Below are 144,179 nucleotides of genomic sequence, written 5' to 3' on the forward strand. Positions count from 1 at the left end.
CTTTTAAAACTTGATAAAGAATATATCAAGTATCTGACTTAAACCAATATCCCACCCCCAAAGCATTTCCATGAAAGTCAATATCAAGGATGCCCACTATTATTTAACACTGTTTTAGAAGTTCTAGCCGTTGTAAGTAAGGGGTGAAAATGAGAGACAGAAATATTGGAATGGAGGAAATAAAATTATCATTATTTTTAGATTATGTTATTGTCAATGTGGAAAATCCAAGAGAAGTAATTAAGAAACTGTTAGAACCAGTAAAAGAGTACAATAAAGGGGCCAGTACAAAAATATTTTTTTAAAAAGAAATCTGTCCAAAAATAGCAGGTTGTTCAAATAAATTATGGTATCTCCATATAATTAAATATTACTGTGTGGCCTTTAAAAATAATGAAAATCTAATTCCATGGACAATTGCTCACTATATATATGTGACAAAAAGTAGCTTATTTATAAAATGTGCAGCAGTTAATATGTACACATGCATATGGAAAAATTAATAAGATACATACCAAGATATTAACAGTGATGATCTCTACCTGGGAAAATTTTAAGGGGAGGGGTTATTTTCCTTTTAGTTGTTACCTATATTTTTCAAATTTTGGACATTTAAAATTAAGTAGATCACGTGATTTGCTCGGAAAATTTATCCCCCCAAAATCAATAGTCAATAATATGAATAACGTCCAGTCACACAAAAATCATATTAAATCAAAATAGTGTATAACATCTAAATGAAACTTGTGATATTGGACTGAATCTCAACTTAGACAGACCTGCTGTAAATGTTACTTGAGTAACAAGGGGAGAAAGGATTTTAAGAGGGACCAGGTACTAGATTCTATTCAGAAATAAATGTTAATTTTTGATAATGTTATTTGGCTATGTTAGGAAAATGTACTTTTTTTAGAAATACAGAATGAAGCATTTAGAGATGAATCATTAGCACGCCTATAATTTAAGATATTTAAGTATAAAAAGATAAAGTGAATCAAATGGGAATTTTTTTCTTAAATATTTTTTTAAAGGCATGATTATTTTCACCTACCAAATTGGGAAAATTCAAAAATATAGTACCCAGTGTTGGCAGGTGGGACTAAAATAAGAACTCTCACTTACTGCTGGCAGGAATGAAAAATTAGTACAACCTTTGTGAAAGGCAATTTGGTCCCATGTATAAATTCCTTAAAAATATGCTTACCCTTATTTTAGCAATTCCACTTCTCAGAATTTTCTTCTAAAGGAATACACATAAAAATATTACTATGAGGTTGCTCATGAAGATGAAAAATTGAAAAAAATCATAATGACTAGTAGAGAAAATTGTTTAATCAGTTATGGTACACCCATACCATGGAATAGCATGCAGCCTCAAATACTGCACTTCGGGAAAAAAATTTCTACGATATAATGTTAAGTGAACAAAAGAATACAAAATCGTGTGTGCAGTAGGACTCTAGTTTTGTTAAATATGATTAAAAACTGACATGTACACAAAGCCTAGGGGAAAAAAAGAATGGAAAGAAATATACAAAATGCTAACAGTGGTTATCTCTAGATCTCTAACTCATAGATGAATTTATATTTCCAAAATTTCTAATTTTGAACATCTTTTATAAGTTGAAAGGCTTGTCTGGAAATATAGCTAATATAAAAGTATTCTATATTTAAAGAAATATAATACACTTGCATTTGTGTGGAGAGAGAGAGAGGGAGAACTTCTTCCACGTGATAGATGATTGACATCCGTGAATGAGAACCCAATCAGAGGTCTCTGGATGGTGTCTGTGTTCAGGGGACTGAAACTTAGCCACTACGTGGGAAAGTTGATCAGCTTCCTGCATATCACCCTGCCTCCAAAACACAAATATTCCTCCCTGATCATTTATATCCTCAAGCGTTTCCTAGTGTTTACATTTAAGCCAGGAGCTTCTCTATTTAAGAAAAAAAAAATATGGAGGGGGGAAAAAGGGAGACAAGAGAGCGGAAGATTACAGAGGTCACAACTTTTTTTTTTAAAGGAAGTGGAAGAGATAAAAGGTAAAAGGTGCTTTTTTTTTTTTCTTTAATGCATCAAATGAAAGGTGTGGGTGGGGGAGACAGATGGAAGAAGCCCTATATCAAGAAAGAAAATGATGGATAGGATCTATGAAAATAAAAACTACGAAAAAGGAAAGACCGGAAAAACGTGCAATTCCATAATCAAATAAACAAATATGCAAGAGAAATACTGTTTTATTTGTCAAAGTTTAGGTGAGAAGGTTGAATAAGGCAAGTTCTGAGCCAGTCCCCGCCACTTCCTCCATTTAATAAATGTTTATTCAGAGTGTACTATGTGCCAGAACTGCCCCAGACATCCAGTGCTGGGGATATAAATACGAATAGGACAGGCATAAGCTCTGCTTTCAAAAGCTTATAAATTAGTGACAGACACAAATAAACAATTATAGAACCATGTGACAGGAAGGATCAAACACTCATGTCTGTGGTAAAAATACATAACATGTGATAGGTGCCATATCAGCGGCACAAACTACTGTAAACCTTACTGAAAACAAGGAACTAGGGAAAGGTGAAAAAAAATGTAGTAGACAAAAACAGAAGAAAGAAATAACATCAGTTAGTTTTCTCCTTAACTATGACAAGTGCTAGTTATTTTTATATCTTTCAAGATAGCCATATCTTTATCTTTCTTGTATAATAAAAAGAACGCTTGCAACATTTAAAAAAAAAACAAACCTTAAAATCATTTTGCAAAAACTTAAAAGAAACTTTACCTATTTCCTATACAATCGTTAGCATTTTCTTGCTTATTTGAAGTAATTATTTCATAATTTGAAAAAGGCACAAAAGGCTTCTTACTTACCAAGATTTCTTTCTCAGAAGAAGAGAAAGTAACTTCTAAACGCACGGAAGAATAAGTGCTTGACAAAATGCGAGTCCTTAGTTCAAGTAAAGCAATACCACAAAAAAGGTTTGCGCCATCTGTCGAACATTACTGGAATTACCCCTGCACACGAATTTCCCCTTCAAATGCCCTGAGCAAAGCATGTGGTCAGTAGGTTTTCCTGCGCTACAGATTAAAACAGTAATCAAATTTTTTAATTCATATGATCACACAGCTTATGATAATTTCAGTGTGAAGAAAAACGTTTTTCTAAGGTGATATTTATGTGTAAATGTTAAATGTTAACAGCCTGAATGTTAAATTGTCACCACAATGGAAAGTTATTGAACTTTGCCTGTTTTATCACCGTTTTTAATATTTCCAATATAATTGCAACTACCATGATCAATCAGTTTTGAAGCATTATTTTAGCTGGACGGGATACTTTAAAATAAAATGAACTTAGGTTCAAGAACTGGTTTTTAAAAAATCAACTTTTAAGGAAAGTTAAGTAGTTACCACACCCGGGGGAAATTATATCCTCTTCCTCCATGTTCTGACCAACATTTGGTATTGTTAGATGTTTTCATTTTTAATTCTAAAATAATAAATACCACTGAGATCCTGCAAGACTAATTAAAAATCAGTTTTCTAAAGGCCATTTAGAATAATTTTAGAACAATATCAACAAAGGTTGATGATACAAAAAGAGGATGTCTGATTAAGCAGATACTTCAGGCAGCCAGGATACCCTGTTCCCAAGACTTTCCCTTAACTGAGGTTCTGTAAAGAACTGAACATATGAGTTAAATAATCATTCTATAATTAATCCCACTGTTTGGCATTATTTCATCGTTACAAAAACAAGTTAAGACTGTACAGTCTAACCCACGACAAAGTTGGACATCAGGGTTAGAATCACTTCTGCTTTCAGGTGGAAGGAAAAGCCAACTTCTTACTATTCATTCTTACTCATCAACCATAACGGGAAGCCTTCACAGGCCTGGGGAGGATCAACAAGGAGTGGCTGGATCTCTGCTGAATGAGCAGAGGAGACGGCTAGAATGGAATGGGTGCCTGTGACCCTGGGAAGCCAGCTTTGTGAAACAGGCAGAGGAGAAAGGAACCAGCTATGGGTCTGAGGGAATTTCAAACAACACTGAGCCAAAGTCTTTAAGAAATAAGCACACATACATCGCTGCAGATTTGGTCACATCACACAGTGACAAAATGTTTATGAGCATTTGGTCACAAATGCTCATTAGGGTATTGCATAATAATGCTGGTTTTTGGGAACAAAGAGGCTATTCTTGTTGAGGCTGTTAGAATTCTGAGAAATGTCTTTAAGGAGATGACAAAACCCACAAAAATCAGGTAATGTGCAAGATGGCATGGCAGTGGAACAAACAGACAGTGCTGGGCAGAAGTCCTCCAAATGCCATGTCCTAGCTGTACGGCCTTGGGCAAGTGGCTTAACCTCAAAGACTCCATTTATTCATCCACAAAATGGGAGTGCTTGTGACTTTTTGGGGAAGATAATAAATAAAAAGTTTCTGGAATACTGATTTCCATAGAAGACAAGTCATTATAGTAAGGAGTTTTAGAATTCTATGCAAGCCTCACATTTTTTATGCTGAGGTGGAAAGACTATTAAATGAAGAAAAGCAAAGGGCAGAAGAGTATGGAGAGTGTTTCAGCATTTGCATAAAATCCGGTCCCTCAGACATCTGCACAGGTTATCTTCTTGCCAGGAGTAAGGCACACACAGAGGAGAGACACACACACACACAGAGAAAGGAACAGACCAGGTGAAAACAGGCAGAGATTGGAATTCTGCAGCCACAAGCCAAGGAATGCCTGGAATCACCAGTAGCTGGCAGCCCTGCCAGCACCTTGATTTTGGACTTCCGGCCTCCAAAAGCGGAAGAGAATAAATTTCTCTTGTTTTAAGCCACCTGATTTGTGGGAATTTGTTATGGCAGCCACAGGCATCTAACACAAGGGTCTACATACTTGTGCTGACATCTGCATAAAAATCTTTTTTTCTGAGGGGATACTTAAGAAACTGTTACCTTTGAGCTGAAGAACCAAGGGAGGGAGATATTTTTACTCATCATTTTATGCTCTTTTGTCCTGTTTGATTTTTTTTTTACTATGTACATGCATTACTTTTATTTTTAAAAAATAAAATATCATTATAGTGGGATAAGTAAAATAGTTTAAAGCCAGCAAATATACTGTCCACATACAAACAGAAGCAAGACATTACTTTAATGATTTTTGTTCTTTAAAAAAACTTCTCTTTCCCTGGAAAATCAATAAAAAAATATCAATTGCCTACCAACAGCTTTGAAACAAGTTATATAAAAAATGATCAGCATCATAAAATATACAAACCACTAGAAATGAAATTGATAACTTAGATATTAAATATTAATATTAAAACCAAAATCTTCTGCTGAATTAAAAAGAAAAAACAAAACACATTCCAGAAGATACTTGTAACACATATAACCACAAAAGGATTAATATCTGAAATATATAAAGAATTCCTACAAATCACTAATAAAATGGCTAACAAACCCAATGGGGCGGGTAGGAATTAGCAAAGGATATAATCAAATGGATAAAAGGATAACATTAAGACAACCAGGAGACACCATTGTACACCCCTGGGATGGACAAAAATTAGAACATTTAATGATACCAAGTGTTAGTCACAATGTGAGGAAACAGGACCTCTTATACATGTCCAGAGATTCTGACTTAAATAGTCCAGGATGGGGCCAGACATCAGTATTATTTTGAAAGCTCTTCAGGTGACTCCACTCCAACCCAGTGAGGATCAGGGCGCCCTGAGACCTAAACACCATTCTGAACACCGCGCCCTCTAGTGGTCCCTAGTGGTCTCCAGTGGTCCCTCTTTTCCTCACACCTCAGGGCCTGGAGGTGATACAGGTTTCCCTGACTCTCACTGCTACTACCAGATCACTGTTCTTCCCTCCAACCCTTGAAACCTACCCCTCCTGGTTGCAGTCATCCACAGGCCTCATTCATTGAGTATTTTTGCACCATTCACTGTCTGAGTCCAACACCACCACTGTCATAATTCTAGTGATTTCAGGAGCTATGTAGAGATTCTTTCATTCCCCTGGTTTCTTAGTTCTTTGATATTCTCTCTTCTAATGAGCTTGTCCTGAAACCTACCTCAGCCATGCATTCCCTTATTGTACCCTACATATTATTATTACCAATGGCTGTGCTCTCTCCATAACCTCTCTTGCCAGCATCCCGCTTTTCAACTAGCGCCTCTCTTTCTCTCGGATGCCAACAATTCCCCAGTCCCACTGCACTGGACTGAAAGATCATGGTCCACCCTTTTAATCATCTCTCTGAATTCACCCTCAGCTACCTTACTCCTCTCTCCTCAACCCAGGTTAAATCCAACTCGCCACTGGACTATATTGAGCCTGACCAGCTGAACATAGTTGGAGAAAATACACACCCGTGCTGACTGTCTCACTTGAAATTCATGACTGGGTCCCAACCTCAAGAGGGAGAAGCGATCCTACTATCCTTTTTGCTCCCCTTCCCTAGCCCATTCACTCTCACTGTCTTAAACACATCCTCCTCTTATGCTTACAACACCTCCTTTCCTTCCTCACTTTCAGCTGCTGATGCTTCATTTTTCAGGAAGAAAATAAATGCAGCCAGAAGAGCATTTCCACATCTTCCCTCCAAAATTCTACTAGCGTCTACTTGTCCCTGTTCTATCTGTGCTTTCCTCTGTTCTCCTGAATGAACTCTCTGTGTCGAGCCAATTCCTCCCCATTAAGCACTGAACCTCACTCCTGCTTATCTACTCAAGGAAATCTCTTTACAATTATCCTCTCTACGTTGCATCATCATTTTTTTGCTCTAATGTATGATTCCAATTAGCATATAATGCTACAATTTCTCTCATAGTAAAAACCAAAACCCTCCTCTGAACCCACAACCTCCTCCTCTCTGCTCCTCTTTACACCAGAAATCCTTGAAAAAGTTGTTTTACTCACTATCTCCAATTATTCTCCTCCCATCTTCTCAAACCCTCTCTCTCTCTCTCTCTCTATATATATATATATATTCTTTTTCATATTCTTTTCCATTATGGTTTATTACAGGATAATGAATACAGTTCCCTGTGCTATACAATAGGACTTGTTTTTTACCTATTTTATATAAGTAGTTTGTATCTGCTAATCCCAAACTCCTAATTTATCCCTCCCCCACCCCCTTTCCCCTTTGGTAACATAAATTTGTTTTCTATGTCTGTGAGTCTGTTTCTGTTTCATAAATAAGTTCATTTGTATCGTATTTTAGATGCCACATATAAGTGATATCATATGGTATCTGTCTTTCTCTTTCTAACTTACTTCACTTAGCATGACAATCTCTAGGTCCATCCACCATCTACCTCAAACCCCAAATCTGTCCCTTTCGCATCCTTCCTCATCTAAGTAAATGATACTTCTATTCTTGCAGGCTAAATTCCTTGGAGTAATTTGAGACTTCTTTCTTTCGCTCAAACTCCACACCCAATCCATGAGCAAATTTTGTTGAGTTTTTCTTTAAAATATATCCACAAGCAAAACCTCTCTCATGCCCTCCACCACTCCCACGTGGCCAAACCATCAACTCCCTCACGTGGATAACTGCAGTGGACTCCTAATTGGTCTATCTGGCTCTACCTTTCCCTCCACGCCCCCCCCCCCAACCCCATCGCAACCCAATTAAAATCATGGCACACTCCTACTCAAAAGCTGTAAGGATTCCCTTGCCATGCAAAGCATAAGCCAAATCCCTACCATGGTTTGCAAGGCACTGTCTGGTCTGCCCCATCTCTCAGTCTTCACAGTGCCTCTGTGGCCTCATCTCCTTCCACTCTGCCCCATCCTCTCTCTGCTCCAGCCACACTGGCCATCTTACCATTCTGTGAGCACACCAAGAATGCTCCCACACTGCTCCTGCCGTTCCCCCTGCCTGAAACTGTCCCCACATATCACCGTTGTTCACTCCCTCACTTCCTTAAAGTCTACACTGAAGTGTCTTCCCTGACCACAGTTGCTCCCGCCCATCATTCCCTAGACCCTATAGACTGTATATTCTGCTTTATTCCACCACCTGGCACATTATCTAGTTAGGGTCTATCTGCCTTGCGACAGAATATAAGTTCTTGGAGGGCAGGACTTTGCTCTGCTCCTTATTTCATCCCTAGTACCTAGATCAGTTTTAGGTACGTAGCACACTCTCAAAAAATTTTTGTTTAATGAATGGTTGGGACCACAGTGTAGAACGATTTCATAATATCTAGTGACGGTAAACTGGCTATTCCATTTCTAGCCTGGGATACAAGAAAACATAGACAAAGTTGACCATTGCAGCTCCATATGCAATATAGTAGATAGCACTATATTGGCATTCAGCACATGTAACAACATGTAATAGTGAAACATGAAACACACTAAATGTCCATTGTGTGGGGAATGGATAAATTGTGGCACATTCATACAATGGAATCCCATGAAGACTTAAAAATGCATGTACTGGAGCTACATGTATGAATATGAATGATTCTCAAAAATATAATGTTGAGTAAACAAGTGTACAGGATGTTATTTATAACATTTTAAAACACTGAAAAACAATTTTATATAGTGTTGATGAATGAGGATACGTGCAGTCAAATGTAATAGAACTATGGGTGGGAAGGATGCACAACAACCTCAGGACACCCGTTACCGTTACCTCTGGAGAAGGTGGAGACTAGGAGGAACAGGGTTTCAAACATATCTGTAACTTTTTTCTTTTTAAAAGAAGGTTCTAAAATAAATGTGGCAAAAAATAAAATTTGTTAAATCTACATATTGTCATACCATTCTCTACTTTTCTTCACACACATAAGTATTTGTCATATTGTTCCCAACCTGGGTTCTTGGACTCTTTAATCAATAGAAATTACTAAGAGGTCAGATGAGGAATTCTAGCAAGGCTTTATGGGGACTCGTGCTGCAGCACGAGGGATTGAAAACAAGTAACAAGTGCCCTTGCTCGATCCCCAAGGTGGGTGAGCTGGTCCCTTAAATGGGGTGAGGGTAAGGGCAGATTGGTGGGTTGGGCTGGAGGGTGGCTTAGGTCATTTGCCCACCCCCTTGGTGGTGCTGCATGCAGGGATCATGCTCAGGACCCTGCTTTTGCTCCTGGCACTTCAGAAGTGGCAGTTGGGTTTCGGCTTTTTTGTATCTTATTGTTATTTTGCCCCAACTGCACATGCATGCAGCTATCTTTAGTCCCTCATAGTTTCTTTGTATTCTGTTGCTTGAGGAGACGTGTGTCCAGGTGCAAGCAGTGCAGTAAAGGGTCCCAGGTCCCAGGTCCCAGCCTGTCTCAATATTATTCTCTAGTTTTCTATATATTTTAACTACTCCTGAGTTTTTAAAATAAAAATTGCTTACATTGCCAAAAATTAAAGTTTTGAAATAAACCGGGTGGGCTTGAAGCAGCAACATTTGAGTAAAAGGGCATAATTAGCAGTTGGCAACAAAACCTGTTGCTTGATTGATAGTCTCTTATTGTAAAGGTACAGTTTGGGTCAAAGGAGAAAAGAAAACTGGATAAACCTACCTAAGGAGACAAAAGACCTGTACTCCTAAAACTATAAAACTGATGAAAGAAATTGAAGATGACACAAACAGATAGAAAGATATACCATGTTGTATATACCATTGATTGGAAGAATCAATATTGTCAAAATGACTATACTATCCAAGGCAATCTACAGATTCAGTGTTATCCCTATCAAATTACCAATGGCATTTTTCACAGATCTGGTACAAAAAAATCTTAAAATTTGTATGGAGACACAAAAGGCCCTGAATAGCCAAAGCAATTTTGAGAAAGAAAAACGGAGCTGGAGGAATCAGGCTCCCTGACTTCAGACTATACTACAAAGCTACAGTCATCAAAACAGTATGGTACTGGCACAAAAACAGAAATATACATCAATGGAACAGGACAGAAAGCCCAGAAATAAACCCACTCACCTATGGCCAATTAATCTACAACAAAGGAGGTAAGACTATACAATGGAGGAAAGACAGTCTCTTCAATAAATGGTGCTGGGAAAACTGAACAGCTACATGTAAAATAAAAAAAGAAATTAGAACATTCTTTAACACCATACACAAAAATAAACTCAAAATGGATTAAAGACCTAAATGTAAGGCCAGATACTATAAAACTCTTAGAGGAAAACATAGGCAGAACACTCTTTGACATAAATCGCAGCTATATCTTTTTCAAGCCATCTCCTAGAGTAATGGAAATAAAAACAAAAATAAACAAATGGGAACTAGTTAAACTCAAAAGCTTTTGCACAGCAAAGGAAACCATAAACAAAATGAAAAGACAACCCACAGAATGGGAGAAAATATGTGCAAATGATACAAACAACAAGGGACTAGTCTCCAAAATTTACAAACAGCTCATGTGCCTCAATATCAAAAAAACAAACAACCCAGTCAAAAAATTAGCAGAAGACCTAAATAGACATTTCTCCAAAGAAGACATACAGATGACCAAGAGGCACGTGAAAAGATGCTCAACATCACTAATTATTAGAGAAATGCAAATCAAAACTACAATGAGATATCACCTCACACCAGTCAGAATGGTGTTAAAAATCTAAAGATAATAAATGCTGGAGAGGGTGTGGATAAAAGGGAACCCTTCTACACTGTTAGTGGGAATGTAAATTGGTGCAGCCACTATGGAAAACAGTATGGAGGTTCCTTAAAAAACTAAAAATAGAGTTACCATATGATCCAGCAATCCCATTCTTTTGCATATATCCACAGAAAACTCTAATTCAAAAAAAATACATGCACCCCAATGTTCATAGCAACATTATTTACAAGAGCCAAGACATGGAAACAACCCAAATGCCCATCAACAGATGAATGGATAAAGAAGATGTGGTACATATATACAATGGAATATTACTCAGCCATTAAAAAGAATGAAATAATGCCATTTGCAGCAACATGGATGGACCTGGAGATTATCATACTAAGTGAAGTAAGAGAAAGACAAATATGATATCTCTTATATATGGAATCTTAAAAAAAAATGATACAAGTGAAGTTATTTACAAAACAGAAACAGACTCACAGACTTAGAGAACGAACTTATGGTTACCAGGGGGGAAGAGTGGTGGGAGATAGATTAGGAGTTTGGGATTGACATGTACACACTGCTATATTTAAAATAGATAACCAGCAAGGACCTACTGTATAGCACAGGGAACTCTGCTCAATATTCTGTAATAACCTAAATGGGAAAACAATTTGAAAAAGAATAGATACATGTATACGCACAACTGAAACTAACACAACATTGTTAATCAACTGTACTCCAATATAAAATTTAACTTTAAATTTAAATTTAAAAACAAGGGGAGGAATGCCTGATTGGGCTGTTGCCTTTCAGCAGGGCAAGGAGGGGCAGGTGTGGCAAAGGTATTTGCTATGCCCTAGGCAGGCACAGAAGTCACAGGCAATGGTGTTTATGTCTGTGGTACACCAAAACACACCTGTCACACCTGGAATACAATTTGCTAACACTCACAATGGCAGAACTCAGAAAGAATCACTGTTTTTTTGTTTTGTTTTGTTTTGTTTAATTATTAGCACCTTTAATTATTATTTATTTATTTATTTGTCTGTGTTGGGTCTTCGTTTCTGTGCGAGGGCTTCCTCTAGCTGCGGCAAGCGGGGGCCACTCTTCATCGTGGTGCGCGGGCCTCTCACTATCGTGGCCTCTCTTGTTGCGGAGCACAGGCTCCAGACGCGCAGGCTCAGTAGTTGTGGCTCACAGGCCTAGTTGCTCCGCGGCATGTGGGATCTTGCCAGACCAGGGCTCGAACCCGTGTCCCCTGCATTAGCAGGCAGATTCTCAACCACTGCGCCACCAGGGAAGCCCAGAATCACTGTTTTTAAAATTAAATTTTCTCTAAACTTTATACAAAAAATTACAATACATATACATGTTCACAAGAATAGGTTTATACTATATATACACTTTTGTAAGCTTCCCTTGCTCTCAACTTAATATTCGGCTATGGCCCGCCTTCCTTCCATATCAACAAATTGGACGTACAGTTATAATTAATGACTACAGCATATCCGATTGTTTGAAGTTACCATAGTTTACTTCACCACCTTTTTACTGGGGGACAGATTATTTCCGCGTTATTTGCCCCGGCATAAACAACCACAATAAACATCCTTGGACATACACATTTGCACATTTGACTGTTTACTTAGTACAATTCGCAGATGTGGGATTCCTGGGCCAAAGCTAATACATTTGAATTTTGATCCACATTTCTAAACTGGCCTTCTAGAAAGTATTTTTATTCGGTTGATTGGTTTTAAATCAAATTACACTCCCACAAACAGGGTAAGACAAAGCTGTTTAAAGCACCACCAGAGGATCGCAAACTCTTACTGAACTTGAGGGGCCCCTTCTCGGTGAAACTGCGGGGTTTCCTGGGCGTTTTTAAAGGAAGGAAAGGGATCCGGAGAACCCCGAGTCCCGCCCTGGGTTGGGGTGGGCGCCCCTCCAGCTCACCCGGAGGCACAAAGCTGGAAAAGCCAAGTTCCCCAAGGTTGGTCGGAAGCGCGGCCGCGACCCCCGCAGCCTGGGGAAGGAGGTGCCCGGGGCTTCCGCCGCGCTCTGGGCGGGGGCGGGGTCACAGGGGGGCGGGGCCCTGTCGGGGCCGCGGGGCGGGGCAGCTCGGCCCGTCAGCGCCCGTCCCCCTCCCGGCCCGCCCTCAGGCCGCGTCCCCGCCAGCCCTGCCGACGTGGCGGGGCGGGACCCGGCGGGCGCTCCCGCGCGCACTCGGCCGCCTGAGCGGTAAGAGCCCTGGGCACCTCCCGCCGTCATCCCCTTCCCCGGGCGGGCAGATGTGGGTGGGTGGGTGGGGGGGATGCGGGGACAGCCGCCGCGGGGTGGTGGGGAGACCCTGCCGTCGCTGCTCGTCCTGTTCCCGGATTCGGCAGGGGCTTGGCACGGGGCGCAGGACCCGGAGGACCGGCCTTGGGGGGTGAGGGTCCCGGGCGGCGCGAGCGGTGCGGCCGAGGGCCCTGCGTGGGTGCGGGCGTGTGAGTGTGTGTGTGTGAGTGTGTGTCGCTCCGGGTCCACGCTCATGCACACACCCACACGCCCGCACTCCGGCTCTGCCCCCTCGGCCGGCGAGAATCTCTGCGGAGCCTGTCTTGTGCTCCCGAAGTATCCGGTCCAGCACCATGCAAGTCGGAAAAAGTTTCCCCAAGGTCCCAGGTCCGACTGAGAGGTAGGCTGCGGGGCCTCCGCAGCGGGGGGGCACAGAGGAAGCAAGTCCTATCCCGGGGTTCGCTGCCCTTGGTTTCGGAAAACGGAGCTCAGGCCTTGACCTCCCACCCAAGCTCATCTCTCGCCCTGCAGACGCCGGCAGTGCCCGCTCTTCCACCCCTGCCAACACCCTAAGCCAGCAGCACCTCCATTCACAGCCCCCAGGTTGAGTCCTACTCCCTACACCAGCTCCCCAGCCCCCCACCTGCCCACCCAGTTGGCTCATCTTCTTCCCTGGAATCTGGTGAGTATTTCCAGTCATCTCAGATCAGGCGCCTAAACTTCACTGCCCTTTCCTAGAGTAGGAGACCTCTCTGTATCATCTTAAGAGTGATCTCTGTCCTACCGATCCCATCAATTCCCATCCTAAACACGGAGGGAGTCAGGCAGGTGGCTTTTTAAAATCAATGTCTCTTGAACTCCAGAAGACCTCAGCCAACCTGAGGAAACTGAGAATGAGGCAGGCTTACTCCTCAGAGGCCTCTCTCTGCCCTCTTTTCCTCCTAGTGCTACTTTCCTACCTCACCCATATCCATTCCCTGCTCTCTCCTTCCTTTCTCCATCAAAACCTGAGCTCAGGAAAGACTGATAAACTCCTTACATCATAAGCTTTAAGCAAAAGAAGGAAACTTTCAGGGTGGAATTTGAGGCTCCACGGAGCCAGTGCAGAAGGAATTTGAGGGTAGGAAGGGACCTTGCTGAATCTCAGGGATTCAGACCATATAAGCAGCCATTTATTTATAAGACCAGGCTTATATGGAACGTTGTTTCTTTTTAATCAATATCAAACAGTATATTTCAGTTCAGTAAATATTAGAGGATCCAAAGCCAAGCTATGTGCTTGTTGGTCACAGTTCTGGAGGAGAGAATGACACAGAAATAAATATTCCTTATAAATGCCATAGAAGTCCATGCAAGGTATCACGAAAAACATGGAAGAGAGAGTAATTCATTCTTTGAAAGGAGTGGGGCAAATTCAGGAAAATTTCAAAGTAAACAGTGACATTACACATTGAGAAACAAATAGGAGCTTGCCAGGCAGTTGGAGACAGGGCATCCTGGGCAGAGAAACCAGCATAAGCAGAGGTGGGGATGTTTATGAGCTGTGCCGGCAGTGATGGCGTGTCTGGTGAGGGAAGAGTGTCGGGTATGTTGAGAGTTACAGAAGCGGATAGAGAGATTGGAGCTGGATTGTGCGGGCCCACGGATGCCATGCAAAGGTGTTTAAACCTAGTGGTTTTTAAACAGGGGAGCAGGTAGGTCCTATCTGTGTTTCATAAAATTACCTGGCAGACATGTGGAGGCCAGACGGGAGGAAAAAGAGACTGGGCTCTGGGCACGTGTACTTGTCAAGCACGGTAGAAACTCTTGCAACCTGGTTAAGAGCCTGTCATCCACAGTTTTTGTTCCTGGTCTTTCACTGACTGGCACTTTTTGAAATTGGGAGCAGTGATTTCACACAGGGTATGGTATTACCAAATTCTTATTTTGCCAAGTGAGACCATTAAAAAAAAAATCCATGCACTACACCACTATTTCATAAAACGAAAGATATTTTAATACCAGGAAAAGCACGAAGGCTAAACTTGCAAGATGAAGGCAGTGCTTTACATTTAATAAATTTAGATTGATGAAAAACTCGCTATCTTGTCCTCATTTTTCTCTGTCATCATGGACTGGTTCCAGTCCTGCAGTCTGGTGGTGGGGAACAAAGTATCCAGATCATTTTGTCCAGCCTTACTCTACATAGGAGGGAGTGAGGAAGCCCAACAAGAATGAGTTGTACGCCCACAGAGGGATGGTGGGACCAGAGCATGGCTCTTTCCGCCTCAGCATCCATTCCTCCCATCCCTCGCTATTCCTCCATATCGCTCTTGGTCCAGCCACACGGCATCTGTTCTGAATATCTAGATTCATTCTTGGGCATTTGCACATACTCTTATCCCATCATGCCTGAATAACTATCAAAGCCACTCTCAAGGTTCTCCCATGTATGAGATCAGTCTAGTTCAGGCACATCTTTCCCTGCTTTGATGTGCTGTTTTGCATCATCACTTAACCATTTCATGTTAGATGCAATAGCTTCCTGGGCCTTCACTGACAAGCAATAAAATGAAAACAGATTATTTGTTTTCTGAAGAATAGTAACCATGTCTTCCATTTTAAACTTATTTTTGGAGCTATGATGTTGCTGCTCCAATACCTAGCATAGTTCTGGGAGCATTTTAGGTGATGAATGAATTTACTCATGAAAAACTAACTTATTCCCAGCCCATAAAGGCTTCTTTATATGCCACTCTTCCTCTCCTTGGAATTTACTGAAGAAGCCTCCTTGTTTCTGTGGGTTGAGGCTCCCTAGCATCAAAGCCACAGGACATGGCTGCAGTGATCAACATTCCAAACCATAAATCAGGGGAGATTTTAAGTCTGACTGCTTCTGGGGCATCCAGGCAGAGATGGGGGCTGTCCCAGGAAATAGCATGTATCACAGCTGTAGTCCTTCTGGACACCAACAGTCACTGCATAGAAACAGCTGTGTCTTTAGAACACACAATTTCTAATGGCTTCAGACAAAAGGGTACCGTCTTAAAAATGATTACATGTCTCCTGTCATAATAACATCCAGAGTAGACAAAGGTCTACCAGGACAAAAAAGGTTTGGGGGGGATTCTTTTTTGGTTTTGGTTTAGGGAAAATGTGGACCTGTAACAGGCAGAAGTTCATGTACAATTAGAAGTTAAAGTAGGGCTGAATATTATGGTGACCATTTTTATTATTTGAACAGATGTAAAAATATAGTCTTTCTGAAATGTATAAGTTGTCCATAAATATTTCCTAACAGTATTGGCTCAGCACCTGATAGATGAATTTTGGGCGTGTTTCTGAAGGAATGGCTTCATGTTGATGCTTGAATACAGAGCAGCTGCAGGGAAGAGAGGTTTTGTTCGATAATTTTTCCACAATTGAGGTGAGCTGACTTAGGGCAGTTTGGCCATCAGAGATGGATGAGGACAGTAGGGCTCCTCTGTGCAACATCCCTACCAAGACTGATTTTACCACCTCTGACTGATGAATCCACCTCTCAGATGGAGTTCTGCCTCACACTCACATGTATATTAGCGACCAGGCTCAGTTATGTAGCTTGTTCTTGTAGGTTGATGAAGTCCTAGCTCTCTTTGCTTTTAGGACTGCTCTGGTGGCAGGACTCAGCTAACCTTCTAATCAGGCTTTGATGTTCTCCTGCAATTAGCAGAAGAACTAGAAAAACTCTACTGCAAAGTTCAATAGCTGCTGGACTGAATATAATCTTTTGCCCTGGAAATGGAAGAGCTGAAAGCACCTGTGCATAATTTCTTGCCAATCCACTTTAAGCACTATTTCCATTTTATCAGTGAAAAATGCTTTTAATACCCCTTAGGATAAGTAGTACCCCCTGATAAATAGCGATCAGAGAGAGGGATAATTGAACCCTCTCAAGAGGAGAACACTCCATTTCAGAATCTGAGATGCTAAGTAAGTAAAGACCCTGGAGAGTAATTCCTGAATAGGGCACTTCAAATGTTAACCAGCCACCCTCAGGGCATAAAATACAGCTAACTCACATAGATGTCACATGGTATGTGCTGAAATATTTTAGCACTGGGAACAGTATCACAACAATTGAGGGTAAAGCAGATACAACAAAGTGTTTATAATACTTTTTATTCACCCATGAATGTTTATCGTAACCAGGTTTATTCTCATGTTCCTGCTTATAGAGAAGTGAAATAGTTTGGGACTTCTTAATTATCCAGATTAATAATAAGGATTTTCAAATTATCTTACAAAGAAATTAAGATATCAGACAGTGCCTATGACCAGCTGTTGATGAACAAAAAAATGGGAATATCAGTGATGTCCAGTATGGACCCATTCTCCTTATGGTTGTGCCCCTAGGACCCAGGCGGGGATAGGGCAAATTAGGACAGAGAACTCTAGGCCATGGCCATCAAGCAATGTCCTAGACCATGGGTTAGCAAACATTTTCTATAAAGGGCCAGCTAATAAATATTTTAGGCTTTGCAATTTTGTGGGCCATATGGTCTCTGTTGCAGCTATTCAGCTCCGCTGGTGTACTAGAGAAGCCATAGACAGTACATAAACAAATGAGCGTGTCTGTGTTCCAATAAAATTTTATTTACCAAAACACAGGGAAGGCAGATTTAGCCAGCAGGCTGTAGTTTGGCAGCCCCTGTCCTAGGCCAGTCCTGACTCAAGGTTTTCATAAAGATTTTATAAGTTTCCACGTGATGATAGCTTTTCAAGTACCCTCCCTCAATCTCATCCCCCCTCCCACGAACCACAGTAACTACTCCTTTTCTGTACAGTGGCCTTTTTCACTCTTTACTATTTCATCTAGGCATTGACCATACTCATTGACAGACCATATCCAACCTTGAATATCTGAAATTTAATATCCCACCTAAAAGGAAATATGCATTATTTGCCTTTCCCATCTGTACTTGTTTACAGGTGTGTTATCAGAGAATTCAAGTACTTTTGTTTAAAAAGAGACATTCTAACTCAGTTATCTGGGAGGTGAAGGGACAAAGGAAAGACAATATGGGTCATTTGGAATCGCTTGCTGTAAGATAACTCCTGAGTAGTGAATGGGGTAAAGACATTTTCTGCTTGCTTTCATTCCAAATTACACTTTAATTTTAAATCTCCACAAAAATATTAATATAACTCAACACATATTTGTTGAGCTTCCCACTATGTTCAAGAAACCATGTTAAGTGCTATATAAAATATGAAGACAAAACAAGGAAGATCCTTGTCTTCGTAGAATTTACAGTATAGTAGGAAAACACTCAAACGACTCTGATCAAAGACGATTGTAACCCTCCAAAGTGAGACAGATGCAAAGCACTCTGGGAAGTTCAGAGGAAGAAAAATTATATCCAGTTGGGAAGAACAAAAATAGAGGAGGCGGTTATTTTAAATGGGCCTTAAATATGTTAAAACAACATACTGAACCAACAGCCACCTGAGGTTCTTTTGTGAATGTCAGGCATTTTTCACATACTTATGTTGTCTCACTTAAGGATTTGGAAGGGCATCGTGGGAGGTAAACCTAGTGGGATCAGAGCACTGAGGTCCTTGGATGCCAGCTGAAGGATGTAGCTTCATCTCAATAGGAAGTGGGAAGCCCCTGAGGATGTCTGAGCAGGAGGTGATGTAATTAAAGCAGTGAGGTAAAGTGTGGGGAAGGATGGGGAAGTGAAAGGGAGAACAGTGGAGAGGTGAACCCAATATTGAAATCATCAACATGAATCAAATTGAGGACCTGATTGAAAGTGATGGCAGGAAAAACAGAAGTAAAAGAAAGGATATGGATTCTGAATAAAGAGCCTCTAGGATTTGAGCACTGGTTGAATGTAAGAGAAGAGGCAAGTGGCATTGCAGATAGGGCTCCGACGTGGCTCAATCTCAAAGTCAGACGTGGGTTCAGATCTCAAATCTGCCACTGTTCCTTAAAGTGTGACCTCTGAGTACCAGTTGCCTCATCTGTAAAATGAAGCTCGTCATATCTAACTCACAGGAGATAGCACATTTAAAGAGCTTGGATTTAATAGGCACTCAGTAAATGATAGCTATTGATATTATATATTCTTGAGAGAGTGAAGGTTTGGTCAATGACAGCTCTGAGATTTTATGCCTGGGCTATTGGAGAAATCTAGGTGCCATTAAAAGAAACACAAAGGTCAAAGTGAAGATCTAGAATTAATGGCAAGACAACAGGTTTCCTTTGGGACAGAAAGAGATGTTCAGCTGACAATTAGAACTGCTTATCCAATGGTAGAATTTTTTCTATGACAGTGTATTGAGATATAATTCATACATAACAAAGTTCACATACTAAAAATTCACTCTTTTTAAATGTGCAGTTCAGTGGTTTTTAACATGTTCACAGAATTGTGCAGCCATTACCACTACCTAGTTTTAGGACATTTTCATCACCCACAAAAGAAATCTATACCCATTAGCAGCCATTACTCATTTCCCCTCCCTTCAGCCCCTAGAAGCCACTAATTTACTTTCTGTCTCTATAGAATGGAGGTAGATATTTGAGAGTCACAACATAGAAGTGTGTAAAACTGTGAGAAAGGAATGTGATTCACCAAGGGAGAGAATGTAGCAAGAGAAAAGAAAATAGCTAGACAACTTTAGGGAATGGCTATTTGAGGGGACAAGAGGGTTGGCATGGGCATGTGAGTTCTAAGTCTGTGCCATCATGTGGCCAATATGTTAAATGGCTTCCTATATACTGTGGTTTTAACAGTGACCAGAGATTTGACCAACTGGTAAACACTGAGGTCAACAAAAATACCCACTGATTTTCCTGAGACTTGGCTTCCTGTGTAGTGAGAACACTGTGTCTTTATTTTAGACTAAGAAAATTACCATCTTGAATAAGCCTTCTAGATATGTGTTATCCAGTAAGATAGCCACTAGCCACACATACCTGTGTAAATTTAAGTTTACATTATTTAAAATTAAATTTTTTTTTTTGGCTGCACCGCATAGCTTGTGGGATCTTAGTTCCCCAACCAGGGATCGAACCCAGGCCCACAGCCCTGAAAGCGCCAAGTCCTAACCACTGGACCGCCAGGGAATTCCCTAAAATTAAATTTAAAAATTAGTTCCTCAGTTGCACTAGCCACATTTTAAGTGCTCAATAGCCACAGGTGACTGTTAGCTACCATATTGGCCAGTGCAGATACAGAACATTTTCATCATCACTGAAAGTTCTATTGAACTGCACTGTTCTATATGATAGCAATAACTTGCAAGCTTCATAAAGAGTTTTCTGCTTTGTAGGTGGTTTTGTAATGGCTACATTCCTTATTTGGCTTAATATTGGCTTCTTTTTTTTCTGTTTCATCCTTGTGTTTTTCCATCTAAACTATTGTCCAAATACAGCCCAGGCCTTCACGGGCTGGTACCCAACAAGGCACACTTATGTGTATGTATGTCTCTCTCAATTTGAATTTCAGACCACATTGCAAAGCCAAATGTCAAATATTTTTTACAAGCTCTCAGGTATTTTCCATGCTTATTCTCATTATGGCTACAAATATAATTAATAAAGTCATATTAAATAAATACTTTCACAGATACAGATAATACTCTTAGTTCCCATATGCATATTTATTTCTTCATGCCAAGTAAGAGATCCATGAAAGTTTAAAGAGAGCACGGTTGGCTTGTATTAGTTTTCTATTGCTGTTGTAACAAAGTACAACCAACATAGTGGTTTATAATAATACACATGTATTCTCTTATAGTTCTGGAGTTTCTGAGGGGAGAATGGTTTCCTTGACTTTTTCAACTTCTAGTGGCCACCAGTGTACCTTGGCTTGTGGCCCCCTTCCTTCATCTTCAGAATGCATCACTCCAATCTCTGCTTCTATCATCACATCACCTTTTCCTCTTTGTAGTCAAATCTCCCTCTGCCTCTCTCTGATAAGGACACTTGTGATTTCATTTAGGGCTCACCCAGAGAATCCAAGATTCTTAATTTAATCATATCTTCAAAGTCCTTTTGGACATATAAGGTAACATCCACAGCTTCCAAGGATTATGACATGGATATTTTGGGGGGCCATTATTCAGCCTACCCCAAGGTTACATAAACTTTCTTCTTGGTAGAAGAAAGGTTACCCCCACCAGATTTAACTTAATTATTCAGGGCTTTGAACTAAAGTTTAACAATTCGGATTAAAGCATAAGGTGCTTGTTTGTAATCATGTTGACAGATATTAAAATGTCTGATGATGGCGATGACACCTTAGCCACTGGAGACAAAGCAGAAATCACCAACATGCCCAGTAGTGATACCTTACCCAGAGATGCGGAAGCGTACTGTGATTCAGCTACGATTTCAAATGAGCTAACGCCAGCTGACCCCAGAGGAGACGTGCATGAAAATGCGGCTGTTCAGGGTGCAGAGACTGCCGACACTGGACTCACTGAGCAGCCCAAAGACCCCGGTCCCGTGGAGCACCCCCCCAATGGAGAAGTGACTGAGGATGCCCTTGCTGAATGCGTTGACTCCGTCAGCCTCGAGGCAGAACCTGGATCCGAAATACCCCTGAAAGAACAGAGTGATCCGGTAGGAGTGGTTCACTTGACTCAGTTCAACCTAAGTTCTTACTGATACTACCACGCCCATAGATTTGTGCCAGGCTCTGGGGGTAGGGGTTAGGAGTTCAGTATATACTGTGACATTACCTCTGTCGTCCAAGATGTGTTGTGTGGTGAGAAAAGGCATATATGAGAGTAATTGGTCATTATAATATTTGCATTTTGATAATTGTTTTATTATTAATAAGAACAATCACCAATTATTGGGCACATCCTGTGTGCCAGGCACTCTGCTAGCTACTCTATATGTTATGTAATTCACTCTATACAACAGTTCTTTGAGGTTCTAAGCTGGATATTATTGACCTCAAGTTATAGACGAGGCAACCAGGCTCAGAGATATTAAGCAACCCAGTAAGATTAAGCTACTCAGTAGTAAATGGAAGATATTATAATATTGAACGTAATGAGTCCAAATTATTAATGAACCTGATTCCACCCTAAACAATGTTTCTTTAACATCACTCAAATTTTAATACATATTTACAAATCTGTGAAGATCTTAAACATTCAGATCACTCATTTATTATCACATACCGCCATCCAGGGGACCAGAGGCAGAACACGTTCATGCTTCCCTTCAGCGCCTGCACCTGTCTCTCTGGGCGATAAGACAGGCCAGTGTCTCCCAGGTTCCACATCAATATGACCATCAAGCTGGGTTTTCCTGACACCTTCCCCTCCGTCCGTGTGGGGACTGGAAAGGGTGGGGAGGCACTGTCCTCCAATCCTGCCTTCTAGAAGGATGCTACGGTATAGGGGAAATGAGAGTCTTCCCTCTGCCAGGCCCAGCCCTGCTCTCCTGGAGTGTGCCACACAGATCACCGCCTTGAGGTGACTCTGCTGCAAGCAGTGAGGGATGGGAACGAAGCAGGGAGTCGGGGGGCCTGGGTTTTCATCCTCCATCTATCGTTAACTTTGTTAGTTTGGGCAAGACACCTAATTTCTGTGTGCTTCAGTTTTTCCTCTGTAAAATGAGGACTTCGCACACGAAGACCACGAGGTGTCCTTCTAACTAATGTTTTGCGATTCTTTTATTCAGAATCAAGCTTCTTGGCCACAGTTTCCTCAAAGCGACTCTTAGAATTGTTCTAAGATGAGATGAGCTTCCTCAGGGAGGAGGCAGGGTTCCCATCACTGGAGTTGTTTAAACAAAAGCAAACAATCACTCTGCGGGAACGTCATGGAAGGCATTTGAGGACCAGATGGGAGTTTGGATCAGATATGTAAACATACATGTAAAATTTTGTTTACAAGTTCCATGATATCACAGACCCCTTAAAACCATCCATGGACCGCCCCCAAGGGAACTCCTAGACCAGAGGGTCTCGACTCTGGCTGAACATTTCAACCACTGAGAGAGCTTTAAGAAATAATCATGCCAGGATGTATATTAGCCTGAATTCTCCAGAGAAACAGAACCAATAGGATATACCCTATTCTTGTATTTACCTATATGCCTGACTCTGGAACCTGGGATCCCTCCATGCTGTCTTTCTATTGGGGGACCATTGGTTCCCAATTGTTATTGTAAGTGCTACTACTGATACATATCTTTGTACATTAAGAAACTATGTCTTAGCCACACCATTCTGACCAAAGATGACTTAAAGAAACTACAAAAGCTCCACTGATTCAAAATACGTGAGCTCATGAAGGCTAGATTATACATTCCAATTTCAGACTTCTAAAAATTATAACAAGATTGCTAATAAAGATAGCACAAAAGAAGTCAGTATGCTCTTACACATCCATCTTCCTAAATTTTGAGCAAATCGAATGAATCCTGCTCTTGCAAGCACTTTATAAACCTCCTTAGTGCTACAGGGAGAGAGCCAACTGGCAGACAGATACTCCTCTCCTCTCCCAGCACCACTGATAGCTTTCAAGGACTTTGAAAAGGTGAGCATTTCCTCATAATGAAGCATCACAAAAGTATCTGGATGGAAGTACAAATATTGGCCACAGAGTTGGGGCCATGGCTCTGCATGTATGTGTGTGGCATTGCATCAGGAGCTCAGATAGAAATGGGGTGTAGGAGGAATTCTTGTGAGTATATTGGTTCTAAGAAGGCAGAAAGCTGATATGGGTGGCTGGAAGGGCCTTGAAGGGAAGGGATATATCTCTTTCACCCAGGTTCCATTTAAACCCTTCTAAATAGGTACAAATATAGTCTCTTTTAAGTAATTACCAGAAAAGGGGGTTCTGCTATCTCTCGTGGCAACCTATCCTTGTATCTTAAGTTAATATAGGAGAATTCAGTTTTGTGCTTCGTCTTCAAGCATTGTTCATTTGCTGTTTTATTTGCTGTTTGTTGGACACTTATAAGAAGTCCTTTTGCAGTGATGAGAACAGCCATTTTTCTGTTGATCCAGCAGATAATGAATTCTACAAAAAATCTTCAATGAAAAGTTCATTTACAAGTTGGCTGTTTGGATCTTGAACACAGATCCCCTGAGGAATGTCAAGTCCTATAGGAGTAGTCAAGCTCCAAAACCTATCTGATTCCAGGTGTATCTGAGCCTAAAAGAATCTCATCACCTTTAAAAAAAGTTTCTAAGGGAAAATGCCTGCTTAAAAAAAAAACCTGGCAGAATAGTCTTTGAAGAGGTAAATTTATATAATCTAGGACACACTAGATTTTGTGATAATGGGTTTAAATGTATATATTTTTCTATAAGTGGTCTGAGTTCCCTGAAAATCCACATTATTAGCTTCACCTTTGCCTGAGCCAGCATGGGGGCCATAACTTGGCAGGTAGGGCAGTGTGACAAGGAGGGGGCCTGGGGCCAGTGGTTCTGCCAGCTGCTCAGCTGGCATCTCTACTTTGAAGGATCACACCGTTCACAGTTGATGCACTCAGAGAATCTATTTCTGTCTTTAGGGCCCCTTTCTCATCCATTCTTAAGTACAGACCCAGAAGCCATTGAGTTAAGGCTTCCTTCAGGAATCCGCTCTACAACATCCATAAGAGATGGTCCCCAGCCTCACTTGAACTTTGGAGGTTGTACTAGATCCTTTAAGGCCTCAACCAGCCTCAGGATACATGAGTTACGCCCCAGAATCTGAGTAGCGCAACTATCGTCAGGACGCCTACCATCTAGTTGGGTAAGGCAGTGTTGCATAAAAGCAACTATAGCATGTCTTATAGTACTAGATAGGACAGGCACAAGGAAGCCTTAGATGGAGCACTCAAATCAATCTTAAGGAGTCAGTGAAGTCTTCAGCCTCCATTCAGAGATGTTTGTCTTGAGTGCTAGCCTGGAGCAACATTTATTCCCAGAGATCTTGTGGGACCTTATTATATACTAGTCTATCAGCCCCTAAAAGATCTAATCTAGATAAAATTTCTCTACATTCTTAGCACCAAGAAATATTTCCCAGAGTAAAAAAATTTCATCCCTACTGTCCTACACCAGTGCATAAGGCCAATTATGAAGAAGGTAAAGAACGCAAGTACTCTCAAAGGAAAACATAGTACTCTCAAAGTACTCTCAAAGGAAAACATAGTACTCTCAAAGGAAAACATAGACTACCACTCAATAGTTCTGTCCCTAGAAAAGGAAAAGCAGGGTGTTTAAGAGCAATAAAATTGCTATCAACAGAGACAAAGATGAGAGAACATAGGCCAAGACATGCTGATGATAGATTTTTGCCTCTTAAATGAGTGAGTAGAGTTTGCTCCAATTCTGTTGGAGTATTTCTCCTTTTAAGCCTCTCTCCATCATGGCACCTGATTTTTGACTTGGGCAACCAGGTGGATGCTGTTGCCTTTTGGCTATATTGGGCAGTGCTTCCTAAATCTGGTGGTATATTAGAATTACCTTGGAAGCTTGTTAGAAATTCAGATTCTCAGGGTAGAAACCCTGAGAGATTCTTTTTTAAAAATTTATTTACTTTATTCATTTTTGGCTGCGTTGGGTTTTCGTTGCTGCGCACGGGCTTTCTCTAGTTGCGGTGAGCGGGGGCTGCTCTTCCTTGCGGTGTGCAGGCTTCTCATTGCGGTGGCTTCTCTTGTTGCAGAGCATGGGCTCTAGAGCGCAAGCTTAGTAGCTGTGACACACGGGCTTAGTTGCTCCACGGCATGTGAGATCTTCCCGGACCAGGGCTGGAACCCGTGTCCCCTGCATTGGCAGGCGGATTCTTAACCACTGTGCCACCAGGGAAGCCTGCTGAGAGATTCTTATTCAGAAGATCACAGTAGAAGCCAAGACTGTACTTTTAATAAGTTCACCAAGATAATACTCTTGCAGTCAGTCTGTGGACCCGTGTTTGGGAACCACTAATACGGGAATCCTGTAAAATTGAGAAGATGGTGAGTTCCATACTGAACATGAGATGAGACATCCAAGTGAAGATATTTTGTGGGCAGTTGGTTATACTGGTCTTGAGCCCAGGGGATAGAGAGAGATTTGGAGGCCATCAGCAACTGGATGTTATTTAAGTAATGGGAGTGGGTAAGATTGCGCAGGTGTTATATATAAATAAAGAACAGAGACCAAGGACCTGACCCTGAAATCTCCTGTCTGTAAGCCACTTTGGTCATGGACAGCTCTTTGATAAGTTGTGATTGCCAGCAAAGTTCATTCTATAAATGAAATCTAATCTCAAATCACATTATACTACACTGACATTTTAAAATTCAACATTAATTAACAAGAAAGTTAAAGATAGCTTGTGAGAACTCATGTAGGCTTGAGAATGTGCCATTGTTTTGGACTTTTAGGTGCTTTGACCACTACCCTGCGTGAAAGGTGCATTCAACGTGAATGTCTAGAATTCTAGGGGCAGGGGTTTCTTCCCTTATACCTGGCATCAAGAAACCAGAATTCTCCAGAGTTCAGAGATGGATAGAAGATCATTTAGTACAGGGAAAAACCCTTTCTTACACCCTATTCATGTAAAGGTAGGAAGAGGCTCTAAAATATATTTAACCGTCTACAAGTGTTTAATACCTTTAATTTCACCATCTAGAACCCCTTTCAGGTATTTAAAATGCTAGTTAACAGTCCACCATGTTTACCAGTTAAAGCCCGTTTCTGTAATTCAGTATGCTAATTAGCAAAGCATCAGACATTAATACAGATGCAAATAATAGAAGTGTTCATTATAGCTGCCTTTGGGGTATGGCTTTCCTGATTAGGATGCCAGCTGACCACCTGGACTGTGCGTATTTTATTGGAATGCTGGAAGCAGTTGGGTTGTAACTTAATCTAAGGAGCTTCCATAATATCACAATATGCATGTGGAAACTTTCGAAAGTAAACTGAAATCATCATAATAAGGGATGGACAAAAAAAGCAAGAGTCAAAAGATAGGTCATGGAAGCCATGAGAATAGAGTCTTTTAAGAATTGAAAAGTGCTTAAGCTTCTGATGCTACTGAGAGGTCAAGAAATAAAATGACTAAAATGAGTCCATGGCTTTGACAATGAGGAAGCCATTGTGATCTTGGTGAGAATGGTTTCATGAAATGAAACCATTGGTGACCATGGGAGAGTCACCATGGTGGGTAGAGGAGTGGAGGGGGTGGATACAGAAGGCAGGCACCTTTTTTAAGAGTTGAAGAAGAAAGAAAGACATGGAACAGAAGCCAGAGAAGTTTGAAAGAAACATTTTGTCATCGTGATTTTCATTTGCTGGTGTTAAGATGGAGGAATCGTGCACATCATTAAATGTGGGAAGCAGCCAGTAGAGAAAGGTTGAAAAACCAGGAAAAAAGGGAAAACCAACCTTCCCAGGCCCAGAGGAGTTCAGGTGGAGGTGATAATTATAACTAAGAGGGAGATATTATTTCCATTATGATAGAAGGGGAGGAAGTAATTGTGACTGGGGGTGCAGTAAAGTTAGATTTGTATTGAGATAGGTTTTTGGCGTAGGCCAGTGTGTGTTTCGTCCATAAAAAAAAACTACTCAGACTTTTAATTTGGTTTAAACAATTAGTGTTCAATATATTAAGGTTACAGATTCAAAATGTCAATTCTCCCTAGTATTTACATTCATCTCACAAATCTTACTCTATTTAGAAGCCTAACATAATTGAACAGTCACTTTCAAGGGGCTTTTGATTAATGCTTGGTCCTTTTTGCCAACTTAAACACTGTCAAATATTTTTAAACTACATCTATAAACTTAATATACTTTTTAAGTACCTCATTTATCTACTTAAACAAAATCTTGCTGAGTACTTGAAAATTGTTGTAAGTCTTAAATTTATAGAGTAGACTAAACAACCCCTTAGGTGGCATAACATTATGCATAAACTTAGGAAGATTTCAACTTAAAAATCAGAAGTCTTTCTCTAGTTGCGGCAAGCAGGGGTCACTCTTCATCGCGGTGCGCGGGCCTCTCACTATCGCGGCCTCTCTTGTTGCGGAGCACAAGCTCCAGACGCGCAGGCTCAGTAGTTGTGGCTCATGGGCCTAGTTGCTCCGCAGCATGTGGGATCTTCCCAGACCAGGGCTCGAACCCGTGTCCCCTGCATTGGCAGGCAGATTCTCAACCACTGCGCCACCAGGGAAGCCCTCAATTATTCATTTTAAATTGATTTTCAAAAAATTGTCACTCTAATCAGTCAAATTCCTTAAACATCAGTAGTATAGAAAAGACGAAATATGTACAAAATGATTAATAGCATATTTCATGCTTTAAACCTTTCCATATTTGATTTTAAATCTTCCTAGAGTTGAATGATGCATACTCACCAAGGAACAAGATTACCTGGGAATAACTGAGGCCATTTTCAAGCAAATATTTCAACAGAGCTGCAGGCATCCAGAGCAATTTACATCCTCCCAAATGTCACACTGAGCCCTTTTTAGAACAGCTGTGTCACAAGTTACAAAACTTAAAAAGGCTTTGGTCTCATAACTCCTACTGTCCACATCCCAAGACCAAAGTTATACACAGTATCTGATTCTTGATCTACTCAAGGAAATAGGACAACCAGGTTGGTCTTTATCCTTTAAGAGAGGTACATATATTTTCTATCTAAATGCTAAAGGCCTTTGAATTTGATGGAATTCTAAGATTTGTACATATTTTTCTATCTAATGATACCTTTGAACTTGATAGCCTAAAAATAAATAAATGTCTTTTCTATTTAAAGAGCTTCGAACTTGATAGAATCTTGCACTCTTTCATGTTCTTAGGACCACACAACAGTTATAGATGTTTAAATGATCTCCAGTTGAGTTTTGGAGATCCCTCTTGATCAAACCAAGTCTGATTTGCTGTTACAATATGAGGTCACTCTTCTGTGAGTTTATGAGGAAGGGACAGGAAGTTGAGAGAGTTCTCATCTGATGGCTTCTGTTTTCTCTGTAAATTAGGATGTGAAGTTCTCTGGTAAAGGAGGTGGGGGTTACATGGGTGAGGGTGAGAAAAAAGCTTTAAAATATCCATATATGAAAATGGGAGATCTGAGGAGATCCATGCTGCCTACTTTATAGTCTCATAAGCATGTGACATTAAAGCTATTTAAAGTGGAGACAATACTCAAGATGAGATATATTTATAATTCATGTCAAACATTTAGTTTATGTGGTTTTATTTTAAATGTGCACATTTAGTTATTTGAGTATTTGCCATTGATAACAAATATTCTTTTTAGCTGATCAAGAAGTCACAGCTCAATGTCAAAGGAGCTTTATTAATAAAGCAATTGAAGTAGTCACACTGCAAAAAGTTCTAGACTCATTTAACATTAATTTCCATTTGCTAGTCAATTACCAGCTGTCAGGGCATATTAAATATTGTAAATTTGAGTCAGAAGCTGTCACCCCTAAGTGTATTAACTCTCCCTAATCACATAGGTAGAGATTTGTCCCATGAAAGAACTATATTAATCACCAACTTACATGTGTCTTCATGATGGTATAAAATTGCCACTGGCTTCATTGCTGAAGTGAAGTAAATCAATGTAGACACCAAAAATGAAAGCAGACTGTCATGAATCTTGAGTATTTCCATTCATGTTAACAAGCTTCTCATTGTTTCCAAACAGAAAAAAATGTCAGCCAACTTTCAAAGCTTTTTGCTTCTTAGTGTTAAAAAGGTAGTTCTTCTTATTATTATTACTAGTTAACATTTCTGGAGTATTTATTATGTGCTAGGCACTATGATTACAGCTTTATGTGAATTATTTCTTTTAATTTTCACAATAACCCTGTGAGGTTATTGGTTCTTATACTTATGGTTGCATTTTTGTAATGAGTCAGTGATAGCTAAAAGACTTGAGTAACTAACATGTCCAAGTGGCAGAGCCTGGAGTCAAACCCAAGCAATTTAATTCCATGACCTTTACTCTTGACCAGTAGTCTACGCTGATGGATGATGTTTGGTATTTACGAGGTGAATCACTTAGGAATGCATTTGGGCGCAAGTAACTAAAACCCAACATATATTAGCTTACAAAATAGCAATTAATTTTTTCTCACTTAACAGAAAGAATGGAGATATGCAACAACTCACATTTGTTTAGTAGCTTAGCAGTACCAGGACCAGTGACTCTGTGATTCCCTGGCGTTTCCCTCATGGCAGCAAAAATGGCTGCTTCAGTTTCAAGCATCAGGTCCACATTCAGGGCAGGAAAAAAGGAGAGGGGAGAGTCGGCACCAGCCAAAACTGTGTAATTTATCATGAAAGCAAAACCTTTCCCATTTATATCTCATTGGCCAAAACTGTTTCACATGGCCACCCTTATCTGCAAGAGTGGAAGATAAGAGTGGAAGACTGCATGCAGAAGGAAGTTGGGGATGATGATGGACCAGCCTTGGGTCAAAAGTTACAGAATCTACAAACTCTGTAGGAATTTTTCATTTCCTCCTTAACTTCTTCCTTTCTTTTCTTGGAGTGAAAGAGCTGTTATTCTCCATCTCCTAATGTATTCTTGCCTCATTTTCTATAATGCATTCCTGGATATTAAGGGAAAGCCGTGGTTCCACCGAGTCAGGATGCATTGGTTGCAAGTAACAGAAGCTAAGCACACCTAAGAAAATGGATGAATTTCAGTCATTTATTTAACAACTAAATGTATTAAGCACTCATTATATGCCATGTGTTCTTCTATGCTCTGTGGACATAACAGTGAACAAAACATTAAAAGAGAGAGAAACACTGTGCTGGACTCTCATAAAACCAAAAAGTAGGAATGCAGCAGGGCCTTGAAGAGGGACAGGAAGCAGAGGCTGAGAAGCTATCTGGAATCCAAACAGCTTCTCTGAGCGTATCTCTTTCATTCTGCTCACTGTGCTTTCTCTTAATTCTTAGTCTGCATGGTGGGTAGAATATGGTCACCCCACATTGTCTGAGTTTTTATCTTCTATTCAAGCTGAACCAGAATCTCTCAGTCCCAATCAAAATACCTAGGAAAAAGAATTTGAATCAAGTAATCCCAGGGACAGTGAGAAATATAGTTACAGGGGTCATTGTGAGTGGAGTGGACACCTTGAAAGTTGTCTTCCTCAAAAGGCTTCCTGTTGCTATTCGCCATCTCCAAGCTTATTGATGCTTTTCTAGACACTTTGCCTACTACCATCCATGCCAGAACTCCCTCCTACCACCCCAGAGATTTGAAAGTTAACTCTACCTTGAAGAGCACATTATTTTAGTTCTGTAAAAATTGCATGAGTCAAGGTCGTTTTGGAGTTTTGACAAATCACTCTGTGCCCTAAAATATTAAATCTCCCCCTCCCCTCCACAGCCCTATCCCTGTCTTCCAGATAATGGGAGATTTGGGTCTTAGTTGACATCAAATTCCCTTCTCACTTCAAGCTAAGCCCTCAGAAGCCAACACCACTACAAACCAATTTGGTTCCAAAGTACACATTGCAGTGTAGACTGGTATATTCTTTTATGGCCCTTATAAACTATAAGCCAGTGAGATATGGTTGTTGGTGATTTTTTTTTAACCTTCTCTTTGTTTCAAATGAATGGGTGTTTTTCCATTCAGGGATAAATGAAATTGCTGACCTTGTGGGTAATCTGGTTTTTTGCAGGCCGTGGATTCCTCTCCACATGGAGGGGGATGGGCAGGCTGGGGCTCCTGGGGCAAATCTCTGCTCTCATCAGCATCTGCCACAGTAGGTAAGCATTACACATTGCGTTTGAATGGATAAAGTTCAGGAGCCAAATAGGATATGACGTTTTGATCATACCATGTACTGATAGAGTTTAACATTAGCTCATGACATAATAAGAGCAAATTGTTTTCAGTGTTTGCTGTTTTAAGTGCTTCCTGTATATTAATATATTTATTCTTCAAAATAACCCTATGAGGAGGTACTCTTATTTTCTCCATTTTAGAGGTAAGGAAGCTGAATCACAGAGAGGTTAAACATTATCCAAAGTCAGGAGTGGCTGAATTGGGCTTTGAACCACACAGTATGGCTTTTAACCATTATATTATATTGCATCTTAGAATATAAGATTTGGGCTTTTATAATATATTCTTAATGCTTTGTGTTTATCATCCCGCTTGAACATTTTAAAATATGCAAATAGCCTACTCCCTAAAAGGATTTGAGGTATCTCAATAAAAGGCATTCATCACAGGGTATTGAAATACAAATACAAAAAAAAAAAAATGCAGTTAGGAAGGAGATATATATCAAGGCTAATATAACTGAACATTGACCTTAACTCTGAGATTCTTGGCTACCAGTAGATTATCTATCTCACTGAGTGATAAAACAAGACTTAAGTTTATTTAGATAAATTTATTTTCCTTGTATTAAACTTTTGAAGAAATGTCCCGTATTGGCTCGTATACAAAGAGAAAATATAATGGACAATGTCTTCATCAGTGAAGGTTTGTCAAAATATTCTTCATGTGACCATTTCTTATATCCACTCTTCATGAAAACTGAAGGTACAACATAAACGTGTCTAAGATAATGTAGCCGTAGCATTTCATCTTGAGGGTGAAGAATGAAGAGCAGAACAGGGGAAGCCACAGGTAACACAGCTTGCAGATCATCTAACTCAGGTGTTCTCAAGGTATCTCTGTGCATGAGGATCTTGTGATGGGCCATGAATTGGTCCAATTCACTGTTACTCCTAGGTCCTTCTTCAAAGCCAGCAGGATAATTTCTCCCATGCTTCAAATCTCTCCCTTTAGGAAGGGCCCAAGTCCCTTTTAAAGCCCACCTGATTAGTTCAGGCTCATCCAGGATCTCTCTTTTGATTAACTCAAATTCAACTGATTAAGGACCTTAATTACTTCTGAAAAGTCCCTTCACCTTTACTGTATAATGTAACCTAATCATGGGAATGAATCCCATCATATTCACAATCCTGTCCACACTCAAAGTGGGGGGATTACATGTTGTATATGCCAGGGTTGAGAATCTTGGGGTGATCTTTCAATTCTCCCTAACAAACCTCCCTTTTCCATTTGAAAACCTCATCAGTTATACCACCAATGCCAGAAACTTAGTATTTTTTAAGGACTCTGGCTACATGTTGGAATTTTTTTTTCAGGAGAAGAAAGGATTTATTATTACTTGCAATAAGTAAGGAGAACACCAGGGATCTTTCCCAAAGCACTGTCTCCCTGATATATGTTGGAAGTTTGAAAAGCATTTTAATCTTGGCATTTTTCTCTTATTTGCACCCACAATGACCAAAGGGCACATGAGGGAGAGCAAAGAAAATTTGAAATATTGATACTCATTCTAGGAATCCCTTTGGAAAAATTGGAGCTATCTTTAGAGATGTAGAGACTAAATTTGTTCATCACCACTGGTCATCACAACCCCAATAAATGCAATAACAAGATAGCTGAATGCCACCCCTAAGTTGTTCTCCAGGTATATTTTGGAGATTTTTGGTCAGGATGGGCTTTAACTTTACAAAGTAATAGTAGCTAAACTAATAGCAGTATATACTTGAAAACGAGATAAGTATTTTGGTGGACCTGATAGAGAACTAAAACTTGAAGCATAAGTGGAGGCTTAGATTCCAAGGCTGGAAACAGGCAGCGGTGGTGATTGGGAATTTGACTCCCAAAAGATAACAGAGATCACAAGTGTCCCACAAATGGAGAAGTGTCTTAGCCAGGCTCACAGCCTGAAACAGATGGTTAGAATAGGGTTCAACCACCTGTTTACAGAAGTTTGAAAAAGTTATGGGCACCGTCCTGGGTTGTGGTCTATCTTGAGCTACTATCTTTGGATTGAGAGAGGCAAGCAAGGCAGACCTTCCATTATGTACAGGCAAATAATATCCATCCAGGGCTTTGCAGCATGAACAGTTTATTATCACAGGGCGAAAAAACTTATTGGAAAACAGAGCACTCACAGCAGCACACAAGCTCTTGAAGGTTTATAAATTGCCTGTGGAAAGTAAAGAAAGAAAATAACCACATATTCTATTGCAATTAATTCCCACTCAGAAACCTCATGTTACCCTCGGGGTAATTCCAGTTGCAGATGGAATTCTATGCAAGACAGCATCTATAACAAAACTCAGAGCTGTCGATTGAGCACTAGAAACAGAAACCGGTGCTTCTTACAGTTGTTGAAAAACTGCAGTCACAATCATTAGAACTGTTTAGAGTTGGCAGGAGAGTAATTGGAGAATGGAAAGATTTAGAAGGTGGTTCTTTCCTGGAAAGAGCACTGTATCAGAACTCATAAGACCTGAGACCCGGTCCCAACTGCTACTAACTTGTGATCACAGAGAATTGTCACTACCTAGCTACACTATGCACTGAACCTCTCCAGACTCAGCTTCCTTACTTGGAAAAGTATGGGTGGAAGAACTTGAGAAATTCTAAGATTCCTTCCAACTTCCAGAATATAATGATTCCATAGTTTGTGGCTGTATATAGCAGGAGAAAGATATTTGTAACCATTGTGCTAAGTAGAAAAATATAGAAAATTGATTGACTTTTTGCTACACTGTATTTTTATATTTTATCTTTTGCCTCACTACTTTGACCCCCAAGGTTAAGGGAAAATGAGAAAAAGCAACCTTTCCAATGCTTGTATAAAATCAAACATTTCTCAGCCAACAATTGTTTTTGGAGAGGCCATATCTCCTGCATTAGTTTCGTTGACAGCCACGCTATTATCACATTCTAAGAAGACTTGATTAGCTGCCACTCATGCCTTTGGACAAGTTCATAAGATACAATGAAAATGGTTGTTATTTAAGATCCAGGAAGAAACCAGAGTGGGAAAGGAAAATGTAAAAAAAAAAAAAAGAAAAAAGCAATTTTGATGATAATTTCAAAGTACTGTTGTGAGAACCAGATGTGATTTCCCACAAGCACCTTAGAGACCTGACTTAATCATAGAATATATTGCTAAGCTAAGTGATGGACCAGTAATCAAAGTGAAAGTCAACAATGCTGAGACATATACAAATATACCAAGGTAAAAATTATACAGTAGAATACATCAGCTTATTTCCAGATACTACAAATGACCTACATGTTTATTTAAAATTCTAGTTTTGACAGTTTTATGAGTCTCAACACCTTGTATAAGAGTACCTGAGGACGGGGAGGGAGATCTGATCCACATATTTACCTTTTCAGAGTTACCATTGTTCTCCTTCCCCATCCTCTCCTGAGTTACACGATTTTTTTCCTTCAGCACATTTTAATGAAAGTCTTCTACCAGCACTGTCAGAAATAATGACAGTGTCTTTTTATCACAGAGAACGGCAAACTTGTCAGAATGATACTACAGTAAGAACTCTTAACTAGGTATTTCAGTATCAATATCACATGGATTCATTTTTGAAGGTGACATTGCTGATGATGTGAAAATTCTCAAGGATCATTGATACAAAAGATAATAGGATTAATGCTTGGAGTTTGTTCACAATCCTTTACAATCTATGAATAAGTTAATGAATTCCTATGTGATGGCAAGGCAAACACTATGAGTTCAGAAACTCTTCTTGTCAATTTTGAACCTAAAGAGAAGTGAGTATCTGATTACAGATTGGGCATCAACCATCATTACGGAGAGGGAAGACTTTTCCAAAAGGAAGGTTAATTGGCTGCAGTTTCTGCTGCCCTGAAGTTGGCTTTAGTTGAGCACAGCAACACCATCTGTGTGTTTTTCTAAATAACTACTTCTCACAACTATAATATCTTGAATTCATTGATAGTAGAGTCTGAAATGCAGCCAATATTTTTATTTTTATTTATTTATTTATTTTTTAACATCTTTATTGGAGTATAATTGCTTTACAATGGTGTGTTAGTTTCTGCTATATAACAAAGTGAATCAGCTATACATATATCCCCATATCTCCTCCTTCTTGTGTCTCCCTCCCTCCCACCCTCCCTATCCCACCCCTCTAGGTGATCACAAAGCACTGAGCTGATCTCCCTGTGCTATGAGCCTGCTTCCCACTAGCTATCGGTTTTACAGCCAATATTTTAAAATTGTTCTCTTTCTCAAAAATTCACCCAAAGAAGAGTAGAAATTGGCACAACCTTAGAAGAGCAATTAACACTATCTATAAAATTTTAAATGCATGTGTCCTCATCCAGCAGTTCCACTGTTGATTCTTTGCAAAAGTTCATTAATGTATATGTCCAAAGGTGTTCAATATGGAATTCACTCAGCAAATACATATCTTACCAGGCCCTATTCTAGGCACTTGAGGTAAAGCAGTGAGTAAGCAAGATGAAGACCTTGTAGTAGAGCTTACAGACTCGTGGAAGGATGCAAACAATGAACAATATACATCCAGCAATCCCACTCCTGGGCATATACCCAGAAAAAAACCATAATTCGAAAGGATACATGCACCCCAATGTTCATTGCAGCACTATTTACAATAGCCAAGACATGGAAGCAACCTAAATGTCTATTGACAGAGGAATGGATAAAGAAGATGTGGTATATATTTATATAATGGAATATTACTCAGCCATAAAAGAGAATGGAATAATGCCATTTGCAGCAACATGGAAGGACCTAGAGATTATCATACTAAGTGAAGTAAGTCAGACAAAGACAAATATCTTATGATAGCACTCATATGTGGAATCTAATTTTTAAAAAGGCTGAAACAAATGAACTTGTTTGCAAAACAGAAACAGACTTACAGATATCAAAAACAAACTTCTGTTACCAAAGGGGAAATGTTGGGGGGAGGGATAAATCAGGAGCTTGGGATGAACGTACACACACTACTATATATAAGATAGATAACCAACAAGGACCTACTGTATAGCACAGGGAACTCTATTCAATATTCTGGGATAACCTATATAAGAAAAGAATCTAAAAAAGAATGATTACATGCATATTTATAACTGACTCACTTTGCTGTACACCTGAAACTAACACAACATTGTAAATCAACTATACTCCAATAAAATTAAAATTTTTAAAAATTAAAAAATAAACAATACACATAATGAGTAGGAAAATTATAGAGAGGGTTATAAAGTGTTAAGTCCATGAAAAATATAAGGTAGTGTCAGGAGTACAGGTTAAGCTTTTAAAAAGGGTGGTGTGCGGTAGATCTTAATGAAATGGTATTTGAGCAGAGACCTGAAAGAGCTGAGGAAGTTCACCAGGCATATATGAGAAACTGGAAACAACCCAAGTATCCATCCACAGAGAATGTTAAACATGACAGAGTCATTCAGTGGAATTCTGATTCTATGCAACCATTAAAAAGAATGAGGTAGATCAGTGTCCTAGGTCGGATGCCCGGGGAGAAACTGAGGCAGGGATGAGTGTCCTGGAGTTTTATTAGGAAGGACTCTCAGGAGCAAGCCTTGCAAGATAGCGAAGGACTAGGAAAGCAGAACTGGGCTGCAGTGCAGTTGCATCAGAGGCCACAGCCCATCCCATAGGGAGCTTGGGGGTTGGGATGACTCTTCAGAGCTGTCCCAGGGCATAATGCCCAGGACCAGGCTTTTGTATCACCAACTTCCCCACTGACCAGTCATTACAGTACAGTTTTGAGGGAGCCAGTTCCCTTTGGTGAAGGGCATTTCAAAGGGAGGCGTTTAGCTGAGAGCTAGCTGTCAGCAGGGGTGAAGGAGCACTGGGAACCCAGGCAGCACACACAGCCTCCACCACCATGTACACATGCTGAGACCCCCACTGTATATGGTAAAGCCAGGTCTAAAACACTTATATGTAGGGATGTGCTTTTCAGAACTTTTCCCTTAAAGGAATCAACAAGAAACAAATCAGACTTGTTATCTTTAGAAGGAAATGGGGGTAGGGAGTGGGGCTGGAAGGAAGGCAGGGCCCCTTTAAGTCTTTTAAGAACCCCCTCCTTTTGGAAGTCCCTCTCATATCACAACAAATATAATAAAATGCACCCACATCCCTCATTAAATATATAATTTATATATAACTGTGGAAGAGTTGAATTTACTTGAACTATAGTTGACCAGTTGACCAAATATTACATTTTTGAATACATTTAAGTAAATATTATTTAATTTCTAATTTGCAAATTTCCTTTTTTGTCTTTTAGAACCAATACTTCTTTTCAGGTCTTAAATCATTCCATAGGCCCCTGTAAGCTCATAGACTGTATTGACTGTTAGGTCAATAGGCGCTGTTTAGGGAGAAGGAGGCTGGCCCACCTTCTGTTGTCTATGTTTCTATACTCTGATTTTGCTAACATTATAAATGTTTATTTTTACTTATTTATTTAATTTTACATTTTTTATCACTTTAATTAAAAGTTTTATTTTGAAAAATATTCAGACCTACAGAAGAGTTGCAAAAATGTTATAATGAACTCTCACAGTACCTTGATATAGATTAACCTAATAAATGTTTATTTTTAGAACTCAACCAGATATATCAGAGAAATGAGATTATGGGATTTTTTTTAAGTTTCTTTTCTATATATCCACCTTTTAAAAAGAAAAAGAAAGCAATGAAATGAAAAAGAAGGAAATGTTATATTAAAGATTAAAGCAATCTAAAAGGGGAGAACCCTCTGAACAAGTTAGCTGCTGCCCTCCTGGGGGGTCCTTTATCATAAGGGACCAGCAGAAAGTACCCATAAGGCTACCCAGTCATCCAGGGTGCTGTGTAGAACTACTGTTGCTCCCCTAAGTTACCACTTGGTCAGAGAGACCCTCCCACCAACAACAAATTATTTTCATCCTCCAGAAAGAGGGGAGACCTCCCTTCAATGGGGTTTTGATCTTCTCGACAAGAAGCGAGGTTGGTAAAAAGTTTTTGAGAAAAAATTAAACTGGAGGGAGAAGACAGCACCACACAGTGTCTTGGGATCCGTGCCTGCACAGCACAGGGATGATCCTAAAAACATTAAGCTGTACCAACCCAAGGCACAGCTGGGAGGGCCAGGGTTAGAGGAAGGTTTCACTGCAGAGGTGACCTTCACCTGGCTGTTTGGTCAAGGTAAGGTAACTCAAGCTAATTTTAACATAAACCAATATTTTAAAAATGAGGAAGCTCCTGATTAAGTATCTGATTTCCAAGGAGTTATAGAAATGGGACTAAAATGACGTTTAATCAACTAGAAATGGCATGTAAGACTTTCTTAACATAACATAGTGATGGAGCAAGTGAGTTTTAGAGTCAGAAATATGGGGTTCAAATCCTGCCTCTGCCACTTATTGGTTTGGGGACCTTCAGCAAGTAATTTCACATCACCAGGTCTCAGTTTTCTCAATCGTGAAATGGGCATAATAGTATCTCTTACTTCATAATGAAAAGATTAAATAAGATAATTTACTACACTGAAAATATTTACTCCAGTGCCTGGGACATAGTAAGTGCTCAATAATGTTGACCAGTACCAAGGGTTTCACATATTTCTTCTCAGTGACCTTATAAAACCCTGAGAGGTAGATGTTATAAACCTCCTTTCAGAGAAGACACAGCAGCAGAGACTCAGAAAGGTTACCAAGAGCACATGGCTAATAACTGATGGAACCAAAATTCCTCCACAAGACTCCTGACTCCTAAGTTTAGGGTGTTTTCCACTAGAGTATGGATGATAAATTAAACACCAGCCAATCATTTAATATTTGTTTTTAAATGATACAGTAACACAGCATGTATTATCTTACCTTCTTTGCAGTACTCACCTTTTTACTGTAGTAAGTCAGAGTAGAGGATATTCCGTCTTTAGAACCATAGAATTTGGATGGGTTCATTTCTTGGAGATACTTAGGGTTCATGATGACATGTGAAGAAATGAATCCATGAACTATACCCTGTAGTACTATTCATATTGGTTGTTTTTCTCTGTTATTGGTAGAACAAAATCAGTATCTCTGAGAATGAATCGCTCTCAGTCAAAAGGCAGCAGTGGCTCCATATTATTACTTCCTTGTCTGGGCACTAGATGTCACACTAAGTAAAATTTTAGAAGTTATTCTTCAAAGTAGGGTGTGGCATAGAGTCTAAACCTTAGCTATGAAAAACCATAGCTTTATATTTCTAGTAGAATGTAGTTAAAGATGTACTTTCACTAACAAAAGAACTCAGAAAAAAAGAACTGTTAATTAGAAAATATAATTGGAGGAATCTTAAATATGTGCAAATCCTTGTACATCCATTATACCTCAGTAGTGTGTGTATGTGTGTGTGTGTGTATGTGTGTGTGTGTGTGTGTGTGTGTAGGTGGAGTAGCAGCCTATTGTCATGTCTGTTAAAAAGACACATTCTACTTATTATGCACATAAAATGGTATTTCCTTCCAGAAACAAAGCGATTTTTCTAGAGGCAGGTAATGCATACATATCCATAGTCGTTTGTGTTCTGAGATGGTGAGAAGCTGTTCTTCCCCGGGAAAAGATTCAGACATGGCTCTAACCTGCAAAGAGATGGAGAAGGTGAAAGAGGAGGTAATGACAGTGAGGTTCATTAAACCCTGAATGGTCTCAGGGAAGGATATGGAATCATCTCTGTTGTACAGTTTACACAAAGAAGATACAGCAGATGCCAACCAGCCTTCTGAAACTCATTTATCCCTTGATTTTAGCTCTCAGAAATCTAAATGAGAATCATGGATGGAGATTTAGATGTACATTATTTCCTTTTTGAAAATATTTGTGCTTTTAAAGGATGTCAAGGAATATGAGCTCAGTATATAATGAAGTTAGATAATTATATCCCATAATTTACATGTGTTACTGAAACTCCAGTGAGTTTCCATTGAAATGCTTTGAATTAATTGGAAGCTAGAGAGAATCAAGTCTTACTTTTAGCAGTTATAGTGCATCTTTTTTAAAAGTAACTCAGTAATGAATTCGGACTGTGTCTAATGATCTACACATGAATATAGTCATATGTTTTGTATGTAATTAATGTTGTAAACATTGTAAATAATGTTTCCTAAGTTTCAGTGTTTTCTAGATAGTGTATAATAACAGGTGATTCCCACTGGATATAATTAGTCCTCTATCAGTTTGGCAAATTTCGGTGCCGTGATTAAGTTAAGATCCCTCTGATAAGCAAGGTTACGACTGATGAAATATGACTCTTTGGGTTTGGGGTTCATCCATGTCTTTCTCTTATTCAGGAGATGGATGGTCAGTCATTTGAATGGTGCCCTCTACAACTAGATGGTTCTCTTTGGCTCTCAAATCCTGCTGTGACTTGGACCTTTTACCCCCAGATATTAATATTGCTGCTGCCTTGGGTTTTAACAACCTGAGGTTGCCTAGGTCCTGAGTGAATCTTTCATTTTCTCCCCGAGCACTAAGGGGGAGGTGAGTGCTGTGATGATGGCAGCCCAGGCTGCTTCTCCAAGAACTCAAGCAGCCACTTAGGACATCACTAGACTATTTCCTTAAGGAGAAAAAAATGGCTCCAAAATAAAATGTAGACAAGGCTATTTCTCTGTCAAGCCAAACTTTGTTTGTGTGTATGTGTCAGGGGTGGGGTGGGGGGAGTGGATGAGAAGGTCAGCTCTGTATTCACTAAACAGTTATTGATGTTGAATACACACTGTGCTGGGCTCCAGGGAATTATAGGGATTGTCCCCGCTCAGATAGAGTAAAATCAGTGCCCCTCATCCTGGCCAACTATTCTTACATCTTGTGTTTGGACTGTTACTGCTTAAGATAACTATCAGAGCTGTTGAGTGCCCTTTCTGGTTTTCCCACTGGCTTGCCTTTGGATCTTGACATGTCATCTCCAGACCCTGCTCTCACACATACAGACCGTACTAAAGGAATGACTGACACTTTGAGTTTGTTAAGGCTCAGCTGATTTCAATTCAACAAATGGTAATTGAGTACCTGCAATAGGATAGGCCTGCAAGGAATCAAAAAATGAATGACACATACCTGCCTTGAGAAGCTTAGAAAAGAGGAAAGAGGGTAAGACAGGGATACCATTCACAGATAATATCTTGGGTTGGAAACCCCAGGTTGCTAGTTAGATAGTGTGAGAAGTAAGAGGGACTAATAAAGCATCTGGGAGCCCTGTACATGCACTTATTTGCTCCCACGACAACACAGTGGAGAAATTGAGTCACAGAGAGGTGGTAACTTCTCAAAAGTCACCCAGCTGGGTGATGGTGAAACTGAGATCAGACTGGAACCCACATCTGAGGGCTCGCAGAGTCTGTGCTGTTAATCACCACGTTCTCTCACAGTCGGGATATACACCTACAGCTTACAAGAGCTCTGGGAGATAAGCTATGGAACCTGCAGACCGTGGGCTTCTATTGTATCTATGAGCCATATTTTATTTCCTGACAGGTCATGGGTTGACAGCGGTCAAGGAAAAAGCAGGGGTCACCCTCCGGATTCATAGTGTGAATTCTGGCTCTTCCGAAGGGGCCCAACCTGATACTGCAAATGAAGTCCCTCGAAGTGAGTGGTGCATTTATTTGGGGATTTCTTGGACTTGGGCTGCATTACACCATGTGCACAAATAGATTTCCAAGTTCATATCAGCAAAACGAGCTCTAAAAGGGTGTTTTTCTCTTCAGTAGCAGTTGCAGCCACAGATCAGAGGCCTTCAGAAAGCCCACCCACTTCTCCTTCATCGGGGTCTCGGGGCATGCTGTCAGCCATCACCAATGCGGTTCAGAGCACAGTGAGTCGTTAGCTGCTTCCTCTGTTTTCCCTGAGGTCTGCCAGTGCCTTTTTTTGATATTTCTATTTACCAGTGACCTAGATACATCAGAGAAAAGATGGTCTTGCTCATAACTTTGGATTATGATTTTGTTATGCTTTCTCCCACGGAGTAGGCGTAACCTTGGAACCAAAATGATAAGAACAAAATGAAATATATTTTATGTTTAAAAGAAGGGAGCTGCTTAGAAGGAACATTTTTCAGTCTGATATAACAGTGTCCTTTCCAGTGGCTGCAAGGACAGCCTCTGTTTGCAGGCAGAGAGGGCTCTTTCTTAGAGCTGTTTTTCTGAGATGCTCTATGTTTCTTAACCTTCAATTTGAAAAATTATAAAGTGATTCAGGTATATATATATATATATATATATATATATATATATATATATACCAGTAAAGAATCAGGAACATTCCCCAACATGTTTCTAAAGTGTTTCCAGATAACTAAGACCAACATTCTTCCTCCATCCCTACCTCCCAATTCCCACTCTCCTCTTTCCTTGAATAGCCCTAATACCCATCCCTCCTTCCCAGGCCCCTTCCTTTTAAAGAAGCTTAAGAAGCTTGTTATTGACAACAAAACACTGATGAATAATGAAAAAAGGGGGATGCACCCCAACTGAGATAAGGCAGTTAGCTGGTCTTCAGGATCAGAAAGAAGAGGTTTACTTTCTGCTGTGTGAAACCAAATAACTAGTTTTTTAAGAACTATGGCTCACGTCCAATTTATTCATTCATTCATTTAAAAAAAAAAGGTAATTAGCTTTCATTATATCCCAAGAGCTATGCTAGATGCTGGGCATAAGCTGAAAGACAAGAGGGCATAACATCCTGGAAGGTGGAGGCAACTTAACAGTTGTCAAATGCAATACTGTATGGGAAGAAGAGGGGGCTGTGGACACACATATGGGGGTGTCTTAGCCAGACTTCAGGTCAGGGCATGCCAGAAATAGGAAATGACTGTTCCTTTCCTTGCTACTCGAGGTCCTCTTGACTAAGCAGGGAGAACGGGGGTCAGCAAGTATGTTTTAGGAGTCAGATAGCAGGACAAGTCCAGTATGCCCATGGCGGGTGTGCGGGGAGGGTTGTAGGGTTGGGGATGGGACAAAGGGCTTTCATTACCTCTGGCGTAAGAAGTGAATTCATGGGGACTTCCCTGGTGGTCTAGTGGCTAAGACTTCACGCTCCCAACGCAAGGGAAGCGGGTTCGATCCCTGGTCGGGGAACTAAGATCCCACATGCCGTATGCTACAAAGGCACAGCCAAAATAAAAAAAAGGAAGTAAATCCACGGTCTCCCTGAGCTACGAGGCAGGGCCCTCTGAGTTTGTCCTCAGCATCCTCACATTCCTTTCTGTGTGCTCTCCAACCTTCCGGTTCTTCCTTTTCCCAAGCTCCAGACACCGCCCTACCAAGTCTGCCCTTACTCAAATTCCCTTCATCCTTCCTTCTCCCATCTTATTCTCTACTGAAGTAATCCCTCACAGGATGTTAGGAGAAAGTAAATCAAATTATGCAAAAGTGTGAATTGCTGATATCCCCTAGTCCTCCCAAAATATGTGCATTTAAAAATCTGTTTTGTAGTGTGATTATTGATTGGCTCCCAAACCTGAAAACAGTCTAAATGTCCAAGATGGAGATGACTAATAAAGCATATTAATCAGTGAAATCAAATATTGCTGTTGAAGTGATAATTATGAAAATGGATAATGCATATAAAGAATAATGTAATAATAAAATATAACCTACGCAAACTCATGTAAGGTGAGAAAAAACCACAGATATATGCATATTGTAATTGTAGTTGTATAGTTGGGGTATAGGCAAAGAAGATGTTGCAAAGAAATGTAAGCAGTTCCGTTTGTAGGTACAGTTTATGTGAGTAAATCTTGGTTGTTTTACTTTTTTTTAAAAGAGAAACAGTGACTGGCAAAGGAATTTGCAGTAGTTAACTACATAATAGAACAATTTCTAAAGCCAGAAGCACATGGAATCAACCTGTCTTATTTCATGAAAATACTAATTATAGGTGGTTATTGCTACTTTCTGAAAGTATGCAAGAGCCACTGAAACAGCCTGAGGGTCCTACACTCTAGGGCCCTATATTAAAGAATTCCCTAAACTGGCAAGAGTATTTGACATTTTTATAGAGTGCTCCAAATAATTCTGTTACTTGGGTTGAAATTTTTTCAAACAAAAACAGCAATTGGGTCACCTATTAATTTTTTGTCTTAGGGACATATCTATTCATACACACAGCCAATAAAATTAATCCCTAATGTGCTTTGGTTTTCTTAAGCATCCTTATTTAATAACATTGCATGTCCTACAAATTATATGACATAACGCTCTTCCACGGAAAAGAAAATAGGATTAAATGGATGATAAATCTCCTGATGAGAAAAAATTGTGACTTTATATTGCTTTAATATTTGAAGATAGTGCAGTCTAGGAGGTGCTGACTGCCTCGAAACAGCAAAACATGAAAACCTAATCTCGTGCAATTATCTCATTGGCAGGGTAAAAGCGTCTTAACAGGTGGTCTTGATGCTCTGGAATTCATTGGCAAGAAAACTATGAATGTCCTTGCAGAAAGTGACCCAGGTTTTAAGCGGACCAAGACACTCATGGAGAGAACCGTTTCCTTATCTCAGGTGGGATTATGTACTTTTGTGATTTGTTCTTTCGGTCAATAAAGTAAATAAATTTTTATTTATCTTTTTTAATAGATATTTTAAAGCACATGTCAAATTCAAATGACACAAAATATCAGGGAGTGAAAATTGAGTTTCTAATACACCCCTTTCCCCAGCCACACATCATGGGAGACAACCATTGTTAACGACTTCTTACAGATTCTATCAGAGACATTATATAGACAGATTTAGATATAGATATAGATATAGATATGGATATAGATATGACTATATAGATAGATGTAGCTAAACATATACGTATATATACATGTGCACATATATACATACAAACTTCTTCAACCAAATGTTAGCATACTAACCCTGCTCCTTTGTACCTTGCTTTATTAAGTATAAATTATACTTAATAATTTCTTGAGGATGATTCCATTGATGCCATTTGTCTTAGTCCATTCGGGCTGCTCTAACAGAATACTGCAGACTGGGGGGCTTATAAACAACAAACATTTATTTCTCAAAGTTCTGGAGTCTGGGAAGTTCAAGATCAGAATAGCAGCAGATTCAGTGCCTGGTAAGGGCCTGCTTTCTGATTCATAGACAGACGTTTTCACACAGTTTCTTCGCATGGTGGAAGAAGGCAAAGGAGCTCTCTGGGTCTCTTTTATAAGGACATGAATCCTGTTCGTAAGGGTTCCACCCTCATGACCTAATCACCTCCCAAAGGCCCCACCTCCAAATAGCATCACACTGGGGATTATGTTTCAACATAAGAATTTTGGGGAAACACAAGCATTCAGCCTATAGTACCATTATATTCCAGCTCTACCACGTTCTAGCTACACGACCTTGAGCAGATGACTTAGCCCTTCTGTGCCTCAGATTACTCATCTGCACACTGGGAACATCAATACCTACTGATCGCTTTGTTGTGAGGATGAAATGAGTTAGAATAGAACCTGACTCGTAGTTAGCACCCAAGAATGTTAGTTGTTGTCATTGTCTTTTTTATGTGTCAAGATGACAGGTAGAAATTGTATCTCATTGGAATTTCAATTTATATTTCTCTTACTATGTGCAAGGTTAGACTTCTCCTCTCATACTTCCAGCTCTAAAGTGTTCCTCCTTGAGAAATATGGTATGAAGAATTTAATCTATGTTTTGCTTACAGTAGTCAGTAAAATTAAAAATAATGTTTATCTTATTTTCCAAATACAAAACTCTAATACGGAACTTGCTCTTTCAGTTGACACATGCCCAGCTCAGACCCCATAGTGTCAATCATGCCCCTTTTCCCCTTCCCGCTTAAGAGTCTGATACACCAGGTCTCTCTATGTCTTATCAAAATCAGGAGTAGCAGATGCAGGATCTTATAAATTTCACAGGCAGGACAAACACATCTTCCCGTGGCTCAGTGCTGGGAAGCCACGAAGGAGCTACCACTGGCAACAGGTTAGTGGCAGCTCCTGAAAAGTCTGATTTTTAGGTTATTTCTTCTTGGCTCTTCCAGAATAACCCACATACAACCACTGTGATATTACAGCCCAGGTAGGGACTTGGCAGGATCAGCTAGACCATCACCCTCCTGATCCTTAAAGAAGAAAATAGATTTTGTATTAATCAGGCCATTAACACTAGATGTTGTACAAATACAAAACAAAACCAAAAATAATAATAATAACCCAAGTATCAATGTGGCTTAAAATGAAGAAGTTTTATCTTTCATTCCTATAGTGTTAGCGTTCGTGGGCAGCCCACGTCTTGTGGCTCTACGATCTTAAAATCCTTTACTTCCAGCCTCATAGACAGGGGAGAAAAAATATGTGGGGGGCCATTACCCACTTCAGCTTCCTTCCAAACAGTAATTTTTCATTCCGTCATTCACTCCACAATGCATTTTGAATGTCCACTGTGTGCTAGGCACTGTTCTAAGCACTTGAGATACATCAGTGGTCAAAATGGATAAATATCCCTGTCATTATGGAGATTTGTTCTAGTGAGAAGGGACAAACAAACAATAAACATTATCTCATATTTTAGAAGATGATGAGTGCTGTCAAAAAAATAGAAAAAGTAGAGCAGAAAGAGGGTAATCAGGAATATGGGAGTGAGGGGCAGGTTAAGTATTAAGTCAGATTGTGAGGGAGAACTTCATGAAGATAGATGAATGACGTTTGAGCAAATACTTGAAGGAGATGAGGGGCTTGACTATGCAGAATCTGGGTGAGGCACATTTCAAGCAGAAAGAGCAGCTTGTGCAAAGGCCCTGAGGCAAGAGTGTCTGGGATGAACAAGGAAGAGCAAGGATGCTGTGTGGTGGGAGAGGAGTGAGCCAGGATGAGAGTTGCTGAAGATGAGGCCAGAGTGGTCATGGGGAGCAGGTGACGGAAGATTGTGGAGGGCGTTTGTTAAGAACCTTTGACTTTACTATTAGTGTAATGGGGAGGCCATTGCAACGTTTTGGAGTGACAAGATCTGATTTTAAAAGTATCACTCTAGTTATGGTGTTGAAAATAGACTAGGTTGCGGGGAGGATGAAGGTCAGGGAGACCAGTTAGAGTGTGTATCAGTCTACGTCCTCCCAGAAGCAGATGCCAAGGTAAGTTTAAACGTGCAAGGATTTTATTGGTAGAAATGACAATGTGAGAGAAAATTGTGGGAGTTGGGGGAGAGCCGTCAGACCACAATGCAAGTCTGATCCCAGTGGAGGGGAACAAGAAAGGAGACTGGGTGCAATCATCCTAGACTGCTGTGCAGTCTAAGGAAGGTTTGGCAAAGCCATGGGAGAGTCCTTCAGCCAAAGTCCACTGACAGAGGAGTTTCCATCTCCTAGGAGAAGGTCTGCCCTAACATCCCTGCTGCACCAGTGATTGGCAGGGGGAGGTGGTAAGAGGCATGACCTCAGTGCAAATGAAGAGTGGGTTTCAAAGCGCACCCTCGGGGCTCTTGGTCATTTATGCTCCCCCCTCACAGCCTCCTCAGGAGGCGTTTGCAGGTATCTAAACAAAGGATAATGGTGGCTCAGAGCGGTGTGAAGCCATGAAGGTGGTGATGAAGGCTGGTTCTGGGTGTAGTTTGAAGGTCGATCCAGAGTTCCTGGTGGACTGAATATGGAGTATGAGATAAAAGGAAGAGGCACGGATGATTCCAAGGTTTTTGCCTGAGCAGCTACAAGGAGGAAGCTGCCATCAACTGAGAGAGGGACATCTGTTACGTTTTTCCTAATCCACACTAAGTAACTCTAGACATCAGAAATGTTCATGCATGCCCTCCCTAAGTTTCTCATGCATTCTATCTTACTCTTTGAATAACATGGGGACAGGGTGATTCTCAGATCCCACTGGTGTAAGTTTCCAAAGCTGCCCTTCTGTCCCAAAGTCTTCCACGCCAGACTCACTCACTGCTATTTAAACCAATCTCCTTTTCTTCTCCAGAAGGAATGTAGCAGCAGCGCCCCAAAAGCCAGTGAGTTCTTCTTTAGGCCACTTTAATTTCACTCTCCATTTCTTGGGTGAATCCACATCATTCCAAAGTGACCGTTTCCCTTTACCTTTTATTGCATCCCTTTTTCCCCTCTAACCTGAATTAGAAATTAGAGATGGAAGTTGGTGTAGGAAAGAAAGCAATTTCAGTGTCACTTTGTTACTTTATTTCACCACCACCCAAGCCAGTGAGATCTGTGGGAGTAGCTGGGTTTTATTGTAAATGTTAACAATGCCCAGGAATGATTTGATGGGGCTGTTTTGAAAACTTTCAGATCTTATACTTATTTAGTCTTAAAGACAGGCAGGAGGGAGAATTCTGTCTGCAGCCTGGTGGGTTTGGGGTTAACAACCTCAAGAACCAAAAAGGAGAATGAAGCTGATTGTTTATTGACACATAATAAAAACCAAAATCTATTCTTTCATGATCTTCCCCTTGTGACCTTGTGGTGGCCAATGCATTTATGGTGCTCTTCACAGATATTAGAGAATCCTATAAACTAAGTGCCACAGTCACCTTGATGAGGAAGCAAATAAAAGATGCTTAGAATCGAAGAAAGCAAAGGCAGGCAATTAAGAGTAACTGGTGGACTTGTGTTTATTTTACTGTCTTATTATTTAATCAACAGAAAAATAACTGGAGAAAAATGATCAACCTGGAGAGGAACTCGGTTCACAGTATTTCTCGAAACCAATCTATCAAAGAATTGATAAGCTAACATTCTTATTTATATTAATATTTATATTTATATTAAGTATCTGGTGAGGAATACACTATGAGTTTATATTTTATTAATTATTTTCATCAAAGATGTTTAATAACCACACACACAAAATTTTTAAATAACTCAAATAAAATCAGACCAGCTTATTTTTGCTTTGAAGTCTGCCTAGGTGCACAAGTTGCAATTAATCCTGTCACAATAGATTCAACTTTCCCAGTGTACATAAAATTTGCTCATTATAGGAAGTCTGGACATTTTAAAAAATAAGATTAATCACACACATGGAAAACACTTCAGTAGAAACCACTGTTCTGCTTTTGTTTTGCTTCTTTTCAGTCCTCTTCCTGGGTGTAGAATTTTTGCTTTGTTTTGCTGTGTACATATGAACATGAAAAGTTCAAAGTGGAATATTATGTAAAAAACTGAGTAAAATCAATGCAAAAAGTCATTTTTTTAGAATTTCCACAGTGACTGAAACCTACTCTTCACAAGTACCAAGTCAGTGCTCATCTCCCCCAACATCTTCCGCAGGAAATGCGGCTTTTAAGCGTACACCTAGTTTACAAACACTGTGTATTTGTGCAGATGTTGCGGGAAGCCAAGGAGAAGGAGAAGCAGAGGCTGGCGCAGCAGCTCACGGCCGAGAGGACCGCACACTACGGGATGCTGTTTGATGAGTATCAGGGTTTGTCACACCTGGAAGCCCTGGAAATTCTGTCCAATGAAAGCGAAAGCAAGGTATGTCTGTCCTGGTCATTTGAAGTAGCATGCTCATGAATACGTCTTCTTTTTTTTTTTAATGTTTAAAAAAAATTTATTAAATACACATACACACACACACACACACACACACACACACAGGGTCCCTGTACTCATCTCCCACATTTGGGGTCTGAGGACTGTCTACTACATTAGAGGCATCTGGAGTGAATACATCTTCTTAAACATGAAAGAAAGCCTCCTTTTTAGAGCCTCATTGCTGTGCTGAGGTCACAGATACTGTCCAGCCTGATGACCCCCCTCAGGCTCCATATTATTTTCTCTCTATCCTGTGCCTAGCTGTTCCCCTTCACCAGCCCCAGGAGGGCCAGCATGATAGGAGTCATCACCACCCCCAACTCATGGCCCAAAAGGCCGTGCAAACCCTGGCTGTCAGCGCCTGGCCTGTGCCTCCCTTTGACGATGTAGTATCCAGATCAGAGGTGCCCTGCCAGGCCATGTCTTCATTCCTACCCAGTGGAGACAAAGCAGCTGGTATTTCTCCCAGACTGCAGGGTTCTAATATATTTAGTTTCATGGGTGATATAGTTATTTATTCACCCATTGGTTAGAATGCCTGGGCCACAAAGGGCAGGATTATCTTCCGGGGCGTTAAAGCTCTATTTAGTGATGCTCCTGAGCAGAGCTCTGGGAAATTACCTAACAGCCCTGCACATTCACACTCTCTGATCCCAAGAAAACAAACATGAATAGTGGAAGTCAGCAGGGTTGGTGATTTCTTTTATTTAAAAGGCTCTGTGTGCGTGTGTGTGTGTGTGTGTGTGTGTGTCCCCAGATGTGTGTGTTTTTATTTAACAAACACTTATATGGCATTTATATAATCATTAATCTAAGCACTTTAAAACTATTAACTCATTTAATTGTATATACTGCTCTTTTGTGAGTCAGGCTGACTGTAGTCTGGGGTGTTTTTGCAGTGGAGGCCACAGGGCAGTACCCTATGGACCTCCTGGGAGGGGCCATGGGCCATCCCAGTGACATTTACTGGGGGGAGAGGCAGGTCCTCAGACAGGAGGCTGAACTTGGAAGTAAGCCTTAGAAGCGAACAGTGATTTTTGACTCTCTGTTGGCCTTGTCTTCTTACATTTGGACTTAGGGGGGTTGAGACATTCTTGAAGCCCACCTAGTCAGGGAAAGATGACCTCTGCCATATAACAGGTAACCAAGAACCAAACAGGATGGACACACACACACACAAGATTACAGAATTATAAGTTACTATGTGTTTATTTCCTTTTTTGTTATCCGTCAGCCATCACTGACAGTCTTGTGGTTAAACTGTTAACGGATCATTTTTTTTAAAGCAAAATCATGACTCATGCAGATACCAAATGAACACAAATCAAAGAATTTACTTACCTCATTAATTAAATGAAAGAACCAGACAGATGTTATAACCGGTTCGAAGGAAAAGCCAAAGAAGCAAAAATTCATATGAAATAAAGCAATTTTGAAATGAATGTACAAATGGACACAAACCTGGTTTTTCCATAGAAGGAGAGGTTGTCCCTCCACTGGGCAAAATTCATTATTGTTTTGCACTGCTATCAGCTGTCTACATTTTACGGAGTTATAAAATTACTCCCATGGAATCAGAATCCAATAATCTGGTAAAGTGTGATCTGGAAAATGTAGTTTTCCACTGAAGCACAAACTTTTCCCTATAAAAGCAGGGTTTGGGGTCAGACATTATGTGATCAAATGCCACTCAGTAGCTGTATGGTTTTGGACCTGTCTTACCTCAGTCTCCTTATCTATGAAATGGGAATGCTAATCAACTTCGTAAAATTATTAAAAGAATTAAATGAGATAATCCATGTGAAGCTAGTTGCAGCATGCCTAATACATAATAAGCAGTCAATAAACGTTAGCTGCCATTTTATACATACACATGTATATGCATATATAATGTTGATGACATTTGATTTTTTAATATTTTTTTAATTTTTTTTTTTTTTTTTTTTTTATGGCTGTGTTGGGTCTTCGTTTCTGTGCGAGGGCTTTCTCTAGTTGCGGCAAGCGGGGGCCACTCTTCATCGCGGTGCGCGGGCCTCTCACTATCGCGGCCTCTCTTGTTGTGGAGCACAGGCTCCAGACGCGCAGGCTCAGCAACTGTGGCTCACGGGCCTAGTCGCTCCGCGGCATGTGGGAACCTCCCAGACCAGGGCTCAAACCCGTGTCCCCTGCATTGGCAGGCAGATTCTCAACCACTGCGCCACCAGGGAAGCCCGACATTTTATTTTTATATGCATTCTTATATATACATGTTATTATTATTGAAAACATTACAGGGGAGCATGGCGCCTTGAATCTATCACGGTGGTAGAGAGACATTCCACTCTGGCTGGTTCCAATGCAGGTCTAGCTGTAAAACAGCCCCAGGCCTCTAGAAAAGAGCCCCAAAGGACTGATGTTGCCAGGAAGGCAGTTTGGTCCCTGGAGGGGGGCATTTCCCTCTGTTGGCATACTGCTCCCACAAGCTCTGCTTTCTTTCCCCAGCCTGGAGATTTTCGTAGTTTTCATAGTGAGAAATGCAGAACTTTTTCTTGGCTTAGTAATAATAGTTACTGGGTGTTATAATAAATAGTCCTAAAAATATATGGGTCAAAAACAGTAAGAGTTCTCCACACTCCTGTGACAGTCCAAGGTACGAGTGTCTGGTCAGCAGGCAGCTTTCCAGCTTTTAGGGATCCAGAAGCCGGGCTCTGTCCATCTTGTGGCTCCACTAGTCCCAGCCTAATACTCACAGGCTCCTGGCAAGAATACAAATGGAGACCCTACTGGGGTTGTCAGATTTAGCAAATAAAAATACAGGATGACTAATAAAATTTTAACTTTGGATAAACAATGAATTCTTTCTTAGTATAAATATGTCCTATGCAATATTTGAGATACACACTTATACCAAGAAAACATTCAATGTTTATCTGGAATTCAAATTCAATCAGACATCCTATATTTTATCTGGCAACACTGCACATACCAAATATTTAAAAGCTAAAGAGCTTTTGGAAACAAACTCTTAAAGAAAATATATTCTGTCATCCTTCCTTGACAAATGTACTTTCAGAATGGCCTGGAAGGCCAGGTTCCCATTTAGAATTCTCAGACTCCTCAAATTTTCATATCACCCTCCTGCCTGCTCTCTTCCCTTTATCTCCAGCTGTCTGTTGCTTCAAGGACCCTCATTGACACGAGTGAGGATGCCCCAGTTCAAGTGCCATCCACATCCCCTGCAAACGGCCACCTTTGTCCATCCCTTGGGCCTAGGAGTGCACACTCCAGTGGATGGTCCCACCATAAGGAGCACAGCCTGGGAATGAGGTCCATATAGACTGTGGACCACACTCCAGTGGATGGTCCCACCATAGGGAATACAGCCTGGGGAAGAGGTCCATACAGATCATGAAAGGGAACTTTCAGTCACCTGGAGAGTGATCTAGAAGTGGGAGTGTGGGTTCTGGGTGGGCACATCCCTTTGGCCCTGTGGACTCCCCTATGACCAAGTCTAATGTATTGGATTTCACTGTCCTCTAGGGCCTTGTTGTCTTCTTCATCCCACCAGCATAAGGAGAGAGAATATAGAGGGGACGTTCCCATTTGTTAAAAACTTTAACCCAGAAATGGTACACATCTCGTCTGCTAACATTCCATTGGCTGAAACTTAGACAGGGTGTACAGAATTATAAGGAATCATTACTACCTACTAGATTGATTCTAGGATGGCAACAGGCATGGCAACGTGCTGTACTATAAATCTTAAGGAAAAACTAATATTTTTATTGCCATTATACTCAATACTTAACCAAAACAGTAAACAAGAATCCTCAAAATGACACACCACACCCCCTTTCAGGGAAAAGATTTACAAGGCAGACTGTTTACCTTTGTGTCCCTGACAACACTTAAGCACAGTGCCAAGCATATAGTCAGCATTCCATGAATATTGAGGAATGCATGATTATTTATTATTTATTATCGGATTGAAGTAAAGATTTAATGCACATCGTGCTAGCATAATGGAATGAACTAGGAGGAAGCAAAAGAGATGCTGTAATAGAAAGATGCTGACCAAAGAGTACTTCACTAAAAAGAACCCTTCCTGGGAGATGCCAAAAGCATAAAACCCCAATGCATTCACTCCTGGAGGATGGCTACCCTCGGAAGACACAGAGAAACCAAGAGGCCCCATATGTGTGTATACATTTTCACTAAGCGTTGTACTTTAACATTTATTCAATTACCCATTTTTCTTTACTCTGAGAAAAGTGCTGTTTAGAAAATATATCTGGACCATAAAGATATGATGTGGGCATATCTAGGACCGTGAGCCCTAAACATGAGTGTATGAGCTGAAATGAAGACTCTGAAGAGGTCAGGGCAGAAGGGAGTGGTGGCGGCCAGCATGCAGGGAGCATTACTTGTACCTGCTGAACTCGGCGCCTAATGGGTTTTGTGTTGATGACTTCCCCCTGAACTTCCTCTCAGAGCCTTGGTGCCAGTTGCATTACGTCCTGCTGATGTGCATTAGCAACTTTTAGGGAAATGGTGTCTGGCCTCGGCGATGCCCTCTTTAACTCTCTCACTCATCTGGACTGCAAGTCTACTACCATAATCAATATTAAAACACAATCCAAAGAGTATGGCAGCTTCTCTGCTGGCTCTCCCTCCAGGGCAAGTGTTTGACCTGCAGAATGAAAAATTTTAAACCTTACTACTTTATAGTCAGACTTCACTTTTTATATGGTTCTCCATGCACTGTGACCATCTTGGAAATTCAAATGGTCTTCAGATTCACAGAGGTTGACTGACCATCTGTACAAATAATTTTTAAGTGTTGATGAAGGACAGTTTCAAAAGAGGGGTTCTGAAGACAGTGAACAGGGAGCACACCAGCTTAAGAATCATCCTCTGTGCAGTATCCCTGCCCACCCTCTCGCCTCCCCAAGGGGCCTTGCAGCCCCCTTGCTGGAAACCCCCTACTGTCACTACACTCACACCTGGTGTGGCTGTTACCTGTTCACATGGGCCTCCCTCCTTGAGACTGTAAGATCTCTGAGAAGAAAAATGTATCTTGTACGCTTTTGTAATCCCAATACAATAAAACATCTAGCAAGTGTATTTGTATGTATGTCTGTGATATACATACAACTATTTATATATTTGTTTACATACACTTTTTTATTGAAGTATAGTTGCTTTACAATATTGTTAAAGTTTGTTTGTTAGTTTGTTAGTTTCAGGTGTACAGCAAAGTGACTCAGTTATTTTTTTCAGATTATATTCCATTATAGGTTATTACAAGATATTAAGTATAATTCTCTGTGCTGTATAGTAAATCTTTGTTACTCATCTATTTTACATGTAGTAGTTTATATCTGTTAATCCCATACTCCTCCCTCCCTCTCCCCTTTGGTAACCATAAGTTTGTTTTCTGTCTTACATATATGTTTGTTTACATTATATATATAATTTATTGACCATCACAATAAGTACTCCTGAGTACATCATTTCATTTAACCTTCAAAACAGTCTTATAAGGTAGATGCTATAAGTTCTCATTTTAGAGATAAGAGAACTGAGTCACAGAAAGGTTAAGTAAATTACCCAAAGTCACATAATTAATAAGTGAAGAGCTGATATTTGAATCCAGGGTTGACACCAAGGTATGTTTTCAGCCACTATGACAGAAGAGCTACCACCAACATTTACTTAGCATCTGCTGTTTGCACTTGTACAATGTTTTTCACATTCGTTATTTCATTTATCCCACAAAGGATCACAGTGAAGTGTGGCTGTCAGTTTAAAACAGAAAACTTCCTTTGGGTGTATACCCAGAAGTGGAATTGCTGGATCACATGGTAGATCTATTTTTAATTTTTTGAGGAAGCCACAAACAGGATTTTGAAGAGATATATGCACTCCCATGTTTATTGCGTTAGTCACAATAGCCAAGATATGGAAACATCCTAAATGCCCATCAACAGATGAATGGATTAAAAAAGGTATGAGATATATACACAATAGAATATTATTCAGCCATGAGAAAGGAGGACATCCTGCCATTTGCGACAACATGGTTGGACCTTGAGCACCTTTTGCTAAGTGAGATAAGCATGATATCACTTATACGTGGAATCTCAAAAAAGTCAAACTCATAAAAAACAGTAAAATGGTGGTTAGCAGGGGTTTGGGGGGAGGATAAGATAGATGTTACTTAGGGGTACAAACTTGCAAAAGTAGTAAATAAGCCATAGAGATCTAATGTGTAGTATGAGGCATATGGACAACAGTATTGTACTATAATCATCAAACTTGCTAAGAGACTACAATTTTAATTGTCTCAACCACTAAAAAGAAAGTATAATTATGTAATGTGATAGAGGTGCTAAATATCGCTACAGTGGCAATCATATTACAATATACACATGTATCAAATTAACACGTTATACACCTTAAATTTACACAATGTTATCTGTCAAATATATTCAATTAAAAACATGAGAAAACTGAGGCCCAAGGAGCTTATGTAACTTACCCGAAGTTGCACAGTTACTAGGCGGTTAAATCCAACATTCAACCCAGTGTTACCTCCCACACCATGAATCACCTGGGAGAACTGGGCACAGCTGTACGTAAAAATCATTAATGAGAAGAAACGATGACAGTTATGCTGACCTATTTCTTTTTTTCAGGTTCAGTCATTTTTAGCATCACTTGATGGAGAGAAGCTGGAAGTCTTAAAAAATGACCTAATTTCCATTAAAGACATCTTTGCAGCCAAGGAATTAGAGAATGAAGAGAATCAAGAAGTGCAAGGTAAAGGAAAATAACCACTTAAATAGCAAGACAAACGATTGGTACCGTCCTTAAGAAACTGCTGTTAATAAGCACAGCCCTTTGAACAGGGGAGAATTACTTAATTCAGGTGCTCCTCCTGCCCACTTCCAAACTCTCTGTGCATCTGCTCTTGTCACAGGAGCTGGTCACATTGACCTATGGTCCTCCTGTCCTTTGGGTGGGAACTCCTGAGTGAGGCACCTTTATTTCTCTGGTGTCCCTGGCATGTCACAGGCACACAGCAAATGCATCTGGTCAAGTGAACAAAGAGCACAGTGCACTCAACAGGGCCCTGATGACTAGAGTTTATGCTCCAGTGTCTGATTTTTTGCCTGCATGTGGAAGTTGTTGAATGTGGTTGATGTTGATGGTGGGCAGGTCTTTCAATGGATTTCTTTTCATATTTTTCTTCTTCCTTTTCATTTCTGTGTGTAGGAGTTAGGGTGTATTTGTAAGTGGCCTACACTTCACCCAAAAAGTACAAAGGCACACGGTGCATCAAGGCGTGATTTGTCAGGTTTGATTGATTTAGGCAATCACTAAAGTGAGCCAGGTACGCGCTCCCAATACTCTTCCAGCCAGATGATGACATGACCCCAAGGAGACTAGAACCTATTTTGTGAGAAGCAAGGCTTCCTTGAGAGAGGAAAAGAGGTTCCCAAAGTTGGACATACTTAATGATTAAGTTGTCCATTTGGGAGTAGAATATAGTAAAGCATTTGCTGTGTACATGGAGAGTGATTGATGTCATCACCAAGCACTAGACAGTTGTTTCACCTAGGTTACGCTGAAAACTTAAGCAACCTTGGACACGCAAGGCTGGCTTCTCCTGGGATCATCTGAAGGGTCTTATTTGCAACATTTTCACTACTTACTTGCTATTTGTCCTTGAACAAGTTATATAACCTTTCTGAAATTCAGTATCTTACCTGTAAAATGGAGACAGTGATACCTATTCCTGAGGGCTATTGTAAGGATCAAATTAGATAATATACGCAAAAACATATTACAGAGCCTGGCACACAGAACTGCTCGAAGTGTTAGCTGTTATTATTATTAAAAGTGCTAACACAATTCCAGGAAAATAGTAAAGATGCAATAAGTTATAGCTTTTATTTACAATTGTACTTGTGATAATGTACATGCATATCATCCACTCTCTGGAAGCATTTTGTGCCCAGACGTGTTACATATCTTTAATCAAAGCTCAAACACAAGAGCGCAAATGCTTCAGCCTAGATGCTCAGGGCAAAATTATTCTAAGCATTTGCAAACTGTCTTTTAAATACTATCTCCCGCTTTAGCCCCACATGCTGACCTTATGTGCCTTCAGTTTAATGAGATTTATGCTCACTGCATCAAAATAGAAGAATCAATTATACTGAAGCATAGGAAAAGGTCAATATCAAAGAGACAGTTGGAGAACAATGTTTTTGAGTATTTGTGTGTTTCTACAAAGTCACAAAGGATGACAATCTTGTCTTTGCTTTAATAATGAAGAAACTAAGATACTAGCTGTCAAAGGTCATGCAGCTAGTATTCTGAACCCAAGATGAACTAATGTAGATGCCCCTTTTCCAGAGTAACAATCACCAAAAAGATGCAGGCTATTTTTCTTCAGTTTATGATGCCTGAGGTAGACCTTTGCCTTATTGGGGGTGTCATTCAGAATGGATAAAAACAGGATCCCAAATTCTCCCTAACATCAAAGAAATATTGTTTCCAGTGTAAGTTAATGCAGTATGGCATCCCCAACTAGTGCAATTTCTTGGAGAGAAAACTTGATTCGATACTGTTAAATAGAAAATGTTAGTACATGTGTTATGTTCCAGTCTTAATATAGAGCTTCAGTAAATGGAGATTTTTGAATATGACCAAAAAAAAAAAAAAAATTGAAGTCCTGAACAGCATGCTTAAGAAATGGTAGATTAATCTCTCTTTAAGTGATGGAACCCTGTTACCTCCCATAATATGTCCATTTTCCTAAAGGGCAGCTCCAGATTATCAAAACACAATTAATTTTAATTAACTTAATTTAATAATTAAATGTCATTTAAACACCTAAAGAAGAATGGGAGAGAAGAACAGCAGGGTTGTCATTAAATCAATCCAATATGATGGAGTGTTACAACTCCAGAAAGGTGAGGGATTAATTAAAAGCTGTCGAGAGCAATCTCATTAGTGAGGGTGAGCAGGCAATCCAGGAGCAAAATTCTGGGAGAAACCACAGCATTCTCATCATATTTTTTCTTCTAAGCACTTGCATTCCTAAAAGCCCCCTAACACCCAAATAATTTATTTGGTACTCTTAGAAAATGTAATAAACTGTCATTTTTAGATAAATTTAATATTGGGCCCCTCTGCATTTAATAACATTAGCTAATGATTTGCATGTTTGTCCTACCAGCAGAGTGTAATTTTATCACACTGCCGTGGGTCTCTAATTTGGTTTACCACTGTTGTGAAGAGATTTTTAAAAGATATTTTCTCTTTTTATTGACTTGGTGAAGATCTTCTCGGCCACACGTACAGACCAAGAATTGTAGTAATAGGTATTGTTTGTTGCAACATTCTTTAACATCTGTTTTTTATTTACATCCATTTTTCTCTGTGATGATTTTCCTAAAATATCTGCTACAAGTTATTGGTGTATTTCTCTGTCTTACAGAACGAACGCACATTTAAAAGCTGGAGCTACAGAGAGTACGTGTATCCTAATTTAGTGTTGATTACTCTCAAATATTTTTAATCTCCCTATGTTTATATCTTTGTAACACTTAACAATATAGTTTATATAAAACTCTAGTGTTTACAAAATACTTACACATTTGTTGTATTATTTGCTCCTTACAATAACACTAGAGTAGATGGTTGGGTTTTATTATCCTATAATTACAGAGGAGGAAATAGAGGCTAAGAAGCCCTGTGACTGGCCCCAGGTCACAGAGCCACTAGTGCAGGAGCTGGGGAAGAACCTCCACGTCCTCAGCCTCAGGCCAGGGCTCTCTCTGCCCTGCAGCACTGCCTCACGCGGATGAGAAGGACCAGGCAGTTTGGAAACCAGACCCCAAGGGAGTTGCCCCTCTTACTTGGCCTACGGAGAGAGGATGAGACCAAGATCTCTGCCCAGCAGAGAGAGAATCTCAGCTTTTGATGGCCTCTCCCTCTCTCTCTCTCTCGCTCTCATTCTCTCTCTGACTCTGTAGCCCTGTAGCTCTCCCTTTGTACATGTGACTAAAGCCTTCTCATTTTTGAAGGCTCTGTTCAGGCATCACCTCCTCCATAAAGGTTTCTTAATACCCCTGAGAACTGGATCAAGTGTTGCAGAAGACCGCTCCGTCTGAGCACTTGCTTTATGGGTTTTATGATTTGCTTGTATCAGCTTCACTGTGAACAAAGACAGCCATCTCTGCCTCTACCGCAAGGCACATGCCTCCCTCCGCCTGTGGCGGTCACCCTGTCCTCCTTGCTGTCCCTGAGCAAGCCAGGCACACTCCCTCCTGGACTTGACCCTGGCAGTGCCTCTGCCTGGAAGGCTCTTCCCCTGATCTGTGTGGCTCATCCCTCTCCTCCTCTGGGTTATTACTCAAAAGCCATTTTCTCAGCTCCTCTCCATTTGAAATTCCTAACCCCCAGCTGTCCCTATTCCTCTTCCTTGATTTATACTTCTCCATACAACTTCTCACCTGACATATATGTTTTACTTCTCTAGTTTGTTTATTGACCTGCTCCCCAATGAGAATATATAAATTCTAGGTGATGATAAACTGATGAGGCCAAATTCTTTGAACAAAGACCTACCAGTTATCCTGGCTGTCTTCACAAGCTGCTGATTAACCATTTTGTCTCTAAAACAGAAATAAGCACAAGCAGACAAGTGTTAGATACAGTATTTCTCACATAGCTTAGTCCTCTCTGAAGCTACTGCCTTCACCCACTAACATAGGCCATGGTATTTTCTTCTCAGAGGGTTTCTGAGATCATGTAATAAGGCCAGATGAATGATGCTTTTATCCCTCCACCACCGCCCCAAACTGGTGATACAATCCATTGTGAAATCAATTCTTTAGCACTTATAAGAAACTTTGAAAATGGCCTCAACTTGTAGATACAAATGAGAGATATAAAATTGTAACTTTTAAAGATCTCTCCTCTTTATTGCCCACCAATAATATTAAGTTATTTTTATTTCATGATATATATATAACATGTTGTATTATAGATAATCAATATATTAGTATCGATGGTATAATATATTAGTAAATTATTTATTCAATAAATATTCATTTTAACACCTGTTATGTTCCAGGCACTGTGTTAGATGCTCTGGATTCAGGAATGAGCAAAACAAATATTGTCTGTATCCTTAGGTAGCTTCCAATCTGAAGGGAAGACATATCATTACGAAGTATTGTAGGACCAGGCAGGTGTCCTAGGAAACCGTGGGAAATTTCTCCAGAGATATAATGTTGTTATAAGTATTAAGATATAAGTAGATGATCCATGGAGACTAATTCTGCTTGCTCAGCACTGTGGCTCTGTGGACCTAAAAGGGTACCCTGAGTATCATTAAGGGTTGCAATGCTAAGCATAACAGTACCGTAAGTCATAAACACAGTGTTGTCCCAGGGCTCTCAAGCCTGAGAAGGGTCATTCATTTGTTCATTCAGTCACTCAGCAAACAGCTACTGACCACCCATAGCTGTGAACAAGACCAGTAGGTCCCTCCCTGCCCTCATGTGCCCTTCGGGCCAGCGCAGGGGTGCCCCAGCTAGAGCTGCAAGCATCAAGGCTCCACCAGCCCCTCTCCCAGCTGCAGCCTGCTGCCTCACCTCTGTGCTCATACACGGGCACAGCTTGTCTTTGCCCAGCGGCTGGAGGGCGGGCTGCTGCTGCCCCCACTTATACTCTGACTGCGGGCTCTAAGGTTGGGGGAGCTGCCACATTCTGAAGGATGAAGAATAACTCATGCTTCTTACTTCTGTCATTTTCTATTTCCAGGGATAGAAGAAAAGGGAGAAGAATTTGCTAGCATGCTTACAGAGCTTCTCTTTGAATTGCATGTTGCAGCCACGCCTGACAAACTCAATAAGGTCAGCACCATATGAATCTCAGTTTTTGCTCGTTGGTTTTTTTTTTTTTTTAAAAGGTCTCGGTTGTAAAATCCTGAAATCCACCTGAAATAGAAAAACCGCAAGTCCCAATGGCACGTGGCAGGAGGGGAGTCCCAGGTCAGTAATTAAGATTCGAGGAGGCAACATCATGAAATGTGACGGCAGAGAACGTGCTAGGCTGTGTTGTGAGACCTGCGTTTTAGTTGCAGTTTCACTGGTAATTACCTTGTGACCTTGAACAAGTCGTTTCTCCTTAAAATAGGGTCTTAGATCAGTGGTTATCCTCAGCCTAGAGGAGGAAAGAAGGTGCAGAATCACCAAAGGGCTTTTTCAAATTCCATCTCCCCTCCGCTCGAAAGTGACATGCCAGCATTAGGCAGAGAAAGCACATCTGCCAGAGCCAGGCCACTCACACAACACCGCCCACTGGAAAGCTGGTGCTTCGACGTGTCTAAGACCATCTGAGCTTTCACTGTCTGGGTTCCTCTGAGAGTATCACTGGATGTTTTGCAAGTTCCTACAAGGTCTTGCTATGGCATTTCTTAATGAAGTCACTGATCATTAATTACTTAAAACTGTCATTTTTTCCCATTCTCTCTCTCTTTCTTCTCTTTTTTTTTTGAATTTTTGAATTTTATTTTATTATACAGCAGGTTGTTATTAGTCCTCCATTTTATACACATCAGTGTATACATGTCAATCCCAGTCTCCCAGTTCATCCCACCACCACCCCCTCTCTTTCTTCTCTTTAGCGATCAGTGGTTGACACAGGTCCTCACTCATCAAGGTGGGTGAGGAAAGGGCAGACTGAGGCAGTGAGGTGGAGAGATGAGCAATTTCTTTATCTCTGATAGAGGTCACTGATTCTGGCAGGTCAGTGACTTGAACACAGCAGGGAAATTGCCTCATTCATCTCCACACAGCACCTGCCGCAGCTCAGAGAGTGTGTGTGGTGCCTCCAAGGTCTCACTGGCTTATTTACATAGGTAAACCTTTGTCCCTAAAAGAGGACACACCAAGCATGGTTTGTTAGGTTTTGTCTCCCCTAATCTTCTCCCCCATTAACTTGCCATCAACACCATGACACATTAAACTTTGACATGCAATTTTCAAATGAGAAGTAAGTTTCGCATAAGCTCAGATGCAACTTAAGCAAACAGCTTAAACTATAATATAAAAGCTAGTGAGTCTGCCCTTTCAAAATTCAGGGAGTAACAGATAGGGAAGGTGGTTTCTGCTTGTTTGAAAACTTTTAAGGCCACAAGTTGCTCAAACTGCACTCACGTGAAGTGAAACTCATCACAGTTCTTCTCTTGTTCCCACCCCCCGACCCTGCCCTGAGAGGTTCTGGAATGGCTGGAGAGGAGCAGAGCCATCCTTCATCTTGCGACGTGATACATTATTAGGTTCATGAAATATTAAGGGCTTCTTGAGACATAGCAGATGAGGAAATTTGCTTTAGCAATGACCCTGGCTAAATTTCATATATATGAATATATATATGAAATTTTATAGTTGGTCACAAAAAGTGAAAAATATACTATGGCTTTTCCAAAGTGACGGTCATTTTTATTCTTATCTGAGTATCATTTTATTTTTTTTTATAGATTTTATTTATTTATTTATTTATTTTTTGGCCGCATTGGGTCTTCTGTTGCTGTGCACAGGCTTTCTCTAGTTGCGGTGAGCGGGGGCTACTCTTGTTGCGGAGCACAGGCTCTAGGCGTGCAGGCTTCAGTAGTTGTGGCACATGGGCTTCAGTAGTTGTGGCTCGCGGGCTCTAGAGCACAGGCTCAGTAGTTGTGGCACACGGGCTTAGTTGCTCCGCGGCATGTGGGATCTTCCTGGACCAGGGCTCGAACCCGTGCCCCCTGCATTGGCAGGCGGATTCTTAACCACTGCACCACCAGGGAAGCCCTGAGTATCATTTTAGAATACTTTCCAAAAATTCCTCTGGCCCTGCAGTTTTCTCTCCATACGTTCTTTCTATTCTGTCCCTTTTTCTTACTGTATTTTTTACCAGAAAGCAACAGCAAGGTGTTTTTAAGGTAGTTGAGGAATTGCCCCATCACTCTTTAAATGTACAGAGAACCACCCTTGATGGTTTAGGGTTTGATCCAAGTCGTGGGATTGGCTTTTGTGTCTCCATATTTGTACAATAAACGTATTGCTTTGGTTGCGGGCCTTTGCAGGCCATGAAAAAAGCTCATGACTGGGTGGAAGAGGATCAAACCGTGGTGCCAGTAGACGTGGCCGAAGAGTCAGAGGACAAAACAAAGAAGGAAGAAAAGGAAGAGAAACCTGAAAACCCAGAAGAAGACAAGAAGGAAGAAAGGAAAACTAAGACAGTCGAGGTAAACGCATTACAGATCGTCGGCCTAAAGAGTAGTAATATTATGTTCATTTTATTAGCAGCCTAATTTTAAGTGAAGCAAAGCCATTTCATTTTCATTTATACCCTATTCCACACTATAGAAATATGAGTATTAATGTAATAAACACTAAAATTTCTCTATACCAGGACATTTCGTGATTTAGCATAGATATAGTAGCTTTCCTCCATAGCATTACAGTTATAATTTAAAGGAAAAAAGATCTTTAAGAACATAGTTGATTTATCTTTAGGGTAAAATTCCATCTTATATGCAAATTTGTAACCATAACAGGTCCTTATGCCCCATAACTAATGAGGTAATTGAAGCTTTTTCCAAAAAAGAATTTCATTGCCACAGTTTTTATTCTGCAGTTTAATAAATTTATATGTGCATAATTTATAATCTGCCTATGTTCAAAAATGAGTTTGTAATAAATACATTTTACATTGAATTTTAATTTTAGAGAAAGAAAGTTTCAAATTAGATCGCTCTAAAGAAAAATGCCCACTGAGGTCTGTTCAATTCAGCCTCCCTTCCACACGCTTTCACGAGTACCTGTCTGTTGTGTGCCCAGCACTACTCTGAGAACTGGGGACCCAGCTGTGAAGAAGGCTTGTTATGTCCCTGGGACCTGGTGACACTTCTGTTTTTGTTTTTTTTGGGTTTTTTTTAAAGTTTTTTTTTAATTAATTAATTTATTTGTTTATTTATTTATTTTTGGCTGTGTTGGGTCTTCGTTTCTGTGCGAGGGCTTTCTCTAGTTGCGGCGAGCGGGGGCCACTCTTCATCGCGGTGCGCGGGCCTCTCACTGTCGCAGCTTCTCTTGTTGCGGAGCACAGGCTCCAGACGCGCAGACTCAGTAGTTGTGGCTCACAGGCCTAGTTGCTCCACGGCATGTGGGATCTTCCCAGACCAGGGCTCGAACTCGTGTCCCCTGCATTAGCAGACAGATTCTTAACCACTGCGCCACCAGGGAAGCCCGACACTTCTGTTTTATGGTAGCATTTCCACTTAGAAAAGTCTTAGGTACACCCATTAATCTTTGGGTAAATTTTTTCAGGTCATATTTGTTTTGGGGGATTTTTTTCCAGGAATTATATAATTGTTTTAATGTCACAGGATTTTTTTAGAAAGCATCTGCTCAATGAATAATTTTCTGACTTGTACTTTTTGCTTTCAGGAAGTATACATGCAGTCCATCGAAAGCCTGGCAGAAGTAACAGCTCGCTGTATTGAGCAGCTTCATAAAGTAGCAGAATTAATTCTTCATGGACAAGAAGAGGAAAAACCAGCTCAGGACCAAGCAAAAGTTCTGATAAAGTAAATGTTACTTTTAATTCTTATTTTTCCAATTTTATGTATACGTGCCATTCAAATGCACACACACACAACACGTGTACACCCTCAGCTACTAAAGATTCAGATTTCCTGTCAACTAATTCCATTGTTCTATGGTCATCTTAAGAAATAAGGACTCTCTTAAGAAATGAACCAAGTTAGCGAGAACAGTAATAATTAGCTAGACATTCCAGGAATTATTTATGAAGAGATTTAAGGGAAGACACCGTAAATCATTCAGAGCTAAGTGTTTGTTTTAATAGATCAGAATCTTGAAAGTACAGACCTTTGAATATAATTACATTTTCAACATGCCACGAAGACAAAAGACACCTTAATGGACCTTCTCAACTAGTTTCACAGAAATATGCAAACACACCCCCACTGTTCCGAGGGACTTATACCAGCTCTGCATATTCTGAATTCTGGCAATGATGGTCACTAACGTAAGCCAGTTCACTGTGGATTGCTTTTGCGTGCATATTTGCTATCATATGTTTATTCTTCAATAAGCTACTATTATTAGTTTAGTGAAATAAAAATGTGTGTATATATATAATGTTATACACATGAAAATAGCTGGTATGGAGCGTTCATTAAAATAGTTGATTATGGAGCTGAAGAATAAGCCATTAACTTTTACGCGTATGAGTGTAAGCTGTGGTATAGAAAATCAGCACAGGTCCAAATGCCCTCTCATTATTATATAGACACAGGAACCAAAATAAGAGCCTCCTAAAAATATATGGGTACACACACACACACACACACACACACATCTCAACACATTCACTCACTTGCTAGCTAACTAGTCTTCACTTATTACTACATTTGACATTGTAGGTTGGGGAGCAAATTTTTGGTGGAAGGACCTTCCAAAAAGTCATTATTAGTGTCTCTGATGGCATTTTTCCTCACTTGTACAGATTTGTGATCTAGTATAGATTTTCATATCTAAACATGTGAAGATCAAAGATATTATAAGCACTGCGCAATCCTGCCCTTAAAATGCCTACAAAGAATATGTACTTGTCTCGACGTAAAGAAGGAAGAGGAAAGGGCAAAATAGGAAAAGTTTCAAGTATTGAGGAAAACATCTGAGTACTGTTTTATATTTGCATGCTGATTTGAAAGAGGAGGGCTGAAGTCAGAAGTTTCTGAGTATGGAAAGCAGAACCTTACCCTTAGCTCCTGTCTGACTCTCAGCCCCTGATTGTCCCAACCTTACCAAGCTGCTCCAAGCAAAATGAAATAAGGCCTCATATATGTCTGTACAATAAGTGCCTTTCCACCCACCTGCCCGAGAACATAGGCAGAACTGCTCTTTGCTATCTCTTGGCCTTACTCCTGACCCTTTCTGCAGATAAGTTTTGGATGGGTGGGTGGATGGATGAGTAGTTGGATGGATAGATGAGTGGAAGGAGGGATAGATGGATATAGCTCAACAAACCTGAATACATAGCTTAGACAGAACCCCTATTTATCAGAACAAAACTTGCCTCTACTGATATCACTAGATCTTTTAACATGTAAGATTCTTAACTTGGAGTTATTGCTTTGCTAATAGCATTTTAATCACTTCATAAAAGTCATATATACTTATTGTTAAAAAAAATCAGGCAAAATGCACCATTGTTAGGTAGATTGTTTTCAGTTTTTGTCATCATCTATAATGTTATGACAAACATTGCTTTGTTAAATATGTATATCTATCTTGCATTATTTTCTTGGGGTAAAGTCCTAGGCGTGGAATGGCTGGAATAAACATTGGGGTAAAGTTTTGATGTAAGTCTTAAAAAACATATTCTACAGGATCTTTATTTTGAGGCATCTCATAAAAACATAATCAAGATATGAAGAGACATCTGAGTTTGAATTTCTTCATCTATAAAATGGGAATAATAATGGACCTTAATAAGGTCATTATGCAGATTAAATGTGATTATGCATATAAAAGTATTTAACATAGTACCTCAGTGAATGTTCATTATTATTTTCAAATGAGCAATGCTGGAGAAAAGTCCCTTGGCAAGAGTTTTATACCCCTTGTGGAGCTCAAGCCTGGTATTTTCCTGCATACGCTTTTGCTTCGGAAAAGAGGTAGAGTGAGAATTAGATTAAACTGTGATTGTGAATCATGGAAGAATACTGAGGAAAACATTTCTACAGAGCATCTTCAAACTTGAGTGCCCTTCTTTTAAAGGGAATACTGTATTAATATCAATAAATGTATTAATGGTACAATTATTTTTCTTTATTAAAAATCCCCAAATCTCTTTTTTTCTTCTTTCAGATTAACTACTGCAATGTGCAAGGAAGTGGCCTCCTTATCAGAGAAGTTTACAAATTCTTTAACCACTGTTGGGGTAAGATTATGATACTGATTCTTTTTTCACCTTTTTGAGGGGGAGGCCTACAACGGGCTGTGATATGAAGTGGAGGACATAGTACCTTCTTTGATAGCTCCACAAAGCAGAAGCTCTGCCGGGACATTTGCTAAAATGAGGCCTGAGCATCTTCTCTAGCTATAGGCAGCTTAAGGCTCTCATCTGACTGAGTTCTAGCCCTGATGCGACCATATCAGACATACAAGGTATTGGGTGGATTTTCAGGCCTGGTTTTCTGGGCCTCATTTCCTTTATTTGTTCACTAAGGTTCCTTCTATTATTTAACATCTGTGATATATAATTCCACAATCTCTAGTAAAATAACTCATTTTTAATATTCACATTCACTGTTGCCCTGAAAGCCTATTTTATAAGCCACACAAGACAAAAATGTCTGTGCTTTATTGTTACACTTCAACTTTGACCAAAAGAAAAAAAATTTTGCCAATCAATCTGTAGAAGTGTTTCTATTCTCGAGGCAACAATTTTGAAAGGTTCGGCATTCATTTGGAGCTATGGCTTCTGGTTATTTTCTTTAGAAATCAGTCATGTTATGTAACTCAGCCTAATGAGATTGGAGAAGATAGTGGCAATTATTCCTTTTCAACCTTTCTACTTTTCCTTTTACGGCCCTGGATGCAAAGGCAGATGATTCTTTACATGAGAAACAGAAAGTTTCACTTCCCGTCTTAGCTAGGGTGTTTGGGTTACAAATGTATTAGTTTCCTAGGGCTGCCTTGACAAGTACCACACACTGGGTGACTTCAACAACAGAAATGTATTGTCTCACCATTCTGGAGGCTAGAAGTCTGAAAGTAGGGTATTGGCAGAGCCATGCTTCTTCTGAAGCCTCTAGGGAAGGACCCTTCTCTGCCTCTTCCAGCTTCTCAGGCATTCTTTAGCTTGCAGCAGTGTAACCCCAATTTCTTTCTCTATCTTCACATCATCCTCCCTCTGTGTGTGTCTGTGTCCACATTTCCCTCTTCTTATAAGGACAGTGGTCATATTGGATTAAGGTATGACCAGTACAACCTCATCTTATCTAATTGAATCTGCAACACCCTATCTCCAGATAAGGTCACAGTCTGATATACTGGACGTTAGGACTTCAACATGTCTCTTCCTAACACAAAGTAACAGAAACAAGCACTAAATAATTTAGATAGAAAGGGGAGTTTATTAAAGGTAGTGGAGGTATATGAGCAGCCGGGGGGGACCCATCACCGGAGCTCATGTACCTTCTCTCTAAAGTGTTGCTATTAATGTGACTCAACTACAGCAGTTCCTAGTTCTCTCCATTCAAATTCCAGGATCCTGGGTGAGAAGGTTTGAAAGGCTCAGATATGCATCTTGGTGTCTCCAGTAGTGATGAGGACAGGGTCGTATCGTGTAGACCTACTTTGCTGCTGGGGTACCCGTCTTCCTACCCCCACCCCAGGCAAAAAGAGCAGTTGTCAAAAAAAGCAAAAATGATTGTGGACTGGGCTGTCAGGAGTTGTGTGCCTCTCAGACTTCTGTAAGTGGCTTAGTTGATAAAGGATGAGTTACATACCAACTATACATTCTGCTGTCAAAGAATATGGTTTGCTTCTCCTATTTTGTAAAACACCAGCTTTTATATTTGTCTAATTTCAGGCCTTCAGCAATAGAGCTTCACTGTAAACAGGCAGAGTGAAGGGGGAGGGTAGAAGCTCATTGATAGGATAGGCTTGATAAAATACATTTATGTGATTGGCATCCTCTAAGTTAACTGATGCCCATGGACTTTGGTGTAACTGCTAGATTTACAGAGAGGTGTGAGCTCTTAATCAGGATGGAATGACCTTGGCGACTCAGCTTCCCAAGGCTCTACTGTACACTCTTCTCACTCTTTCCAGTTTACTACCTGAGAAACTGAGTCTCAGAAGGGTGAACGATTCACCCAGTTAACTCAACTCCCAGTTGGCTGCCCATCAGACACAGCAGACAGATAGCTAACTGTTTGGTTCTCTACGGTTGCCTAGTGATGAGGATGTATACGTCTGTGTCTATGTGTGTTATATGTTTTATATGATTCATGTTAAACATTAATTAATTTACGTTAGTGGGTAAGATTCATGGTATTGCTTTCCGTTCCCTTTAATGTATTGTATTCCAGCACAGTGCTTCTCAAACCTTAATGTGCAAGCAAATAACCTAGAGAGCTTATTAAATGCAGATTTTGATTCAGTGGGTCTAGGATGAGGACTGAGATTCTGCATTTCTAACAAACTCCCAAGTGGTAACAGTGCTCCTAATTCATATCCTACATTTTGAGTAGCAAAGCTCTAGCAGATAAGTGTGTACTTGAATGAATACACACACATAAAATACACACACATACACACAACACACACTTGTGTCCAAATGTTTGTATGAACAAAATCAGGAACACACAGATTATCGTTTGGAGAAAGAAAAAGCCAAACCTAAATGGAGTTTACTGAAATACCATCTCACGACAACAGTACCTCTCATCTTGTGCTGTGATGAATCATTCACATCAAGTCATTGTTTCTATTCTCTAAAAGAGCCATTATTCATAACTTGAAGTTAATGAGTGTATATTGCTCTCCAGACTCTATTTAAATTGCTTGCACATCTCATTGATTCTGAAAACCAATGCCATTTTATTGCCCTCATTTTGATTATATTTTAGAGGCTTATTGATAATCAAATAAACATGAAAGCAAACCATAATGGATTTTCTGGTTACTTACTAAAATGACTGGGTTTTTAAAGAGTTTTTTCCCAAGACTCCATTCTGGTTTCCCCAGTAGGACATTACTTAGCCCTCGGTAGAGTAATGTCAGTGAAAGTGGGCTGCTCTGGGAAGAAATAGTTCATTTATATACTTTGGTTTGCCATAAAGTCTTTCAAGTACAGTGAGGGAAAGCAGCCTATTAAGACTGACCTCTTCTTTCTAGTCCCTGTAATTATTTATTGTCTAAGAGTGGATTGAACATTTTAGATAGAGAAGACTGGACATAATAACAACGGCGACATGAACACTAACTCCCACTTTTTGAACACCTACTTAATATCAGGTTCTGTATTCTGCGCTTTCCATGTTTTGCAAACTGGGATATGCTGACCTGTTTGCAAGTTATATTTAAGAGTGTTTTAACTTTACTGCCAACCTTGAAGACACACCCTATAACCAAGTACCCGTGTTTGCATTTAAAAGAAAAAAGACTACAGACCAGGGCTGGAACTAGGGTAGGCAAGTAAACGTACTTAACATGTCTACCAAATTTAAGGGGACTCCCCCCCAACAAAAAGAGACAAAGAAACAACCTCAGTCATCTAGATAGATATTTTAATGCAGTATTTTAAAAAATCAAAATTAACACCAAAAAATCATGATGAACAAAATATCAAAATTTTAAATAAAGACTGAATCCGACCCTGTACAACTCAGCCTCACTCACCTCCCCCTAATTCCAGACCTGCTACTACCTTTAAATACTTTAAAAGGTCTGAGTGTAAATTTCTAACTACATGACCTTAAGCAAGTTATTCAACCTTCCTGAATCCTATTTTCTCATCTTTATTTTTTTTAATTTTTTTATTAAGATTTTTTTTTGATGTGGACGATTTTTAAAGTCTTTATTGAATTTGTTACAATATTGCTTCTGTTTTATGTTTTGGTTCCTTGGCCACAAGGCATGTGGGATTTTAGCTCCCCAACCAGGGATTGAACACGCACCCCTTGCACTGGCAGGCGAAGTCTTAACCACTGGACCGCCAGGGACGTCCCCTATTTTCTCATCTTTAAATTGGGGTTATCATGGTACCTACCTACCTCCTAAGATTTCTGTCGAAATTAAATAATTGTGTAGGGGAAGCACCAAATATGAAGCCTTGTCTGTAGTAAGCATTCCACTTCTCCCCTTCTTCTCTAAGAGATTCCTCAACAAAGCCAGCGTCTTACATTTTCTGGGACAAGCCTTGGAGTACGAGCACCTAATCTGTCAATTTCATCCTTTTGATTCCACAGAGCAACAAGAAGGCTGAGGTCCTTAACCCCATGATCAATAGTGTATTGTTAGAGGTAAGTGGCCTCCTGGAGAGAAAGTGCTTCTGAATCAAAGCAAATGTTAGAGCTACATTTGTGTGTGTGTGTGTGTGTGTGTGTGTGTGTGTGTGTGTTTCTCCCAGGCAGCAAGTGTTATCGCAATTCTAAATTTTATCGTCTAAAGTCTTTTTTGAGTACATTTGTGTAGTTAAACCAGCTGTAAACCCTCGGGTGAAGCAGCAATACCTCATTTTCAAGAATTCTGATTATAAAGAGAAACGCTAAGCTCGCATGTTATTTCTGTCGCTGTTTCCTCCGACAGAAGCACATTTCTGCTGCCAAGTTTGACACCAGATTTAACACTGTGATAATTGGCTGCAATGAGGGATTCTTGCTCAGTGGTGATTTTCATAAAAATGGGCACTTCCCTCCATTTACATAACCTTGAGTTTAGTTGGGTCGAAGCTCCAGACTGGCAAAAATGACAAATAGAATGTTTAGCATCTGCCCGTTCAGTGACCAGAGGCAAGATCCTCTGTGACCACTCACTCCGTGGCCTGCCCACCCACCAGGACATTGTAACACGGACATGCAGCTGCCCCGTACAGCTGTGGCTTTGCCAGAAGTAACGATGTAAAATCGAAGAAAAGAAGGCCAGGAGGCCTCATTCTTGACTCAGAGGCACTGTGTTCCACCTGCGGTTAGTGGGGGAAAACCTTCTATTAGGGACCAACTCTAAGGAACTGGCACATCTGTAGCCCCAGGGCACCCCACTGAAGCCACAAGGTGTTGACAAGTTGAGTTTGAACATGGGCAATGCATATACAGTAGTTTCTTGCTGTCTGAAGTACCTGTCAAATGCAAAATTTGGAAATTACAAAAGTCAGGGAGGGCTACCTATGTATTTATAGCAATGCGTTTAGGAATTGGGTCTTATCGTTAAGGGAAACTACCAAGATACAAGAATAACAATGTGGTGACAACAAATGTTATTGTTTAAGACACAGCCACAGAGGGGGATGGAGTTGACAAGAAGAGACAAGGAACCATAGAGGCAGGTTCTGGAGGACACAGCTAAGAGGAAACCCAGGCAGTCAGAGGCAGAATAGAAACATCCAAAGAAATGTGTTTACATCTGCTTTAAGCACCAACATTAAAAGAAAAATATTCGAAAATAGTGTGGGGTATGAGGAGAAGGAACATTATCAAATGGGAGGAGTTGTCAAGCTGGAACTCTGACAATAACCCTCCAACCACCATTTTCTCCCTTCATAGGGCTGCAATAGCACCACATACATACAGGATGCCTTCCAGCTGCTGCTGCCTGTCTTGCAGGTTTCACACATCCAGACCAGTCGTTCCAAAGCACAGCCATGACCTGGCCAGACTCCATCTAGTTAAAGGAAACAGCAGGCCCTGTTGCTCTGATATATACCATTTCATGGAATGTTTTCGACGCATCTGACCACAGATGCCTGTTTGGAGACACTACAAGCAATTTTGCACAGACAGATTGAGAATGCAAGTTCAAAGACAGTATCATTTCTCTTAATGTATGCGGTTGTTTTTTACAAGTAATTATGTTTCCTTTATGTTAATTTAAATTTACACGACTTTGTATTGATAATTTCCTTTATCTGGAGTTCACTCAAAATATTCATTTCTATTTTCCTGGTCAAGCATGTTATATTTGGAAATTCATGAGCAGACCCTAGACTTTAAATTTCCACTTTTAAATTTCCCATTCTTATAGTATGACTTAAAATCAATTCTTATCCTAAACTTAGTTTTGTTATATTAATGCCACTGTCAGAGATAACACTACTCATAGATATTACCTATTATGGTGAAAGAGGAACATAAGTATCTGTTTATAGTCATGTATTCTCAAAACAAGCATTTATTGAGCTCCTACTGTGTGCTCACAATAGAGGAACATGATCTCACCCCAGTAGAGACAGATATGCTGAGAGAGGATTTATAATAATTCTTAAAATGCTTTAAAATACTAATAACTTTTCTAAACCTTAAAAATTGAAGAACAAGGTAAATTAGTGGTTTTTTAAATGTTCTACCCTTCAACTGATTGTACTTTTTTATCCCAAACTTTACATATGGGATGAAAATACATATGAAAAGGGATACTAAAGAATATTTTGTTTAAAATTGAATTCTTATGACCATAAGTACATAATAGCACAATCATAAAGCTTGTAAGTATTCAGATAGAAAATTAAGGGAATTACAACAGAGTAGACCACCAGGACTGCATTTTTAAATCTACTACAGTTGAGTCAAGCTGTTCCATGAATACACAGATCACACTCGCCAATGGCAAATGTAATGATTGCTTCTAAAGACAGAAAATGCTGATGTGTGGATGACTAAATGGTCACAATCCAGGAGCCTGCACAGAAGACCCTGCAGCCAGAAGAGGCCTTGTCAATGGACATTTCCCCCCCCCCCGAGCCCCAGATGGTCACTCTGGGTGGGGGGTCCTGTACAATGTTCCTATCTGGGAGCCCCACTGACATCCCTCCAGGTACTGTCACAAGGTGTGTTGCACAGTGGCTCTCTCCAGGCCAAATGAAGCCTATACTTTTGCCAGGGTGAAAAAATCCCTCATTGACTTTTGGTTTTATTCCCCTGATAGAGTTCCATACAGGCAAAGTAGGGATATTTTCTATCATCCTACTTCTCAGCATTTTATTTTCCAATATCCTGCATTTCATTTGTGTATCTCCTGAAACAACGAAATGGAAAATATAAGAATTTATAATCCGGAAAAAAAATTCTCTGAGGAATCAATTAAAGCTGGGTTTTCCTACCTGCTTTTTTTTTTTTTTTTTTTTTGGCTGCTTTGGGTCTTTGTTGCTGTGCGCGGGCTTTCTCTAGTTGTGGCGAGTGGGGGCTACTCTTCGTTGTGGTGCACGGGCTTCTCATTGCATTGGCTTCTCTTGTTGCAGAGCATGGGCTCTAGGCATGCAGGCTTCAGTAGTTGTGACACGCGGGCTCGGTAGTTGTGGCTCGCGGGCCCTAGAGTATGCGGGCTTCAGTAGCTGTGGCGCACGGGCTTAGTTGCTCTGCGGCATGTGGGATCTTCCCAGACCAGGGATCGAATCTGTGTCCGCTGCACTGGCAGGCGGATTCTTAACCACTGTGCCACCAGGGAAGCCCCCACCATCACTTTTAAATAACTGCTTCTTTGCTTTGCTTTAAAAGCTAGCAAAGCACAGGATCCAGATCTGGGCAAATGTCAATCCGTTACTGAATGAATGATTTAGCAGGCTTACTTTGGAAGTTTTGTATTCCTTCAATAATCCTTTACATAAATTGGGTTCATTTCACTCTATGCAATTACCCTGAACATGCATGCCAGTTTTTAATTTTTTCCTTATATCAAGTGCAAAAGAAGTTCTAGTCTAAATAATGAATGTAGTCCTGTGCCTGTGCCTTATTAAATAAAAAGCATCAAAAGCATATTTCAAATTCAAAGCAAAATGCATCCAAGAAAAATTGCTTTGGGGTATTGATACATACAGCTCTGAAGGGCATAATCCCAAATCTTAAAGCAAAGGCCTAAGCTTAAATATTCTATCCCACTGAGGACAGAAGCCTCTCTTTTCTCTGGGTCTCACACTGGGCTGTACATCAAGCCCATGGTTAAATGAGCAGTGTGGCTCACTGGGGCAGTGCCGGGAATGAGCTGCTTCAGCTGCACCCACTAAGGAACCATGGACCTCAGCTGCAGAACTCAAAGGCGAAGAAGCACCAGCCTTGGGAAGGCAAAGGAAAGTGCGAATTACATGGTAGAAGTCCCAACCGAGAAATGAGAGTGTCTCCAGTGCTTTGTAGAAGTCAGCTGCCCCGAGGTGCTTGCATATCTGGGAAATTACCTTCTGCACAGGCCAGCCAGGCTGCACTTAAGCTAGAAACAAAAGCAGGCAGACTCCAGTCACAGCCATCTCAGAGGTCCAGGATATAACGTCTTACGAAGTAATTCAGCAAAAATGTGAAATAAGCATATTTCTCTTCTTTCCTAAAAAAAAAAAAATGTATGTATGTATGCTGAACAGATGGGGTGGATCATAACACATGACTTCAATCTGTATTTAATTTTATAAAAGCGGTTATTCTTCAAGGTCAAGGTAAATTTTGTAATGTAAAAATTACCCTTTGGTCTTCCTCTTAAGCATGCCCTACATTCTGATATTCAGATCCAGGCTTCAACTTGGTTTCTTAAATTATTGTGTTTGTAAAGGCACATCAGAAGAGATCATAATGAAAATTCAGTTCAGAACTGCAATTTTGCCTTGATTTTGTAGTTGATTAGAATTCAAAAATCCATAGGAGTGGATTCAGACCAGCCATTCTTCACATTAAAGAAAAAAATCATGGGGTTAACCATTTGTTGTATTTTTCTAGATATCTCATAACTTATTCAGGTTTGTGTTCATTTTCTGTATATTTACCTATAAATAGATGCTCCACTACAATATCTGCTATTAAACAAATCTAAGTTCTTTGTGTGTGTGTGCATGCTTAGATCCTGAAAATAATCTGAGTTATTCTATCGTTTGGGCATTTTACCTTTAGCAATGATTAACTTATTACAACCCAACAGTAAGAAATCAATGGTGTTTCTGATATTTCTAGTGTCTCTTGTCAACATAGACTGGGAATAGAAGCTGATTATGGAGGGTAAGAATTTTGTGTTGGAATTGAAGCTACATTTACCTTTGTCTGAATCAGAGAATATTTTTCTCTGCATGAGCTGTCAGCCAAAAAGCAAAAGGATTATGTCTGCCTTTGGTCACTGCTGACTCACTTGACAGGCCTGTCTCTTCTATTAGTCTCAAAGAAATTCCATACTGCAAAAGACTAATATGTACATTTCATATATGCCTTCCCTGAGAACAGAAGTTTAGGGTAATTCAGAAATGGTCTGTCTCCTTGCCCTGGGTTTCACCACTAGGTTTCTAGAGCTGCATTTGGAGGAAAAAGCAAGCGTAGAAGCCAAGACCAGATGGATGAAACCTTGGCAAAAAAGCAAAGCTAATTCTCTGCCTTGAGTCCCTGCCATCTTTATCCTTTTTTTCTCTCAGGACTTTTTTGACAGTCATTAAGTGCCTCTCTTCCAGGATCAGCTTTTCACATCCTGCCTCTCTTTTTCCTCTTCTATCCTTTCTCTTTCTCTACATTTATACTCTCCTTTCCCCATTTACCTCACCAGAAAACAATCCAGCCAAAAGATTTCTATAATGATCATTATATGTATTTACTGTTTGCTGGGCACTGTGCTGAGTGTTTTATATGCATTATCCCATTTAATCTCCATAAGTACCCTACTGGGTAGATATTATTACAATTTCCACCACCTAAATGAGAACATTTAGACCCAAGGAATTATGTAACTCATCCAATCTTACACAACTAGTAAAACAGAGCCAGGATTCAAATCCATGTCAGTTCGTCCTGACCAGCGAGCATTGTAAACTATTATGTAGAACTTCCCAACAAAAGAGAAAAGTAACATGTTATTTTTAGAGACATCTGAACACTTATGTGTTTAGTTCTCTTTATGCTGTGAGGTGGATTTGTAGCTGAAAGATTTGGTCGTCAGCTTTGGTTGTTTCCACACGACTGAGAACACACTGGGGCTAAAGAGACACAGAATGAAGCCATGCGAGGTTATTGAGCCCCTGGATGGTTCTCACCGCAGGCCTCTTCACTGCTTCACAGACATTTACATCAAGCAGCTCCCTGGTCAACTTCAACACAGCAGCCTGTCTCACAGGTGCCTTTGATTGTCCTAAAATGGCTCCATTTCTTCCTCCCCCTCCCCCTCCCCCTCCCCCTTCACTGGTGCCAAGGAAGCCCATTTTCATATCACCACCCTTCCTGAAAATCCTTAACCCTCTACTATTTGCCTGAAGCTTGGGGTTGTTTTATGCTTCCCTTGCCTTGAAGATTACTGACTTTAGGCAGCCTCTCTGCTGAATCTTCAGTACCAGGTGCTGTGAGATACAGATAAGTGTACTCAGTAATGCCTGCTTGTCCCTGAACTTGGTGCTGTTCCCTGTTAAGCCCAAGAAATTATGGTGGTGGTGATGATAGAGATGATGATGATGGTGGTGGTGGTGGTTGTGATGATGATGATAATGATGATGATTTTGGTGGTGGTGATAGAGATGATGACGGTGATGGTGATGATGTACTTATTCACTAAGTACTTACTATGTCCCAGATGCTTTATCTCCATGATCTCAATTTAATTCCCAATGTCAACCTTATGAGATAGCGACTATTATCATACTCATTTTACAGATGAAAAGCGAAGCACAGAGAGATTAAATAATCTGCCTGAGGTTATCCAACTGATAATCGGAAGAGATAGGATTTATATCCAGGCAGTGTATAAAATGCTAGTCAGAGCCCACAGACAAGCAGATACCTGGTCATAAAAAGGAAAAGTTGCTCATTTTCCCTTGGGTTGAGTTCTTTTCTTCCAGCTAATATCCGGGCTCTCCTCTCTCTATCCTGTGGCCTCAGGCAGAGACAAATTGCTCCACAAATCTCCCTGTCAGAAGGCTAACCACATTCCATAACCACAGAGAAAGTGGGTAGCCTGTGTGTCCCATTCTCCCTCATGTTATAAATCTCATGCTGAGTGGTCCATTTCTCACTGAAAACTGTGATTGCCTCGTAACACTTCTGCAAGAAAGCTCTTGTCTACTATCTTTGGGAAAAAATCCGCTGCTAGGAAATGTGATAAAGGATGAGAAACCAGTGATGCACTGCAGGGCAAAAAGACTGGTCATTTCTGTCAGAAAGAATTATTTGGTCCTAGAGGACATCTTAGTCAGGGATACATAGGATAATTTTCTTCCAGACAGCTTCACACATCCCTCCCTCACTTCTTTTAGGTCTTTATTCAAAAGCACACCTTCTTGGTGAGGTATCTCCAGGTCAAATTGCAACCCTCCCAATATTCCCTTTCCCTGCTTTGTTTTTTTCTCCTTAGGATATATCACTATCTACCATCCTTTACATCTTACTTGTCTATTATTTATCTCTTGCATTGGGATGTAATTTCCATAAGACAGGGATTTTTTTTGTCTGTTAACATATTCCCTGCATGCAAACCAGTGTTTGGCTCATAGTAGGGGCTCAGTAATGATTTGTTGAATGAACAAATACATCAAAGTCTTAAGGGTGCAATCTGTAAACAGTGAATAAGAGAATGGAAACAGCCATATTATGGAGTAATTAATGATGGAGAATATCTGATCGAGTTAATGTTAACTATAGAAGTCCTTGTGTCCATTTTAATGGTATTTGGTGTTGTAACGTAAATGGGCATGATTTGGGGGCTTAGAAGTACATAAACATTTTTTCCATTAAAGTGAATGGAATTTACATTTTTTACTTAGAAGAATTCACTCTGTAAGGGATTTTTCAAGACTCTTCATCAGGCCGGGGTAGACTATAGTGAGAAATTAGAACCACCTTAATAAGTAACTATGGTATACCAATACTGTGAAATATTATGCAACAGTTAAAAAGAATAGAAAGAATGTGTCCTGATCTGTTTGAGCTGCTGTAATAAATATACCATAGACTAGGTGGCTTAAACAATAAACATTTATTTCTCCAGTTCTGGAGGCTGGGAAGTCTAAGATCTAGGTGCTGGCAGATCCAGTGTCTGGTGAGAGCCCACTTCTTGGTTTGCAGATGGCTGTCTTCTCATTGCATTCTTACACGGCAGAGAGCGAAGAGAGAGAGGAAGCAAGCTCTCTTATGTCTCTTCTTATAAGCGCACTAATCTCATTCATGAGGGCTCCACACTTATGACCTAATTACTTCCTCAAGGCCCTGCCTCCAAATACCATCACATTGGGGATTAGGCTTCAACACATGAATTTGGGGAGGATACAGACATTCAGTCCATAGCAAGGTGGAAGAGATCTCTGTACTAATGGAGCTCCAAAATGTATCACTGAGTGAAAAAAGAAAGCTACAGTATGGTACTTCTAGTATATTTTATCTCAAATAACATGTGCACACACAAAAATATAATACACACACACACACACACACATTCCTAGAAGAAGATCTGGAAAGCTACACACAAAACTATTAACGATGCTTGTGATCAGGGGTGGAAAAGGTTGCAATAGGGTGGGGAGAACATAAGAATTTGACATAGTAATCAAAGGAAACTCCAGTGTTGTTCATAATATTTAAATATTTTTATAATGAAAATATATTAATGGATGACTTATATAATGAAAATTTTAAAATCAAAACAAGAAGCAAAAGAACATAGCTTCTGATGAGGGAGACAAGAGGATAGGGCCCTGCCAGAGACTTAAAGTGTAAAATACACAGGTTATTTTTCAACAGAAGGGCCAGAAGTGTGAGTGAGAGCATCTAAATGATTTGGATTTCTTTGTCATCAATGTTCCTATAAAGTTCTAAGACAATTTTGAGGACTATACAAATCTCTCCTTCCTTTCCTCAAAAAAAGCCCAAAACCAAGTATTCCAAATGCATAGTTTGTAAAGACTGTGATAATGTAAACAGAAAATTTTTTCATTTCTATCTCATTGGAAAAGGCCAACTTCTTTAGCTGGATAGTCTCTCTAATCTTCCTACTAAACCTGAACAATTCTACGTCTATGTAATGACTACAAAAGCAATTTCAGAAATGTCTGGAGGGAAACACCACACAAATGAATGAGTCTGTGGTTCACAATTATTAGTTTGATGCCCAAATGCATACCATATTTGCAAGAGGCAGTTTACAATCTGCTCATCTTGACAAATGTAGCACAAGGGAATTTAAATCCCTGCATTTGCAATTTCTGTCTCTCCCTCTCCAAATTTCTGGCAAAATTGTAAACATGAATAATGTGTCAGGGATGAGTGAACTGAGGTCTGTGCTCTGTTCCTATAGCTCCATTTCGCTCAAAGGAGAGTAATGAATGGAAAACAAAGAAAAGTCTCAGCAGATAATGAATTTGAGTCCTAATGACCTTCCTGAACTATAAAATGGATTTTCTTGGCATTGCCCAAACCATTTGGTGCCTGTAGTGAGGTGTGAAAACATTTTGACCATTTGGGGCCATGACCATGCATTTTAAGTATTTCCTCGATGATTCATGAAGAGTCAGAACTACCTTTCCATGGAAAGGTGAAAGTCATCCACCAGTGGTAATGGAAGACTTGTTTCCAACCTGCCCTGTCTATTGCCTTGACAGCAGTGTGATTGATTATTAGGAGTCTTGGACTATTCTGCAGCCCCCTGGGACCATAGTATGGCCATTTCTATAAGATATGGTTATCACAATCCAATGCCTGGTATCGCACATCTCTTTCTTTTAAAACCAGTTGATCTCTGGCAAGGAATATAGAGTGAAGACTCACATTTACTCAAAGAAAGTCACGTGCAAAATAACATGTTTGCTTACTGAACAGTAACAAGTCTGTCACTTTACTGGTCATCTCCATCTGGATTTGCTGCAAAGGCAGCAGTCGATCAGTCACTGCTAGGGCATCAATACCTAATGGGAATAATATACATCAATGGTCTGAAATTAGTTGGCATAAAAATGAAAGGCTCATTGACTTTTGAGAGCAGGAATACAGGCTTCCATGTATTGCATCCAAACAACCCATCCATTGTGGCCTGCTTGCTTCTTTGAGATAGTCATATTTTTCTTCTTTCCAGAGCTAAAACCGAAACAAATCATGAGATAAAGAGGAAAACATCTATTGATTTTCATGAAGCTCTACCCTTCATTCATTCAATTATCCATTCATCCATATATTCATCCAGTTAGTACATAACATTTATTGCAACTGTTGTACCCTCTAGTAATTAAAATAGGGTTCAATTTGAAATTCAAACTGAAACCGACTTTGCAGTTCTCTTATCCAAAATTATATAAATCTGTTTGGGCAAAAAAATCCACTAGGTATATCCATGGTTTCCACAGCTACCCACCTATATGTTAATGACACCCAAATTTCTACCTGGAGCCCTGACATCACTCCTGGATTCTAGCCATAGAGTCAGCTTCCTACCAGACACCTGTACATCAATATTTGGGTGTCCTAGTAAATTTAATCTGAACATGTCTGAATTGAATTCATCACCTTTCCCCCTCCTTCTACATTCTCTGTCTTAGTTGCTTGTCTTAGATGCACAGTGTTACTTCTACCAGAAGCCTAGCTGTCACCCTAGGCTCTTGCTTTTCTTCACCCTCAACACCCAATCAGTTTCCAAATGCTATCAGTTACTTCTTTGTGTATCTTCCTCAATCCCATTGCCTGTCTTGTTTCCCTTTCTTCTCATCATTCCTGTGAACTGGTGTAATAGATACTGAAGGGTAGCAGCATATGCCACTTCAGTATATAACTGTAGGAGTTCAGGACATGCCATCCCCAAATATGCTGCTTTGGTATGTTGATTACTTTGAGTTGTAGGCACTTGAAAAACAGCAAATACAGGGAGAGGCTTCATTTGAACTCCCCTTATCTACCTGAAGATAGAGCCTCCAAAAGGAACTCAGTTGTCATAGATTCCCACACTAGGAGTTTCATCAACCAGGGAAGATTGACTCAATACAGGAGAGGAGACTATGAGATGACACCACCCCCAGACAGACTTTGTCACAAACTATCACACCTCCCACCTGTTCTTCTAAGGACCCATTCATATTTCCAAAAACTCATTTACTCTCCCCTAAGAGGCTGACATCTCCTGCCCCTTTCCCTACTTAGATGGCATTTGAGTCTGAATTCTAAGCCACCTCTTTGAGTTACTCATTCTTCCCTGGGTATCACCTGTGTATACATGAGGTTACATGTTAGTAAATTTCTGATTGTTTTCCTCTTGTCAATCTGCCTTTTATTACAGGGGTCTCAGTTAAGAACTCAGAAGGGTAGGGGGAAAATCATTTTTCCTCCCCTGTGATACCAAGCTGGTGTCAGCGCAGGTCTTAGTCCCCCTCTAATCACCCACGATGGTAGTGTCAGCATAGACTCTCTAAGAGGACAAACCTTCGTTGGCTGAACCCCAGCATTCGGGCAAATACCCAAACAAAGCCCTTCATAGTCTGGTCCCTGCCTATCTTTTCTGGCACCTTCATCAATTCCTCATCAACTCAAGGGTAAAGCCCACAGAGATCCTTGTGGGTTGCCCCTTGCACCATGCTCCCTCTCAGCTCTATGTAGTGGCAATTTAACTTATGCAGCTGCTACCATGCATTGATTGGAGCCCATCAGGGACCTGTATGAATTGAGGAATTCAACATTATCGCTAACATCATAGACCAAGGCATTCCTAAAATCAGCATAGCATCATTAGCACAAATTGTGCTTTAATGGAATTTATCTTAGACTGGATTTTTTAAAATCTGGCTATAACATAACCCCAAAAGAGGGATGAAATTTCCTCCAGTGTCTCAATCTTCTCTTACTGCAATGATTCAAAAACTGGTACTCAGGGATAATTGGGAAGGAAAAAAAAGAATTTTCCTGAGAAGAGTGTTAACCATTAATAAACCTTTTTTTTTTTAAACTATAGTGAATTCCCAAACCTTTCAGTTTATTATTGTGCATTGAAACTCTCCAAAAGGGGGACTGAAGGTGCAGCTTCTCTCCAGGTTGAACAGGGAAGCCTAGATCTGGAGCCCCAAATAACAGCCACCTCCAGTGGTGTTCCTCTGAATGCAGTCTGGCTTCCCTCTCTTCCAATAACCTTGTGAGTAATAAATCATTCTTTCAGTTGTGCAGTAGCATTTAAGGCCTGCCTGCTTAATCTTTAATCGGTTAAGCAGTTACACGCTCAAATTATAGTGTGAAGAATATCACAATAGATCACAGTATTGTCAGTTTTCCCCTGCAGAACCCTGACATTATCAACTTTAACAAAGCCCATCCCTCGCCCACATTAATTACTGCAATGTCCTTGAAAGAGAATAGCATGGTTATTACTATTTCCAAGAGAGCATGCTTCTGTCTCCTGCATGACAGGAGCTCACACGTGTGTGTGTGTGTGTGTGTTAGACACATAGATCTTAATTTAGGCCCCCCCTTTTCTGTACACAACTGCCCAAGTGCCTTCATATGTGTTCTTTACACCCTGGACAACTTCTCCTTTCAGTCTCAGATTGTGTCCCCTCCTCCAGGAAGTTTTCCTTCACTTCTTCCTCCTTGATTTAGGTTCCCCTTGTCTGGGCTCCCATAGCACTCCATTCATTAAGTCCACAAATACTTATTGGGTAATTTCTATATCAGATACCAGTATTCGTTACTGGCGCTCAGACACTAGCTTGTTGGGGGCACAGGTAGGCCAAACTGGGTCCCCAGGGAGGGGAGGCCTACATGCCCAGGGCTCATACAACCAGTTCCCAAGGGAGGCAGGAAGCCTCCTACCTCCTCTTCCTCTCTCCTCCCTACTGCTCCTCCACCCCTACCCATCCCATGCAAACCAGCAGTTTCTCAGGAATACAGCCTGTGTGAATTCTGTCTCTGATGACATTTCTGTCAGTAAAACATGCCATTGAAAGAGATCCTTTTTTGCTCACATTGATCGAATTATTCTGCTAAAAAAGCAACAACTACTACTGAATAATAAGCTTTTCGTCTAGTATTAGTTTGTTAGTTAGATAGCTGGAATAAAATAGACAATTTTTAAAGTACCTTTTTTTCTATTGAATTTTTCACTCTGAATAAAGAATAATGTAAGAAAAAGAAATCTCACTATGATGTAATCATTAAGCACTCTTTTTTTTTTTAACATCTTTATTGGAGTATAATTGCCTTAAAATGTTGTGTTAGTTTCTGCTTTATAACAAAGTGAATCAGCTATACATATACAAATATCCACATATCTCCTCCCTCTTACGTCTCCCTCCCACCCTCCCTATCCCACCCCTCTAGGTGGTCACAAAGCACTGAGCTGATCTCCCTGTGCTATGCAGCTGCTTCCCACTAGCTATCTATTTTACATTTCGTAGTAGATATAAGTCCGTGCCACTCTCTCACTTCATCCCAGCTTACCCTTCCCCCTCCCCGTGTCCTCAAGTCCATTCTCTGCATCTGTGTCTTTATTTCTGTCCTGCCCCTAGGTACTTCAGAACATTTTTCTTTTTTGTTTTTTAGATTCCATATATATGTGTTAGCATACGGTATTTGTTTTTCTCTTTCTGACTTACTTCACTCTGTATGACAGACTCTAGGTCCATCCACCTCACTACAAATAACTCAATTTCATTTCTTTTTATGGCTGAGTAATATTCCATTGTATATATGTACCACATCTTCTTTATCCACTCATCTGTCGATGGACACTTAGGTTGCTTCCATGACCTGGCTATTGTAAATAGAGCTGCAATGAACATTGTGGTACATGACACTTTTTGAATTATGGTTTTCTCTGGGTATATGCCCAGTAGTGGGATTGCTGGGTCTATGGTAGTTCTATTTTTAGTTTTGTAAGGAACCTCCATACTGTTCTCCATAGTGGCTGTATCAACTTACATTCCCACCAAGAGTGCAAGAGGGTTCCCTTTTCTCCACACCCTCTCCAGCATTTACTGTTTGTAGATTTTTTGATGATGGCCATTCTGACTGGTGTGAGGTGATACCTCATTGTAGTTTTGATTTGCATTTCTCTAATGATTAGTGATGTTGAGCATTCTTTCGTGTGTTTGTTGGCAATCTGTATATCTTCTTTGGGGAAATGTCTATTTAGGTCTTCTGCCCATTTTTGGATTGGGTTGTTTGTTTTTTTGATATTGAGCTGCATGAGCTGCTTGTAAATTGTGGAGATTAATCCTTTGTCAGTTGCTTCATTTGCAAATATTTTCTCCCATTCTGAGGGTTGTCTTTTCGTCTTGTTTACGGTTTCCTTTGCTGTGCAAAAGCTTTTAAGTTTCATTAGGTCCCATTTGTTTATTTTTGTTTTTATTTCCATTTCTCTAGGAGGTGGGTCGAAAAGGATCTTGCTGTGATTTATATCATAGAGTGGTCTGCCTATGTTTTCCTCTAAGAGTTTTATAGTGTCTGGCCTTATATTTAGGACTTTAATCCATTTTGAGTTTATTTTTGTGTATGGTGTTGGGGAATGTTCTAATTTCATTCTTTTACATATAGCTGTCCAGTTTTCCCAGCACCACTTATTGAAGAAGCTGTCTTTTCTCCGTTGTATATTCTTGCTTCCTTTATCAAAAATAGGGTGACCATATGTGTGTGGGTTTATCTCTGGGCTTTCTATCCTGTTCCATTGATCTATATTTCTGTTTTTGTGCCAGTACCACACTGTCCTGATTACTGTAGCTTGGTAGTATAGTCTGAAGTCCAGGAGCCTGATTCTTCCAGCTCCGTTTTTCTTTCTCAAGATTGCTTTGGCTATTCAGGGTCTTTTGTGTTTCTATACAAATTGTGAAATTTTTTGTTCTAGTTCTGTGAAAAATGCCAGTGGTAGTTTGATAGGGATTGCATTGAATCTGTAGATTGCTTTGGGTAGTATAGTCATTTTCACAATGTTGATTCTTCCACTCCAAGAACATGGTATATCTCTCCATCTGTTTGTATTGTTTTTAATTTCTTTCATTAGTGTCTCATAGTTTTCTGCATACAGGTCTTTTGTCTCCTTAGATTGGTTTATTCCTAAGGTATGTTATTCTTTTTGTTGCAATGGTAAATGGGAGTGTTTCCTTAATTTCTCTTTCATATTTTTCGTCATTATTGCATAGGAATGCAAGAGATTTCTGTGCATTAATTTTGTATCCTGCTACTTTACCAAATTCATTGATTAGCTCTAGTAGTTTTCTGGTAGCGTCTTTAGGATTCTGTATGTATAGTATCATGTCATCTGCAAACAGTGACACCTTTACTTCTTCTTTTCCGATTTGGATTCCTTTTATTTTTGTTCTCTGATTGCTGTGGCTAAAACTTCCAAAACTATGTTGAATAATAGTGGTGAGAGTGGGCAACCTTGTCTTGTTCCTGATCTTAGTGGAAATGGTTTCAGTTTTTCACCATTGAGAATGATGTTGGCTGTGGATTTGTCATATATGGCCTTTATTATGTTGAGGTAAGTTCCCTCTATACCTACTTTCTGGAGGGTTTTTATCATAAATGGTGTTGAATTTTGTCAAAAGCTTTTTCTGCATCTATTGAGATGATCATATGGTTTTTCTCCTTCAATTTTTTAATATGGTGTATCACATTGATTGATTTGCGTATGTTGAAGAATCCTTGCATTCCTGGGATAAACCCTGCTTGATCATGGTGTATGATCCTTTTAATGTGTTGTTGGATTCTGTTTGCTAGTATTTTGTTGAGGATTTTTGCATCTATGTTCATCAGTGATATGGCCTGTAGTTTTCTTTCTTTGTGACATCCTTGTCTGGTTTTGGTATCAGGGTGATGATGGCCTCGTAGAATGAGTTTGGGAGTATTCCTCCCTCTGCTATTTTTTGGAAGAGTTTGAGAAGGATAGGTGTTAGCTCTTCTCTAAATGTTTGATAGAATCGCCTGTGAAGCCATCTGGTCTGGGCTTTTGTTTGTTGGAAAATTTTTAATCACAGTCTCAAATTCAGTGCTTGTGATTTGTCTGTTTATATTTTCTATTTCTTCCTGGTTCAGTCTCAGAAGGTTGTGCTTTTCTAAGAATTTGTCCATTTCTTCCAGGTTGTACATTTTATTGGCATATAGTTGCTTGTAGTAGTCTCTCATGATCCTTTGTGTTTCTGCAGTGTCAGTTGTTACTTCTCCTTTTTCATTTCTAATTCTATTGATTTGAGTCTTCTCCCTCTTATTCTTGATGAGTCTGCCTAATGGTTTATCAATTTTGTTTATCTTCTCAAAGAACCAGCTTTTAGTTTTATTGATCTTTGCTATTGTTTCCTTCATTTCTTTTTCATTTATTTCTGATCTGATGTTTATGATTTCTTTCCTTCTGCTAACTTTGGGTTTTGTTGTTGTTGTTGTTGTTCTTCTTCTTCTTTCTCTAATTGCTTTAGGTGTAATGTTAGGTTGTTTATTTGAGATGTTTCTTGTTTCTTGAGGTAGGATTTTATTGCTATAAACTTCCTTCTTAGAACTGCTTTTGCTGCATCCCATAGGTTTTGGGTCGTCGTGTTTTCATTGTCATTTGTTTCTAGGTATTTTTTGATTTCCTCAGTGATCTCTTGGTTATTAAGTAGTGTATTGTTTAGCCTCCATGTGTTTGTACTTTTTACAGATTTTTTCCTGTAATTGATATCTAGTCTCATAGCATTGTGGTCGGAAAAGATACTTGATATGATTTCAATTTTCTTAAATTTACCAACACTTGATTTGTGACCCAAGATATGATCTATCCTGGAGAGTGTTCCATGAACACTTGAGAAGAAAGTGTATTCTGCTGTTTTTGGATGGAATGTCCTGTAAATATCAATTAAGTAGATCTTGTTTAATGTGTCATTTAAAGCTTGTGTTTCCTTATTTATTTTCATTTTGGATGATCTGTCCATCAGTGAAAGTAGGGTGTTAAATTCCCCTACTATGATTTTGTTACTGTCGCTTTCCCCTTTTATGGCTGTTAACATTTGCCTTATGTATTGAGATGCTCTTATGTTGGGTTCATAAATATTTACAATTGTTATATCTTCTTCTTGGATTGATCCCTTGATCATTATGTAGTGTCCTTCTTTGTCTCTTGTAGTAGTCTTTATTTTAAAATCTATTTTGTCTGATATGAGAATTACTACTCCAGTTTTTTTTTGATTTCCATTTGTATGGAATATCTTTTTCTATCCCCTCACTTTCAGTCTGTATGTGTCCCTAGGTCTGAATTGGGTCTCTTGTAGACAACATATATACGGGTCTTGTTTTTGTATCCATTCAGCGAGTCTATGTCTTTTGGGTGGAGCATTTAATCCATTTACATTTAAGGTAATTATCGATATGTATGTTGCTATTACCATTTTCTTAATTGTTTTGGGTTTGTTATTGTAGGTCTTTTTCTTCTCTTGTGTTTCTTGCCTAGAGAAGTTCCTTTAGCATTTGCTGTAAAGCTGGTTTGGTGGTGCTGAATTCTCTTTGCTTTTGCTTGTAAAGTTTTAATTTCTCCATTGAATCTGAATGAGATCCTTGCTGGGTAGAGTAATCTTTGTTGTAGGTTTTTCCCTTTCATCACTTTAAATATGTCCTGCCACTCCCTTCTGGCTTGCAGAGTTTCTGCTGAAAGATCAGCTGTTAACCTTATGGAGATTCCCTTGTATGTTATTTGTTGTTTTTCCCTTGTTGCTTTTAATATTTTTTCTTTGTATTTAATTTTTGATAGTTTGATTAATATGTGTCTTGGCATGTTTCTCCTTGGATTTATCTTGTATGGGACTCTCTGTGTTCCTGGACTTGATTAACTATTTCCTTTCCCATATTTGGGAAGTTTTCAACCATAATCTCTTAAAATATTTTCTCAGCCCCTTTCTTTTTCTCTTCCTCTTCTGGGACCCCTATAATTCGAATGTTGGTGCATTTAATGTTGTCCCAGAGGTCTCTGAGACTGTCCTCAATTCTTTTCATTCTTTTTTCTTTATTCTGCTCTGCAGTAGTTATTTCCACTAGTTTATCTTCCAGGTCACTTATCCGTTCTTCTGCCTCAGTTATTCTGCTATTGATTCATTCTGGAAAATTTTTAATTTCATGTATTGTGTTGTTCATCAGTTTGTTTGCTCTTTAGTTCGTCTAGGTCCTTGTTAAATGTTTCTTGCATTTTGTCTATTCTATTTCCAAGATTTTGGATCATCTTTACTATCATTACTCTGAATTCTTTTTCAGATAGACTGCCTATTTCCTCTTCATTTGTTTGGTCTGGTGGATTTTTACCCCGCTCCTTCATCTGCCGTGTGTTTCTCTGTCTTCTAATTTTGCTTAACTTACTGTGTTTGGGGTCTCCTTTTCACAGACTGCAGGTTCATAGTTCCCATTGTTTTTGGTGTCTGCCCCCAGTGGGTGAGGTTGGTTCAGTGGGTTGTGTAGGCTTCCTGGTGGAAGGGACTAGTGCCTGTGTTCTGGTGGATGAGGCTGGATCTTGTCTTTCTGGTGGGCAGGACCATGTCTGGTGGTGTGTTTTGGGCTGTCTGTGAACTTATTATGATTTTAGGCAGCCTCTCTGCTAATGGGTGGGGTTGTGTTCCTGTCTTGCTAGTTGTTTGGCATAGGGTGTCCAACACTGGAGCTTGCTGGCCGTTGAGTGGAGGTGGGTCTTAACGTTGAGATGGAGATCTCTGGGAGAGTTTTCGCCATTTGATATTATGTGGAGCCAGGAGGTCTCTGGTGGACCAATGTCCTGAACTTGGCTCTCCCACCTCGGAGGCTCAGGCCTGACACCCGGCTGGAGCACCAAGACCCTGTCAGCCACACGGCTCAGAAGAAAAGGGAGAAAAAATAAATAAATAAATAAAATAAAGTTATTAAAATAAAATGTAAAAAATTATTAAAAATAAAAAAGAAAGAAAGAAGAGAGCAACCAAACCAAAAAACAAATCCACCAATGATAACAAGCGCTAACAACTATACTAAAAAGAAAAGAAAATGGACAGACAGGACCCTAGCACAAATGGTAAAAGCAAAGCTATACAGACAAAATCACACAAAGAAGCATACACATACACCCTCAGAAAAAGAGAAAAAGGAAAAAAGTGTATATATCATTGCTCCCAAAGTCCACCACCTCAATTTTGGGATGATTCGTTGTCTATTCAGGTATTCCACAGATGCAGGGTACATCAAGTTGATGGTGGAGATTTAATCCGCTGCTCCTGAGGCTTCTGGGAGAGATTTCCCTTTCTCTTCTTTGTTCGCACAGCTCCTGGGGTTCAGCTTTGGAGTGGCCCCGCCTCTGCGTGTAGGTCGCCTGAAGGCGTCTGTTCTTCGCTCACACAGGACGGGGTTAAAGGAGCAGCTGATTCCGGGGCTCTGGCTTACTCAGGCCGGGGCGGGGGGGAGGGGTACGGATGCGGGGCGAGCCTGCGGCGGCAGAGGCCAGCGTGACGTTGCAGCAGCCCGAGGCGCGCCGTGCGTTCTCCCAGGGAATTTGTCCCTGGATCACGGGAGCCTGGCCGTGGCGGGCTGCACTGGCTCCCGGGAGGGGAGGTGTGGATAGTGACCTGTGCTTGCACACAGGCTTCTTGGTGGCGGCAGCAGCAGCCTTAGCGTCTCATGCCCGCCTCTGGGGTCCGCACTGATAGCCGCGGCTCGCGCCCGTCTCTGGAGCTCGTTTAGGCGGCGCTCTGAATCCCCTCTCCTCGCGCACCAGGAAACAAAGAGGCAAGAAAAAGTCTCTTGCCTCTTCGGCAGCTCCAGCCTTTTTCCCGGACTCCCTCCCGGCTAGCTGTGGTGCGCTAACCCCTTCAGGCTGTGTTCACGCCGCCAACCCCAGTCCTCTCCCTGCGATCCGACCGATGCCCCAGCCTCAGCTCCCAGCCCCCGCCCGCCCTGGCGGGTGAGCAGAAAGGCCTCTCGGGCTGGTGAATGCTGGTTGGCTCCAATCCTCCGTGCGGGAATGTCTCTGCTTCGCCCTCCGCACCCCTGTGGCTGCGCTCTCCTCCGTGGCTTCGAATCTTCCCCCCTCCGCCACCCGCAGTCTCCGCCTGCAAAGGGGCTTCCTAGTGTGTGGAAACCTTTCCTCCTTCACAGCTCCCTCCCAGAGGTGCAGGTCCTGTCCCTATTCTTTCGTCTCTGTTTTTCCTTTTTTCTTTTGCCCTACCCCAGCGTTCGGTAGGTGTTCTGTAGGAGTTGTTTCACATGTAGATGTATTTCTGATGTATTTGTTGGGAGGAAGGTGATCTCCACGTCTTACTCTTCTGCCGTCTTGAAGGTCTCCCCCATTAAGCACTCTTGTTTTGACATAGTGGAACTTTGTTTTGATGAATTGTTTAAAAATAAAACATAGTCCGTTTGCCAAAATAGGATGGGGAATAGAGATGATTTCCTGTTTCTCTGTAACAAATTTCAAGTAGAAAAATGTTTTGAACCCATAAGCAGAAAGGGACTTTCCAGGTACTTAGTTCACAGCTTTTTCTAAGCAATATTTGGCTGTTTTTGCACTGTAATTAATATCATTCACCAAAGGGGATCTTGAGATGAGTTCAAAGAATTTAACTCTTTTAAAAATCTATTAAATGATTTACCTTTGATCCTATTTTATGAGTATCCAGAGCAAAAAGCTTCGTTCTGTGCAATTTTTCTCACAACTACCAAATAATTAAGTTCTTTAGATGTGCTTTGTTGCATGCGTAGAGACAAGAAAAGCATTTGTTGTGTAGGAGTACTTGCAGTTGAGTGGTGCTTTTTAAGTATACCCTCCAAGCATTGTTGGGACACAAGAGATTCATGCTACAGAACCCCCTGCTAGAAGTGTTTATGAAAAGGTATTGGACAATGTCTTCCTAAGAAAAGGATCTACCTTTACCTCCATAATTAAGATGTAACAGGGAAGAGGGTTAAGGACATGGACTTTGAACCCAGACCACCTGGGTTCAAATCTCAACTCTGCCACTTAAACCTGTGTGTCCTTGAGCAACTACTTGACCTCTCTTTGCCTTAATTTCTTCACCTATAAGTTGGGATCCTGATAAAAGTACTTACCTTTGGGTATTGTGCTTAAAATAGAGACAGGCACATAATTAGTACTACATTAAACCCCTCCTCAACTCCTACCCTAACACTGGGCTATTTTGGCAGCAGTTGTATGAGCTACGACTGCCCTAAAGCAACTGAAAAAATAGAGCAGATATATATGTTTTAGTGTGAGTTGAGGAAGGCTCTCCCCAAATGCACACAGCCAGAAGCTAGAGTTAAAAATGGTAGATAATCACTTTCAGAACCCTAGCCCACATGTTTCCCTAGAGCAAACCACTTCCTTTCCAAACATGAATTTCAAGAGAAAAATAAACATTTATAGATAGCTGGAAAGAATTAAGGCTCCATATAAGGGTATAAACTGATGCCTGTCTTTACCAGATGTCATATACCTGAAAGGACTATCTCTGAAACAAGTTTTTTAACTACACAAAGCAAGTTGTCAGTTTGTGGGGGGAAATGAAGATTTTAAAGTCACTATTCTGTATTAATCATGAGAGAGAGAGGAGAAAGTCAGGCTGTGGTTTATACTAAAAAGGAATTAAAATTAAAAACTGACTGCAGTACCCTGGGCAAAGGAGACCCTGTCTTATTCCCAGTTCTGTCACTGACAACCTCTGTGATGTAACCTTGGGTGAAACCCTTAACCTCTGGGAGCTTCAATTTCCTCAGCTGTAAAATGCGGGCATTGACCAAATGATCTATAAGATTTCTTACAGCTCAGACATCCTATGAATTTATGAAATAAAGTAGATGTTAGATGTATATAGCAGGCAACAGAAACCAGCTCTGAAACTGAAGCAGGAAAGAATCTTTTTGCAAGGATGTTACTGGTAGCTCACAGAATCAAAGGGAAGACTGGAGAATCAGGCTCAGGACCAAGGCAGTTTGGTGGGGGTAGGGGGATATTGGGGTGTCTAAAAGCAGGAATGACTCAGCAGCTGGAATGAAGAAGCTCAGCTCTTTTTTTCCACCCTCACGTCGCTATAAATCAAAGTCCTAAGAAAGTGGGTCAAATTGGTCTAGCTCAGGTCATATGTCACCCCTTGGCCAATGGGAAAGAAACCATGATTTGCAGTCTTGCCAAGACATCATTCAATGGACGAGAGAGAATTCCTAAGAGGAAAGTCGTATAAGGCCACGAAAGAAAGGTAATGACGACCATGCAGCTCTTCACTACAAATGTTGTGCCTGCCTTTGTAATATCACACACTGATATCACTTTTCTATGTGGAAATAGTTGGGTTATTTTCACAGTCCATCTGAATATAGACATGTCTTTGGAGGGAGATAATGGCCCCATGACAACGCTGTTAACACCCATCGTGAAATGTTGGGCAATGACACATGCTTGGCAAACAGCCTTAGCATGCCCCCAAGAGATTGTTCTGGGGGGAACATAAACAAGCCTGCGTTTTGTCTTCAATCAGTTTCTCTCTGCACATCTCCTTGGAATTGAGGAGGAACATTCCCAGAGCCACCCAATAGTCATTTCCTCTTCTTCCATGTTTACAGAGCCCTGTTTTCATTCTGATGGTCAATTCCTCTCCCTTCTTTAAAAACCAAGCAAATCTGAGTTCTTCTAAACTAGTCATCATGGTCCCAACCCCCTGTCCTGTCATTGGTGGGTTTAAGTGTGGGTCTGTGATCCAATCCTAGATGCTCTGACATGAGGAGAAATCTTTCCAGGAGGCGTCTTCTTATAAAGTTTCTTTACTCTTAAAAAGGATACTGTGGTGTAAGAATGTGCTGATGGCTGGTGCTGTGGCACCACCATTTAATACAATCTCTTCTTGAAACCATAAGAGGGGAAGCCTGAAGGCAAAAGCCAACAAGTTGAAGATGGCAGAGAGGAAAAGGAGGAAAGAACCTGCGTGCTCGATGATGTGAGTTCTTGAATTCATCAACTTGGGAAGCACCCTATTCAGAATTTCTATTAGGTAAGACAATAAATCTTATAATTTATGTCATTTTGATTTGGGCCTGCTATTATTTGCAGATGAAAGTACCTCAATTATAACCCTCAAAATGATATTCTTTCAATAAGCAATAAAATTATCTCCATATTTCTCTCTGGAAACAGCCTTAACTCTCAGGTGAGAAAAATAACTCATCCAAAGACTTTTGTGAGTAGTATTTTTTGCCAAAATGTCCTGTTTTGCTCCATGCCCTTGCATGCACACTTCGTCTTGTCCCTCAAATTATATAAGCTTCTAGACTACCCTATCTTTACTGATGTACATGATTCCCAGTTCATAGAGGATTTTTAAATGCATCTTTTGTTGTCATATCTCTCAGTTAATCAGTAACATACCTTATTTGGATTTTAAAAATGTAAGAACTTCCTTCCACTCATTATCCTAAGATTGCCACCCATCAGAATAGCACCAATAGTTGGAGATGGTTAAGAAAGATGCAGACAGAAAAGAGAAATAAAATAAAAAATAGAGAAGGAAGTAAACAAAATCAGATCATGAGAATCAACTGTCTGAAAATTGACTCCAGGTCTTTATTCTACCATGTTTTACATGAAGGGAAAGAAATATAGTTGGGAGAGAGACAGACAGAGCTATCTTCTGACAGAGGGAGAAAGGAAGATGCAATTTATACAATATTTATCCTTTGTAAAATTTGGTTTTATTAAATTTCGTGTAGGTACAAAAGTATATTTTAAAATATATGTAAGCTACATAGAATCATGACACAATGACTCTCATATACCCACCACCAAGTTTATAACAGAACATGACAGTTGTGTTAGAAATCCCTGGCATGTAGCTGCCCAGCCCCATCCCCTTCCCCATCGCCTTAGAGGTAACCACTGTGCTGAATTTACAACCAACACCTGTCAAACTCCATTGATGAGCATTGCGAGGGAGGAGCGGGTAGGGAGGAGTGAGTACCTGTCCCTGGGGACTCAGAAGCTGGAGAAGCTGTGGTTCCCAGTCTCCTCACAGTCTGGAGGGGAAACAGACACGAGTACAATGGTTGTGGTGTGAGGCAGGATGGAGAAGTACTTTGCAAGAGGACTAAATGCTGGGAAAGCACAGAAAAGAGACATTATTCCAGCTGCGGTCAGCAGGGGCCGCTCCATGGGCAAGGTAGCCTTTCTGCCTTTGAAGTGTGGAGAGGATTTCTACAGATGGAAGGAAAGGGCAGATGTCAGAGTCAGAAAGGAGGCAGAAGGAGCAAGGCGGTCTGAAGAATGACTGCTCCATCCAGGATGACTAAGGATGCAGGGGGCAGGGGGGAAGTAGAAGTTACAACCAGGATGAAAGTAAAGTTTGAAGGGAATCCTCTGGGAAATGAAAATACTTCTAGAAACCCAAGCTAGCAGCTATAAATTCGGGTGATGCTGTTTTCCCCACATAGAGATCCGGAGGGGTGTCCTCCGTGCCTCTTCTCTCCGCCTTCCCCTGCCCCACTCTCACTCCCACACCTGCATCAAATCATTGCCAAGTGCCTCCAATTCTCCCCTCACATCCTCTCTCTCTCTCTCTCTCTCTCTCTTTCTACCACTGTAATTCCACCGTGTCTGCTCAGTGACTGAGCAACCCTGGCAGCCTCCCCGCCTGGTGCCGGGTTCCCTCCCCCCAGTCCACACCTGAACCCCTCTGCATGGAGTGCTGGGGTCCCGGCTACTGAGCAGGACACAGAGGTCAAGGAGGTGAGTGTGGCTCACAGCTGGGAAGGGGAGCCTGCGGTGAGAGCCACAGACACACGACGACAAAGCTGTAAGTCATAGGGAGGGGGCGCGAGGTGGGTCAATGTCAGACGTGGAACCAGTTGAAAACCGGGATGGGCTAAAAGTCAGGCTCAGTTGTGTAGACTGGAAGCCAGGCACCCAGGAACACAGGTTCGTTTTTATTGGAGCCAAGCGGGCAGGGAGGGGAGCAGAACTGCGGGGCTGAGGGAGACATGCAGGACCAGCAATGCCGAGGCAGTTCCATCAGAGGCCTCCTCCAAAGGCAGGTTCACCCAGCCTCCTTGCACTCCCAGAAGAGAGGCCGCTGGTGCTCTCGGAGGGAGCCCTTTTCTCAGGCACCCCCTCCAAGCATCCTGCACCCTTTGTCCCGTCTCCAGCCTGCAGTGCGAGTCCTGGGAGCAGCGCCGGCTTTACACACCTTGACTGGAGCCAAATATTAGTCCAGAGATGGCAGGCAAACTGGTGAGCTTCCCTTGGCCTCAGCTTCCTCGGGGGTAATGACACCTGTCTTGAGAGCAGTTGTGAGGAGGAAATGAGTATACACGGAATGTGCCTGATGCATAGGGAGGCTCAAGAAATAGTTCTCCATCCAACAAATATTTATTAAGCGCCTACTGTGAGCTGAGCATTCTACCAGCTTCCAGGGATAGTACGGTGAGCAGAACCAGTCTAGAGAAGGAGAGAGACATTAATTAACAACCACAAAAATAATTGTAAATGACCGATATGAGAAGGGCTATGAGGGCTGAGAACATGTATACTTGGGAGATTTGACTTCTACTGAGAGAATAGGAAAAGCCATCTTCCAGACCCTGCTCAAAAGTGGCCTTCCCAAGAAGCCCACCAGATTACCCCCACTGGCAATGGTTCTTTTGGCCTGTGAACTCTCAGCATGAAGCATGGAGCCTGCTAATGACACTTATCTTACCATTGCATCTAGTATTATAACTAGCGGCATTCATATCCTGTCTCCTCCACCACATCGTAAGCTTGCTGTGGGCAGACAGCCCATAACACTACATCCCTCAGTGCTTCACAGTTTCTGTGTAAGTCTAGTATTTTAATAAATAAGTGAAATTAGCTTCTAAAAGCTGCCACAATGTAACAGAACTTGAAGCTTAATTCATGCCTTTTGTAAACCAAGTTCCCATTGATTTCCAAGTCATTTGTCAGATCATAATAGGTGATATGCAAGGAAACAATAATTTGACTTCTCAGAAACTGTATAAGGTCCATACCTCAGAGAGTGTGACATCCCTCAATTCCTGCTGAAGTATCCCAGACCTGAGCCTGACTCACCTATTAATCAGGGATATACAAATAAGAAAAAGTATGACTATTAGAATTCCATTTGCCAAATCCTCAATCCCTAAATTTTACAATTAGAATCTCAGTTTGTGATCTAACCAAAAAAAAAAAAAAACTGGAGTACCAAAAAAACCTCTGTGTGCTGAAACATTCATTCCTGTTAGGTTGCTTAATGTTAAATCTGACCCTGCAGTTAAACTCTGAAAATCTACTCAGATAAGCAGTTTTAACCATATAATGACATCAGGAGATTAAGTTCCACCTTAACTCTCAGAAGGTGTTTTCTTTTCTTTTTTTAAATTGAAGTATAGTTGGTTTACAATGTTGTGTTAATTTCTGCTGTACCGCAAAGTGATTCAGTTATACATATACATTATTTTTGATATTCTTTTCCATTATGGTTTATCTCAGGATATTGAATATAGTTCCCTGTGCTATCCAGTAGGACCTTGTTGTTTATCCATTCTATATATAATAGTTTGCATCTACTAACCCCATACTCTCAGTCCATCCCTCCCCCGCCCACTCCCCCTTGGCAACCACAAGTCTATTCTCTATGTCTGTGAGTCTGTTTCTATTTCGTAGATAGATTCATTTGTGTCATATTTTGGATTCCACATATAAGTGATATCATATGGTATTTGTCTCTCTGTCTGACTTACTTCACTTAATATGATAATCTCTAGGTCCATCCATGTTGCTGCAAATGGCATTATTTCATTCTTTCTTAAGACTGAGTAGTATTCCATTGTATATATACAACACATCTTCTTTACGCATTCATCTGCTGATGGACATTTATCTTGTTTCCATGTCTTGGCTATTGTGAATAGTGCTGCTATGAACATAGTGGTACATGTATCTTTTTTTTTCTTTTTCTTTTTTTAATTGGAGTATAGTTGCTTTACAATGTTGTGTTGGTTTCTGCTGTACAACAAAGTGAATTAGCTATATGTATACATATATGCCCTTCCTCTTGAGCCTCCCTCCCACCCCCCTGCCCCACCCCTCTAGGTTATCACAGGCGTGCATGTATCTTTTTGAATTATAGTTTTGCCCGGATATATGCCCAGGAGTGCGATCTCTGGGTCATATGGTAGTTCTATTTTTAGTTTTTTGAGGACCCTCCATAATGTTTTCCATAGTGGCTGCACCAACTTACTTTCCCACCAACAGTGTAGGAGGGTTCCCTTTTCTCTACACCCTCTCCAGCATTTATTATTTGTAGAATTTTTAGTGATGGCCATTCTGATCAGTGTGAGGTGATATCTCATTGTACGTTTGATTTGCAGTTCTCTAATACATTAAGTCCCCTACATACGAACAAGTTCCCTTCCAAGAGCGCATTCATAAGTCCAATTTGTTCATAAGTCCAACAAAGTTAGCCTAAGTACCCAACTAACACAATCGGCTATATACCACTGCTTTTACACTTGCTTCCGGGCATCCTGGGCTTGAAATAATGATACTGTACTACTGTACTCTATACAGTACTGTACAATAAAGTACACAAAAGCACAACCACTTGTAGAGGATGCACACACGTGACAAGGTATGCCAGACACATGAACTTACATGATTGGACATGCGAACGCATGTTCACATCTCTGAAAGTTCGCAACTTGAAGGTTCATATGTAGGGGACTTGCTGTAATTAGCAATGTTGAGCATCTTTCCATGTGCCTGTTGGCCATCTGTATGTCTTCTTTGGAGAAATGTCTATTTAGGTCTTCTGCTCATTTTTCGATTGGGTTGTTTGTTCTTTTGTTGTTGAGTTGTATGAGCTGTTTGTATATTTTGGAAATTAGGCCTTGTTCGTCTCATCATTTGCAAATATTTTCTCCCATTCCATAGGTTATTTTTTCATTTTGTTTATGGCTTCCTTTGCTGTACAAAAGCTTGTAAGTTTCATTAGATCCCATTTGTTTATTTTTGTTTTTATTTCTATTGCCTTGGGAGACTGACCTAAGAAAACATTGGTACAATTTATGTCAGAATGTTTTGCCTATATTCTCTTCTAGGAATTTTATGATGTCATGTCTAATGTTTAAGTCTTTAAGCTATTTTGTGTTTATTTTTGTGCATAGTGTGAGAGTGTATTCTAACTTCATTGATTTACATGCAGCTATCCAACTTTCCCAGCACCACTTGCTGAAGAGACTGTCTTTTTCCCATTGTGTATTCTTGCCTCCTTTGTCGAAGATTATTGACCATAGGTGTGTGGGTTTACTTCTGAGCTCTCTATTCTGTCCCATTGTTCCATATGTCTGTTTTTGTGCCAATACCACACTGTTTTGATTACTGTAGCTTTGTAGTATTGTCTGAAGCATGAGAGGGTTATGCTTCCTGCTTTGGTTTTTTTGTTTGTTTTTTTGTTTTTCCTCAAGATTGCTTTGGCAATTTGGGGTCTTTTATTGTTCCATATAAATTTTAGGATTATTTGTTCTAGTTCTGTGAAAACTGTCATGGGTATTTGATAGGGATCACATTAAATCTGTAGATTGCTTTGGATAGTAAGGCCATTTTAACAATATTAATTCTTTGGAAGGTATTTTTCTATTTTTCAATGTTAAGAACTGTCCTCTATTCTATATATGATTTTACTGTAATTAATAACTATAATTATTCTTGACATCAATGATAGCTATGAAAAGATGAAAGCCAAAAGAAACAGAGGAAACATGGTGTTATTAGATTTAAACATTCAAGTATTTCACTTAAATTCATTTTATTTTGGTATTTTGAATTTTTTTTAAACATCCCAGTGCCAAAAGGAGGCAAGATTTACAGAGGCAAACAAATGTATAAACAAACAACCCAGGTCCTCTTAAGCAATTTGCCAAATAGAAACAATCCATCTATATAAGAAAACACATCAAATCAGGATCTGCAATGTGGGCCAGTGAGAGAAAGGATTTGCATCCTCAACCCTGTTCTTGGTTCCTCAAAATCAAAATCTTGGGGCTAGTGTAAGCTGTATAATGATGGATAAACAAAGAGAGTAAGTGTTCTCTTGCTTTTTCCATGGGTTTCATTAGCTTGTTTTCCATGACTCATAATGCCTTCCTGAAAAAATTCTTGTCCCTTTGATCTCCTGGGTCAAATGAGTGCTGTTGAGTTAGTTTCCATCAACCAGTCAGCACTCCTACTGGTTCCTATTGTGCATCCTCAGCCAGACCAACTATTACCAGTTAACTCATTCCCAGAATAGAATTATGAGTACTCTTCAGAAGGGTTCAGTCCAAATTGCCCAGAGGAATTCATAAGGATAGTCTGAAGATTTAAAAAAAGGCAAATATTATTCACACAAAAATGCTGTTGACCTGAAAATAATTAGTGGAAAAAAATTTTAAACCGTTTATTAAAACTATGTCTTATAAGAACACGAAAAACTTCCTAAAGTCACTGATTAAGGGCTCTTTCCAATCCTTTGTTATGCCATGGACCCTCCTTTATATCCCCAAGTAGACAGTGTGGTTAGTGGTAATAAACTTCTCAGCCTAGGTCCCAGGAAACCTAGGGTCTCCTCCAGCCCCTGCCACTATATTTTTTTGGCTTATTTTCCACTTATATAAAATAAAAGTGAAAGTGTTCACGCAAGTTTCTTTTGATTACAGGAGTCCATGATTCTAGTAGAGAGACACAGAAGTTGAGATTTATCCATTCACTCAATACTTATGTCCACTAAATATTTATTGGACATCTATTAAATGCTAGGCAACATGTCCTCTGAATGAGGGGTCTCCCCATAACGCTCCCCAAGTCCCTTGTGGGTGCCTCCATCATGGTACTTGACACTCAGTTGGAATTAGGGATTCCCTAATCTGATTCCTCCACAGATTGACTGCATGTTATTTTGCCAATGAGTAGCAGAATTCTTGGCACACAGTAGGTGCCCCAAAAGCATTTGGTAAAAGGACAGAGGAGAGCTCTTCACGTGCAAGCTTGAGCATCCCAGAACGAGGACCAGAATGAGAAATATCAAGCATAATAGCCAGTAACATTTCATTAAAACAATTATATGATGACATTATATTCTCCCTAGGAATTTCTGAGCCAACAGCAGACCCTGATTTCACTAAAGACCCAAGCACGAAGACCTGCCTCTCTCTAGTCCTGAAGACAAAGTGTTCCTTGGCACTTAGTTTCCAGTTTGATGTATTGGGCCACCTATGCTGGAACCCTTTGGTTGTCTCTCCAGATCTGCCTTCCCCTTTTGTCCACTTTGCTTGGTGCTCTGGGAGGCCAATCTATATGAACTGTCTCAATCTAGCACCAGTGTCCTCTGGCTCTGGTTGGGTTTGGCCAGTGGGGAGTACTAGACATTGGGAAAAAAGGAGAACACCCAAGTTGGGATATTCATTCTCTCTCCTCAGGGCAACCACAGGCTGTTGTGTCCATGACCAAAAGCCACAGCTCCTATCAGGCAGCCCTCCCCACATATTCCTTCTGTGTGTGTATGTGTGTGCTTCTGTCTCTGTCTCTCTGAGTTCCTTGTCCCTTTAGTCTTAGGGACAGTAGCAGTGCCCCCAGTTACTAGTCCTAGGATGCTACACTGTCCTTTTTTGGTTTTCCCACATCCTGGCTTAATAGGCCCTTTATGAAACTCTCCCCAAATTATTCAATATGAGTATACCATCAGTTTCCTGCCGGGACCCAAATATTATAAACAGTAAATGATCTAGTCTATCACCACCAAGCACAATAAAAGAATACTAAGAAATGCTAGTTTCCCTTCTTGTCCCTGTTATAATTTTTATACCCCCTACAGTGGTTATCAGTAGTGCCTTTAACAAAATAGCTATTTAATAAATATTTGTTGAATGAAAGAAAAAGATTTCTAAGAAACTTCTGATCACAGTTTTGTATTCAAATACATGGAAATCAATGTGCATTAATCTAGGTTATCAAATATTAAATTTAGAGGAGTTTTTATTTCAGTAGTTGAAAGTCAGTGAGTAGTTCTGCTTTACAAATTTACATTCTCTCTTTTCTCATGTTCCAAGTGAAACAATGATTAGCCTGCTGGACTTATGACTGAACCCCAGGAAACAGTACCAAGAGATGAGCAGACATCTCAGGGCACATGTTGTTCAACAGACTAAGAGATTACTTTACTGGTCCTTCCTAGACCTTGGAGGAAACAGTGATTTTATTTCATGCCATCTAATTCATATGAACTGATTTCACAAGTTCATCACTTTCTATCTCCTACACCCTGATAGAAATGCAGTTTGGGGCAAACTATACCTCCTTGGATCTATTCACGTTTATAATGAATAGTCAAATCGTCAATAAAGCTGAAGCATCACTCACCGTGTATATTGATCTTGCTGATGCGCCATGGAAGTAACTTCTAGTTCTGGTATTGGAGGAAGCGCGTCCTTGACCTGAGCCATAGGCAGCCTCTGCGTGGTCTCTGCTGTTTAAGAAGGAGAGCTGTTCTAGTCTGTATTTAGTCAAGAGCAATGCTAAAGTAGACACAGTATATTCCAATGTAGTAAGAGAACCATGCCTTCCACCTAGACAGGACTCTGGCAGTTTCCACGACTTACTAAATTTCCTGCCTGCAACTCTGACACTTTGCTTTTTTTTTCTCATTAGTCATCAATTTTATACACATCAGTGTATACATGTCAATCCCAATCGCCCAATTCATCACACCATCATCCCCACCCCCCAGCGGCTTTCCCCCTTGGTGTCCATATGTTTGTTCTCTACATCTGTGTCTCAACTTCTGCCCTGCAAACCGGCTCATTTTTCTAGGTTCCACATACATGCATTAATTTACGATATTTGTTTTTCTCTTTCTGACTTACTTCACTCTGTATGACAGTCTCTAGATCCATCCACGTCTCAACAAATGACCCAGTTTCGTTCCTTTTTATGGCTGAGTAATATTCCATTGTATATATGTACCACATCTTCTTTATCCATTCATCTGTCAATGGGCATTTAGGTTGCCTCCATGACCTGGCTATTGTAAATAGTGCTGCAATGAACGTTGGGGTGCATGTGTCTTTTTGAATTACGGTTTTCTCTGGGTATATGCCCAGTAGTGGGATTGCTGGATCATATGGTAATTCTACTTTTAGTTTTTTAAGGAACCTCCATACTGTTCTCCATAGTGGCTGTATCAATTTACATTCCCACCAACAGTGCAAGAGGGTTCCTTTTTCTCCACACCCTCTCCAGCATTTGTTGTTTGTAGATTTTCTGATGATGCCCATTCTAACCAGTGTGAGGTGATACCTCATTGTAGTTTTGATTTGCATTTCTCTAATAATTAGTGATGTTGAGCATCTTTTCATGTGCTTCTTGGCCATCTGTAGGTCTTCTTTGGAGAAATGTCTATTTAGGTCTTCTGCCCATTTTTGGATTGGGTTGTTTGTTTCTTTAATATTGAGCTGCATGAGCTGTTTATATATATTGGAGATTAATCCTTTGTCCGTTCATTCATTTGTAAATATTTTCTCCCATTCTGAGGGTTGTCTTTTTGTCTTGTTTATGGTTTCCTTTGCTGTGCAAAAGCTTTGAAGTTTCATTAGGTTCCATTTGTTTATTTTTGTTCTTATTTCCATTACTCTAGGAGGTGGACCAAAAAAGATCTTGCTGTGATTTATGTCAAAGAGTGTTCTTCCTATGTGTTTCTCTAAGAGTTTTATAGTGTCTGGTCTTACATTTAGGTCTTTAATCCATTTTGAGTTTATTTTTGTGTATGGTGTTAGGGAGTGTTCTAATTTCATTCTTTTACATGTAGCTGTCCAGTTTTCCCAGCACCACTTATTGAAGAGGCTGTCTTTTCTCCATTGTATATCCTTGCCTCCTTTGTCATAGATTAGTTGACCATGTGTGCGTGGGTTTATCTCTGGGCTTTCTATCTTGTTCCATTGATCAATATTTCTGTTTTTGTGCCAGTACCATACTGTCTTGATTACTGTAGCTTTGTAGTATAGTCTGAAGACAGGGAGTCTGATTCCTCCAGCTCCATTTTTTTCCCTCAAGACTGCTTTGGCTATTCAGGGTCGTTTGTGTCTCCATACAAATTTTAAGATTTTTTCTTCTATTTCCATAAAAAATGCCATTGGTAATTTGATAGGGATTGCATTGAATCTGTAGATTGCTTTGGGTAGTATAGTCATTTTCACAATATCGATTCTTCCAGTCCAAGAACATGGTATATCTCTCCATCTGTTGGTATCACCTTTAATTTCTTTTTTTTTTTAATTAATTAATTAATTTATTTATTTTTGGCTGTGTTGGGTCTTCGTTTCTGTGCGAGGGCTTTCTCTAGTTGTGGCAAGCGGGGGCCACTCTTCATCATGGTGCGTGGGCCTCTCACTGTCACGGCCTCTCTTGTTGTGGAGCACAGGCTCCAGATGCGCAGGCTCAGTAGTTGTGGCGCACGGGCTTAGTTGCTCTGCAGCATGTGGGATCTTCCCGGACCAGGGCTCGAACCCATGTCCCCTGCATTGGCAGGCAGATTCTCAACCACTGCACCACCAGGGAAGCCCATCACCTTTAATTTCTTTCATCAGTGTCTTATAGTTTTCTGCACACAGGTCTTTTGTCTCCCTAGGTAGGTTTATTCCTAGGTATTTTATTCTTTTTGTTGCAATGGTAAATGGGAGTGTTTCCTTAATTTCTCTTTCAGATTTTTCATCATTAGTGTATAGGAATGCAAGAGATTTCTGTGCATTACTTTTGTATCCTGCAACTTTACCAAATTCATTGATTAGCTCTAGTAGTTTTCTGGTGACATCTTTAGGATTCTCTATGTATAGTATCAGGTCATCTGCAAACAGTGACAGTTTTACCTCTTCTTTTCCAATTTGTATTCCTTTTATTTCTTTTTCTTCTCTGATTGCCATGGCTAGGACTTCCAAAACTATGTTGAATAATAGCAGTGAGAGTGGACATCCTTGTCTTGTTCCTGATCTTAGAGGAAATGCTTTCAGTTTTTCACCATTGAGAATTATGTTTGCTGTGGGTTTGTCATATATGGCCTTTATTATGTTGAGGTAGGTTCCCTCTATGCCCACTTTCTGGAGAGTTTTTATCATAAATGGGTGTTGAATTTTGGCAGAAGCTTTTTCTTCATCTACTGAGATGATCATATGGTTTTTATTCTTCAATTTGTTAATATGGTGTATCACATTGATTGATTTGCGTATATTGAAGAATCCTTGCATCCCTGGGATAAATCCCACTTGATCATGGTGTATGATCCTTTTAATGTGTTGTTGGATTCTGTTTGCTAGTATTTTGTTGAGGATTATTGCATCTATATTCATCAGTGATATTGGTCTGTAATTTTCTTTTTTTGTAGTGTCTTTGTCTGGTTTTGGTATCAGGGTGATGGTGGCCTCATAGAATGAGTTTGGGAGTGTTCCTTCCTCTGCAATTTTTGGAAGAGTTTGAGAAGGATGGGTGTTAGCTCTTCTCTAAATGTTTGATAGAATTCACCTGTGAAGCCATCTGGTCCTGGACTTTTGTTTGTTGGAAGATTTTTGATCACAGTTTCAATTTCATTACTTGTGATTGGTCTGTTCATATTTTCTATTTCTTCCTGGTTCAGTCTTGGAAGGTTATACCTTTCTAAGAATTTGTCCATTTTTCCCAGGTTGTCCATTTTATTGGCATAGAGTTGCTTGTAGTAGTCTCTTAGGATGTTTTGTATTTCTGCGGTGTCTGTTGTAACTTCTCCTTTTTCATTTCTAATTTTGTTGATTTGAGTCCTCTCCCTCTTTTTCTGGATGAGTCTGGCTAATGGTTTATCAATTTTGTTTATCTTCTCAAAGAACCAACTTTTAGTTTTATTGATCTTTGCTATTGTTTTCTTTGTCTCTATTTCATTTATTTCTGCTCTGATCTTTATGATTTCTTTCCTTCTACTAACTTTGGGTTTTGTTTGCTCTTCTCTCTCTAGTTCCTTTAGGTGTAAGGTTAAATTGTTTACTTAACAATTTAACCTTGAGATTTTTCTTGTTTCTTGAGGTAGGCTTGTATGGCTATAAACTTCCCTCTTAGAACAGCTTTTGCTGCATCCCATAGGTTTTGGATCGTCGTGTTTTCATTGTCATTTGTCTCTAGGTATTTTTTGATTTTGTCTTTCATTTCTTCAGTGATTTCTTGGTTATTTAGTAACGTAGTGTTTGGCCTCCATGTGTTTGTGTTTTTTACTTTTTTTTCCCTGTAATTCATTTCTAATCTCATAGTGTTGTGGTCAGAAAAGATGCTTGATATGATTTCAATTTTCTTAAATTTACTGAGGCTTGATTTGTGACCCAAGATGTGATCTATCCTGTAGAATGTTCTGTGTGCACTTGAGAAGAAAGTGTAATCTGCTGTTTTTGGATGGAATGTCCTATAAATATCAATTAAATCTATCTGGTCTATTGTGTCATTTAAAGCTTCTGTTTCCTTATTTATTTTCATTTTGGATGATCTGTCCATTGGTGTAAGTGAGGTGTTAAAGTCCCCCAGTATTATTGTGTTACTGTCGATTTCCTCTTTTATAGCTGTAAGCAGTTGCCTTATGTATTGAGGTGCTCCTATGTTGGGGGCATATATATTTATAATTGTTATATCTTCTTCTTGGACTGATCCCTTGATCATTATGTACTGTCCTTCCTTGTCTCTTGTAACATTCTTTATTTTAAAGTCTATTTTATGTGGTATGAGTATTGCTACTCCAGCTTTCTTTTGATTTCCATTTGCATGGAATATCTTTTTCCATCCCCTCACTTTCAGTCTGTATGTGTCCCTAGGTCTGAAGTGGGTCTCTTGTAGACAGCATATATATGGGTCTTGTTTTTGTATCCATTCAGCAAACCTGTGTCTTTTGGTTGGAGCATTTAATCCATTCACGTTTAAGGTAATTATCGATATGTATGTTCCTATGACCATTTTCTTAATTGTTTTGGGTTTGTTTTTGTAGGTCCTTTTCTTGTCTTGTGTTTCCCACTTAGAGAAGTTCCTTTAGCATTTGTTGTAGAGCTGGTTTGTAAAGCTTTTGATTTCTCCATCGAATCTGAATGAGATCCTTGCCGGGTAGAGTAATCTTGGTTGTAGGTTCTTCCCTTTCATCACTTTAAGTATATCATGCCACTCCCTTTTGGCTTGTAGAGTTTCTGCTGAGAAATCAGCTGTTAACCTTATGGGAGTTCCCTTGTATGTTATTTGTCATTTTTCCCTTGCTGCTTTCAATAAGTTTTCTTTGTCTTTAATATTTGCCTATTTGATTACTATGTGTCTCGGTGTGTTTCTCCTTGGGTTTATCCTGTATGGGACTCTCTGCACTTCCTGGACTTGGGTGGCTATTTCCTTTCCCATGTTAGGGAAGTTTTCAACTATAATCTCTTCAAATATTTTCTCTGGTCCTTTCTCTCTCTCTTCTCCTTCTGGGACCCCTATAATGTGAATGTTGTTATGTTTAATGTTTTCCCAGAGGTCTCTTAGGCTGTCTTCATTTCTTTTCATTCTTTTTTCTTTATTCTGTTCCGCAGCAGTGAATTCCACCATTCTGTCTTCCAGTTCACTTATCCGTTCTTCTGCCTCAGTTATTCTGCTATTGATTCCTTCTAGTGTAGTTTTCATTTCAGTTATTGTATTGTTCATCTCTATTTGTTTGTTCTTTAATTCTTCTAGGTCTTTGTTAAACATTTCTTGCATCTTCTCGATCTTTGCCTCCATTCTTTATGAGGTCCTGGATCATCTTCACTATCATTATTCTGAATTCTTTTTCTGGAAGGTTGCCTATCTCCATGTCATTTAGTTGTTTTTCTGGGGTTTTATCTTGTTCCTTCATCTGGTACATAGCCCTCTGCCTTTTCATCTTGTCTATCTTTCTGTGAATGTGGTTTTTGTTTTACAGGCTGCAGGATTGTAGTTCTTCTTGCTTCTGCTGTCTGCCCTCTCAACTCTGACACTTTTAACCCATTTCTCTCAACTCTATATCTATCCTTTCAATTCCTCCTCCCTCATCTCCTTCTGAGCACAAGATCTGCAGTATAGTTAAGGAGGAGCAAAGTAAAGAAAAAATTTAAGATACAATGTCAAGTAGCAAGAAAAGAATTTTAGTTTGGAAAGTACAAACGTATCCTTCTTTGCATATTGTTGAAATATGTCCCTAAGAATAATATTAATAAATAACATCCTTGATTTCAGGGACAATTTTACCAAAAAGCAAAGTTACAAATTAGATGAACTCCTACCTGTCTTCCTTTGCTATGACTCTGTGACTTTATAAAATTCTTCTAATATTATCTTCAACTGACTTTAAATAGAAGGTAAAACTTGATGTCCATGGCTCAATGGTATCTCTTTTATTCCACTGGGTTCCTGGGTCTTGCTTTTCTAGTCTTTATATTGAAACTTGAGTTCTACATAATACACGTGGTTTTTTGTTTCACAGATGTCTCTACTTTTTATACAAAGCCCTGAACATGGATGGAAATGAGGTGACCTCTAATTTAAAGAGAAATTTGTGTAGTTGCTTCTTAAGAAGAGATATCAGAAAGGAAGATTTAAGTATAATCAAGAATATGATTCTTTTTTTTCCAAGAAGATTATTAAACACTGGTGTAGTTTACCAAAAGGGAAATCCTGTCAAAGCTTCTCTCAGAATGTTATTCCTTTAATTAGAAAAAAATTTTTGATAAGAAAAACTTATTTTTTGGATTTAATTTTCTGTATAAGGAATACATTCACCTGATTAAAAAAATTTAAACTATGAAGGGATATTCAGTGAATATTCCTTTTTACCCCATCTCCCAGGCAATCACTTCCCACCATATCACATAGTTCTTTCCCTTCTAGATAGTTGATAGATAGATAGATAGATAGATAGATAGATAGATAGATAGATAGATAGGTAGGTAGATATGTGATAAATTTGTACTTTAATATATGTTATTAAAATGTTGTTTTTGTCCTTCTTTACACAATTAGTAGAATACCATACATATATATCATGAATGATATATCTTAGGGATCTTTCCACAGAACTGCTTCCTCTTTCCTTTTTACAACGTCCTGGTATTCCACAGTATGGATGTAACACCATGTCTTTAAACAGCCTAGATGGTGTCTGCTTAGATGGTGTCTAATCATTTTTGATCTTGTAAATACACAAGCAATAAACATTGTATAGATGCCATTTCTCTCCTATGTGAGTAAATCTGTAGGATAAATTCCTAGAAATAGAATTGCTGGCTCAAAGAGCTTATACATTTGTAACTTTGATGGTTATTGCCAAATTACCTATCATGGAAGTTGCACCAATTTCGCCTCTCAGTTTACCTTAGTAAAGTATGAGAGTACTTCTTGCCCCTTGCCGTAGAGTGTGACGTCAAACTTCTGGATTTTTGCCAATCTGATAGATGAAAGTGGCATCTCAGTGTAGCTTCAACTTACTTTCCCACCTGAATGAAGCTCCATGAGAGCAGAAATCTTTATTTTGTTTGGTTCACTGCTGTGTCTCCTATACCCAAGTGACCAATATTATTGGCACATAGTAAACAACAACAAAAAAATATTTTTTAAAGAATTTGGTCTGAGTGAGACCAAACAACCTTTCATATGTTTAATAACTATTTGTATTTCCTTTTTCTGTAAACAGTCCATTCTTGTCCTTTACCCATTTGCCTACTAGGTTATGGTCTTTTCTTCATCAATTATTAGAAGTTCCTTATATACTAGGAAAGGTTGCTTGTCTGTGATGAACTGCAAATAACTTTCTCCCAGTTGCTTTTGCTGTGTACATTCTTTTGCACAGGGTCAAATTTATTAGTGTTTTAGCTGAGTTTTGTGTCATGATTAGTTCTGTGTTAGTTGTAAATGAATTCTACCATTGTTTCTTCTATTACTTTTGTGGTTTCATGTTTTCATTAAAATCACTGATCTGTATGGAATTTACTCCAGTATTAGTGTGGGCTCTGGATTAAGTAAATTTTTTTTCCTAGATGATTATTCCGTTGTTCCAACATCATTCATTCAGTATTTCTTTGTTTTCCTACTGATTTGATATGACATTTTCATCATTTACTAAAGTCCTGAACTTTCTAATGTTTCATTGGATATTTTTATCTAGTCTGTACCAGTACCATAATGGAATGGATACTTTTCCTGTTTATTCTTCTATGTCCATTTTTTTCCTGTCTACTATTGACAGTTTATTTTTCATTGGGATATGGAAATGAACTTGTTTATTTATTGATTTAGGGAAAATTGGCATTTTTTTATATTCATCTTCCTTTCAAGAACATTATATACCATTCCTTTTCTTCAAGTCATTTTTATGTCTCTCAGGAGCATTTTTCTGAAGTTTATTCCTAATTACTTTATTTTCAGCAGCTGTTTTAAATGCAGTATATCTTCTAACTGGTTGTTGTTTAAATATATAAATGTTGTTTGACTTTTTATATTAATTTTGTACCCTGCCCCTTACTGAACTTTTCAAAGATGTTTTTAGGGAATTAGATTTTTGGGTACATATCATATCATCTGCAAAATAAGTGATCATTTTACCTATCCTTTCCAACTTGTGAACCTTGTAGTTCTGCCTCTTATCTAATTGTGTTGACTAGTACTTCTAGGATGACTGTAGATAAAGTGGCAATAGTGAACATTCTTGAACATTTCTGGCTTTAGCTAAGCATGTTTTAGTGTTTCCCTACTAAGCATGATTCTGAGTTTTTGTTTGAGACAGATATATTTTATCATATTATGGAAGTACCTATTTATCTTATTTTTATTAGGTGTTTTTATGAAGAATGGGTATTGTATTTTGTCAAATACATTTTTTTTTCATTTTTAACAACTTTATTGATATCTTTGACATATAAAAATAGTAATTATATAAGGTGTACATACAACTTGATATTTTGATATATGCATACATTGTGAAAAGATCACCATGATAAAGCTAAATAACTTATCCATCACCTCCACATAGTTACCATTGTGTGTGTGTGTTGAGAAAATTTAATTTAAAATCTATCCTTTTAGCAGATTTCAAGTATACAATACAGATTAAATAACACTTATACAAAATACCCAATTGTTTATACTTAGCATTATATCTTCCTTACTTTGTCTAAATTTTATACATTTTGCTTTTTGTGTGTGGTTTCTGGATTTTTAATTTAGATTTTACTATATGAATTATGCTTTCTGTAATTTAGTCTTAGGTGTTTTGATCATTAGGTAAATTGTTTTTAATTTTACTAGTTTTACTAAAGGTTTACAAAATCCCTACAGCTATTGCTGTGAAATGACCTAAGCCAGTCTAACCATGCACAACCCTTAGGTTCTTATCAGTAGATAAAATCAACCACCAAAAAGTTTGAGCATGGGTAATCTCACCAGGAGAAATTTTTCCTCACATACAGGCATTTATTAGGTATTTGTTAGCCAGTAGAGAGAGGGCAAGGGCACAGCTTGGAAAACCTGCTGTATAGGCTTGATGTGAGTCCATGCTCCCTGTCACTTGGGCTTCACAGCTTACTTGGGGAGGACAGGACATGCTCCAGAGGTAGGACTTAGGCTTGCAGTTGGCATCATGCAGCCAGGGACCTATGCAAGGAGTTGGACGATTCCTAAAGTAGAGGTTACAATGTTGGCTGGGTTCTCATACCCCATTAGTGCAGCCGTGGAGCATTTTTCTACAATATTTTATCCAACTAACAAATCTTGAATGCCTCTAATTTCAACAATGAACATACAATTCGGATTTTGATTACCACTAATTTTACTAATGAAAACTCATTTCTAATATTCATCATTCTACTTAGCAAAGCCTCTGGTTGATAGCTCAGACTCTTGTGGTGTGCTTAATATTTAACTGTAACATCATATTATCGATGCTGAAATGTTTTAAATCAATTGAATATAGCACAACAGCTATATTTGTCTTTTAAAAATTAGAAGTAAATTTGTAGAATAAATAATGAGAAAAGTAGGTCTTCTAAGTCTTCTTCTTTTGTGCATATAATCAAATACATTTTTATCATCTATAGAAATGATCCAACAATCGTTCCCTTAGATCTGTTAATATGATGAGTGACATTAATAGATCTCCTAATGCTGGACTGTTCTTGTATTCGTGGAATAAGCCCCACTTGATCATAGGAGTGTGTGTATGTATGTATGTATACATATTTTTTTAAACTGTGCTACTGGATTCTTTTGCTAATATTTGTTGAGGATTTTTGCATAGATAGACGTAAGTAAGATTGCTCGATACTTTCATTTTAGACACAATCTTCCTTGGGCTTGAATATAAATGTTTATTTCATAAATAGACGTAGGAAACATCCGTTTTTTCTATGGTCATAACAGTTAAAATACCACTGGAAATATCTGTTGTTTAGAAATTGTTAAAATTCCGCTGTATACTGCTCTTCCTGTTATTTTTTGAGAGATAACTGACAAATTTTCTATTTCTTCTATGATAATGGTTTTGTTTAGATTTTCTGTTCTTCTGATGTGAGGTTTTGTAAGTTTTCTCAGAAAAGTATCCGTCTTAACTAGACGTTTTAAAAATTAAGGTAGCAACTAGTCTTTAAGGGAATAGATACCTTTTTGAGGCCATGTCCAGCAGATACCGAGGGCCCTTTCATTCCTATAGAAATGCTAAAATCACCACCAAAGTCCACATTTTTTCCTATGGAGCCTTTAGCTGTAAAGAGTAAATGACAAAGCTTTCCTGACTGATTAGAGCAAAGGTGGGAAAACAAGACCAGTTTTTCCATTTTTATTTTATTGTCGGTAAGGACCAACCGCACCTATGAGACTAGATCTATCAGCCTTATCTGTGTCACACTGAAAGTTCCCAGGCGTCTGTGATTTTTGTCCTCTGAAATCTGTGCTTCTCAAGGGTGGCTGTAGCAAGCAGGATCTCAAACAGCCCCCAGATTCCCACCCCTGGTGTACATGGCCGCCCTCGTGACTCCCTTCCCTTGAGCGTGGCCAGGGTGGTAAATAGCATCTCATTCCGGTGACTAGGTTACACTAAGATGAAGAGCTTTTGCAGGCATAATTAACATCCCAAATCAGTTGATTTTGAGAGAGACTATCCTGGGTAGGTCTGACTTAAGGAGGTAAAAGCTTTTAATAGAGAGACTGGGCCCTCCCTGGGGTCAGAGAGCATCCCTCCCTGGGCTCAGGAAGCATGCCGCCATGTCTGCACTGTCTATGGAAAGGGTCATGTAGCAGGGGTCTGCAGCTGGCCTCTAGGACCTGAGAGTGGCCTCTGACTGAGAGCCAGTTAAGAAGCCAGGGCCTTCAGTCTACAGCCTCAAAGAAAGAAATTCTGCCAACACCCTGAACCAGCTTGGAAGGAGAGCCTCCAGATGAGAGCACAGGCCAGCTCACATCTTGATTTCAAGCTTGTGAGTCCCTGAGATCCAGCAAAGTTGTTCCCAAATTTCTCACCCACAGAAACTGTGAGATAATGAAGATGTGTTGTTTTAAGCCCCTAAGGTTGTGGTAATTTGTTACACAACAATAGAAAACGAATAAAGTGATCAACAGAGCCTTGGCTTGAAAATCCCCAGAGGTAGTAATTTAAAATGCAGGTTCTAGGACCCTGCCCCAGATCTACTGAATTACAATCTCCTTTCATAAAGGCCCAGGAGCCTTTGATGGTTGATTCTGATGCACATTAAAGCTTCGGAATGAACTTACCATGAGAATAATTGTTTAGACATCTTTGACAAAGCATCTTTTTTTTAACTTTTTATATTATATTGGAGTATAGTTGATTAACAATGTTGTGTTAGTTTGGGGTGTACAGCAAAGTGATTCTGTTATACATATACATGTATCTATTCTTTTTCAAATTCTTTTCCCATTTAGGTTGTTACCAAATATTGAGCAGAGTTCCCTGTGCTATAGAGTAGGTCCATGTTGGTTATCTATTTTAAATATAGCAGTGTGTACATGTCAATCCCAAACTCCCTAACTATCCCTTCCCACAACCCTTCCTCCCTGACAAAACATCTTATAACCTTCCAGAATTCAAGATTTGGAGATAATTCTTTTTAAAGATTAAAATCTCAAAAGAGCCTATTCATGAAACCAAATAGTTATCAAAGAAAATTAACAGAGCTCTTTTGGTTGGAAAGCCAAACTGCTCATCATTTGCTTATTCATTAGGTTTGCTGATGTTTTATAGTACGGTATAACCATAATTCAGAAAGCCATTATCTGTCAAAATGACAGCTAGTCCGAAGTAACTCTCTAGTGGTACGTTATCTTCTATTTATCCTAGAATCCAAAGTCATGTAAGTTACATGCTAATAGGAAAACTTCTGAAAAATTGATAAAAAAGCAAAAAGGTAGGATATCTTGTCATTTTTATACCTTCTTTAGAATAGCTAAAACAGGTGGAATTTTTTTCTAGTTTTACACTGAGAAATAGGGTTTCTTTCAAATCATATTAATTCAGCAACACTAGTTAAGTCAGCAGAAGCAGTCAGAAGTATTTTAAAACCTCACAGAAGTCTTTTCATGAATTTGTCAAATCTCTAAACCAAATATTTCTTTGACTTTTTCCAAGAACCTTAGCAGAGCCTAAAAAATTTAAAAGAACCCCGGTCTGAGTTTTGACCTGGTTGAGTCTAGTGAACAAAATGGATTTCCAACAGTAGAAACTTTGATTAAAAATAAAACTCCATGCCTTAGGTTCTTGAATAAAGCCCCTATCATTCCATCCATGACAATGTCCAAGTTGACCTCTGACATTTCTTTCTCTCCTTTTTAAAAAATGTTATCACTTTTCAAAATGCTTTATATCTATGTCATCTGGTATCTAACCTCAATTCATCTTTCCAAAGTAATTCTTGATTCCCACTTAGTAATGGAAACTTACAAGGTATTTTCTTCACTTTGTTCCTGATGATTTTCATGTCAAAGACAAGGTACATCTCCCACACTGAAGACACATCTAAAACTTCCCCATCCTAGTCAGGCTGTCTTGGCTGCTAAGGGAATTTGCCCCATCAATGTTTGATATTCGTTATCTCCAAAAATACTTGTTCAGCTAAATTTTACTTGGTTATTAAATTGGAAAGCCAAAAAACAAAAGAAGGAGAACAAAACAGATTTAGGTATCCATACTATCTATGACCCTCTGTGACCTCTACTTTCCCAATAGTGAATTTATCCAATTTTGCATAAATTTGCATAATTTATCATTATTTGTCTGCCTCCTTGTGTACAGAGATTGTATTTTTATGCATGGTTTTACTCCCCAGAACCCACCTTGGAGCATGACACATAATAGGTACTCAATAAATACATGTTGAATGACTGAAAGAATGTTATTTAACTTCTTTGTGCCTCATGTTTCTTAATAACATGGTGTGGGTTCAAGCAGAACAAAAAGTCAACTCTGGGGTGCCACCCAGGAATTTGGAGATAAGGAAAATAAGAGTGCCCTGTGAGAAAGCACTACTAAGTGCAAAACAAAGTATTTTTGCTGGCATCTTTTTAAGCCCACTGGAGGGCCCTGCTCAGAATTTAGTGGGACTTGTGTGTGAACTCAGCAGGGAAGGGCTATGGATAGCTAAACTCGGAAGCGATGACCTTGGGCGCTTCCTTCTCTCCTTCGTACTTTGGGAGATTCAGCCATGACTCTTTGTGGAGACAATGGCAATAAATGTCTAAACTGTTACCCACAAAGTACTTGGTTTCCTCATAAGACCCTCTCCGAAAAGGAAGGAATTCAAGTTAATCGTCACAGATTGCTTCGGTCAAGACAGATGTGGACATTTTCAGATGGTTTGGTGATTCTTATTCAGTTCTCTAATCTGGCTTCAAAAAAACTTTTCAGTCTTAATTATTTCTTCTTACTTTCATAGGAATGCAGGATTTCAATATTGCTATGCATCATTCTGACCTTTCCATCACACAAAAACACAGGCACTTTTGTGCAAGTCCAAGATAGCTAGTAGCCTTTTAGGGTTAATAGAACCAATTATGGTGGCTTAAAATAGATTTCCATTATTCAAGACGCCAACTCCCTACTATGTTCAAAGATCCACCTGTTATTTTTAACAGTGATCCTAAAACTACTCAGCTATTCCAAATCTGGCCAGCGTGAAAATCAAATGAGGATGGAAAAATAAATGACTGCAGAATTATCTAGAAATAGCAATTAAAGAGGGAAAAAAAACCCTCCTTGAACAGACAGCTGCCAATACTCTGAGCCATTGACTCAGTTTCCAATTCATTCACACTGCAGGTATCCTTAATACTCCAAGGAATAAAACTGATGAAGTGTTTAACCATTCTCCTTTTGTTATTTTGGGTAGGCATTATCAAAAGTTATAATTTGGGGAGGAAAGTATTTGAAGGGTCTTTGTAAGACAGCAGCAGTCATTCTTTCAACATAGACAGTGTAGAGTTGTATTTATTTAACAAATATTTATTGGGTACCTATTCTGAACTCTTATATGTACTGTGCCATGAGCTGGGGATGCAGTGATAAGTATTATCAGATAGTGTCCCGGATCTCAAGGAGCTAACTGGCTCATAGGAGAGACATCAATCAAATAATAACAGAAATGTAAAAAAGCAACAGTGATAATTGCCACAAAGAGAGATGTGTGATGTTATGAGGGTGTAATTTACCTGGTCCACCAGCTCTGAGACAACTTCCCTGAGGAAGTGTTAGTTAAGCCAAAATCAGAAGGACAGGGTTGGACTTAACTAGATAAAGGCAGGGTGGGAAAAGGGGAGGATTGCAAGGGAGGTGGCAAGGGAGGCCAGATGGTTCAGGCAGGGGGAGTCTGTGCGAAGATGGAGAAGATGTTTATCTGCATATGTCTTATCATCAGTTTTTTCAGACCTGGCACAAATGGCTGTCACATAAAGTCATTCAATGAATGAATAGAATAAATCATCCTATTTTGCCTGTAGATTCTTCACACTTTATGAATTTCCTCCTGCATGTAGAGTCACCCTCTGAATCTTGATCTATTCTGTAACCAAGCAGATGGCTATAACCTTTACTGTTTTATGAACCCCAATCTGTATTTTGAGTCTTAAATATTATAGTTAAGCAAGCAAAAATTAAATTTTCATGTTATCTTGCTTGGTTGCTAGACATCTGGCACCAGTAATTTATCTTCTCTTCGGCAGAAAATTGAAACCTGCTTAGTCTTTATTATGTTGGCCTTAAACATGTTGCAAATTATAATTTTACATTGCCACTAGTTTTATTTTGGGGTAATATATATTACTGGGTCATCCACTTCCTTTTGGCATTTAGCAATTCTCCTTCACAATGAATTTCCGTTTTCTTTGCTTTAAGAGCCCACCCACATTAAGTGCCAATGCTGAAATGTTACTTTGAGGATGACTCACATTGTCTCACACAAGCTTCTGATACCTTACAGAGAAAATGTCTCATCTCAGTTCCCAGCGCTAAATGTAAAAGAGCGAGAAAAGTTTTGATCTGTGGCTTGAACCAGCAGGAGTAAACTCCCCAGTTCATCTTGCCATTAAGTGATGTGCTGGAAAGTGCAGCCATTGGACAGAACTGAGTTTGAACCCTAACCCTGCTGGGATCTGGCAGTGGGTCAGTTACTTTAAACTCCCTTAGCTTCAGTTTTCTCACCAGGAAAAAAAGTGAGGTTCTTATGAAATGAAATCAAATGATGTGTGTGGAAGTACTGTGCACGTGGAAGGTGCTGAATGAGTTTGTAATAGCTTAATTAGCTTCCCTTCTCCTAAGGAACTAGGAATTGAATCTCCTGAAGGGCGGTGTCAGCTCCATGGAGGCGGGGACTGCGCTGTGGTACAGCCACTGCATCGGCAATGCTTAGCACAATTTCTGGCCCATAGTCAGTGTTCAACAGATTTTGGTTGAATATTTGAAGGTGAAGAACTTCAAGTTTTAAAGATCTCACCATTTTTGATGGACAAAGTAGAGAGATGACAGGACTCCCTTGGCTGACCCATGCAGTGGAGGCTCGAATCCTAGGAACCTGGTGTCGTGCTTGTAGATATTTATTTGTTGGCTGACCAGCATGTGGACATCTCAAGGGTACTCTCAAGTATGCAGGAAGCCAGAGGGGCAGATATCTCCTCTCCCTGCCTCCTGGTACCCAGAGTACCAATCTGTGGCCTGCATTCAGTCAACCAGATACCCCTCCTTAGGGCTTGCAATCCTGGGCAGTGATGCAAAGTTGCAAGGTGGTCAAAGGGAAGCTCTAGCAGCCCAGAGGGAGCATCCAGTGGTGGTGACACCAGCAGAGGCATTCTCACCAGACCATTCCTATGGGGCTGTATTTTTGGCTGCTTGGCCTCTCTTGACTCCTGCATAAGCTCAGCTTGCCTAATGTTCCTGTTGCTTCCATGGGTTACCTACTGGTTTTCCAATAAATTTCCTTTCTGCCAAGTCAGCCAAGTTGGTTTCTATTGTCTGCATCCAATAACTCGAGTCCTAGTACACTGCTCCTGCCCCTGGCCTTGGTCTCCCAATGTGGTCAACTCATTAAGCACCGTTTCTAGGGATGCATTTCAAAGTTACTTTTGCATCGTTCTCAAAATCTCTTCTTCAAGATTTTTTTTATTATTCTTTGATATCCTTAGCAATTCTACAAAGTGCATTTTATGTTCTTCAATGAAATGGAATTATGTTCCCTCTGAACACTCTTTGTCTCTCCATTTGTTTTCACATTTCCCAGCCTCCAAGGTTCATTTCTCATTCATCTTCTGTTTTTACTCAATACTCATTTCCCCTTAGGATTTGTGTGATTTAATAAGCTTTTATTGTGCATGAACTACCTGCCAGATATTATGCTAGGGACAGGGATCCAAAGATGAATAAGACAGAGTTATCACCTGTGTGAAGAGAATAGTCGAGCGAATAAAATGTAAAATAGATCAATACCAAGGCAGGCAACAGAAGGTATCACACTTCCCCAAGCAAGGAAGAAAATATCGGAGACACACAAAAGCTTGGGATTTGATTCTGTATGATATCTCTTTCTACAGCGATGAGGCTTATTTACTCTATCGGTGTTTAACCTGCCCCAGTACATGCCAAGCCCCGTGCAGTGCCAGGGTGTTGGTAATCTCTCCTTATTTCTCTCTCATCTTTTTGAGGGTGTGAGTTATCTATAGCTCTGTGTGTATGTGTGTCACAGTACTTACTTTGCAATACATGAACAACTAGAGAGACATTCTGGAATGTACAGCCAGAGCTGACAGCAAGCTGCTCGGCGGAATGTGACTATAGTCGCTGCTCTCTTTGAACTACATGTTTTTTTTCACTCGTGTTACTGCTTCTCCCGAGAACCATGCTGGCACATTTTTTTTCCCTTAGATTCTCACTGCTGCCTATAATCCATCATTACAAAGCGAGGCCTTAAAAACAGCACTCGGGGGAGACATTATTTCCTTCCCATTTCGCTCTCAGAAAGAGCAACTTAGAATGGGAGGGGAAAATTGCATGTAGGTTAAAGGAATATATATAACAAGAAAGCATCTGCTTCTACCCCTCCTTAAGATGCTAAGCTTCAAAAGGCCTCTTGGTTTTAAAAAAGGCTGTCACCCCTTGGCCCGCTCTAAACATTAATATTATATGCCTGGTAATAAAGCCAGAGGATTTTTTGTGAGAGCCATTAAAGGGAAAGGATGGCTGAGACAGATTTCTCTGGTGAATGAAAATCACAGGCTCATAAATAGAACCTGTGAGGTTAGTCTTGTGGTTAGCTAGTACTTCAAATTTGCGATTCCCCCGATTATATTGGTTGACGGGAACTACTGACCTTTTCTCAGACGAGGCTGTGATGCTCAAAATTATGACTTAAAAAGAGAAAGTACCAGAATTCCTAAGGCAACCAAAAGCCCAGCAGCACCAGGTTAAAACACGCCTGGTACATGAACGTCAGGGTACTGATAAGAGGGGAGAACAGAGGAAATGCCATTTTCTCCCCATAAAAGTTAATTTTGCCATTTGAAACTGCCCTATGATATTTATGTCATTCATCAAACAAGATTGTCACTGACCCCACAAAATTTTCATCAACTTTCTTCACATTTAGCTGGTGTCAAATGACTACTTAGCTAATGCTTATTATTAGCCATAGGTTAATAATTTTACTGCTAATTATGAGAGTAGAAAGTCTAAATTTTTTTAATTGAGCTCTTTAGGTGCACCCAGCCCAATTTTTCCTCACGCTAGGGGTGTGAGTACCTCCTAGTTTAAATAACTAAGGAAAGTCTCAGCACAGTTCCCAGTGAAATGCTGTGCAAATCTCCATGTGGTTACAGATGCAGCTATGGTGGGCGCTCGGGGTTTGTTCAGTTTCCTTCCATTTTTGAAAACTGTTTACACACCAGATTTGAAGCTCCTTATCTAGCTTCTCACAGAGTACGAAGGCACCCATTCCCTGGCTGTGTGCAAGGAGCTGTGGTAACATTAGTCATAATTCTGTGGTTTTCAAAGAGTCAAGGACATTATTTCTCCCTGATGAAAAAGAGGCCTTTGCCCACGTTACATTCTCTCTCGCTTTCTTTTTAATGCGGTTTGACAACTTGAATTCAGAAGGAGGTTTCACAATTAGAAGAACGAGATCGAACCACAGCATCTGTGCTCACAGCCCCCTTAGCTGCTCTAATTAGGATTCCCTTATTCCATTTCTAGTTTTCAGGAGAGGACAGGGGACTTTTTAATTGGGGCTATTAGACGTTCTCTTTGTACAATGACACCCTCTGCTAAGCGAAGGGTCCAGCAAAAGCCATGCCCACTCTGCAATTACTTCTTGCAATTCCGAGGAATAATGGTATCTTGTCTCATTTAAAAATAAACCTGAGGCTTATTCCTTATTGCTTTCTCTCCTCTGCTTACTCACATGAATTTCTTCTTGCCAATTAAACCAACTTTCCATTATTTAAGGAGGTAGTTTTGATCATAACTGTCCCCTGATAATAAGACACATTAAACTAGATTTCATTTGCTCACAGCTCCTTTCTTCCAGCTACAAGACTAATTTAAATGAGCTCAGATCACTCGATCTTATGTTTACTCAATAGTGAGTGGTGAAGTGTTGGAATTTCATAAGTGGTACTCTGCATGTCGCAGAACTCACCTGAAATAACCTGCACGTTCAATGTTCGCAGTTTCTCAGAATCACTTCCTCTTAAGAGGACAGATGTAGGTTTGTATTTATGACCTATTCCAAGAAAAGAAATTAAATATTTAGATGATAAGCAAGCACATTCTTAATATATATTCCCCATGTTGGTTCCAAGGATTACCAAGGAAAATGGGCCATTCACAGCAGAGCCTGGAGTAACAAGACATTAAGAGCCTTTTCTTATTAAGTGATTTTCCATTAACAAATACGTACTTTCTAAAACCAGTGGCTTCTCCACTGCCATAAATGCCATTATGCATCTCTTCTTAAATGCATAATATTATTTACATTATTACATACAATAGATATGATATACAGAATATTTGATGTATATTTAATATTTAATAATATTTAATGTCCTAAATGGCATGATATTTTTCACTACTTCATATGTTTGGATTTGCAAGGCAAGCTTTTGAAAGCCAGTAAGCCTGTCATTTAGGTAGATGTTCATAAAAACTTAATGTCACTCCCCACTATTGGTCTCTTTCTAGGCATTTTTTTTCTATCTGGCTTCTATCTCTCTTTCCTAATATGTAATCATTTATAGAAAAACAGATCAAGAAACTCAAAACTATGCACTAATTGCAAATGACACACATTTATTTAAAATAATATAATTTTCAAAACTAGAAAGACCCTGGGTCTTAATTCTGTCATTTTATTAGCTGTATTACTTTGGCCAAAACACTTAATCTCTCTGAGGCTCAGGGGTTTTTCATCTATAAAAAATGAAAGAAATAGCACATACCCTGTTTATAAACTTTGAGAATCTAGTAAAAATCTCATGAAAATATTCTGAAAATGTTTATTCTACAAATATATAATACTGATGATGTTATTACCCAATGCATTTAGGGCTTTATATACTAAGGTACCAATGACAAGACTTGATATGAAACTGCTCTCAGAAATATCTCCAACGAACACTTAGCCAAAAAAATTAATGAAACTTTCACTCAACCCTACAGGCAACCACTCTTTCTGCCTACTGAAAGGACTAACACAGCCTTGCCTGGCAAAGAACACAAGAGCCTTGGGAAATACTACACCAGCACAATGCTACTATCCTTTATTGAGAACTACTAGGCACAGGGCACTGTGTTACACTTCTTATGTAATCTCTTTAGTTCAATCCTTACCTCCGCCCTTGTGGGAATGGTGATTATTCTTGTTTTACAGAGGAGGAAAGGGACACTCAAACATGGCAAGTAACTTGCACAAAGTCACATAACTAGTAAGTGGTAGCACTAGGATTCTAACTTAAGTCCACGTGACTCCGAACCCTAGTCTTGTAATGACACAGTTTATCCTGTCTTTAAGAGACCAACTACTCATATTATAAACTGTCCATCAGGTCTGATATTCAGCCAGTATCTGCATGGGTGCATGCCCGTGGAGCCAGTATGTGCATGGGTGCACACCAGAAGGGTCATGTATACATGCTTACACACCAGTAGGGCCAGTATATACATGGGTGCACACCAGAAGGGTCATGTATACATGCTCACACACCAGTAGGGCCAGTATATACATGGGTGCACACCAGAAGGGTCATGTATACATGCTCACACACCAGTAGGGCCAGTATATACATGGGTGCACACCAGAAGGGTCATGTATACATGCTCACACACCACTAGGGCCAGTATATACACGGGTGCACACCAGAAGGGTCACGTATACATGCTCACACACCACTAGGGCCAGTATGTACATGGGTGCACACCAGAAGACCATGATAGTAGTTGACAGTCAATGTCCATTCTGATAGGTGGATGCCCGTGTTATACTAGTTAATTCTTTTTTAATATCATCCCTACTTCCTGATTTCCAACTACACATTTTAGTGCTTCACAGTCAAAAATCTACTGTCCCCCCCACACTTATTAAAGATTGACTCCTGCTCATCACCTAGAGCCTAGAGCTCAAGACCTCCAACTCTGAAATTCTTTATCGCCACTCCCTATTCTTCTACCCGTCTTCTGCCCTCACTTCCACCAAGCTCTGCTCAACCTCCAGTCTCCCAACTCCTTCCAGTTCACGCAGCCTTTCTTCCCCTTCTACTCACTTGTCTGGGCTGGAGAAAGACACATGAAAATCCTGGAGAGCTGGCCCTATGTCTTACTTATGCTTATGTTCCTTGGGTTACCTGGAATCACCACTTACACACAGTAGGTGCTCAGTTAGTGGTAAATTGAACTAGAAAAAGAAATTGAACCTACAGATAAGATTAGGAGTACCTTGATACTAGATGAATTCTCCCAAAAGATGGATTTATTTTTCAGTACTTACCCTGCCACTTCTGCACTCTCCTGTGGGCTTCAAGTATTTTGTGGATAATGAAGATGAGCAAAAATATAAAAACTAATAGAACCAGAACATACCAAGTGATCTTCATGGAACAAATAAAATCTGCAAATAAAAACGTACTATAAAAATACGGTAAAATGATGCAGCAGATAAGAGGCAATATGGTGATGTAGCTGGCTTCTACTATATATTCTGCCCATAACTGAAAAGTTGAATATATAACCATCACTGTTACAAGGTCACTTGCTTTCCTGAATTCTTTCCTAACATATTAAATGAAGAAACATGACCAAGTGGTTTCCAGGGATCCATTTAGTTTCAAAATTCTAGGATTAATTTCACTTCCCAGTTATATTGATGTTAGTTTTGCTATCATTGCTATCACTAGGTTAAGACCACAACAAGCAGAGTGCCAGAATCAGAGCCATTTGTGATTAACAATTTGGCCCTGGACCAAGCAGCCAAAAAATGTATCCTCAAATCAACAAAGATGCAGTGTGTAAGATGAGGATGGGGAAGAAAGGGAAAGGCAAAGAAAGAGGTTGGATTGAGGCATATAAGAGACCAGGGTAGATGATTAATCAGACCTTCTTTCCACAGGGGCTCGCATGGCAATGATCAGATCAAGTGAATGCATTAGTTAAACATACAGTTACTCTCGCCTAAATTTAATAAGGATACAGGTAAAAAATCGTTCATTCAAATGACAGTGAGACAACATGGAAGGAGAGTCACCATCAGCAATAGCTTGGCACGATATTCTTTCATCCTATAAACACACACTGGCCAGCAGACCCAGGAATCAGTAACTTAAAGGAGGGTGACTTCATTATGTCCAAAACACAATTGTCTACTGACTTTCTAAGCCACCCTATGTACTCTCTTCTTTGTATGCAAAACACAGCTAGTACTTATTCAACTTAGCAGGATATATAACTTGTTAATACTTTTAGATGACTGCTCTTTTGGGACTCATGATCTGGGTACCCCTTTTACAGGTCCCCCACTCCATAAGCAGATGTACATTAAATAGGCAGTGAACATTTATTTAGAGAAGACACTGAATGGAGAAGGTAGAGGTTGACTGGAATGGCAGCACTCAACCTTCCTAACATCATTCCATACTATTTAGACTTGCATACCTCACTCAGCAAAATAAAAGCATGCAGTTAACTGGCATAGAAGATGTGCAGTGCCAGCAAGAGTCAAGGTGGGCCCAATACCAAGGTATCATGGGGCACTGATCAAGCTATGAAAAAAGAACCATGCATTCACCAACTTTATATTACAATAGCAGAATGTACACAGTTGGGGCCAAGCCAGCCAGTACACCCACCAAAGCACCAGTGAGAACACAGATGAGTGTATCTCCCTACATCCTATGCTGTCCCCCTACTCCCCACCCCTGTAGCCGTCTTGGAGAGGAACAAGGGGAAATGGACAGGAATCTGAAAAAAATCTAAAGAGGTGGATTAAATTATTTTTTCTGAGTAAATTTACCAGACTGGACTAAATTTAGTCCCCCCCCCTACCCTCCAGTAGATAGGACTTTTAAGGGAGATCAAATTAGTCTTTGCACAGCAGAGTAAAATATGAATAAATTTTTAATCTTCTACACATGGCAAAATAGGTATACTTTTTCCTGAATACAAGACTATATATTTGCACCACTATGTATAAAATAGATAACTAATGAGAACCTACTGTATAGCACAGGGAACTCTAGTCAGTGCAATGTGGTGACTTAAATGGGAAGGAAATCCAAAAAAGAGGGGATATGTGTACATGTATAGCTGATTCACTTTGCTGTACAGCAGAAACTAACACAACATTATAAAGCAACTATACTCCAATAAAAATTAATTTAAAAAAGACTACATATTTGTACACCTCTGTTATCTTTCTGATTTATGGACCCATAAAAGCTGTCAATTACTACTTCACTTTGACTGGAATTTATGATTTTTTCCATTAACACAAAAATTAATTCTCAAAATAATGAATATGGTAATGCTTATTTTTCCTTCATGTTTTAGAAAATATAAAAAGCAATTAGATAGATACATAAATGGACATTGAAACAAATATAAGTTTTGAATATATATAATCTAAACCTCTTTATCTTTCAGATTTCATCATAGTCTCCTTCTCTATGTGGTCTTCTCAGAACCTCCAACCTCATTCCTGAGCCAGAGGGAATTAACCCCTCTGTTCAGCTTCTCAGATCCTCTCCCATACCCCCTACACATACGCACACCTTGAAATATGCCGCTAACTGCAGAGACTGTAGGGCCTTGGGCAAACTAACTCACAGGAGAAATTTATTTGAAGTCTTATATTTCACTTTAAAAATGCATGCATATTATATATTTGTGTTTGCTTTAAAATAAATATAACATTTTAAAATAATTACCTCTAATAGAATTAAAGCTTTAGAAAAGCATTCTAAGGCAATCTGAAAGGCTTCCCTATGTCTGGAACCTCAGAAAACACAGCAAGTTACTCTGCCATAGCACCTGTCCCACTGATTGCACTGACTCCATTGTTTTACATCCATCTATCTCTGTGTCTCCAGTGCCTGGCACACTGATTGGCATACAGCAGGCACTCATTAAATGGTTATATCATAAAATGCTCTTCAAGAGTAGAGTTTATGGGTCAAGTGAGGGTACCCTGCTTAGTAGTGAGGATCAATTGTGTTAATTCAGAATAGGGTGACTAGAGTGTTAATCAACCTTAAGCAGAATTAAGATATATGTAAGTTTTATATTTCAGACTCCTACCTTTCCCTCAGAGTCATCCAGTGACTCAAAATGCTTAATCTGTACCCCACCTATCTTCACAGCAATATACCAAAAATCCCTTTAATTCAGGTCTGGTTCTCAGCTCTAAGAGAAGACATGTTAAATCAATTCAAAATTTAATAGCACATCACAATGTATATGTATATTTACATTTAAAAAGAAATATCATCCTTTAATACACAAGTGTGATAGTGTTACCTCAAGCACAGCTAATAGGCATTCCCAGAGGTTATTCTGGGGCAGAGGGTCTTTCTAATGCCCCTCAGATCACAACCCATAGACGTCTCCTCCAACTCTGAGTACAGCTGGGCTCCACAAAAAGCACATTTTGAAAGAAAAATAAACAGATAAAGGGCTAACATTCTTTCCAGCGTTGCTATTTCATCAATAAAATTCTTCAACTATTCGACTTTCAATGCAGTTAATATGATAGTCCTTACTTAACTTTGTGTCTATATTCCATTCTCCTTTTCCCTCTAATTTCCTTAAAAACTTACTTTTTACATCCATTTCTAGGTGCAAAGAAATATTTATACAATTATTCGGGTGTTCCATAATTCTACAAGTATGGTTTATATCTGTTTCCTTGGTTGGATCTTCCTCTTTGATTGCTGACCTTCTAGTGTGGGTTTTTAGATTACAGGTAATGTTATATTCCTCCAAGTGGTCAACCATAGGAGTTACATTGAAGTTAAAATGTTGACAAGGTGAATGAGAATCATTTGCCTTCACTTCCATTGATCCTCTCATGATAAGAACTAGAAAGAGATTAAGAAAATGTTATTCACAAAAAACAGTAGTACATAGTAAGAAAACACATACAACTCAAAACTAAATCCCCTCCTTCCTATACAACAAAAAAGAGTAGAAACAAGAAGTTACCAGCACTAAAAATAACAATTACAGTGCTTACATTTTTTAAGAGAGTGAAAACTAGCTGAGTTTGAAATAAAATTGGAGCATCTCAAAGAAAAAGAAAACATTTCCCTGATGACTTGTGGGACAGATTTTATTTTCCAAAATGGTCACAACGATATTTCCCATCCCACATTATACTAGTTTGCTAGGGTTGTCATAACAAAGTACCACAAAATGGGTGGCTTAAACAACAGAAACTTATTGTCTCACAGTTCTGGAGGCTACACTTTCAAGATTAAGGTGTTGACAAGGTTCCTTCCTTCTGAGGGCTGTGAGGAACAATCTGTCCCATGTTTCCCTTCTAGCTTCTGGTGGTTTGCTGGCAGTCTGTAGTGTTCCTTGTCTTATAGAAGCATCACCCTGATCTGTGCTTTCATCTTCACATGGCATTCTCCCTATGTGTGCATGTCTATATCCAAATTTTTTTTATTTATAAGGATGCAGCAAGGATTCAATGACTCCTTGGGGAATCAAAGTGTGATTTTATATGAGAACCTGCAAGTTTACTCAGACTTTTTTCAGTACTTTTGAAGAGAGCTTGCTAAATAATCCTTTAACCATTAAATGTACATGGATTATAGTGGTATTTTGATGTATTTTAAACATAGATTTTTTTTTTTTTAATATTTATTTATTTATTTGTTTGTTTGGCTGCACCAGGTCTTAGTTGCGGCAGGCGGGATCTTTCATTGCATGTGGGATCCAGTTCCCTGACCAGGGATCGAACCTGGGCCCCCTGCATTGGGAGCACCTAGTCTTAACCACTGGCCCACCAGGGAAGTCCCTAAACATAGATTTTTTGATAAATCAAAGTAAACCAAGAACAAGTTATTATACTATCTCAAAGCCTGTAAGTCACTCATTAAGCACCACACGGCTGAGTGTTCCAGGGCCACTAGACTTAAAACTGGGATGTATTATTAATACTTTTTTAACAGAATAAGGTTATTTATCCTTGATAATTTTAATTCTCACTTTTCTTTTGCATTTACCTTTTGATGTTTGTTCCTGAGAAATAAAATCCATGTTTCCTTTGAACTCACAAGCCAAACATGAGGAGCACGTTTTAAATTCACTTGTGATGTCTTGGCAAATCCTGGTGAAGTTTTGAAAACTGGAGTGATTTAGAAAGATTCCCATAATAGTCTGAGTTTCTCTTATTGGTTGCAGAAAAGTCACAAAAGAAAAATTTAAAGAGGAGAATGAATAGGTGAAATTAGGTTGTAAACATACTTCCAGGCATGATAGCTCCAACGTGTTTCCTATAAAGGAAAAAACAAAACAAAACAAAACAAAAAACAACTTTCTTTACTGTAAAATTTTGAGTTTTTGGCATTCAAATGAATACACAATAAGCTCCCAGTTTTTCTTAGGCAGATTCAGTACGTTTCAGTTTATCACTGACAAGACTTTGTTTTCACACGAATTAACAATATCTAGTCCATTTAAATATTTCTTTTTAAAAATTTGTCAACATTCCCTATTAATTTTCAGAGAAGAGAAGTCCTGCTGAGAAGTTCTTTGAAACCCTAGCATTGTAACCATTCTCTTTTCTAGGAAAGTTTTAATGGACAAACCTTAGTTTCCTCTGAATACATCTGTTCCCAGATAGAGGTTCAAGTGAATTGCATGGAGTTGAACAGGGAATGGAAAACTTGAACAGTATCTCTGTATTAGTTTCTGAGGGCTGCTGTAACAAACTACTACAATCTTGGTGGCTTAAACAAGAGAAATTTATTCTTTTACTGTCCTGAAGGCCAGAAGTTCAATGCCAGTATTACTGGTCTGAAATCGAGGCGTCCCCAAGACCATACTCCCTCTGAAGACCTTGCACCTCTTCCAAATTTTGGGGACTGTTGGCATTCCTTGCTTGTGACCACATCACTCCAGTCTCTGCTTCCATGGTCACATTACCTTCTCCTCTGTATCTCCATCTTCTACTCTTCCGTCTGTGTCAAATCTCCCTCTGCCTCTCTCTTATAAGGACACTTGTGATTAGATATAGGTCCCACCGGGATAAGGCTCAGGATAATCTCCCCATCAAGATCCTTAACTTAATCACATGTGTAGAGACCCTTTTTCCCTATAAGGTAACATTTATAGGTTCCCAGGGATTAACACCTGATATATTTGGGTGACCATTATTCAACCTACTTGAAATTTAATAGGATGACATCATAATTTTTATTTTGGTCTGAAGACAAATATCAGATTTGGAAATAATGGCATAATAGAAGGAAGACTGAGTTCAAAGCAAAAGACAAAGACTCTAGTGCTAAAGCTGTTATTAGACAAGATACCTGAATAATTTACTTTGTCTCCACAAGTCTCATTTCCTCATTAGCAAAATAGAGATAATAACAAGATCCTGCTAACCTTGTGGGGTTATAGTAGCATCAAGTGATATATATGAAAATATTTTTGAAAATTGTTCAAATGTATATTATTAAAATGCAAACCCATATTCCAAAGTAAAAATTTTAAATTCATCCTTTATTTAAAATTATGTAAGATTTAATCCACATGAGTAATTAAAGCTCACTGTATGAAAATTGGGAATCCCTATGTAGCAGTAATGATAAACTAAGGAATAGGTAACCTCTCTTTCAGATATTCTCAGTTTGACAGTCATTTACTAGCATGAGAAAATAGCTGACACGTTCAGTTCCACATTTATGTGGCTTTCTTTACCATTTCTCATAATCATATGGGGCAAAATATATTTTTAAAATTTTCTAAATAATGTGGAGCACAATGAAAGAATTACTTCATTTTTAAGAATGATTACTCCTAGTCATACATCTTGATTCAAACATAAAAGAAAATCAAACTATTGATTGATATTAAAGCACATTTTTACTTGTTGAATTTGTACTTTGATAGTAATTTCATAATTGTTTCATTACTGATGATTATATTTTTATTACTTAACAAATTAAAGGTTCATTTACCAGCCCTCTACATTTGAAATTGCTTCTGTAATAATTCACATGTAATTTCCAGCTATAAACACATTTCATACTTGAGTTGCTATAAAAGTTTTGGGAGGTAGAGATTGTATTTTAGTCAAATACACAATTTTGTAATGTCTCAATATATTTGTAAACAAAGTTGTAATCAAATTAAAACTAATTTTTTAAAAAATTGTTTTCAATAATAATGTCCCAAAAAGAAGATAGGAATGTACCATTTGATAGAAATCTATAATCTGTAGATTTTTTGTATTACTAAACACATGAAAAACTTATTTCTTGCCATCTTTCCATTTTCCTCACTGGCATTTTTCATCTTATGAAATTTTCAACTTCTTGAATTTATATTCTTATGTTATGACCTAGAAGGGAGATAGAGAAATTTTTACTGTCAATATTGCAGTCTTCTTATCCAATAAGTGACAAACTTGGCTTTCTAGAATTGTTGAGATATATCCTTTGTATTTGGCTATGAGGTCATTTTATGATGGTTTTCAAATCTTAGTTTTAAATAATTCAATTAGGAAAGAAAGAAATACAGGACATATCCTTCCCCAGTATAATTTTAAGAAATAAATGAATTCTACTCAATCATTTTTGTTATCAAGTGGGCTGTATTCTCATCTTCATAAACAAGGATATATGAATTTAACTACTGCCATTAATATTGCTGAGAGTCAGACATCTAAATTCTCACTCCCAGAGATAGAAATGCATTCCAGAATTACTCCAGTACTAAGACTGCAATCTTTCAAGATAAGGATATAGAATACTAAGTAGAATTAGGAAAATAAGTTACAGTATAGGACAAATGCCCAAGTCAATGATTTTTTCTTTTTAAAGAAAAGCAAAGAGTAAGGTTAAACTGTCTTTATTTTCTTTTTTAACTTTTATTGTAAACATATATCATATACAAGCATATATAAAATGTATTGTTCCAGTTAAAGAATAATAAAAATAAACGAACACCCATGTATCTATCACACAGATTAAGAAATAGAATATTAGCAACATCTCTGAAGCACCCTATCCCTCCCTGCCCCTCCCTGCTCCTTCTTTCCCAGAAGTTAAGCACCACATTGAATTTTGTTGCATTAGCATACTGTATACATATATATGAACTATATTGTAGGTATTCATCTATGACTTGATTTTTTTGCTGAATATGTTTTAGTCGTGTTGCTACACATTGCTGTAGTTAATTATTTGTGGTACGTTTTGAATGAATATACTACAATTTATGTATCTATTCTTCTGACAGTGAGCATTTGGGTTGTTTCTATTTTTGCTGTTCTGGATAATATTGCTATGAACCATAATTCTCATATATTGTTGGTAGGAATGTAAAATAGTACAACCACTTTGGAAAACATTTTTATTTTCTTTAAGTTAAACATATACTTAGCACGTGACCCAACAATTCTAGTCCTAGGAGTTTACAAAAGAGAAATAAAAACATATGTCCACACAAATACCTGTACATGAATTTTCATGGCACCTTTAAAATTTATAATAGCTAAGAACTGGAAACAATCCAAAAGTCCAACAACTAGTGAATATATAAACAATTCCTGACATATCCATAGAATGAAATACTACTCAGCAACAAAAAGGAAGAAAATGCTGATACAAACAACAACACGGATGAATCTCAAATGCATTTTGCCAAAGGAAAGAAGGCAAACACAAGTGACTATATACTAATGTGATTCAATTCATATGAAGTTCTAGAAAATGGAAAACTATATTGATAGTGGGAGAAGGGTTCTTCTGCAAAGGAGAAAGAGGGACATTTTGGAGGTATTGGAAAGTTGTATATCTTGATTGTGTTGATAGTTACATTGCTGTAAACATTTGTCAAACCTCAAACTTTACACTTAAAAATGGCAGCATTTTATTATATGTAAATTATATCTCAATAAAGCTTATTTTAAAATAGCACTACTATGAATATTCATGAACATGTCTCCTGGTACACAAATACAGAAGTTTCTCTAGCATACATATTGAATGAAATTGCTGGGTATTCAGTATAAAATCTTTGATTTTACTAGAAAATGCCAAATCATTGTACAAGGCAGTTGGACCAATTTAATCTCCCACCTGCAGTGTATAAAGGTTTCCCATTGACGCATATCTTGGCCAGCACTTTTCAAGTTTTGACAATTCAGTGAAGGTTAAATAGAATCTCATCATGGTTTAAAAGTGTATTTTCCTGGTTTTCCCTACTTTTTCTATTTTTCCATTTTTCCGGTAGGTTGTTTGTCTTTTTCTTATTAATGTTTAGGAGTTTTTAACTTTCCTTTTTAAAATTTTAAGAAGTTCTTTACATTTTTTATCAAGATATCTTCTCACAGTTTGTACCTTGTCCATTCATTTTCTTTATGATCTTTTAGTTAAAGGAAGCTCTTAACTTGAATGTATTGAATTTATCAATCATTTTCTTTACAATTTGTGCTTTGTGTCTTGTTTAAGAAATCCTTCTCCTGGACTTCCCTGGTGGCACAGTGGTTAGGAATCGCCTGCTAATGCAGGGGAGATGGGTTCGAGCCCTGGTCCGGGAAGATCCCACATGCCGCAGAGGAGCTAAGCCCATGCGCCACAACTATTGAGCCTGCGCTCTAGAGCCCGTGAGCCACAACTACTGAGACTGCGTGCCACAACTACTGAAGCCCGCGCACCTAGAGCACATGCTCCACCACGAGAGAAGCCACTGCAATAAGAAGCCCACGCACCGCAATGAAGAGTAGCCCCCACTCGCCGCAACTAGAGAAAAACCCGCGCGAAGCAACGAAGACCCAATGCAGCCAAAAATAAAATAAATAAATTTATAAAAAAAAGAATCTTTCTCCTTTAAAAAGATCTTCACCCACATGGTCTTCTAAAAGTTTGGAAGTTTTGCCTTTTGTGTTTAAGTTCTTAATCTATCTGATATTGTGTACAGTATGAAGTAGGAAACCAGATTAATTTCTCCCACATGTGATAATCAATTGTACTACCAATTATTAAGTAGTCTATCTTTTCCCCACTATCTGTAATGACATCTCTATAATCTATCAAAGTATCCATGTATGTATGACTGTGTTTCCGGGTTCTCAATTTTGTTCCATCAGTCCATTTTTCTATCTTGGCAAAGATATGTTACTAACTTAATTACTTTTGCTCTGTAAAGCTCTTATATCTGATAGGAAAAATCCCCTCACCTTGTTCATTTTCTTTAGGAACATCTTAGCGATTCTTGGCCCTTTGCTCTTTCCAATACATTTTAGAATCAGCTTACTAAGTTCAGTGAAGAACCCAGTTGTGATTCTGACTTGAATCTCAAAATCAGTTGCAGAAAAAAGATATGCTACTGAGTTTCTCCTATCACTCCTTTCTTCCTTTCTTTCTCTCTATATAGGTATTCTTTGATATCTTTTAATAAAGTTTCCAAATTTTCACCATTATGGTCCCATATATCTTTTGTTAGATTTCCTCCTGGCTACCTTATTTTTTGTTGCTATTGCCAATAGTATCTCTCAAGAAATATGTTTTCTGTTTATTAGTGGTACATGGAAATACAGTTGACTCTTGGATATCAATTTTATTTTTTACCACTTTGTAAACTTCCTTATTAATTTTAATTTTTTCTATAAATCTTTTGAGTTTTCTATGCAGATATGCATGTTGACTGCAGATAATGACACCTTTATCTCTTGCTTTTCAATCCTTATACCTTTTATTTCTTTTGCTTGTCTTAATGCACTGACTAGGACCTCCAGTACCATGATAAATAGAGGTGTTGAGAGCGGACATCCTTGCTTGCTCCTGCATGCTTATGATGTTCAACGCTGAGAGTGATGTATAATCATTTTTAGATATCCCGTTTCACTTTAAGGAAGTTCTCTTCTATTCCTAGTTGCTAAGAGTTTTTAATTACAAAGACTGTTGAATATAATTGAATGCTCTTTCAACAACTATTGAGATGATTATATAGTCTTTCTTCTTTAATCAGTTAATACAGTGAATTACATTATTAGATTTTCTAATGCTAACTCAATCTTGCATTCCAGGAATAAATCTAATTTGATCATTTTTATACATTGCTGAAATCAGATTCTTAATGTTTTGTTTAAATGTTTTTTACCTATATTTATAAATGAGATTGGCCTATAAAATTTTCCTTTTTGTCTTTGTTGGGTTTGGATACTAAGATATACTAACCTTAAAAATAAATTGGAAAATGTTCCCCTTTTTCTATTTTCTAAAAAGGTTTATTATAAAATTGTGTTTATGCATTGCACGGGGAGATCAGCTCGGTGCTTTGTGACCACCTAGAGGGGTGGGATAGGGACGGTGGGAGGGAGATGCAAGAGAGAGGGGATATGGGGATATATGTATACATATAGCTGATTCACTTTGTTATACAGCAGAAACTAACACAACAATGTAAAGCAATTATACTCCAATAAAGATGTTAAAATAAATAAATAAATAAATAAAATAATAATAAAATTGCATTTATCTGTTCAATCCATTTCTTGAAAGTTTGACAGAACTTGCATATAAAAGCATCTGAACCTAGTGCTTTTTCAGGAAAATTAAACCACTGGTTCAATTTTCTTTATTGCTGTATGATTCTTGGGTTTTCCACTTCTTCCCAAGTAAGTTTTAGTAAGTTATATTTTTCTAGAAATGTGTCTTTATATTTTAAATTTATTGACTTAAAGTTATTCATAAAAATCTCATTATATTTTAAATTTCTATGTCCCTTTTTCATTCCTAACATTTGTAACTTGTGCCTTCTCTTTTTTGATTATTCAGTTTTAGTAGGCAGAATAATGGCCTCCCTAAGATGTCCGTATCCTAATTCCCAGAACCTGTGAATATGTTATATTACATGGCAAAGAGGAATTAAGGCAAAAGATGGAATTCAAGTTGCTAATGAACTGTTCTTAAAGTAAGGAAATTATCCTGGATTATCTGGGTGGGCATAATGTAATCATACATGTGTCAGATGGGAGAAAAACTCAACAGGCCATCCCTGGCTTTGAAGATGGAAGGAAGCCACAAGCCAAGGAAAGCAGGCAGCTTCCAGAAGCTGGAAAAGACAAGAAAATAAATGTATTCTTTCCTAGAGCCTCTGAAATGAATGTAACCCTACTAACACCTTGATTTTAGCTCAGTGAGAACTCTGCTGGACTTCTTACAGGCTGTAAGATAATATATTTGTGCTGTTTGAAGCTACTGTTTGTGGTCATTTGTACAGTGGCCATAAGAAACTAATACATCAGTCATTCCAGAAGTGTGTCCATTTAATTAGTCTTTCCAAAGAACCAACTTTTGACTTTATTGATCCTTTCTATTGTATCTTTTAAGTTCATTGACTTTTGCTTTTGTCTTTATTATTTCCTGCCTTCTACTTTCCTTGGGTTTATCTCACTGTCTTTCTTCTGACATCTTACATATAAGTATTTAAAGCTATAAATTTTCTTCTAAATACCTGCCATTTTTATAATATCCCACAAGTTTTAATAGATGTTATTTTATTATCATTAATTTTTACCATTTTCTAATTTCCATTATGATTTCTTCTCATCCATGGGTTATTCAGAAGTGAATTTTTACATTTCCAAACACATTGTTTGTTTTTAGTTTTCTTTTTGTTGCTAGATTCTAGCTTAATTGCATTTAGTCAGATATATATTAAAGATTGTTTGAAATTTATTGAGGCTTACTTACTTTTATAACCTAGTATGTGGTGAATTTGTATTAATGTTTCATAAGTGCCTGAAAATAATATGTATTTCCAGATGTTGAGTTAAGTATTCTAAATATGTCATTAGATAAAACAAGTTATATAAATTGTTTGAATCATCTGTATTCTTATTATCTGTCTGATTATATTTTATACTGGAGGATCATATTTAAAATCTCCCACTCTAATAATGAATTTATAAATGTCTCTTTTAAGTTATCTCATTAGGGGCATACAAATTTAGAACTGATAGGTATTTTTGTGAAGTGAACTCTTTTCCATACATACTGAACTTCTTTATTGCTAATAATGACTTTGATCTTAAAATCTTATATTAAGACAGTGATACGTGCTTTCTTCAGTTACTATTTGTACCTTATATTTTTCTCATCCTTTTATTTTTATCTTTCTCATATTCTAATGCTTTAGGTGCGTCTCATTTAAATGTCATATTGCTGAAATTTTTTAAATTTAACCTGATAATTTTTTGTCTCTTTACCTGGATAGATTTACCTACTTACATTTACTGAGATTATTGATATATTTGGATTTAACTCCATCATATTATTTAGTGCTTTCTATTTTTACCACTTTCCCTATTACCTTTCTTGCTATCTATTGATTTAATGATTTTTTAAATTCCATTGTTTTTCCCTTCAGTTATTTGCAGGTTAGACACTATATTTCTATTATTTTAGTAATTTTTAACATGCATCCTTAACAAGTCTAAAGCCAATCAATAATGTTACCCTCTTTCGAGCAATATAAGGATCTTAGAATACTTTAACTCTGATCACATCCTTCCTGACTTAAATGCTATTTTTGAACAACATTATAGTTCTACCTTGTTTTTTCATTGACACAAATTAGTAGTTAATTTTGTTTTATACAGTAATATTTTCAAGATTTATTTGTATTTACTCATATGTTTATGATGTTGTTGAGGGTTCTTTTCCTGCCACTTCTTCTTGCATCTCTGTCTTTTCTCCTGGGATTATATTCTTTCTCCTGAAATTAATTCTCTAACAGTTCCTTCACTGAGGATCTGCTGATTATACACTCCCTGTTTTTGTTCATCTGAAGATGTATATCTCACCAATTCTAGATTGACAATAATTTTGCCCCAGCACTTAGCAGACATTATTCCATTGCCTTCTGATTTTCATTGTTGCTTTCAAGAAGTGACTTCTCAGCTTAATTATTGTTCCTTTGAAGACAATCTGCCTTTATCTCTGGTTATTTTTAAGATCTCTTTAGGTTTCATGTTCTACAGAATTTCTTTTTATTTATTCTATCTAGAATTTATTGGGTTTCCTGAATCTTAGGATTTGAGTCCTTCCTTGCTTCTGTAAAATTATCAGCCACATCTCTACAAACATTCTCCCCATTCTGTCTCTTCTCTCCTTTCATAGGTTTCATTAGAAATATCTCCCTTTGTTCTCCCATGGAGAGCTATTTCTAATTCAACTCTGTTTCACATTTTCTATTTCTTTGGTTCTCTGAAATGTGTTCTAAGTAATTTCCTTAGATCTACATTCCACTTCATTAATTCATTATTCAGTTGCATCTAATCTATTTATTGCATTCCTTGTGTTTCTACTTCAAATTATTATATTTTCATAATTAGAATTTCTAGTAGCATTCTTTTTCAAATCTGCCTGGTTATATTTAATAATCTTGTTTCTTAATCATATATTTTGATACCATTTTTAATGTATTGAAACAAATTAAATACTTATTTTATATTTTATATCTCATAATTCTGATATCTGAATTCTTTAAAGATCTGATTATATTTGTTGTTTCTGTTGACTCTTGTCAACTGGAGTCTTAATATGTTTTATGATTTTTGATAGTAGCTCATGTTCCTTAGAATTTTATTCAGGAATATCTGAGATCTGGTTTGAAGGTATTTTCCTCCAGAGAGGATTGTGTTTGCCTCTACTTGATGTCTAATGGCACCATTAATCCAAAATCACTTTAAATTAAAATTTTGGATTGGGCTTTTCACACCTCATAGACAATGACCCTCAGTATCCAAATTATGACCATCTTGTGTTCACAGACTCTCAAAGGAATTTTTTCCTTACAAAATTTACTTACAAACCATCAGGTTATTTTCCTTGATTACTCTTTCATGGAGCATATCATCTTTTGGTTCCCAGACTTACATGTCCTGCCCATGTATGGCCCAATGAAACTGAGACTCTAGCCACCAGGAATTGGTAGATGCTCCTGAGGTGACCAATTTCTTCACTCTTGCTTATCCACCTAGATTTGTAATTTCTAGTCATTTTCCATCTTTAAGGAGTTTTTTAATTTTCTTATCAGTTCAACTATGTATTTTTAAAGTTTTTACTATGTTTTATCTCATATTTTTAGATATTGTGGGCCAGAAGTGTTTTTCAAAGTATGACTGCAAGAACAGAAGTCTCATCTATCTGTTGACCTTCAAAAGTAAGTGAGAATTTATCATAAAATCTTCATTGTTTGGCCCACAATAGGAGCTCCAGAAACTACTTTATGTCATATTTCCCCAATACCTAGCTTATTCCTCTGTTAATCAGTTGTCAGGGAACTCTAAGGAAGCATGGATTATTTTAGACAATATATATATTCTAAGTGTTATTGCCCCAATATATTAGATATAAACCAGAGAAGATAAATTTTACCATGAGATATAGTGAGTACAACTCCTTTGGAGAAGCATTTGGTGATTTCTTATAAAATTAAATATACTCAGCTATTTCACTACTAGATGGTTATCCAATGCAATGAAGACATATATTTATACAAAGATTTGTAGAAGAATGTTCATAACCGCATTTTTATAATAGCCAAAAACTGGAAACAACCCAGTGGTTGAAAGGACAATTGTAGTGTATTTGGACAATGGGCCACTTGGCAATAAAGAGAAGGGAACTACTGATACACTCAATAACATGGATGAATCTCAGAAACATTATACTAAGCTAAAGAAGCCAGACCAAAAGTAGATACTTTGTGATTATTCCATTTATACAAAGTATAAGGGACTTCGCTGGTGATCCAGTGGTTAAGACTCCACGCTCCCAGTGCAGGGGGCCTGGGTTCAATCCTCTGGTCAGGGCACTAGATCCCGCATGCCGCAACTAAGACCTGGTGCAGCCAAATAAATAAATAAATAAATATTTTTTAAAAAAATAAGAAGTATAAGAAGGGACAAAACTAAACTACGGTGAGCTAGGCCAGAAAGTTGCCTTGGGATTGGAAGGAGATTTGATCGGAAAGAGCAGAAGGAATCTTCCTGAGAGTGATGACAATCTGTACCTTGTATGGGGTGATAGATAGGTGCATACAACTGTGAAAATTCATGAAACTGAACACTTAAGACCTTTCCATTTTATTGTATGTAAATTAAGTCTTTAAAAAAAATAGTCAAACCGAACAAAACGTAGCCAATTGTTTCTAAAGATCTTTCATCATTACTGGATATTCTGTAGCTAAATTCAGCAATTTAAAAATATTAGCTGCCAGAGGTGTAGACAAGATGGCAGAGTAGGAAGATCTTGAGCTCACATCCTCCCATGGGCACACGAAAATTACAACTATTTATAGGTCAACTATCAATGAGAACAACCTGAAGACTAGCAGAAAAGATTTTTCACAACTAAAGATATAGAGAAGAAAGCACAGTTAGATGGGAAGGAGGAGCAGAGACGTGGTACAGTCAAGACCATGCCTCCAGGTAGGTGGCCCACAAATGGGAGCATAATCACAACTGCAAAGGTTCTCGCCAAGGAGCAAGGGGTTTGAGCCCCACTTTGGGCTCCCTAGCCCAGGGGTTCTGCACCAAAAACATGAGCCCCCCAGAACACTTGGTTTTGAAGGCCAGAGGGGTTTACATATGGGAGAGTCAGAGGGCTGTAGGAAACAGAGACACCACTGAAAATCTCACACCCCCCAAGCCTCAGCACAGAAGTAGTAATTTGAAAGAAGCCTGGGTCAGGCTGATCCTGGAGAGCCTCCCAGTGACGTGGGAAGCACCTGGGATTCTTGCTTGTGGACATAGATGCTGGTGGCAGCCATTCTTGGGAGCTCATTCTACCACAAGAACACAGGTGCTGGAAAATGCCATTTTGGAGTCTTCCCTCCAGCCTATTAGCATCAGGGGCTTACCCACCCACTAGCAGGCCAGCCACTAGCACCAGGCCCCCGCAGGCCCCACAGCCAGCTACACCAGGACCTGGCTCCACCAGCTGGCCAGCAGCCACCACACAAGCAGAGCCTGGCAGCCAACCAGCCAGGGGCCAGCCCCACCTACCAGAGTGCAAACAGTAGTTGGCCCCAAAACAACGGCAGGGCCCACACAGCCAAGTAGGAAGTACCCCTAGAGCATACAGCTCCAGTGACTATGAAGGAGTGTTCTGTTGGGCCCCATGAGGCTTCTCCTACATAAGGCCACTTCTCCAAGATTGGGAAATGTAAATGGCCTAACAAATACATATAAATAAACACAGAGAACTGGGCAAAATCCAGAGACAGAGGAATATGTTCCAAACAAAGGAAAAAGACAAAATCCCAGAAGAACTAAGTGAAGTTGAGATAAGCAATCTACCCAATAAAGAATTCAGGGCAATGATCATAAAGATGCTCAATGAACTCAGAAGAATAAATGAACACAGTGAGAGGTTTAACAAAGAGAAAATATAAAGAAGAACCCAAAAGCTAAAGAATACAATAACTGAAATAAAAAACACACTAGAAGGAATCAACAATAGATTAGATGATACAGAGAAACAGATTAGCAAACTAGGAGACAAAGTAGTGCAAATCATCCAAGTTGAACAGAAAAAGGAATTTTTTTCAACTTGAAGCATACTAATATTTGCATTATAGGGATCCCAGGAGAAGAGAAAGAGAGAAATGTGCAGATAATTTATTTGAAGACATAATAGCTAAAAAATTTCCTAACCTGGGAAGGGAAATAGACATCCAGGTTCAAGAAGTACAGAAAGTCCCAAATAAGATGAACCCAAAGTGGTCCACACCAAGGCACATTATAATTAAAATGGCAAAAATTAAAGATAAAGAGAATCTTAAAATCAGCAAGGGAAAAGCAACTAGTTACGTATAAGGAAACGTCCATAAAACTCTCAGCTGACTTTTCAGCAGAAACTTTGCAGGCCAGAAGGGATATATTCAAAATGATGAAAGGAAAAAAACCTACAACCAAGAACACTCTATCCTGCAAGGCTATCATTCAGATTTGTAGGAAAGATAAAGAGTTTTACAGATAAGCAGAAGCTAAGAGTTCAGAACCACTAAACTGGCTTTATAAGAAATATTAAAGGGACTTCTCTAAGTGGAAAAGAAAGACCACAACTAGAAATATGAAGTTACAAAAGGAAAAATCTCATTGGTGAAAGCAAACAGTAGATCAACCACTTATATTATGATGGTTAAGAAACGAAAGTAGTAAAATCATCTATATCTACAATAAGTAGTTAAGGGATACACAAAACAAAAAAATGTAAAATATGATGTCAAAGGCATTAAACATTTGGGGGATAGTAAAAATGCAGGGTTATTATAATACATGCAAACATAAGAGATCATCAACTTAAAATAATTACATATATTATAGGTTGTCATATATACCTCTTGGTAACTACAAACCAAAAATCTATAATAGATACTCACACAAAAAACGAAAAAGGAACCCAAACATAACACTAAAGATAATCATCAAATCACAAGAGAAGAGAGCAAAAGAAGAGGAAAGGAACAAAAAAGGACTGCAAAACAACCCCAAAACAATTAACAACATGTCAGTAAGTACATACCTATCAATAATTACTTTAAATTTAAGTGGACTAAATGCTCCAATCAAAAGATATAGCATGGCTGAATGCATACAAAAACAAAACTCATATACATGCTGCCTACAAGAAACTCACTTCAGATCTACAGACACACGCAGACTGAAAGTGAGGGGATGGAAAAGAATGCTCCATGCAAATGAAAAAAAAAAACTGAGGTAGCAATTATATAAGACAAAATAGACTTCAAAACAAAGACTATAACAAGAGCCAAAGAAGAACATTATGTAATGATAATGGGATCAATCCAAGAAGGTAAAACAACTCTAAACATATACGCACCCAACATAAGAGCACCTAAGTACATAAAGCACATATTAACAAATGTAAAGAGAGAAATTGACAGTAACACAACAACAGTGAGGGACTTTTAACACCGCACTTACATCAATGGACAGATCATCCAGGCATAATATCATAAGGAAACACTGACCAACAGATTAGAGCAGATAGACTTAATAGATATACATAAAACATTCCATAGAAAAGCAGCAGAATACACATTCTCTTCAAGTGAACATAAAATGTTCTCCAAGATAGATCTCATGCTAGGCCACAACACAAGTCTCAGTAAATTTAAGAAGATTGAAATATTATCAAGCATCTTTTCTGACTACAACAGTATGAGACTAGAAATCAACTACAAGAAAAAAACTGCAAAAAACACAAACACATGGAGGCCAAACAATATGCCGCTAAGTGACCAATGGGTCACTGAAGAAATTAAAGAGGAAATCAAAAAATACCTGGACAAATGAAAATGGAAACACAACAATCCAAAATCTATGGGGTGCAGCAAAAGCAGTTCTAAAAGGAAAGTTTATAGCAATATAAGCTTACCTCAGGAAACAGGAAAAATAAGTAAACAATCTAACCTTACACCTAAAGGAACCAGAAAAGGAAGACAAAGTTAGCAGAAGGAAAAAATCATAAAGATCAGAGCAGAGATAAATGAAATTGAGACTGAAAAAAAAAAAAAAAAACAGAAAAGATCAATGAAACTAAGAGCTCGTTCTTGGAAAAGATAAACAAAATTGATGACCCTTTCACCAGACTATCAAGAGAAAAGGAGGGCTTCCCTGGTGGCACAGTGGTTAAGAATCCATCTGCCAATGCAGGAGACATGGGTTTGAGCCCTGGTCCGGGAAGATCCCACATGCCGCGGAGCAGCTAAGCCCGTGCACCGCAACTACTCAGACTGCATGCCTAGAGCCCATGCTCTGTGACAAGAGAACCACCACAATAAGAAGCCCTCACAACGCAACGAAAAGCAGCCGCTGCTCACTGCAACTAGAGAAAGCCTGCACACAGCAACGAAGACCCAACGCAGCCATAAATAAATAAATAAATAAATAAATAAAATTTTAAAAAGAGAGAGAGAGAAAAGGAGAGAGAGCCCAAATAAATAAAATCAGAAATGAAACAGAAGTTACAACCAACATCACAGTAATACAAAGGGAC

General features: G+C 39.2%; 2 protein-coding genes across 5 annotated transcripts in view; one reads left to right on the plus strand and one right to left on the minus strand.

Moving 5' to 3' along the window:
* Positions 1-12,790: 12,790 nt before the first annotated feature.
* FAM114A1 (family with sequence similarity 114 member A1) lies at positions 12,791-74,395 on the plus strand. Of its 4 annotated transcripts, none has more exons than XM_061191322.1 (14): positions 12,791-12,844; positions 21,124-21,479; positions 31,509-31,596; positions 42,197-42,310; positions 42,430-42,536; positions 45,090-45,224; positions 50,014-50,166; positions 56,904-57,027; positions 62,050-62,141; positions 64,355-64,516; positions 65,718-65,857; positions 68,169-68,241; positions 72,281-72,334; positions 73,574-74,395. In XM_061191322.1, exons 2-14 carry the CDS (start codon positions 21,132-21,134, stop codon positions 73,673-73,675), a joined length of 1,692 nt encoding a protein of 563 aa, XP_061047305.1. In that variant the 5' UTR covers positions 12,791-12,844; positions 21,124-21,131; the 3' UTR covers positions 73,676-74,395. The 4 variants fall into 4 exon arrangements, with proteins under 4 accessions (XP_061047305.1, XP_061047304.1, XP_061047308.1 ...); XM_061191321.1 differs by lacking the exon at positions 12,791-12,844 and adding an exon at positions 13,425-13,565; XM_061191325.1 differs by lacking the exon at positions 12,791-12,844 and adding an exon at positions 13,425-13,565 and having other exon boundaries at positions 73,634-74,395.
* A 26,407-nt stretch (positions 74,396-100,802) lies between these two features.
* TMEM156 (transmembrane protein 156) overlaps positions 100,803-144,179 on the minus strand; it is a 51,337-nt gene continuing 7,960 nt past the window's right edge. Inside the window, exons 2-7 of the mRNA XM_061192173.1 lie at positions 129,141-129,410; positions 127,728-127,988; positions 124,409-124,528; positions 122,066-122,149; positions 103,275-103,380; positions 100,803-101,231 (exon numbers count right to left, since the gene is read on the minus strand). Coding sequence (XP_061048156.1) covers positions 101,219-101,231; positions 103,275-103,380; positions 122,066-122,149; positions 124,409-124,528; positions 127,728-127,988; positions 129,141-129,410 — 854 coding nt within the window. The 3' untranslated portion in view covers positions 100,803-101,218. The remainder of the gene's footprint in view (positions 101,232-103,274; positions 103,381-122,065; positions 122,150-124,408; positions 124,529-127,727; positions 127,989-129,140; positions 129,411-144,179) is intronic.

This window comes from Eubalaena glacialis, chromosome 5, assembly GCF_028564815.1.
Source record: "Eubalaena glacialis isolate mEubGla1 chromosome 5, mEubGla1.1.hap2.+ XY, whole genome shotgun sequence".
Lineage (NCBI taxonomy): Eukaryota > Metazoa > Chordata > Mammalia > Artiodactyla > Balaenidae > Eubalaena > Eubalaena glacialis.

What these genes read in the sequence shown, in the direction of transcription:
- FAM114A1 (XM_061191322.1), top strand. Translation starts at nt 21,132, where the DNA reads ATGTCTGATGATGGCGATGACACCTTAGCCACTGGAGACAAAGCAGAA. An exon ending in CCAATGCGGTTCAGAGCACA is followed by an intron (nt 42,537 to 45,089) that starts GTGAGTCGTTAG and finishes TCTCATTGGCAG; the next exon opens with GGTAAAAGCGTCTTAACAGG. An exon ending in TCAATAGTGTATTGTTAGAG is followed by an intron (nt 72,335 to 73,573) that starts GTAAGTGGCCTC and finishes CTCCCTTCATAG; the next exon opens with GGCTGCAATAGCACCACATA.